Source organism: Cornus florida, unplaced genomic scaffold (assembly GCF_030987335.1).
Source record: "Cornus florida cultivar Cherokee Brave unplaced genomic scaffold, ASM3098733v1 CherokeeBrave_3.0.0_Hap2_Chr11, whole genome shotgun sequence".
Lineage (NCBI taxonomy): Eukaryota > Viridiplantae > Streptophyta > Magnoliopsida > Cornales > Cornaceae > Cornus > Cornus florida.
In genome coordinates this window covers 107,931,293-108,070,780 of record NW_026775581.1, presented here as the reverse complement: position 1 = coordinate 108,070,780, position 139,488 = coordinate 107,931,293, and the positions used below count along the sequence as shown (strand labels likewise).

Sequence of the window (139,488 nt, the reverse complement as noted above, 5' to 3'; positions counted from 1 at the left end):
TATATGTCTGAGTAATTCATTTATAATTTCTATACTAATGTCATATAAGTTGGGAAATGAGGCTAGTCAAATATCAAAAAGAGTATATTATAAGCTCAACCATTTGCATCCCTAGTTTTAGTTACAAGTAAAAAAATAAAAAATAAAAGGTAAAGGAGAAAGTTAGAAGGGTGTGCTATGCGGATCGTACAAAACATTCCGTGTGGGATTGTCTAAGAAACATGCCACACAAAAACAGACACCGACAAGTCAAACTGTAACACCCCCACATTTCCCACGCATAAGTTGATCAGGCTTATACACGAAAAACGAGGGATATCAAAAACAATTGGCAATATACAAGCATGGAATACAAAATGATGGAAATAAAAGAATTTAGACAGGAAAGAAACATTAAATAATACAACATCCATCCATCCTTTATTTAATACAGTACTTCGTTACAACTTGGAAATCCTACGTCAGGGATCCCTAAATATAACCCTGAGAGTTCAACGTCAAAAGTAAATGAAAACTGAAACTGAAATACTACATAAAACTTCTACCCTGCACTGGATTGTAGGAGTAGATGAGTTCGGATGATGGTCCCACACTGCTAACCTCAGCCTTGAAACGGATACTGACCGTATCCTGAAATAATAACAATGGTGGGTCAACCCCACGAGCAAGTCCTCTCTACTATGACCCAAATCAGAGAATCAAATAAATTAATCATTATGAATCGGATGAGTACTATATCTGTATACATCCTATGGGAACTATCCAATGTATAACATGACCTCAACCAGAATAGACGGTGATCACTTAGACTCACACTAGGTGGTCAAGTGTCGCCTTTCCCTACCCGGGAAATCAGCTATTATACATGGTGCACGGTACTGACAACACAGACTATAACGAACTACACAGTGATAACACCTCGCAAAGTACTGATGAATATACTGAGCATATCAATTAGGCAACACATGCCAACAATATTAATAAATATACCGAGTATGTCAATTTAGGTAACACATGCCAATAATATTAATAAATATACCGAGAATGTCAATTTAGGCAACACATGCCAATAATATTAAACCACATACCCCGACAGCCACACATCTGTCTATCGCAACGAATGCATAAGGTATAAATGAGTCTAAACTTATTAGCCAGCTCATATGGTTCTATATGGCAACACATCCATATAATATAAATGCGACATAATTAAACAGTCCATTTATTTCCTGAAATGCACACAGCATAATAATCATGGTTTATATATTAATTAACAGTATAAACATCCTATAAGATATCATGGATAATTTATCTGACTAAAACCATGGCCTTATTTAATTTAACAGTAATGTTTGATACCATTAAATACGATAATAACACTATTTATATTTAACAATGTCGTTAAATAAATCACATTAGTATCCGTACTGCGAACGAGCCAATAAATGCTTAGAAAAGATTAATCGGCCATAAGAATAAGTAACGGGTGTTAAAATAATAATTTCGTGGCCCGTTAAACCCGTAATTACCAACACAGTACCTAAAAATCCAAGTTTAAGGTTCTGGAATTTACAAAACAGGTCCTAGGGGTATTCTGGTAATTTCCAGTAGCTGTAGGGACCCCACACGCGCCCTCACGCGCCTCCCAGAGCCTCCCCACGCGCAGCCCAACCTTCCCCACTCTCCCACGCGCCTCCACGCGCGTCTGGCATCAGCCACGCGCTCCCACGCGCGTCTGGAGAGTCCCACGCGCTGCCACGCGCTGCCACGCGCGCACTAGGGGTGCCTTGCTGACGCGGCGTGTGCTGGTTGGTCGGTTGCATCAGATTTCCTACGTGCGCGCCACACCGGATCAATCCATCTACATCTCCTCCATCCAACGTCCACGGATCCGGGTGTACCGCGGTATCATGGACCGCGATGCACCGGATCAATCAGACTCCACTAATGGCCAGGATGCGCGCGTACACCCTCCTATGGTGCGCCGCGTCGCACCGGATCACTCCGGTCGTCTCCCCCACTGCCGGCGACCGGAAAACTCGCCGGAAGGTCGCCGGAAATTGCAGAAAATGCCCGGAAAAATCTAGAAAATTCTAGAAAAATCCCTAAAGTCTTATTTAATTATTTTTAGCCATTATAAATTTCATAGGACATTAAATAAATATATACCATCCTATATAATTAAAATTCCATTAATTGAATAAAATAAAATTAATAATTTATTAACCTCTAAACCTTGGCTCTATGCATAAAACTAAACTAAACAATTAATTTATTAATTCAAAGGGGAAAAGTAGATAATAACTTGCCTTTTTGGATTTACAAATAAATCCGCCGGTCTGCGCGTAGTCGGGTAAAATTGCCTACACCGGTCCAAGCTTCTTTCTCTTTCTCTTTTCCTTTCACTCTTATAAAATAGCTCTCAAGAATTTATACTTTGCTTCTAACTCCCTTTATTTTCTTCTAAGGCAAGCTAGTTAATTTATATACAAAATATATAATATAAATATTACAAATATCTTATTTTTTTCATCAACTAACCATCCTCCCAACCATATGGCTTCAATTCCAACCATAACCATTGATGCAATCCTATCCTAATCTCTAATTTCATCATGACTTTGGTTTAATACTATTATTATTATTATAACTATTATTATTATTATTACTAATATTATTATTAATAAACTTTTATTATTATTATTATTATATTTTTATTATTATTATTATTAAACTAATATAATTATTATTATTGTTATTACAAAATAATATATTATATCATCATAATACTTTATAACACAAATATAATACTCTAATTAACTAATATTGCTTAATTAAACATAATCAACAAATAAAAGTAATTAAAATAATACATGCACAATTAAATGAATAAATTTACTATTTTAACATACACAATTAATTTACATGCACAATTAAATGAATTTAATAAAATAATGTAGTATGCACAAATAAATAAAATTAATTAACCTAACACAAAATTAATTTAAATACATTCTTTAAAATTACGGGGTATTACATTCTCCCCCCCTAATAAAGGAATTTCGTCCCCGAAATTCACTACATACCTGTCTTAAAAAAGTTCTGGATACTTGGCACGGATAATATCTTCCCGTTCCCAAGTAGACTCTGTAGCACTATGATGACTCCACTGTACACGTACTAATGGAATAGTCTTCGTGCGCAGTATCTGATTCCTACGATCGAGAATACAGTAAGGTTGTTCCAAATAGGTTGCATCGGGTTGCAACTCAATCTCACCCACATCAATGTGTTGGTATCGATCTTCATCCCGTAGAAATTTTCGCAGCATAGATACATGAAAAACATTATGTACCCTATGAAGATTATCTGGTAGAGCCAGACGATAAGCTACTGGCCCAATCCGATCTGTAATCATAAAAGGACCCACAAAACGAGGCGATAACTTACCCTTTGACCCAAACCGCATTACTCCCTTCATGGGAGAAACCTTAAGCAAAACCTGATCACCAACCTTAAACTCCAAAGCACGAGTTCGACGGTCAGCATAACTTTTCTGTCTGCTTTGAGCTGTACGCATCCGATCCCTAATGATAGCGATCTTTTCTGACGTGTCCTTAATAAATTCAGGACCCAGAAAGCTGTTCTCACCAACTCCAAGCCAACAGACAGGAGACCTACACGGTCTGCCGTACAAAGCCTCAAATGGTGCCATACCAATAGTTTTCTGATAACTATTGTTATAAGCAAACTCTGAAAGCGGCAAATATTCCTCCCAATTGCCCTTAAAATCAAGAACACATGCCCGCAACATGTCTTCTAAAATCTGATTAACTCGCTCAGTCTGTCCATCTGTTTGAGGATGATAAGCAGTGCTAAGATATAGTTCTGTACCCAAAGCCTGCTGAAAGCTCCTCCAAAATCCTGATACAAACTTCGGATCTCTATCTGATACGATGGACAATGGTACACCATGAAGTTTCACCATTTCTGCAATATACAGCTTAGCATACTGTTCTGACGTAAAGTTTGACCGAACAGGCAGAAAGTGAGCGGACTTGGTCAATCTATCAACAATGACCCAAATAGAGTTGTGATTATGCTGTGAAGTAGGTAATCCCTCTATAAAGTCCATGGAAATACTCTCCCATTTCCACTCTGGTATGGGAAGTGGCTGTAACGATCCTGGCGGTCTCTGATGATCAATCTTAATCATCTGACAGGTGCTACATTTAGAGACAAAGATAGCTATATCTCTTTTCATGCCGGCCCACCAAAACTGGCGTTTCATGTCCTGATACATCTTGTCTCCCCCTGGATGTACAGAGAACTGAGAAGTGTGTGTCTCTCTCATCACAACATTTCTCAAATTATCAGCTGAAGGCACAATTAAACGTCCCTTGTACCTCAATCCTCCATCAGTCCCTATAGAATAAAAAGGAACATCTCCGGAGGCTAACTCCGAAACCCGATCAATACACTGTTGATCTGAGAGTTGCGCTTGAATGACCTGATGAATGATAGAAGGAGTTACTACCACACATGCCATAAAAGCGTCTGCTAACTCATCAACAGTCTTCAAAGCATCCCACTCTGTTGTAAACAAAGCTGAAAGGCTGACATAGGGTCGGCGGCTGAGTGCGTCTGCTACAACATTCGCTTTCCCTGGATGATACTGAATAGAGAAGTGATAATCTTTCACGAATTCCAACCATCTGCGCTGTCTCATATTCAGTTCCCTCTGTGTGAACAAATACTGTAGACTCTTATGATCGCTAAACAATCGAAAAGTCTCCCCCAAAAGATAATGTCTCCAAATACGCAAGGCAAAAACCACTGCGGCGAGCTCTAGATCGTGAGTCGGGTAATTAAGCTCATGAGGCTTAAGCTTCCTAGACCCATAAGAAACTGGTCGCTCTTCTTGCATCAACACACAACCCAAACCCTTCAGAGAAGCGTCGGTAAATACTAAATACTCGATTCCACTCTGAGGTGTGGCTAAGACAGGTGCAGAAGTTAACTTACTCTTCAATTCAGCAAAAGCAGTCTGACAAGAATCATCCCATACAAATGGTACATTCTTCTTAGTCAAATGAGTAAGTGGACCCGCAATTTTGGAAAATCCCTGGATGAACCGGCGATAATACCCTGCCAATCCCAGAAAACTGCGGATCTCTGTCGGTGAGGTAGGCTGTCCCCACTCCATAACGGCCGCAACCTTGGCTGGATCTACTGCTAACCCTTCTTCTGACACTACATGACCCAGAAATTTGACCTCTTTCTGCCAAAATTCACACTTCTCAAACTTCGCAAACAACTGATGTTCTCGAAGTGTCTGCAATACTGTGCGTAAATGTCTGGCATGGTCCTTCTCCGACTTAGAGTAAACCAGAATATCATCAATGAAAACAATGACAAACTGATCTAAGTATTCTCTGAATACTCTATTCATCAAGTCCATAAAGACAGCTGGAGCGTTCGTCAAACCGAAAGGCATAACACGAAACTCATAAGATCCGTACCTCGTGAGAAATGCTGTCTTTGGAACATCTTGTTCTCTGACTCGTAGCTGATGATAACCAGACCTCAAATCGATCTTTGAGAAGTAAGTAGCTCCCTTCAACTGATCAAACAGGTCATCAATTCTGGGCAACGGGTACTTGTTGCGAATAGTGACCTTGTTCAGTTCTCTGTAATCAATACAAAGACGAAGAGATCCATCCTTCTTCTTTACAAACAGTACTGGTGCTCCCCATGGTGAATACTTCTGCGAATAAATCCCTGGCTGAGCAACTGTTGAATTTGATCTTTCAACTCTCGCATCTCCACTGGTGCCATTCGGTACGGCGCCTTAGCAATAGGCGTAGTGCCTGGAGCTAAATCAATAACGAAATCTATCTCTCGACTCGGTGGCAAGCCTGGAATTTCCTGGAATACATCCTGGAATTCCTGTACTACCGGGATGCTGTCAAGAGATACCGCAGTCGCTTCCTGTGAGTCCTCCTCAAGAACGAATAAATAAGTGCTAGGCCCTCTATCAGGTTGTGGTACAACAAGAAGATACATCTCCTGTCCTGGTATGGAAAATACAATAGACTTTTCGTAACAGTTAACCTGAGCATGGTACTGAGATAACCAGTCCATCCCAAGTATAACATCATACGAATGCATATCTAACACTAACAAATTTGCAAGAAATCGAAGCCGGCCCATATCTATAAGGATATCACCGCTATACTCTCGTAAAATTGCGCCAACTCCCAATGGTGTATAAATATTAAGAGGTTGGTCACATAACTGAGTCGTCATACCAGATAAGATAACAAAAGATCTAGACACAAAAGAATGTGATGCACCAGTGTCGAACAGTATACGAGCAGTTCTACCATGTATAGAAAACATACCCTCAATAACCTGAGGAGCCTGCGCATTATGTGGCATGAAGTTATAAACTCTGCCATGATGCAACTGTTGTGGAGGTTGTCCCGGAGGAAATGGTGGTGCTGGAAGTGCCGGAAAATTCTGAACTTGCCCACGTGGCATCGGTGGGGCCGGTAGAGGTAACGGCTGATTAGGTCTCGGCTGCCCATACTGTCCCTGCTTAGCTTTGGGACACATCTTGGCCGGATGCCCAATCTCTCTACAGTGATAACAACGTCCCGTAAAAGGACCTGCCTGCCTTCTCTGTTGATTTCCCGACCACTGTTCCTGTCCGGTCTGAGGTATCCCACCTTGTCTACCCTGATTAGGGACTCCATCCCTCTGCACATCTAGGTTTCCTTTGTTTTTCTTCCAAGGTTGATGTCCTTGAAATCTGCCCCGATCATTGGACTTGGCACCACTGCTGCTTCCTTTCTCCCCTGTCTGGTAGTCTCGGTTAGTCCGCTTATCTCCCTTGGACTTCCGGTAATCACTCCTCATCTGGCAGTGCTGTAAGGCGGCATTAACCACCTGGATATAAGTAGTATATGCAGGACTACCTATGATCACCACTTTAATCGGCCATATCAACCCCTTCACAAAGCGGTCTCGCTTCTTTTCTTCCGTATTGACCTCCTCTGGTGCGAATAATGACAAATTAATGAACTTCTGTTCATACTCAGCCACAGTCATATCTTCCTGTTGCAGATCCAGAAATTCAGTCTTCATCGCTGATCTTACTGACATAGGAAAATACTTGTCGTTAAAGCGAGTCTGAAATTCAGCATACGTCAATCTGGTCCTCTCATCGACAGTAGTAATAGACTCCCACCACTGCAATGCATTGCCTATCAGCATAAACGTAGCCAGCATCTGTTTCTGCACTTCGGTATAGATTACCATCCGAAGATGACGCTCGCTCTCCTGTTTCCACTGATATGCTAACAGGATGTAACACCCCCACATTTTCCACGCATAAGTTGATCAGGCTTATACACGAAAAACGAGGGATATCAAAAACAATTGGCAATATACAAGCATGGAATACAAAATGATGGAATTAAAAGAATTTAGACAGGAAAGAAACATTAAATCATACAACATCCATCCATCCTTTATTTAATGCAGTACTTTATTACAACTTGGAAATCCTACGTCAGGGATCCCTAAATATAACCCTGAGAGTTCAACGTCAAAAGTAAATAAAAACTGAAACTGAAGTATTACATAAAACTTCTACCCTGCACTGGATCGTAAGAGTAGATGAGTTCGGATGATGGTCCCACACTGCTAACCTCAGCCTTGAAACGGATACTGACCGTATCCTGAAATAACAACAATGGTGGGTCAACCCCACGAGCAAGTCCTCTCTACTATGACCCAAATCAGAGAATCAAATAAATTAATCATTATGAATCGGTTGAGTACTATATCTGTATACATCCTACGGGAACTATCCGATGTATAACATGACCTCAACCAGAATAGACGGTGATCACTTAAACTCACACTAGGTGGTCAAGTGTCGCCTTTCCCTACCCGGGAAATCAGCTATTATACATGGTGTACGGTACTGACAACACAGACTATAACGAACTACACAGTGATAACACCTCGCAAAGTACTGATGAATATACTGAGCATATAAATTAGGCAACACATGCCAACAATATTAATAAATGTACCGAGAATGTCAATTTAGGCAACACATGCCAATAATATTAATAAATATACCGAGTATGTCAATTAGGCAACACATGCCAATAATATTAAACCACATACCCCGACAGCCACACATCTGTCTATCGCAACGAATGCATAAGGTATAAATGAGTCTAAACTTATTAGCCAGCTCATATGGTTCTATATGGCAACACATTCATATAATATAAATGCGACATAATTAAACAGTCCATTTATTTCCTGAAATGCACACAGCATAATAATCATGGTTTATATATCAATTAACAGTATAAACATCCTATAAGATATCATGGATAATTTATCTGACTAAAACCATGGCCTTATTTAATTTAACAGTAATGTTTGATACCATTAAATACGATAATAACACTATTTATATTTAACAATGTCGTTAAATAAATCACATTAGTACCCGTACTGCGAACGAGCCAATAAATGCTTAGAAAAGATTAATCGGCCATAAGAATAAGTAACGGGTGTTAAAATAATAATTTCGTGGCCCGTTAAACCCGTAATTACCAACACAGTACCTAAAAATCCAAGTTTAAGGTTCTGGAATTTACAAAACAGGCCCTAGGGGTATTCTGGTAATTTCCAGCAGCTGTAGGGACCCCACACGCGCCCTCACGCGCCTCCCAGAGCCTCCCCACGCGCAGCCAAGCTTTCCCCACTCTCCCACGCGCCTCTACGCGCGTCTGGCATCAGCCACGCGCCCGCACGCGCTCCCACGCGCGTCTGGAGAGTCCCACGCGCGCGCACGCGCTGCCACGCGCGCACTAAGAGTGCCTTGCTGACGCGGCGTCCTCCGGTTGGTTGGCTGCATCAGCTTTCCTGCATGCGCGCCACACCGGATCAATCCACCTGCATCTCTTCCATCCAACGTTCCCTGATCCGGGTGTACCGCGGTATCATGGACCGCGATGCACCGGATCAATCAGACTCCATTAATGGCCAGGATGCGCGCGTACACCCTCCTATGGTGCGCCGCGTTGCACCGGATCACTCCGGTCGTCTCCCCCACTGCCGGCGACCGGAAAACTCGCCGGAAGGTCGCCGGAAATTGCAGAAAATGCCCGGAAAAATCTAGAAAATTCTAGAAAAAATCCCTAAAGTCTTATTTAATTATTTTTAGCCATTATAAATTTCATAGGACATTAAATAAATATATAACATCCTATATAATTAAAATTTCATTAATTGAATAAAATAAAATTAATAATTTATTAACCTCTAAACCTTGGCTCTATGCATAAAACTAAGCTAAACAATTAATTTATTAATTCAAAGGGGAAAAGTAGATAATAACTTGCCTTTTTGGATTTAAAATAAATCCGCCGGTCTGCGCGTAGTCGGGTAAAATTGCCTACACCGGTCCAAGCTTCTTTCTCTTTCTCTTTTCCTTTCACTCTTATAAAATAACTCTCTAGAATTTATACTTTGCTTCTAACTCCCTTTATTTTCTTCTAAGGCAAGCTAGTTAATTTATATACAAAATATATAATATAAATATTACAAATATCTTATTTTTTTCATCAACTAACCATCCTCCCAACCATAAGGCTTCAATTCCACCCATAAACATTGATGCAATCCTATCCTAATCTCAAATTTCATCATGACATTGGTTTAATACTATTATTATTATCATTATAACTATTATTATTATTATTACTAATATTATTATTAATAAACTTTTATTATTATTATTATTATTATATTATTATTATTATTATTAAACTAATATAATTATTATTATTGTTATTACAAAATAATATATTATATCATCATAATACTTTATAACACAAATATAATATTCTAATTAACTAATATTGCTTAATTAAACATAATCAACAAATAAAATTAATTATAATAATACATGCACAATTAAATGAATAAATTTACTATTTTAACATACACAATTAATTTACATGCACCATTAAATGAACTTAATATAACAATGAAGCATGCACAATAATAGGTACAGGAATCCACACATAATTGAATTTAAATACACTAAACTCTTTAATTAATTACGGGGTATTACATTCTCCCCCCCTAATAACGGAATTTCGTCCCCGAAATTCACTACATACCTGTCTTAAAAAGTTCTGGATACTTGGCACGGATAATATCTTCCCGTTCCCAAGTAGACTCTGTAGCACTATGATGACTCCACTGTACACGTACTAATGGAATAGTCTTCGTGCGCAGTATCTGATTCCTACGATCGAGAATACAGTAAGGTTGTTCCAAATAGGTTGCATCGGGTTGCAATTCAATCTCACCCACATCAATGTGTTGGTATCGATCTTCATCCCGTAGAAATTTTCGCAGCATAGATACATGAAAAACATTATGTACCCTATGAAGATTATCTGGTAGAGCCAGACGATAAGCTACTGCCCCAATCCGATCTGTAATCATAAAAGGACCCACAAAACGAGGCGATAACTTACCCTTTGACCCAAACCGCATTACCCCCTTCATGGGAGAAACCTTAAGCAAAACCTGATCACCAACCTTAAACTCCAAAGCACGAGTTCGACGGTCAGCATAACTTTTCTGTCTGCTTTGAGCTGTACGCATCCGATCCCTAATGATAGCGATCTTTTCTGATGTGTCCTTAATAAATTCAGGACCCAAAAAGCTGTTCTCACCAACTCCAAGCCAACAGACAGGAGACCTACACGGTCTACCGTACAAAGCCTCAAATGGTGCCATACCAATAGTTTTCTGATAACTATTGTTATAAGCAAACTCTGAAAGCGGCAAATATTCCTCCCAATTGCCCTTAAAATCAAGAACACATGCCCGCAACATGTCTTCTAAAATCTGATTAACTCGCTCAGTCTGTCCATCTGTTTGAGGATGATAAGCAGTGCTAAGATATAGTTCTGTACCCAAAGCCTGCTGAAAGCTCCTCCAAAATCCTGATACAAACTTCGGATCTCTATCTGATACGATGGACAATGGTACACCATGAAGTTTCACCATTTCTGCAATATACAGCTTAGCATACTGTTCTGACGTAAAGTTTGACCGAACAGGCAGAAAGTGAGCGGACTTGGTCAACCTATCAACAATGACCCAAATAGAGTTGTGATTATGCTGTGAAGTAGGTAATCCCTCTATAAAGTCCATGGAAATACTTTCCCATTTCCACTCTGGTATGGGAAGTGGCTGTAACGATCCTGGCGGTCTCTGATGATCAATCTTAATCATCTGACAGGTGCTACATTTAGAGACAAAGATAGCTATATCTCTTTTCATGCCGGCCCACCAACACTGGCGTTTCATGTCCTGGTACATCTTGTCTCCCCCTGGATGTACAGAGAACTGAGAAGTGTGTGTCTCTCTCATCACAACATTTCTCAAATTATCAGCTGAAGGCACAATTAAACGTCCCTTGTACCTCAATCCTCCATCAGTCCCTATAGAATAAAAAGGAACATCTCCGGAGGCTAACTCCGAAACCAAATCAATACACTGTTGATCTGAGAGTTGCGCTTGAATGACCTGATGAATGATAGAAGGAGTTACTACCACACATGCCATAAAAGCGTCTGCTAACTCATCAACCGTCTTCAAAGCATCCCACTCTGTTGCAAACAAAGCTGAAAGGCTGACATAGGGTCGGCGACTGAGTGCGTCTGCTACAACATTCGCCTTCCCTGGATGATACTGAATAGAGAAATGATAGTCTTTCACGAACTCCAACCATCTGCGCTGTCTCATATTCAGTTCCCTCTGTGTGAACAAATACTGTAGACTCTTATGATCGCTAAACAATCGAAAAGTCTCCCCCAAAAGATAATGTCTCCAAATACGCAAGGCAAAAACCACTGCGGCGAGCTCTAGATCGTGAGTCGGGTAATTAAGCTCATGAGGCTTAAGCTTCCTAGACCCATAAGAAACTGGTCGCTCTTCTTGCATCAACACACAACCCAAACCCTTCAGAGAAGCGTCGGTAAATACTAAATACTCGATTCCACTCTGAGGTGTGGCTAAGACAGGTGCAGAAGTTAACTTACTCTTCAATTCAGCAAAAGCAGTCTGACAAGAATCATCCCATACAAATGGTACATTCTTCTTAGTCAGATGAGTAAGTGGACCCGCAATTTTGGAAAATCCCTGGATGAACCGGCGATAATACCCCGTCAATCCCAGAAAACTGCGAATCTCTGTCGGTGAGGTAGGCTGTCCCCACTCCATAACGGCCGCAACCTTGGCTGGATCTACTGCTAACCCTTCTTCTGACACTACATGACCTAGAAATTTGACCTCTTTCTGCCAAAATTCACACTTCTCAAACTTCGCAAACAACTGATGTTCTCGAAGTGTCTGCAATACTGTGCGTAAATGTCTGGCATGATCCTTCTCCGACTTAGAGTAAACCAGAATATCATCAATGAAAACAATGACAAACTGATCTAAGTATTCTCTGAATACTCTATTCATCAAGTCCATAAAGACAGCTGGAGCGTTCGTTAAACCGAAAGGCATAACACGAAACTCATAAGATCCGTACCTCGTGAGAAATGCTGTCTTTGGAACATCTTGTTCTCTGACTCGTAGCTGATGATAACCAGACCTCAAATCGATCTTTGAGAAGTAAGTAGCTCCCTTCAACTGATCAAACAGGTCATCAATTCTGGGCAACGGGTACTTGTTGCGAACAGTGACCTTGTTCAGTTCTCTGTAATCAATACAAAGACGAAGAGATCCATCCTTCTTCTTGACAAACAGTACTGGTGCTCCCCATGGTGAAGTACTCCTGCGAATAAATCCCTGGCTGAGCAACTGTTGAATTTGATCTTTCAACTCTCGCATCTCCACTGGTGCCATTCTGTACGGCGCCTTAGCAATAGGCGTAGTGCCTGGAGCTAAATCAATAACGAAGTCTATCTCTCGACTCGGTGGCAAGCCTGGAATTTCCTGGAATACATCCTGGAATTCCTGTACTACCGGGATGCTGTCAAGAGATACCGCAGTCGCTTCCTGTGAGTCCTCCTCAAGAACGAATAAATAAGTGCTAGGCCCTCTATCAGGTTGTGGTACAACAAGAAGATACATCTCCTGTCCTGGTATGGAAAATACAATAGACTTTTCGTAACAGTTAACCTGAGCATGGTACTGAGATAACCAGTCCATCCCAAGTATAACATCATACGAATGCATATCTAAGACTAACAAATTTGCAAGAAATCGAAGCCGGCCCATATCTATAAGGATATCACCGCTATACTCTCGTAACATTGCGCCAACTCCCAATGGTGTATAAATATTAAGAGGTTGGTCACATAACTGAGTCGTCATACCAGAAAAGATAACAAAAGATCTAGACACAAAAGAATGTGATGCACCAGTGTCAAACAGTATACGAGCAGTTCTACCATGTATAGAAAACATACCCTCAATAGCCTGAGGAGCCTGCGCATTATGTGGCATGAAGTTATAAACTCTGCCATGATGCAATTGCTGTGGAGGTTGTCCCGGAGGAAATGGTGGTGCTGGAAGTGCCGGAAAATTCTGAACTTGCCCACGTGGCATCGGTGGGGCCGGTAGAGGTAACGGCTGATTAGGTCTCGGCTGCCCATACTGTCCCTGTTTAGCTTTGGGACACATCTTGGCCGGATGCCCAATCTCTCTACAGTGATAACAACGTCCCGTAAAAGGACCTGCCTGCCTCCTCTGTTGACTTCCCGACCACTGTTCCTGTCCGGTCTGAGGTATCCCACCTTGTCTACCCTGATTAGGGACTCCATCCCTCTGCACATCTGGGTTTCCTTTGTTTTTCTTCCAAGGTTGATGTCCTTGAAATCTGCCCCGATCATTGGACCTGGTACCACTGCTGCTTCCTTTCTCCACTGTCTGGTAGTCTCGGTTAGTCCGCTTATCTCCCTTGGACTTCCGGTAATCACTCCTCATCTGGCAGTGCTGTAAGGCGGCATTAACCACCTGGATATAAGTAGTATATGCCGGACTACCTAAGATCACCACTTTAATCGGCCATATTAACCCCTTCACAAAGCGGTCTCTCTTCTTTTCTTCCGTATTGACCTCCTCTGGTGCAAATAATGACAAATTTATGAACTTCTGTTCATACTCAGCCACAGTCATATCTTCCTGCTGCAGATCCAGAAATTCAGTCTTCATCGCTGATCTTACTGACATAGGAAAATACTTGTCGTCAAAGCGAGTCTGAAATTCAGCATACGTCAATCTGGTCCTCTCATCGACAGTAGTAATAGACTCCCACCACTGCAATGCATTGCCTATCAGCATAAACGTAGCCAGCATCTGTTTCTGCACTTCGGTACAGATTACCATCCGAAGATGACGCTCGCTCTCCTGTTTCCACTGATATGCTAACAAGACATCTGTGGACCCCGCAAATGTCGGTGGATTTCCCCGGATGAACGAGTGACGAACTTTGTCCCATGACATTGGCTGTGCCACTGGTTCAGGAACAGGTACTATCGGAGGAGGTTGCTGGTTTCGTAGAGCAGATGCTACTCCTGCTGCCACCGCTCGTGCAATGATATCAGCAACTTGAGGAGAAAATTCCTGATTCTCATTTTGAGTTGGGGAGATACTGCGATGACGGTTCGCATTCCTTGTCCCACGCCGAGACATCCTTCTTTTAAATTCAGAAAAATCTAACGTCAGTACATTATCATAGACCGACTAAAAGAATACAAAGAACCCTAATACTTAGGCTCTAATTATCAGAATACACAACGCGGAAGTATAGTAATCACAGATCCCTAAGACACTCGAACCTGGAATGCTCTGATACCAACTGTAACACCCCCACATTTTCCACGCATAAGTTGATCAGGCTTATACACGAAAAACGAGGGATATCAAAAACAATTGGCAATATACAAGCATGGAATACAAAATGATGGAATTAAAAGAATTTAGACAGGAAAGAAACATTAAATCATACAACATCCATCCATCCTTTATTTAATGCAGTACTTTATTACAACTTGGAAATCCTACGTCAGGGATCCCTAAATATAACCCTGAGAGTTCAACGTCAAAAGTAAATAAAAACTGAAACTGAAGTATTACATAAAACTTCTACCCTGCACTGGATCGTAAGAGTAGATGAGTTCGGATGATGGTCCCACACTGCTAACCTCAGCCTTGAAACGGATACTGACCGTATCCTGAAATAACAACAATGGTGGGTCAACCCCACGAGCAAGTCCTCTCTACTATGACCCAAATCAGAGAATCAAATAAATTAATCATTATGAATCGGTTGAGTACTATATCTGTATACATCCTACGGGAACTATCCGATGTATAACATGACCTCAACCAGAATAGACGGTGATCACTTAAACTCACACTAGGTGGTCAAGTGTCGCCTTTCCCTACCCGGGAAATCAGCTATTATACATGGTGTACGGTACTGACAACACAGACTATAACGAACTACACAGTGATAACACCTCGCAAAGTACTGATGAATATACTGAGCATATAAATTAGGCAACACATGCCAACAATATTAATAAATGTACCGAGAATGTCAATTTAGGCAACACATGCCAATAATATTAATAAATATACCGAGTATGTCAATTAGGCAACACATGCCAATAATATTAAACCACATACCCCGACAGCCACACATCTGTCTATCGCAACGAATGCATAAGGTATAAATGAGTCTAAACTTATTAGCCAGCTCATATGGTTCTATATGGCAACACATTCATATAATATAAATGCGACATAATTAAACAGTCCATTTATTTCCTGAAATGCACACAGCATAATAATCATGGTTTATATATCAATTAACAGTATAAACATCCTATAAGATATCATGGATAATTTATCTGACTAAAACCATGGCCTTATTTAATTTAACAGTAATGTTTGATACCATTAAATACGATAATAACACTATTTATATTTAACAATGTCGTTAAATAAATCACATTAGTACCCGTACTGCGAACGAGCCAATAAATGCTTAGAAAAGATTAATCGGCCATAAGAATAAGTAACGGGTGTTAAAATAATAATTTCGTGGCCCGTTAAACCCGTAATTACCAACACAGTACCTAAAAATCCAAGTTTAAGGTTCTGGAATTTACAAAACAGGCCCTAGGGGTATTCTGGTAATTTCCAGCAGCTGTAGGGACCCCACACGCGCCCTCACGCGCCTCCCAGAGCCTCCCCACGCGCAGCCAAGCTTTCCCCACTCTCCCACGCGCCTCTACGCGCGTCTGGCATCAGCCACGCGCCCGCACGCGCTCCCACGCGCGTCTGGAGAGTCCCACGCGCGCGCACGCGCTGCCACGCGCGCACTAAGAGTGCCTTGCTGACGCGGCGTCCTCCGGTTGGTTGGCTGCATCAGCTTTCCTGCATGCGCGCCACACCGGATCAATCCACCTGCATCTCTTCCATCCAACGTTCCCTGATCCGGGTGTACCGCGGTATCATGGACCGCGATGCACCGGATCAATCAGACTCCATTAATGGCCAGGATGCGCGCGTACACCCTCCTATGGTGCGCCGCGTTGCACCGGATCACTCCGGTCGTCTCCCCCACTGCCGGCGACCGGAAAACTCGCCGGAAGGTCGCCGGAAATTGCAGAAAATGCCCGGAAAAATCTAGAAAATTCTAGAAAAAAATCCCTAAAGTCTTATTTAATTATTTTTAGCCATTATAAATTTCATAGGACATTAAATAAATATATAACATCCTATATAATTAAAATTTCATTAATTGAATAAAATAAAATTAATAATTTATTAACCTCTAAACCTTGGCTCTATGCATAAAACTAAGCTAAACAATTAATTTATTAATTCAAAGGGGAAAAGTAGATAATAACTTGCCTTTTTGGATTTAAAATAAATCCGCCGGTCTGCGCGTAGTCGGGTAAAATTGCCTACACCGGTCCAAGCTTCTTTCTCTTTCTCTTTTCCTTTCACTCTTATAAAATAACTCTCTAGAATTTATACTTTGCTTCTAACTCCCTTTATTTTCTTCTAAGGCAAGCTAGTTAATTTATATACAAAATATATAATATAAATATTACAAATATCTTATTTTTTTCATCAACTAACCATCCTCCCAACCATAAGGCTTCAATTCCACCCATAAACATTGATGCAATCCTATCCTAATCTCAAATTTCATCATGACATTGGTTTAATACTATTATTATTATCATTATAACTATTATTATTATTATTACTAATATTATTATTAATAAACTTTTATTATTATTATTATTATTATATTATTATTATTATTATTAAACTAATATAATTATTATTATTGTTATTACAAAATAATATATTATATCATCATAATACTTTATAACACAAATATAATATTCTAATTAACTAATATTGCTTAATTAAACATAATCAACAAATAAAATTAATTATAATAATACATGCACAATTAAATGAATAAATTTACTATTTTAACATACACAATTAATTTACATGCACCATTAAATGAACTTAATATAACAATGAAGCATGCACAATAATAGGTACAGGAATCCACACATAATTGAATTTAAATACACTAAACTCTTTAATTAATTACGGGGTATTACACAGGACATCTGTGGACCCTGCAAATGTTGGTGGATTTCCCCGGATGAACGAGTGACGAACTTTGTCCCATGACATTAGCTGTGCCACTGGTTCAGGAACAGGTACTATCGGAGGAGGTTGCTGGTTTCGTAGAGCAGATGCTACTCCTGCTGCCACCGCTCGTGCAATGATATCAGCAACTTGAGGAGAAAATTCCTGATTCTCATTTTGAGTTGGGGAAATACTGCGATGACGGTTCGCATTCCTTGTCCCACGCCGAGACATCCTTCTTTTAAATTCAGAAAAATCTAACGTCAGTACATTATAATGGACCGACTAAAAGAATACAAAGAACCCTAATATTTAGGCTCTAATTATCATAATACACAACGCGGAAGTATAGTAATCACAGATCCCTAAGACACTCGAACCTGGAATGCTCTGATACCAACTGTAACACCCCCACATTTCCCACGCATAAGTTGATCAGGCTTATACACGAAAAACGAGGGATATCAAAAACAATTGGCAATATACAAGCATGGAATACAAAATGATGAAAATAAAAGAATTTAGACAGGAAAGAAACATTAAATAATACAACATCCATCCATCCTTTATTTAATACAGTACTTCGTTACAACTTGGAAATCCTACGTCAGGGATCCCTAAATATAACCCTGAGAGTTCAACGTCAAAAGTAAATGAAAACTGAAACTGAAATACTACATAAAACTTCTACCCTGCACTGGATTGTAGGAGTAGATGAGTTCGGATGATGGTCCCACACTGCTAACCTCAGCCTTGAAACGGATACTGACCGTATCCTGAAATAACAACAATGGTGGGTCAACCCCACGAGCAAGTCCTCTCTACTATGACCCAAATCAGAGAATCAAATAAATTAATCATTATGAATCGGATGAGTACTATATCTGTATACATCCTATGGGAACTATCCAATGTATAACATGACCTCAACCAGAATAGACGGTGATCACTTAGACTCACACTAGGTGGTCAAGTGTCGCCTTTCCCTACCCGGGAAATCAGCTATTATACATGGTGCACGGTACTGACAACACAGACTATAACGAACTACACAGTGATAACACCTCGCAAAGTACTGATGAATATACTGAGCATATCAATTAGGCAACACATGCCAACAATATTAATAAATATACCAAGTATGTCAATTTAGGCAACACATGCCAATAATATTAATAAATATACCGAGAATGTCAATTTAGGCAACACATGCCAATAATATTAAACCACATACCCCGACAGCCACACATCTGTCTATCGCAACGAATGCATAAGGTATAAATGAGTCTAAACTTATTAGCCAGCTCATATGGTTCTATATGGCAACACATCCATATAATATAAATGCGACATAATTAAACAGTCCATTTATTTCCTGAAATGCACACAGCATAATAATCATGGTTTATATATTAATTAACAGTATAAACATCCTATAAGATATCATGGATAATTTATCTGACTAAAACCATGGCCTTATTTAATTTAACAGTAATGTTTGATACCATTAAATACGATAATAACACTATTTATATTTAACAATGTCGTTAAATAAATCACATTAGTATCCGTACTGCGAACGAGCCAATAAATGCTTAGAAAAGATTAATCGGCCATAAGAATAAGTAACGGGTGTTAAAATAATAATTTCGTGGCCCGTTAAACCCGTAATTACCAACACAATACCTAAAAATCCAAGTTTAAGGTTCTGGAATTTACAAAACAGGTCCTAGGGGTATTCTGGTAATTTCCAGTAGCTGTAGGGACCCCACACGCGCCCTCACGCGCCTCCCAGAGCCTCCCCACGCGCAGCCCAACCTTCCCCACTCTCCCACGCGCCTCCACGCGCGTCTGGCATCAGCCACGCGCTCCCACGCGCGTCTGGAGAGTCCCACGCGCTGCCACGCGCTGCCACGCGCGCACTAGGGGTGCCTTGCTGACGCGGCGTGTGCTGGTTGGTCGGTTGCATCAGATTTCCTACGTGCGCGCCACACCGGATCAATCCATCTACATCTCCTCCATCCAACGTCCACGGATCCGGGTGTACCGCGGTATCATGGACCGCGATGCACCGGATCAATCAGACTCCACTAATGGCCAGGATGCGCGCGTACACCCTCCTATGGTGCGCCGCGTCGCACCGGATCACTCCGGTCGTCTCCCCCACTGCCGGCGACCGGAAAACTCGCCGGAAGGTCGCCGGAAATTGCAGAAAATGCCCGGAAAAATCTAGAAAATTCTAGAAAAATCCCTAAAGTCTTATTTAATTATTTTTAGCCATTATAAATTTCATAGGACATTAAATAAATATATACCATCCTATATAATTAAAATTCCATTAATTGAATAAAATAAAATTAATAATTTATTAACCTCTAAACCTTGGCTCTATGCATAAAACTAAACTAAACAATTAATTTATTAATTCAAAGGGGAAAAGTAGATAATAACTTGCCTTTTTGGATTTACAAATAAATCCGCCGGTCTGCGCGTAGTCGGGTAAAATTGCCTACACCGGTCCAAGCTTCTTTCTCTTTCTCTTTTCCTTTCACTCTTATAAAATAGCTCTCAAGAATTTATACTTTGCTTCTAACTCCCTTTATTTTCTTCTAAGGCAAGCTAGTTAATTTATATACAAAATATATAATATAAATATTACAAATATCTTATTTTTTTCATCAACTAACCATCCTCCCAACCATATGGCTTCAATTCCAACCATAACCATTGATGCAATCCTATCATAATCTCTAATTTCATCATGACTTTGGTTTAATACTATTATTATTATTATAACTATTATTATTATTATTACTAATATTATTATTAATAAACTTTTATTATTATTATTATTATATTTTTATTATTATTATTATTAAACTAATATAATTATTATTATTGTTATTACAAAATAATATATTATATCATCATAATACTTTATAACACAAATATAATACTCTAATTAACTAATATTGCTTAATTAAACATAATCAACAAATAAAAGTAATTAAAATAATACATGCACAATTAAATGAATAAATTTACTATTTTAACATACACAATTAATTTACATGCACAATTAAATGAATTTAATAAAATAATGTAGTATGCACAAATAAATAAAATTAATTAACCTAACACAAAATTAATTTAAATACATTCTTTAAAATTACGGGGTATTACACAAACTCTAAAAAAGTAGGACATAGACACAATGTGAACATAATGAATATAAATATTAATTTATATATCTATGTAAGACATTTATAATTTGTATACCAAAGTTAATTAAGTTAGAAAATGAAGCTAATCCAAAATAAAAAAGAGTAAATTATATTTTATTTGACCTTGTTCATTACATACGGTAACACGTGTTTGAGTGTCAATTCCATGTTAATAATGTTGTTTTCAAAATTATCATGTAAATGATTTTAAATAAGATAGAAAGTGTATGATGTGATATTTATAAGGAAAAAAATAAAATTGTATGATGTGTTGGTTGAGTTTTTAGTAATAAAAAATATTATTGTAAAATTGTGACATAATTATAAAAGTGACGGGCACATGTTCAAAAGTACTTTTGAAGTGTCGGTGTACGTTTAACACGGATACAACACATTTGTAAAAATATTTATACTTCTTAAAACGTAAATTATAAAAATTCAAGCCGGTAGATATTAAAATAAAAAATAAAATGGTAGTTCAATGTATACTTTTATACTTCATAAATAAGGCCAGATACAGAAAAGGACAATGACAAATCTACCTTCCTCATAATTATTTTACTAGTAGTCTAGTACCAACTAGAAAGAGAGAATGAAACAGAGTTCGGCTCACTTGTATACTTTATCGAGAGAGAGAGAGATACTTGTTTCCGGAACATAAATTTATCAGAAAAAATCACCAATATTATACGTTACCCATTTTTTTGTTTTTTCTATTATATACCTATAAAATATTAAGATTACTCCACTAAAATTAAAAATAAAATTCACTATTGACCCTACCTTGTAATCAATAACTACGTTGAACATCTCACTTCTCTCTGCGATAATTTGAATTTTTTTATTTTGTTGTTAAAGATCCTCTCCCTCTAAAAACATAATTTTCTAATCCGCCCCTACTTCAAATGACATTTTTTTCTTGTTCATGTAAAGGAAAGAATTAGCAATTAATTTTGAATGCACTTTTTCTTTTCTTTTTTTAAAATATTGCCCCTATCAAATTTGAACAAAATCATAACATTTGGGTAATGTCATATGTAATTAGTTAATTATTAATGCTACTCTTTTTTCTTCACATATATATTTTTTCACTTGGAAAAATGCATTCAATTAGAGCTGGAAGCCTGGAAGGGAAATTCTCATCCAAATATACATTACGTGAGACAATAAAATACGTTATTATAATTTTGTTACATAGAAAACATATCCTAGTTCAAACTATAAAAGATGGAATACATGCTATTTTGTCTCAAAAAAAGAAAAAAGAAAAAAAATGTATATGCAATGAAAATTTCTTCACTTGGCATAATGAATATAAATATACATTATTATAGGCACCAAAAAAAAAAAAAAAAAGGAAACATCTCATCGAATGTGCAAAAAACTCTAGTGTTAAAAAATCCCCTTAAATTTTTCAAATTGAACAAATAAAGACGTTTTCTCATTTTGAAGACTAAAACCTAAAATGCCCTTAAAAATAAAAAGACACATATATGCACAAATTTTATTAAGGATTTTTTTGGAGTTTTTATAAATTAAAAAGGACAAGGCTTGTTTATTCACAGTAGGTCTTGTCTATTCACCTGTAGGTCCTTTCTATTCCTTCAAAATTAGAAAAGTGATAAATAAGAAAACAAGAGAGGGTGACCGAATTTATTCCAAAAAAATGTTATTGTCCTTATTTACCACTTTCCCGATTTATTATTATAGACTATTTGTAAATTTGTGATTGGACCACATTATTAGTGAGTAAGAATGACCAACTTATCGGTGAGCAACTCTTGTCTAATTAAAAAAATGTCAAATTTGACAACAGGGTACAATTTGTTAAAAAAAATTAAATTATAGGGATATGCACACGCTGAGAGTATAGAAAAATGTTAATTTGTTAATTTAATTTATTTGTCATTAATAGGTGTATTTTGGATAATTCAATTTAAAATTTATTCCATTCTAAATTTTAAATTGGTGTATATATGGAAAATGATTTTTGCATTGAATAGTTGTAATGAATTGCTCGACTTACTATTTTAATTGGTCAATTATACAACAAATAAAAAAGCGGTGTGACCATTACTACTATTATTATATTATATTCCTACATATTTCATATTTATAACTAAACAATAGAACGATAATAACCATTTCATTTCTATTCTCATCATATTCACCCTTGCATTTCATTTCATTCTAGATAATGTGACCAATTTTGCAAACTGAACATATTACTATGTATTATATGAATATATATATATATATACACACACACATACACACACATAGTGGGACTGTGTGAGGAGATATATTATAAAATAGATTTGAATGGGGTGTATATATAGTATGGGAATGTTTTAATGCGATATATATACTTTTTTTTTTTTTATTTTTAAAACCAACAAAGCAACCGATATACACACACACTGACACACATATATGAGTAATCTTATTACCGCCAAAAGTTTGACTCAAAAGAAAAGATGACGACTTTCTATTTTCAATAGATAGACGTAATTAGTATGAAGCTCTTTATTTCTTATAAACTCTTCTGCTTTAAACTTATATATATATATATATATATATGTATATATATGATAATGGTCTATTGCTCATTCCTGAGCAAAAAAAATTATTTTATTTCTATACCTACCATACATAGTGACCGTGACCGTTGGATGTAAAAAAATGTTAAAAAAAAAAAGAAAAAAAAAAAGAAGTTTTGTTTAACAATTACTTGTTTCATGTTTTTGTTTTGACCCGAACATAATTAAAAGACGCATTGCATACTCCTCAAGTGTAGGTGCAGGTGGCAATTTATTTGCAAACCCAAGTGAAGCAAAAAAAATTAGAGTGGGCATATTAAGTGGTGTCTTCATAGTTCCATACAAAATAATAATATGCAACCTCTACTGGAGGGAGGTAAGAACTCCACATTTCTACCAAAAGAATATATCAAGATCAATCCTTCTGGATCAAAACAAGCTATTCGACCCAATTCTGCAGGTGTTATCGAAGATTTATTACAATCTAAAAATCACAATTTTTATCAGTACCAAAAATAAATAAATAAAAATAAAGCTATAGGTATTTCCAACAACACAAAAACTGTAATCACCTTTGTGAACACATACTAGGTAGTCAGAACATCATCTGATCCTTGAATGCCTCATGGACATTGCATAACTAGAACAAATTTATATAAACCCCTTCATGCAAAAGTAACCAGCAAATTCTGAACTCCAAGCCCAAACCTCAGTGCAAAATTGCAAAACCAATTGTTCACAGAACCAATATTTCCCATTCAATTATGACATATAGCAGACAAATGAATAAAAGTAGGAGTTTGTCAAGAATGGCCAAATCTGTGGTGACAGAAGCTCTTGATCTACCTTTGTGCCAAACAAGGCCAGTCCAAGAACCCTAGAAAATTTAAATCTGATCTCCCAAACTGTCTGATCCTCTTCTTTTTCCACTTTCATTTTAAGATATCTACTCACCTGGGTCCTCCTGTTATGGATGAGAAGTAGAAGGTCCTTCTCCATTAATAGCCCCTCCATCGGCAGTTGCATCTCCACAATCCACGTCCATCCACGCTGCTTCATCCACAGGCCAATCATCCATTGGGTCCATTTCTTCATTCACTGTGCCATCAGTATGACCCAACTTGAAGTTCCGCAACTGCATATTATACTGAACAAATGTCAGATCAGTCAATCGTTCTTGCTCGATACGATTCCTTCCTTTTGTGAGCAGCTTCTCGGCCAATGTCCTCTTGAGCCCATACTTTGAAGCACCATCGCACGTCTGGCTTTGAACTCGAATGGCCAGTCTCTGCAGTTCAGGACATTCTCCTCCATAGTAGGACCACCAAACAGCTGCAGCCAAATTTTATAGGATACAAAATTAAAGTCTTAATTTCGAAATGATCAAAATAGATAAAGACGTAAACAATCAAGAGGACACAACAGATCTCTGTAACCTGGAGGAACATTCAATCGTTGGTCAATGGCACTTCCCTCGCCAAAGGCACCCTTAGCCTTTCGATACTCATCAATTTGTAGCAAAACCAGATCCTGAACATGTTTGTCTTCCACCATATGGAAAATGGAGCATGATAGGCCACTGAAAACCTCAGTATCAAAGAAGAAATCACTTGAATAAGTAAGAACTGGGTTCAAATAGTAACCAGCACAATGAAGAGGACTGTGGAGATGCTGGTTCCAAATCTCATCAATTACTTCCCAGAACGGCATGTACTTTGCTTCCTTCTTTCTAAATTCCTCTTTAATTGTTTCCTTAACCTGATCCATCGTTTCATATATTAAACAAAGTTTCGGCTCATCATCCCCATTGATTAATTCCAAAGCACGCACCAGTGGGATAGTTGCCTTCAAAACCATAGTGGCTCCAGACCAGAAAGAGCTGCTCTCCACTAAATTAGCTACTCTTTTCCCTTCCATGCTAGAAGCCCAGATTGAGGTATTCCACTCAGAAGAAACAAACATTTTCTTTAGGTTCGCCTTTTCTGACACGATATTCTCTAGAGTCAAGAAGGGCATCGCTGACTTAATGTTGGAGGGCTTAATTAGGTCACAGCCATCGGTGTGATATCTTAGAAGCTCTAAAACTGCCGCATGACCATAAATGAATTTTGTAATGATTTTGGCCTTCTCCAATACCCCTTTAATGACATCTATAGCTCCAATTTTCTCTAGCATCAGTGCTATGCAATGAGATGCACTGACTGTCCAGAAGACTGTCCTGTGTTTTTCCATAAAAACCTTGCCTGCAGCCTCCATCCAGGCTGATGCAGAATATGTAACTATTTGTACCACATTCTCAACCCCAGCCTCCCCAATAACTTCATCAAGAAACAACTGGAAGGCATCAACATTTCCCACATAGGATGAGATATCAAATGAACGAAGATAAATAGGTCCTTGTGGGCAATCAACTAGAACATTGATCAGATCTTGACCATTCCCATCGATCCATCCGTCCAGTATAACGCTGCACCCAGTGCTTTTCCATGAATCTCTGATCTCCTTCACATACTGCTGCATCTCTTTTAGTTCTTCCTGAAGGATCCACCCTTTCAACCCCTGACAAGTGGGGATCTTAAATCCAGCTTCACCACAAGCTAGAGTGGCGTTAATCATTTTCTGGAAGCTAAGAGATTTCGCAACACGAAAATCAATGCCAGATTCACAGAAGAATCTACCAATGCATTTTTGAGCTTCTCTTGACAACGGACTTTCTATTGCATTGGTGGCTGCTAGGGAACCTATTCTTCCCTCAGAAAAAGAAACAGATGCCCTCTCACTATTTTTTGATGTAGAGTTCTCCTTATCCCGCTTTTTGCTCCCACATCCAACTGTTTGAGTGGCTTCCAATGTATTACCATCACCATTCGAGTAAGGAGACCAATTCCTCTTCCAAGGAAGATTTGGGTGGTGGAGCTCCCCGACTTCCTTGCTCAAGTTTCCTTGTTTCGATTCAAGTAGCTTGTTTCTCATTAGTTCCTTCACGTCTGCAGGAACTTCCATACAAGGAGATACATCTCCCCTTATGCCTCCTAAATGGTAACGAAGGCGGCTGAAGCCACTACTTATAACTTTACCACAATAATTGCATTTAACTCTTCCCTTTTGCCCATCAAGAGCCAAACCGTGATCATGTACATCAATGGAGACTTCATTCGCAGCCATTTTTATTAAACGGATCCGGAAGCCCTAAAGAGGTGGTAATCAATCCTAAGGTAGAGAAGGTATTGCAAAACTGACTAATCACCTTCTTTTTCCTTTTGTTTTTACCTCTTCTTTCTTCCCCAAGGGTTATTGCTCCTCACCAAGTAATATTATAACCAACTCCTGTACTTTTATACTGATCTAAACTAATTTTAGTGATGTGAATGAACAATTGAACTAGCCAAAAATCATGAAAAGCCAACGTATGAGTAAAGCATTTCCACTAAGTTAGGACTGCAGACAGCTGAGAGCTCTAGAATTTGGTCCTGAAAAATCAAATAATTTACAACGTAAAAAACACAGGTTTAGACAGAGTAGTTCAACCAAGTCCACCGAGTTCAACCATTGACATCATAAATAATTTAGATATGAATACCGTATGGAAGAAAAAAGGCGCAATAAGTAATGTATTTCAAAATTAAAAAATCACAATAAAGAAAACAGAGGCAATATAGAAAATCTACAATATGACAACTGTGATCTTAATGAAAAAAAATGCAATGCACCAACAATGATAAATGCATTTTCCTATACATACTAACATAATAAATCTTTCGAAACTAATATTTCAAGATGCAGAATTATAATCAATGGCATGGGTTGCAATCACATGCACTTTTTTTTTTCCCTAGTTGATCACATGCACTTCAATACTACTGTTTCAAAATGTCTTCAACAAATTAAAGAGCATTGATAAATTAATCCAAAATCCTACACAAGGAACTCAAAGAAAAAAATACCGTGTGTGCAATTCATAACTAGTTCATCAGAAAGAAAGCAAAATAAGAAGTGCACAACAACAACAAAGCCTTGTCCCAACTACTTGGGGCCGTCAACCACATTTTATCATATCCTTCATTACTCACTCTACCCACGTAAATTTTGGAATTCCCCTTCGCCTAACATTACCCTCAATGTGGACCATGTCACTCTTCCTAACAGGCGCAGTTAAAGGTCTTCTGTGCACATATCCAAACAATGTTAACCAATTTTCTCTCATTTCGTCTCCAACTGGTGCTACTTCAATGAAGCAAACAGAGATAAACAAAAACTTTTTACAATAGTAAGAAAGACTAGAATTACTCCAACAGATTTGTTACAACAGAGGGAGAGATAGTGGTGTTCCCTTATACGATATAACTACTAATGACTCCTGATTTCTCCTAGAATGCCTTTCAGAATCCCCACACAGCAAAACTTAGTAGTTTCAAACCTTATTTAATAACTTTTACTCAAACAAGGAAAAATCTTGACTTCATTACACAACAAGACACTTTCCAAGGCACCATTCTTTATTTGCATCATTCAACCATCTGACCAATGTGTTCACTCTAAGGTCTTAAGCACATGTCCAAAATAAGACGAGGACAGTTACAAAATACACACAAATGGATGACATGAGAGCGTACTGGAGACTTGGAAGAACACCCAATTGTACTCCAAGACAAATTTAGAACAGACTGAAATTTATACTAAAATAAAATAAAAAATATCCTTAATGGGATCAAATTCCAGATAATTGCTATCACAAAAAAATATCAGATTTTCTTTCGTTGAAGAAAAATCTAGAAGAATGCATAATGAAACCAAAGGAGACCAAAACAGTAAGGCATGTAACCAAGATTAATTGTCTAGTTTCAAATAGCCTCCTAGACCTTTTTTTTCCCCTTTCCTGATAAATCCACGCCCTCCTTAATTACTTTTCTGATTAGGTATCCCTTGTTTTATATCAGTTTTTAACGAACTGAAATTGAGTAAACAGAAAAGAGGATGATCATCACCTAAGGTGTATATAGGCTGTGACAAGGCATATATTCTCTACTTGTAACATCCACAAAACTCTAAAATTAACAGACAAAACTCTGGTTCAGATCAGATGAGATGTCTCAACTCATACATGATGACAAGCAAGTGAACAAGAAAAAGGTAAGTTGTACTTTATACAAAGTTTGGGACCTTTCATTGATTTGAATTTGAATTTTATATTCCTATAGGTTAGTTTACTTCAGAATCTGTTAGACATGGATTAGAGTAGTGCTTAATGGACTATATAATAGGTCAATGTATGTAACTGAATCTATATATGAGGCTTTTAGCAGGTGCAGAATAATCTTACTAGTAAAAGTTCAAAAAATTTCTCCCTTTATCTGTCACTTACAACCACCACCCCAAACCCATAACAAATAAAATTTAAAATAATAATAATGATATGAAGTTAATGCTCAGAGTTTACTGTTACAGTGCTGGAACAATTCAGGAATGACCCTAATATGCACTTATTTACATTCCATTTATCTGACCAGCCCACATCAACCCTTACCTTTCTTCCTAACTTTCTCGCCTTTAGTTTAACACATAAATTATAAAATTAGTTGGTATATACAATTTTCAGTGAAACCAAATTGCTGAAATTCTTACAGTTATCACTTGTAGACCAAACCAATTACATCCCTTTTATCAACAGCTCCTACAATCTATCTTCCCCCTATTGTTTAAGTCGTAAACCTAAAGCATTACAGAACATTAGCCCACCATAAACTAAACCATATAAGGTATTCTCCAAGTTTTCAAAAGTTATCGCGCATCAATCCAACAGTAAACTCTTTTCATTATTTATCATCTTCCACTTACTTACTTTTACAACATTTGTACTGCTCAAAGAACCAAACGTCACCCTAAACCAGTGCTTTTCCCAACCCAACGAAATATTTGAGTACCTACAAAAGGTATTTTACTCTTTCTTCTTAAGGAGTTGTCCTCCATTTTCTTGCATTATGACAAATTTTACTCACAAGCTTAACGGCACCAAAGCTTCCAGCTAAGATGAAATGATGAAGCACAATGTCTCTACCACCTTACAAATTGAAAACAACGCCTATGTTTCAGTAGTGACTTAACCAAAAAGGTCAGGATGCCGGAATTTTTGCAAGATCTAATCAAAATGTATATTTTGACCAGCGGCCATGCATAAATGATATCCTTTTTCATCTTAAAAAACCAAAAGGTTATTTCAGTCATTATTTAAATGATTTTCATTCGAGAAATCACACAGGTTTCTGGATACAGTGATGGGATTGGGCATACTAATTACATGGGACAACCAAGTGTCCATCTAGGGGCCTTTACTTTGAAATTACTGCTTGCAATATGGTGATGGGATTCGAACTCACTATATTGAGTTTCTAACAACAGGATGTACATGTTATTTTTATTATATAGAGATCTTAAACAAGATGGGCTCCTTCCGATTCACAATCACTGATTGTTCTAGCAGGTAATGAATTTTGAAGCACATGATTTTCAATATTGATGAGATTCTAACATGGTTATGGATTTGAAACATATGGTTCTAGATATTGATGAACAAATAAGTTATTCAACCATCTATTACATGCAATCTTCATAATGCTCAAGAAAGGTCAAATGTTTCAAATCATTTGCAAGGTTTCAATCAATCATTATCTCATTAACAAACTACAACTTTGCTTCAAGATGAGGTATCCATACACACAGAAGGGGAAAAAAGGAAAACAAAACAAAAAAAAGAAAAAAAAAAAGAAGTAAAAACAGTTCCAATGTTTCTAAATAAAGCTTTTACACATAAATATACACACTAAGGAACTTAACACGCAGGTGATGCAAATAGTTTCTCCCATACCATTTAATTAAAATAAGATTTTTTGATGCTCACAGTAAAGAAACTGCTCTTAAATAGTATAAAACAAGCACACATAAAACAAAACCAAAACCAAAAGCTAAATATTTTCTTTCTATTGTGGAGGATGTGTGGGCATAACACCACATGACAAAGCCTTTGTCAGTAAGTATTTCACAGCCAAACTTACTGCACGAGATTTTCTGCACACATCATAGAGTCATCATCCATGCATTGAACTTTCTCACATTGAACCTTCCATTATAGCTTCGTCATGACATTTAATAACATAAATTCCCTCAGTAAGATTACAGAAGCCCAAATACTACGTAATCATTGATACATTATCTACTTTATGAATGTTGAAAATCCAAAGGCCTGTGATTCTATCAAGATCATTATTTCAACTGAAAATTGACGACACAGAATACATTTAAGAATGCTAATTTGGAAAAGAATCAACGACTTGACCAAAAGACATTAAGGATTTCTCATGGAATAAATAGGTTCTAATCAGAACAGAGTTAATCAAGTTTTATACTCTTCTTTGTTTTCTTAATCACTAATTTAGAATTAAACATGAGAAACTAAGAGACTGTTACATTGTCAAGGAGAGTAAAATTAAAGCCATGTGAGGCAATTCGTTTCCCTCTAAGGAAAGCATGCATTGAAGATTTCCCTGAAAGAGCAGTCATTTAAAAATGGAAACAATCTTTTTTTTTTTTTGATAAGTAAAAATGGAAACAATCTTAGTTTTTTTTTTTTTCTTCTAAATAATGGTATGGCCTTTGTGACGCCTGAAAGAACTACAAAGTCAGACACATAGATATGGGTAAAAGTTTTGAAATTATTTATTTATTGGTAGTTTTTTTTTTTACTGCAATACCAGAAGAGCTGAAAAAAAAAAGAAAAAAAAAAGGGAGATTCTAAAGAACAGAAAGATAAGGCAGATAAATTTCAGAGGCCATAGCAACTTGACAGAGATTTCCTTTCTAAGATCACAATCAGAGCGTGCACACACACACACACACACATATATACTGTAACCATTCAAATAGATTCACGAGATCAACCAATAATGATAAACATTTTAATAGTTGAACTAAATTGGAATTGGAGACAAGAAAAAAATAAAGATTAAAAGGAAGACGGAGGCTTTACCTTGTCAGACTGTGGGTAAGGTAATAACTAACCAAGCAGTAGAATAGAAGCAAAGAAGAAGAGGGGGCCTGTCTCAGCACTGTTAATTTAGGTTGCCATATGTTTTTATATCATCAGCTATGACAGAAATAAAATTGCACCCGACTCATTGGATAGAGACGACGTTTGCTATTATCATGACAAATATGATACCCATTCTTTATTCTCTGTGTGTGCACACGTGTCAGAGTCAGCCTGTGGGAAAAAGAACTAGTACTGGTAGTGGTAAGAAGTGATAGAGTATTAATGTTCTAGTTGGTTAGATTCCTCCCTTTTTTAGAGCTCCGACACGTGCTGGACATATGATGTCTTAGATGCCTATTCCCACATCAACCCGCAGCCCGACCAAAAACTCACGCTTCTGTAAACACATGACTTTCCTACTGTTTCCCCACATAGGGGCATAAATATTGCACCAATTGACATCACTCAATTAATCTATCCCTTCCCACTTGCAGGAGAGAAAGAAAAGAGATGGAGTGACAGAATTGTCCCTCACATGATGATGGAATGATGATTGATGATGACGACTATGACAGTGCTGAGGTCTCCTCAGTCCTACGTACAGAGAGTGTACCGAAAAAAGAAAATTAAAAAAGAAAACTAAAAGAGAGAGAGAGAGAGAGAGAAGGATTGATAGGTCATTGAATACAAGGGTACAGCCAATATTGAGGACACATCCAGGTTAGGCCAGTCTGAGGTCAAGTGAAGAAGGAAAAAGAAATACTAATAGCGGCTTTGAAAAGTCCATAGTAAATTCCCTTTGCCAAATGCCTTTAACGTCAATTAATTTTTGTTAGTTTCCAAGTACACAAATTTTACCAAAGCATTAATGCAACCAACGGCCACATTTATAAATGCTGAATCCTCCCAAATTTTTCTCCAATTAATTTATGTTTCTTGGTTTGGAAAAATAAAAGAGAAGGAAACTTTTCCATTCAAACATCCAATTTTGCCACCAATCATTTCTATAATTCTAGTAGCTGACTAGTCTAAAACAACGAATACTTAAAGCCATGACAACCCATAATTTGCTTGTTCCACTGCACTCTGAGAGGGGTGGAATTGAAAAAGAGTAATGCTACTGAAGTACCATTTTCAGTAGGTAAATTTCTCCTTAAGTTGCTTACCTTTCAAATAGGCTTCTTAGCTTTTAAAAAGTAAATAAATCAAATGGCCTCAACTTTTACTTTCTAATAAACTGGACTCTTTGGGAAGCAATGTATAGGATTGTAAGTTTCTCCTTTAAAGGAAGGAATTGAAATAGAAAACACAAAGGAAAATGATAATTTAGTTCCTAAGGTTCATAAATGTTGTTAAAGGGAATAATTTTTCTAGTGTTAATATTCTACAAAACCCAAAAACTCTTCCTGAGCTAGGCAGGTGACATGCCTTGACATACGTAATGCCAAGAATGAGAACAAATAAGAGGCAAGTTAAATTCATGCCAAGAGAAAGTGGGACCTTAAGTAGTCATGTTTTGGTATAATTTGCGTCTTCATTTTATGTTTCCATAGGTTAATTTACTTCTTGGTAAATTTAAAGTTTGTTAAACATAGGCTTAAGTGGTAATTCATGGGCTTTATAATGAGTCAGTTTGTGCTACTGGGTCAATAAATGTAGCTTTTAGTAGGTCTATAATAATCCTGATAGTCAAAGTTGTTTCAACTTTTCCCTTCATCAAATAAGTATTCCTAGGAACACAAACCTACAAAAAACCCCAAGTCAATCTTTACTTTATTAAGGTTTTGCAAAAGGTCTAGAAATGGCGATCCATAAAGGTCATTATTTAAAAAAATAAAAATCAATGACACGTTCAAATCAAGAATGCTAATCATAAGACATTCACGATTTCTCATGAAGCAAATAGATTCCAGTGAGACCAGACCATTCGGTGAATCAGGTTTTCTAATTTTTTCCCCTTCTTAAATGGGCTTTAGGTTAAGAATTCGAAACAAAGGAGATTAGGTGGACGATCATTAAGGAGAGTAGCACAAAAGAGGTTATTGTGTTCTCAAGGCAGCATAGATGGAAGAGTACCCCGGAGATAGGTCAGTTAAAATTGAAGTTTGGTCTAAAATAGCAGTTTTGACATTCTGACGCCTGAAAGAACTACAACAGATAGAATAGGGTAAAAGCATCTAAGACTATTTATTTACTTATATATTTTACTTCTATTCAGAATTTGTAATGCAATACCCAAAGCAAAAACAAAACCAGAAAACACAAAAACAAAAGGAAAAGGGAAAAAAAAGAAAAAAGAAAAAAAAGGAGGGTTCTAAAAACAGAACAAGATAACTAATAAGACAGATCACTTGCAGTATACAAATACATAGCCATTCAAATAGGTTCAGGAAATCAAACACAAATACAAAGGAAAAGAAAGAGGCTTTACCTCAGATAGTGGCGGTGAGGTATAACAAAGCAGGCAAGCTTGTTTCACTAGTGAATGGTGATTTGCACCTTAAGAACACCACCTACAACAAAAACAATAGACGGAAAACAAAGAATTAGAACAGAAGCAAAGAGGAAGAGGAGATTTGTCTGAGGACTGTGGACTAGGGTTGCAAATTGTATTTTGTAGATTTATATTGATATCATCGGTTACAATGGAAGTAGAATCGCACTCATGTGATTTGGATAGAGATGTCATAATTATGTAATGACAAATATGGTGCCGTTTCTCTCTCTCTCTGCGTAAGTCTGTGGGCCAACAAACTAGTAGTAATGGTGGTGGTAAGAAGCGAAAGATAAGTAACACCCATTTGCTTAAAATCCGTGGTGGTAAGAGGAAATAAAGAGGTAACGCCAATTAGGTAAAACTCCTCCTTCCTCCGGAGCTCTGACGTGTGCTAAACAGATGTCTCATATGTCCATTGCTACCTAAATCCCACCCTAAACAGACACACATGGTTCCTCGAAGCTGTGGCTTTTCTATCATCGGTTACAATGGAAGTAAAACCGCACTCGTGATTTGGATCGAGTTGTCATAATTATGTAATGACAAATGTGGTGCCGTCTCTCTCTCTCTCTCAGAGTCAAGTCTGTGGGGTCAAAAAAAAAGTAGTGGTGGTGGTAAGAAGCGATAGAGAGGTAATGCCCATTTGCTTAAAATCCTTCCACCTCCAGAGGTCTGACGTGTGCTAAACAGATGATGTCTCAGATGTTCATTGCCACCTCAATCCCACCCCCAAACAAACACACATGGTTTCTTAAAGATGTGGCTTTTCTAGTGTTCCCATCTGGGTAGTGTCCGCATCTTCTAATCAGGCTGTCCCATGTCAGGGCATAAGGATTGCCCCTTTGATGTCTCTTGATTCATCCCCTCCCTTACCACATCCAAGAGAGGGAGGAGAGGAGATTGAATGACAGAATTGCCCCTCACACAATGAAGAATTATGACTGATGATGACAATGACAACAATTTACACGTGATCTAGACTCCTGACTGCAAAGCAAGTGGACAAGAAAACCAAAAAAAAAAAAAAAAAGAGAGAGAAAAAGAAGGGAAAAAAAGAAAGAAAAAGAAAAAATGGATAGGTCATTATTCACAAAGTAACAACCAAGTGTGAGGGCAACTCAGCAATGTCATGCCAGGTTGAGATGGGAGCCAAAAAGGTTTAAGAAAATAAAAAAAGAAAAAAAAACACTAGCAGTTTCGGAAAGGCTGCCAGTAATACTTTGAGCTGAGTGCCCTTAACATTAACCAAATCAGTAACTTTGAATCCTTGACAACTCCATTAGCGTTACCGAAGTGTTTCTACATCCAATTACGACATTTATAATTGATGAATCCTATCAAAATCTATCCAACCATTTTGCTTTCTTGTTTGGAAAAAGAGAAGAGAGCAAAGATCTCATTCTATTTATTGAAATATCAAATTTTATCCCCAATTCAGGTAATTTTTGTTTTCCATTTTTAAATTCCAGTGGTTGACTTGTCTGAGCAACAAAAAATCAAAACCTTTGCAACCATAATTCACATATTTCACTGTGTTCTAGCAAGAAGGATGGAATTGAAATAGAGTAAGCTAGTGTTTCTCCTGAAGTTATATCCTTAATAGGTCACTTGCAACTGAAGTTGGTTACCTTTCAAAGGCCGCCTTAACTTTTAATGGATAAATCATATAGCCTCCTAAATGACTTCTAATTAAGTAGCCATTTTGGAAAGCTATATAAAGGCTTGCAAGTTTCTCCTTTTAAGGAATTAACACATTTAGGTTGTGAGAAGCATACGTGCTCTATTGGTAATATTCCACAAAACTTTAAATCAAGAGACGGAATTGTAATTGTTTAGTCAGGTAAAATGCCTCACGCTACCTGATTCAGAGCATGTGAACAAGAAAAAGGGCAAGTTAAATTTCATACCAAGTGCAATTGGGATCTTATGAACTCATGTCATGGTATAATTTGAGATATCATTATGTTTCTACAGGTCAGTTTACTTTTTGGTAATTTAAATGTGTTTGGGCTTATTGGTGGTCAACTTATATTATTGAGTCTACATATGTGCCTTTTTACAGGTCTAGAATAGTATTTCATACGAAGTTAATGTCGGAGCTAACTCTTCTACAGTGCATGAACCTTGAACAAACCTAATTTTCCATATTAATGGCCGTTAATATTATTCAGTGGTGTGGAAGTAACTTAATTGGCCATTTGCTTGTTCACTTTTCAAATTACCTCAACTTTATTTTGATAAATTAAATAGCCACCTTAATTATTTTCTAAGTAGCCTTTTTGGACAGTTACAGAAAGGATGATAAGTTTCTCTTTTTGAGGAAGCAATGGAAATATTGGAAATAAATAAAGGGATAGTTTAGCTCCTAAGGTGCATTTAGGTTGTGAGAAGGCATATATTCTCTAATGGTAGCATTCCAAAAACCCTAAATCAAGAAAACCCTTCTGTTCTAGTCAAGTGAAATGCCTTAAACAAGTTGATGCCGAGCATCATATGAAATACGTTAGACATGGACTGTAGTCGCAATTCATTGGCTGTAGAAGGGATCAATTTATGTTGTTGGTGTCTATTAAGGCTTTAGTAGGTCTAGAATGGTCTTGTTAGTCAAAGTTTGAACAAATTTTCCATCATCAAAGGCTTAAATCCTTATAACCCTTAACAGAGAGAGAGAGAGAGAGAGAGAGGACCAAAGTAATGCTCAAAACTAAGTACCTATAAAGCACGAACATGTATGGACAAAATTGAAACGACATGATAACCCATAAGCCAATAAGAAAAAATTCTTAATATACTAGATAAGATATGGCAACGACACAAAAAATATATTTACATGTATATTTTGTATGTATATACATATGTATAAAAATCAAATATCCCTTTACAGATCTAAAATTATAATAGTTTGTCATGTTATATCCATATATTATAAATAACGTTATGACTGTCTAACTTACAATATTAAATAAGGGCATGGAAAAAATAAAAGTGATGCTGCATGGACATGGACTTTGAAAATAATAAGACATGATATGTTCTCATTATATTTGTGATGACCTGTGGGCGGGTACGAGACACTGACAGGTTACCACATTGGCAAGCTACGGGTGCATAATCCCACATCGCCTGGAAAAGGGAAAGGTGAAGTGCTTATATGTAGGTGTGTCGTCTCCAATTGGTATGAAGCCTTTTGGAGTAAAGCCCAAGAGCAAAACAGTGCGGGCTCAGGCCCAAAGCGGACAATATCATACCATGTGGTGGAGTGGGTTGTTACAAATGGTATCAGAGCCTGACCCAACCAGATGTGTGCCGACGGGGACGTCGGACCTCCAAGGGGGGTGGATTGTGATGACCCTGTGAGCGGGTGTGCCGTGAGCGGGTATGAGACACTGACAGGCTACCACATTGATGAGCTACGGGTGCACAATCCCACATCGCCTGGGAAAGGGAAAGGTTAAGTGCTTATATGTAGGTGTGTCATTTCAATTGGTATGAGGCCTTTTGGGGTAAAGCCCAAGAGCAAAACCGTGCGGGCTCAGGCCCAAAGCGGACAATATCATATCATGTGGTGGAGTGGGTCGTTACAATATCTCTCAATTCTTCTTACCCGAGAAAGACAAAGTATTTGAAACACTTACCATACTTTTATTTTACTATACCAGAAATGTGGTATTATAATGTTTCGATGTGTCAGGAAGTGTTGTCAAGTATTTGAAAAGTACCAGATACAAGTTTGAAATTACTAAAAAAAAATCAAATTATAGATTCGTTAAGAAGTTAATGACACCTACCAACGATTATTCGAGGAGCATCGGGCCTATTGGAATCTAATACAAATACGATAAAGATACCACTCCCTTAGAAAATTATTTGTGTTTCATAGGAGCTCATTATTTAGAAAGCTGGAACAACTATCTCACAACTCTGATCCACCCAACCCTCATCAAGCCTAACCTTTTTCAGCACTTTTTTATTTTACTATAGTTTAACACCCACACTTTCTAATTAGTTGGGATGCAGAATTTTAAGCAAAACCAATTTTTGAAATGATAGAAAGCTATCACTTGTAAACCAAGCCAATTCCTAAACTTACATCTACAACCCTACAATATTTTTTCCATTGTTTTTAAATCATAGATCTTAAACCACTAGAAACTTTAGCCTATACGACAAAACTAAATAGCACATAGTGTTATACTAAGTTTTCGAGAGCGATAATTGCAGTAAGCATAATGTTTCCATTATCCATTATCTTCCAATCCACTTATTTTTACTAGGTTTTTCCTACTCTGAACCAAAAAGTAACCCCTAAACTGAATACTTTCTTTGTCCCAAAATATATCCTTCGAAAGATTAATGATTTACTTGTTCATCATGAAGAGACAACAAGTGGCTTCACATCCCTAATTCATAGGATTTTCATTAAAGTAATAAAATGAGTTTTCAAATACAGTTATGCGATCTAGCATGCTCTTTACTTGGGACATACAAGTTTCCGACTATGTAGGGGCCTTTATTTGGAGAATATTTTTTCCCATACAGTAAATGAGATTGGAACTCCAACAGCTAACCAACAATAGAGTGAGCAAAGTAGGTAATAGTTCTATTTTTGAATCAAAGGGTTATAGATATTTATGAAATTTGTTCCCACAGGCCAGAGGTTCGAATCATATGTCACCAGATGCTAGATATTAGTGAATAACACATGGATTCAACCATCTGTTGCAAACTTGCACGTAATCTTCATAGTGCTCGAAATAGATTAAAAAAAAGTTCAAGTAATTTTACTTCCAAAGTTTTAATCAATCATGATCTTAGTTGAGTAGACTCTACAATTTTGCTTCAAGATGTGGTCTCCACGATGATTAGGAAATTCCCATTCGAATTCCAATATTTCCAAAGAAGATTAGATATGATTAGGCTAAGATTGCTCCTTGATTCTCACTGTGAAAAATTGCTCTTAATTTGGATGAGACAATTGCCCAAAATAGACAAAGAAAAAGAAAAGCATGTCCTTCCAAGTTTGAAGGATGGGTAGGTAGAATTCAAATATTAAAGTTACATCCTCTCTAACAACTTAAGCTTTTAGAGTAAATGGTGGTTAACATGGTATGTTCAAAGTACCATCATCATAGTAATTATAATTAAGACGTGTTTGACAAAAAGAATGCCACACGTGAGGGAAACGTGTTAGAGGATTTAAAAGTTAAAGTCACACCCTCTCTAAAAACTTAAACTTAGAATAGATGGTGATTAATAGGTATAACATTGTGCGAAAAAACATCTGTCAGGAAGTGTTTCACAGCCCAACTTCTAAAAATTAAGTTCACATATTAAAGTTCCATGCGTTGAACTTCCTGACATTAAACCTTCCATATCATTGCTTTGCCTTGACATAAATCCACATAATTTTCCATTGTAAGAGCAGCAATTTTCTATACCCAGTAAAAGATTTGTCTATGGTTTACTTCATACCAAGTTTAAATCCAAAGGCCTAGAAATGGGAATCTATCAAAATCATTATTTTAAAAAAATATTGACAACGTATGACCTAATTAAGACTATCAAGGACTTAATAAAAAGGCATATAGGTTTTCTCATGAAGCAAACAGGTTCTAATTATACCAAATCATTTTTCTCGGTTGAGTATGATACATTGATAATACTATAGCATGGGGTGAAACATTATCATCATCCTTTCCTTGATCCCAATCAAATGGGGTGTTTCTCCTTCAATTCTTTCATGTACTAAGTTTCGCATTTTCTAATATCCTTTTTTCAAAGATATATTCTTGTTACTTCATCTCATAATAGTTTTTTGTATTCATTGACACTCACCTATTATTTCAACAAGGATTTTTTTTTTAATTTATATATATATATATATATATATATATATATATATATATATAATAAATAAAACAATTAAAGGTACATCTACTGGTCTACGTTATATATGTCCATACTACCTTTCTTTATCTTATTATATCACTAATAGGTGCCACCTCCAACTTCCTCTAATTTATCCGTATGTCCATTCTTGTTTCATTGATATCAACCTAGTGAGTGGCCTCTAGAATAACATGAAACTCATGTGAGGTATGTTATTACCATCTAGAGGAAGCATTCAAGGTAGATTTCCACCTAAAGAGCGGTCATTTAAAGCACTTCCGTACTTCAGGCCCATGCCATTGTAATGAAAAAACGGTTTAATCACTGGAGCTGTCAAAAAAAATTTGTTAATAGAAAAACATGTTAGTTATTTGTTGATATGTTATAAAAAGTACTTTTCACAATTAAACTACTTTTAATTTATTTGGTAAATATTGTTTAAAACACCTCTATTAGTAATTTTACAATAATGTATTATAATGGAATGTTATTATATATGAAAATAGTAGGACCTTATAAAAAAGGATAAAATTGTTTTCATGAAAAATAAAATAAAATAAAATTGTCTCACGAAAAAGAGCTGCGTACAATAAAACAACTCTACCCAGAATTCATTTTTAAAAGATAGAAATTTTAAAATAAAATTGTCTGACGAAAAAGAGCTGCCTACAATTGTTTTTAAAAGCATTTCTTAAGCGGTTCAACAGCAATCCCAATCTCGCAGTTAAAATAATGGTGTTCTTACCAGAAAGAACTGCAAAAATCCAACACAGATAAGTGGGTAAAAGCATTTAAAGTGATTGATTGATTGATTGATTGATTGATCAATGATAGTGCTTTTATATAATTTTTGTAATGCAACTCGCAGCGCCACTTTTTTTTTTATCTTTATTGAGAGAGAGAGAGTATAAAAAGAGAACGTGAAAAGACTAGTTATTTTCAGAGGGTACGTCAACATGAGTGAGAAAATACCATTCTGGGATCACATTCACAATACAGAGGGAAAAAAATTGAAAGTAATAATAATAAAAATAATACAATACAGGGAAAAAAAGAAAAAAAGAAAAGAAAAGAAAAAGACAGAGGCTTTACCTTGTGAGACAGTGGGAGTAGGTAATGAAGGGCTCCTTAAGAATATCCATCACAAAAACAGAGGATGAATAGCAGAGCAGTACTGATAAACTAACATCACGATTTCAACTGCAATTATAAACGCCCGAGTGTATTTCTTCCTTTCCTTTCTTTTTTTTCTTTCCTTTTCTTTTCCATGTTCGATGAGGCTGACCGCTTTGACATCACTCCTTCCTCCTTCGCTCCAGTGATCACCACATCCCATAGAGAAACAGGTAATAAATGACATAATTGCCCCTAGCTCAACGATCTGTTGACGATGCAGAGACTCCTCTCCTCTCCTGTGTCCTAGCCCTCTTGACTGCAATGAAAGAGAGAGAGAATGACATACTTTGGACAGAAGGATCGATGGGAAGGGAAACCTGATCAATGCTCCAGTCACCCACAAGGCCCTATTTATCTTTGGTCATTTGATATTTCAGAGTATGTTGGAAATGTTGATGCCTTCCAGTTGTTTCTTGATGAAGTTATTGGGGGAGGTTGGGGTTGAGAATGTGGTACAAATCATTGCATATTCTGTATTAGCCTGAATGGAGGCCACAGGTAAGCAATTCACGGAAAAGTACAGGACAGTCTTTTGGAGAGTGAGTGCAGTGCCATCTCATTGCAATTGCATAGCACTGGTGTTAGAGAAAATTGGAGCTCTGGATCTTATTAAAGGGGTTATTGGAGAAGGCCAAAATCATTACAAATTTCATTCCCTTAGAGAATTATTTGTGCTTCGTAGGAGCTCACTATTTACAAAGCTGGAGCAACTATCACACAACTCTATTCCAGCCATCCCTCATCAAGCATAACCTTTTCCCCCACTTTTTTTACTTTAGTTTAACAACCAAACTCTATAATTAGTAGGGATGAAGAATCTTCAGAAAAACCAATTTTTTGAATTGATAGAAAACAATCAATTGTATGCCAAGCCAATTCCTAAGCTACCATCTACACCTCCAACAATATTTCCACCACTTTATTAAATCATAAATCTCAAAGAACTAGAGAAACTTTAGCCCATACCACAGCACTAAATAGCACATAGTGTTATACTAAGTTTTTAAGAGCAATCTTCCATGACAGCTGCAGTAGGCATAATATTTTCTTTATCCATTATCTTCCACTCCACTTATCTTTTCAAGGTTTTCCCTGCTCTTAACCAAAACAGTGACCCCTAAACCGAATAGTTTCTTTGACCCAAAATATATATCGTGACAAGATCAATGATTTACTAGTTCATCTTGAAGAGACAACAAGCGGCTTCACATTTCTAATTCATAAGATTTTCATTCGAGTAATTAAATGGGTTTTCAAATACTGTTATGCAATTCAGCATGCTCTTTACTTTGGGACAAACAAGTTTCTAAGTATCTAGGGTCCTTAATTTGGAGAATATTTTTTCCGAAACAGTGAATGGGATTGGGACTCCAATAGCTAACCAACAATGGGATGTGCATGGTAGGTAATAGTTCTTTTTTGAAGCATAGGGTTATAGTTATTAATGAAATTTGTTCCCATAGGCTAGAGGTTCAAATCATATATCACCAGATGAAAGTTATTAGTGACATAACAAATGTATTCTACAATCTGTTTCACGTGATCTTCATAGTGCTCGAAATAGATTAAAAAGTTTAAATAATTTGACTTGCAATGTTTCAATCAATCATGATCTCAGTTGAGTAGACTCTACAACTTTGCTTCAAGATGTGGTCTCCTCGATGAGTAGGAAATTCCCATTCAAATTCCAGTGTTTCCAAAGAAGATCAGGTATGATTAGGCTAAGATTGCTCCTTGATTCTCACTATGAAAAATTGCACTTAATTAGCATGAAATGATTGCACAAAATAGACAAAGAAAAAGAAAAGCATCTCCTTCCAAGTTTGAAGGGTGGGTGGGTATTGTTAAAGAATTTAAATATTTAAATTACACCTTCTCTAACAGCTTAAGCTTTTGGAGTAAATGGTGGTTAACATAGTATCAGATCATGCTAAGTCTTGAGTTCAAAGTATTGGCACCCTAGTAATTAAATTAAACACGTCTTGAACCAAAAGAATGCCACACATGAGGGAAATATGTTAGAGGATTTAAATATAAAAGTTACACCCTCTCTAACAACTTAATCTTTTAGAGTAGATGGTGATTAATAGGTATAACATTGTGCGAAAAAAAAACATCTGTCAGTAAGTGTTTCACAGCCCAACTTCTACATTTAAGTTCACATATTAAAGTTCGATAGGCTGAACTTTCTCACATTAAACCATCCACATCATTGCTTTGCCTTGACATAAATCCGCATTATTTCATACTAAGATTAGAAATTTTCTAAAATTGGTAAATGATTCAAACATGGTTTACTTCGTACCAAATTAAATGCAAAGGCCTAGAAATGGGAATCTTTTTTTTTTTTCTTTTCATAATTCTAGAAATGGGAATCTATCGAAATCATTATTTAATATATATATATATATATATTGACAATGTATGACCCAATTAAGACTATCAATGACTTAATCAAAAGGCATACAGGTTTTATCGTGAAGCAAACAGGTTCTAATTACACAGAACCATTTTTCTAGGTCGGGTCTTATGATATTATAGCATGGGGTGAAACATTACTTCATCCTTTCCTTGCCTTGGTTCCAATCAAATGGGGTGTTTCTCCTCCAGTTCTTTCACATACCGAGTTATGCATTTCTTATATCCATTTTCTTATTAGATATTTTCTCGCTACTTCATCTATTACTAGTTTTGCTACCTCATTGACACTCACCTATTGTTTCGACAAGGTTTTTCTTTTAAAATAAAAATAAATGTCTATACCACTTGAGCTTCTTTATCTTATTATATCACTAAAAGGTGCCACTCTAACTTCCTCTCCTCTTATAGTTTAGTCTAATTTATTCATATGTTCATTCTTGTTTGTTTCAGTGTTATGAACCTAATGGAATGTCAGCAGTGTTATTATAGCAAATTTGATCAGAGTAATCAGTATGTATACCAGTACTTACAGATATTTAAAATTCATGGGGATGAAGATAAGTTGTTGTGGCAACCAAGATCTTTTTCTTTCAAGGCAGCTTGAGAGGCTTCCACAAGAGGTTTTCTGGTATGGTTTAGGGTGGAATGGAGGTAGACCAAGGTGGTCCATTCAAACAGTTCTGGTCTGAAACAATGCTGTTATAACCAGTCACTATTTACAGAAAAGAGGCACCTCATTACCATCCATCTGTTTTATATGCTTCAATAATGAGGAGAGCATTGATCACTTATTTTGTAGTTGTGAGTTTGCAAGGCAAGTATGGACTGGCCATCAGAGATTTGCCATTGGAATATGCAGGAACCTGATACAATTCTGGGGCTGGCGCAGCAATTTGTTCACAAATTTTCCTCCAAGAGCAGTAGGAATAAAATGCCCAGAATGATATTCTCTGCTGCTTCGTACTTCCTATGGACTGAGAGGAATGAGAGGTTACATAAATCTCAGCATAGAGATCCTAGGGAACTAGTTAAACGTATCATTTGGGAAGTTTCAGATGTCTTGGGGGTATGCCTCCAAGACATGATCTCCTAGTTTTTTTATTTATTTCAAGGACCTAAAAAAAAAAAAAAAAAATCTAATAGATTGTTACCGCCATCTCGAGGAAGCATTCATGTAAGAATTCCACCTAAAGAGCTGTAATTTAAAGCACTTTATTGAGCCAGTGCTGTTGTAATGAAAAAGGTGTTTTTATCACTGAAGCTGTCACAAAATTGTTGTTATTAGAAAAATCTATTGCTTATTTGTTAATCCATTATATAAAAAACTTTTCACAATTAAAGTATGTTTTAATTTATGTGGTAAATATTGTTTAAAACAACAATTTAATTACTAATTTTACAATAATGTCTTATAATGGAGTGTTATTATCTTTGTAACAAATGATAACTTTGTTTTTATAAAAAATAAAAATGAATAAAATTGTCTGACAAAAAACAGCTACCTTCAAAATATAGAAACTTTAGCTTTATTCAAAATCTCTAACATAAAAAATAAAAATAAAAGTAAAAAATATAAATATATATATATATATAGATATAAAAATAAATAAATAAACATTTCTAAATGGTTCAACAGCACCCGGTTAAAATAATGGTGTTCTTGCCAGAAAGAACTGCAAAAATCCAACACAGATAAGTGGTAAAAGCATTTAAAGTTATTTATTTATTGATTGATAATGCTTTTATATAACACCCAGCGCCACTTTTTTTCTTTACTGAGAGAGAGAGGTATGTCAACATGAAAGAGAAAATACCATTTTGCGATCACGTTCACAATAGAGAGATTAATATATATATATATAATAAAAATAAAATAAAATAAATAAAAATTGAAAGTAATAATATTAATACATTAGTGGAAAAAATAATATTAATAAATAAATAAATAAAAGCTTTACCTTGTGAGATGGTGGGAGTTGGTAATGAAGGGCTCCTTGTTAAGAACATCCATCCTGTCAAAAATAATAATAATAATAAAATAAAATAAATTTAATAACATACAGTACATCACAAAAAAACATAGGATGAATAGCAGAGCAGTACTGATAAACTACCATACACGTGCGAGTGAATTTCCCTTCCTTTCCGTGTCGAATCACTATACTTCTATTCTTCCTCCTCCGTTCCATCAGCGGTCACCGGATCCAATAGAGAAACCGATGGAAAAATGATAGATGGAAATAACATAAGCGATCTCTTTTCTCGGGTCTGGGTCGAAAGAGTGAGAGAGAGCATCTGTTTCTTTTTCAGAGGAAAGAATAGGTTCCCTAGCAGCCACCAATGTAATAGAAAAGTCTGTTGTCACGGGAAGCTCAAAAATGCATTGGTAGATTCTTCTATGAATCTGGCATTGATTTTAGTGTTGCAAAATCTCTTAGCTTCCAGAAAATGATTAACGCCCCACCCACTTGTGGTGAAGCTGGATTTAAGATCCCCATTTGTCAGGGGTTGAAAGAGAGGATTCTCCCTGAATCCTCTCTGAAGAAGTAAAAGAGATACAACAGTATGAGAAAGAGATCAGAGATTCATGAAAAAACACTGGATGCAGCGTTATACTGGACGGATGGATCAATGGGAAGGGTCGAGACCTGATCAATGTTGTAGTGGATTGATTGACCACACGGACCTATTTATCTTCGCTCATTTGATATTTCAGCCTATATTGGAATTGTTGATGAGGCCCTTATCTTGGATGAAGTTCATAGGGGAGGTTAGGGTTCTGGATGTGGTACAAAACGGATCACATATCCTGCATCTGTCTGGATGGATGGAGGTTGCAGGTAAGGTATTTATGGACACACGAAATTCTTTTGGTCAGTGAGTGCAGTGATTTCATTGCATTGCACTAATGTTACAGAAAATTGAAGCTATAGATGTTATTAAAGGGGTATTGGAGAAGGCCAAAATCATTACAAAATCATCTCTTTACGGTCATGCGGCAGTTTGAAGCTTCTGCGATGCCATTAGCTGGGACCTAATAAATCCCTCCAATATTAGGTCACCATTGCCGATGCCCTTCTTCTCTTCTTCTTCTTCACTCTAGAGACGATGGTTTCAGAGAAGACGAAACTAGAGAAACAGAAACTGTTTGTTTAGGTGAGCGATGCTCTTCTTCTGACGTATACATCTACTTGAGTTGTTGCGTTTTGAACTGTGGTGGGTTGTCGCATGGTGGGGTAGGTTTTGGACCAGGGCTTACAAATCAACATGTTGTTTCATAAAGGGCTTGGCCCGTAGGTTTTGGACCAGGGCTTACAAATCAATATGTTGTTTCATAAAGGGCTTGGCCCGTAGGTTTTGGACCAGGGCTTACAAATCAACAAGTTGTTTCATAAAGGGCCAATCTAAAATTTGGTTTTTTTTTTTTTTTTTCCACCGGTTATACTGTGCTTGGCTGACGAACATAACTTCGTGTAGATTATTGTATTGTTTGTGAATAGAGGAGGTTTCATGAACATAAGTCCGTAGGGTCGTGAACACGTTCATACGCATAAATTTATATAAATTCATGAACATTATGCTCATAAACAAGGCAAAAAAACTTGAACACGAACTCGAATACAATAACTAAGCTCACAAATGATAGCCGAGCTCAAACAGGCTCAAGTCCAACACGTCTCATCTCGGTTCATTTGCCTTCCTAATTTGGATTATTCGTAAAGGAGAATGAAAAATGAAAAATAAAAAATAAAAATATGAAAGGGGGAGAAGGTTGTGTTATGTAGACTGTACAAAGCATTTTTAGTGGGATTATCTCAGAAGCATGTTAATATCAAAGACAATAAAGCACGTCAAACTCTAAAAAGGTGGCTAATATACACTTAAATATAAATATTCATTTTTATATATTTTGAAGAACATATTTATAATTTATATACTAAAATTACATAAGTTAGATAATGAAGCCAATCAAATATCAAAACGAGTATATTATATTATATATGATATGGTTCATTGCATACGATGACGTATTTTGAGTGTCAAATTTTTCAATATTATAATGTAAATAGATTTTTGTATGACGAATAATGTATGATGTGTTGATTGAGTATCCAAATGTGTCAACCAAATTCCTAAGATGCGTTGTTCAAGTCTTTATTCAAAATGTGTCGGTTAGATGTCAATAATAATAAAATTAATTTAAAATTGTGGATACGGCCGTATCTAAGAGTGTCGAATACAATAACTTTGTAAAAGCGTATGATAATGGATTCAAATTAACTGATGGTGTTTAAAAAAATTTAAAAAGGTAGCTCAATGTACGGGTTGCATACCATTATTACCATGAAATTTGATTTATGAAATTTTATTATACAGAAGGACATTTTATTTTTCGTTTCAATTCTTTCTTAAATACATTTTTTGTTTTTCTAACTTACAAAATCCCAAATGGGCATTATACAATGGCCTGATTGATAGCGTTCAAGTGTTCAACTCTTAAGACACGGACGTAGAAAAGTATGTGAGAGATGGTGGCTTTTAACAAAAGATGTTGGGTGGGGGGGGCAACGGTGAAAAAAATTTCAAGACAAATTTTACATTTTATAGTTATATAATTTAAAAAAAAAAAAAAAATTTATTAGGTATATAAACAAAAAGGAAAAAAAAAAAATCATGGCCTATATTAGGTCCATGCGTGGTGTATTCGAATTCCCCACCCTAATTCATCATAATAAAAATAAAAAATGGACAAATTAATGTTATATGTAAACGCATTAATTAATACTAGAAATAGTTAGCCTGTAGATAGTGTTTCGTCAACGTATTAATTAATTATTAATGATGCCAGTAAAGTTAGCGAGTAGACAACGATTACGTTAATATCGCTAATAAGATTGTGGAAAGATGTTTGACTGACCGTTGGCTATTGGAGTTTGCAACACTCATTAATTGCATCATTTTGTCTTAAAAAATCAATATAGTTTGAACATAATTGGTTCGAAGTTCAAAAAAACTAATACTCCAATATTTTAAAAGTAATGCTCTTAAGAAAACTTGTTCATTATGAATTTTTCATTGTAATTTGTAAATATCTATAATGTAGCTAGAGTCGTATAAATAGGTGAGGAGTCATTCGTATACAAACAAGCTTGTGAGAGAGCCTTGTACACTTGAGTAATAACAGAATTATTATTCACCTGAGTGTACAAACAGAGTGAAGGGTTTCCTTGAGTAAAAATATAAAATCACAACGAAACCATTTTTTATTATTACCTATCCGTGCAAATTAATGTCATCTATAACGGTTACCAAGTGTGAACGCATTAATTAATTACTCCGCACTTTAATAATTGACAAATTAATGTCATTCGTCAACACATTAATGAATTATTAATGTTAATCTTAATACTAGTAATGTTTAGTCAACACAATAATTAATTACTTCATCTATCCCCAAAAGAATGTCCTTTTTGGGAAGTAAAAATTTTTAAGGGGACATGTTGACCATGTATTGTCACTTGCCCTTTTAAGTTTTTAATATAATTTTAAACTTACATATATGGAAAGATGTAAAATATATTGTTTGAAAAAGGAAAATAGACAATTATTTTGGGACAACCCAAAAAGGAAAAATGGACATTCTTTTTGGGACAGAATGATTATTAATAGTGTTAGCGATTGTTCCGTGTTCGAATTCCCCAACCTAATTCGTTCGACTGAAAATAAAAAATACAATGAAATAATCTTTTATTATTATTTAAACCTTCTAATAAATGGGCAAATTAATGTCATCCCTATATACATTTAAAAAAAATATATATACAGACCCTCTAATAAATGGACAAATTAATGTTATCCGTAAACGTATTAATTAATACTAATAATAGTTAGCCTATAAATAGTGTTTCATCAACGTATTAATTAATTATTAATCATGCCAGTAATAGTTAGTAAGGCTGATCACAAATCGGATCAGTTCGGTTTGGGGGTAAAGTTCTCAATTCGGTTCTTACGGATTGGTGAAATTTGAAATCGAACCGATCTGTGGGGACCTTTAATTTGAACCAAATCGAACAATGAAATAACGGATTGGATCGGTTCGGTTTCCACGGGCTTTTCAAATATCCCAATATGATTACATTTTATGACTCATTAAAATCACAAATTAGTAATTAAAAACATGTAACTAACTTTTTAACATATATCACCACAAACTTAAATTACCTAATAACAAAATAGAGTTTTTTTTTTTTTTTTGCTGGCACCGGAACTCACCTAGGCAGGGCCCCTTCGGGACCCCCCCCAGGCTACAAACCAAGGATGCTGTCGACGGCCTCACACCTCAGCAACAATTTTAGTCGAGAATTATAATGGTGATGGACGGGTTCGAACCTGGGACATGAGCGTTCCCAAGTCGTTAACTTACCAACTCGGTCAAGCCCCCGGGGGCAACAAAATAGAGTTGTAAATCATCCAAAAGTGAAAAATCTTAAATAATGAATAAAAAATATATAAATACAGTAAGTATATTGTATATATATAGTTATATATATAATATATTAATATAAAATTACGGTAACGGGTCGGATCAGTTCGGTTAACGGATCGAATCGGTTTTTCCATGGCCCAATTCGTTAAATGAACCACGAATAGCGGATTGCTATTTTTTTAAATCATCACCGAATCATGAGATTTGAAAACCGAACCGAACCACACGGATCGGATTGGTTCAGACCGGATTGACAGATTATTTGTTCACCCCTAATCGTTAGCGAGTAGACAACATTTTCATTAATATGGCTAATAAGATTGTTGGAAGATGTTTGACTGAACGTTGGCTATTGCAATTTGTAACACTCATGAATTGCATCATTTTGTCTTAAAAATTCAATATAGTTTGAACATAATTGGTTCCAAATTCAAAAAAACTAATACTCCAATATTTTAAAAGTGATGCTCTCAAGAAAATTTGTTCATCATGAAAATTTCATTTTAACTAATAAATTATTATTATATTAAAATAAAGTTAATTAATTTGATCTCTTATAATTGCAAAAGGTTACACCACACAGGAAACAAGCGAGTGCTGAGGCATGGCATGAGAATATTGCAGTTCTATGATCTAGTCTTTTGAAGCTGTGTAGAGAGTCATGAAGTATTGTAGATAGTGTTGGAATGTTCTAAAATATTAGAAAGATACTAGAGAAATATAATTTTGTAATTTGTAAATATCTATAATGTAGCTAAAGGTGTATAGTGATGAGTCATTCGTAAACAAACAAGGTTGTGAGAGAACTTTATACACTTGAGTAATAATAGAATCATTATTCACTTAAGTGTGCAAATCGAGTGCAGGGCTTCCTCAAGTAAAAAAAAAAAAATCACAATGAAAACATTTTTTTATTATTACCTATCCATGCAAATTAATGTCATCTGCGGTTAACAAGTGTGAACGCATTAATTAATTACTTCGCACTTTAATAAATTGACAAATTAATGTCCTCGATCAACACATTAATAAAGGAGTAAGTGCAAAAAACACCCCCGTATTTTCAAAAATGTGCAAATAACACCTCCGTTGTTCAAAAGTCACCCCTATAGTTTCAAAATAGTGCAAATAAGGGCTTTTTGTCAGAGGGGTAAGTAAAAATACGAAAATACCCCCCAATAGTCTTTATTCAATAATAAGAAAAAAAAATTTAAAGTTAAAATTACCTAAATAGACATTAACCTAAACTACGTCATTTTGGGTGATGTGGGTAGTGAAATCTTATTTCTCTCGGCTTTAATTTTTTTTTTTTGATGAATTTCTCTCTCTTCTCTTAACTCGCCGGTGTTCATAGTGAAGGAGGGTTTTCATTCAAGCCGCATTTATCCCTCGACTTCGCCGTTCTCCTTATCGTTCTCCTTGCCATTGACCGCCGTATCATCAATCTTAGATCAGACCGTTTGTAAGCATTCTTACCAATTATCTATGAAAGCCCTAATAACCAATCTCTCCTCACACCACCTCCTGCTACGCTGCACTCTTACCACCGAAGCCGTCTAGATTGCAGAATCGGCTAATCAAGTGAAATGGGGCTACAAGGAACCAGAAATCGATCACCCCTCTGGGTCAGTGGTTGCCTAATATCGCCGTCGACACTTGCATCATCCTCGCTGGACTTGTCTGCAACGGAGCCTCTGTTAGGAACGGGACGTCCTTGGGAGCGATCTCAACAAGATTTTATTCGGTTTCTCAATTTTTTGTTATTCACGCCGTCCAGATGAGGTGTGTTATTCACGCTGTTTGGTTTGCTCAATTTTTTGCTCGAACGAAGTTTTAATGGCAAACGAGTTGGACTCAGCCAAGTTGGGGTTCGGGTTAGTCTGTAACTGATGTTTAATGGTGGAGGTGGTTGTGGGACGGCATTGCAATGGTGAGTAGTGGCGACCTCTTCTCAGTCCCGCACCCTCACCGGACCATCTCGCGCCTACGCCAGCGACTTGTTCTTCATAGAGAGAGAAAATATAATGGAAAGGAGTTGAGAGAGGGAGCTGATCCTGTGATAACTCGAAATTTTTTAGGATTTTAAGTTATTTTATGATTTTTAGTGATCTTATTTTAAATTGGAGATGCATGATTAAGCTATTTTATTTATTTTTGTAGCAATTGAAATTGTATTGTTTTTCTTGATCTGATAGATTTTGCAGCAAAATGGAGCAGGTGGACGAAAATTGTGGGAAGAGTAATGTGTTTGGTTTAGTTTGATTATATATAAATATATATATTTTGAGTGATGTGTCATTTAATGATGGAGTGATGGGTGACAGAAGCAAAAGAAAAAAAAAAGAAAAAGAAAAAACGTAGGCTGGTCGGCAGTAGGTGGAAAATGAGAAAGAAAAAGTTGACATGGTTGTGGGTCCCATTGAAAATTATTTAATGAGTTTTTAGTTTGTTCCATATTATATTATATATATATATATATATATATATATATATATATTTTGTTGAAGTATAAAGGTGGCAGCAAAGCAATCGTAATGAGAAAGGAAATTGTAATTATTTTGGGTGGGACCCACTAGTGGAAATTTTAAGTCAAGTTCATGGAACTTGGTCTGGTTGATTCACGAGGGCTTGGTCTTGGTATGATGGAGTGTAAATGAGAAGAAAATAAAAAAAGGAGCAGGTTGGTAAATGATGAGAAAAGATAAGGAAGAGTAGGTGGTGGGGTCCATTTGTAATGAGTATATTGATATTTGTTATTTTGATTGTGTGGTGAGCAAGTTGTTGTACGAAAGTTGGTGCATTCTCCTATATATGTATCTGTTTTGTGACTTGGGAAAGCAGAAAGAAAAATTAGAAAGTGAGCCAAGGGAAAAACAGAGAGGGCCGAGAGTTGCAGAGGGAGGCCGGAAACTTGGTGGCTTGATGATTCAGTACAGGAATTCTTTTTCAGTGTAGGGTTCTCTATACCTTGAATGGCATGGGATGGTTTTAATTAAATGTTTTATGAAATGTTTTGATTAAATGCATATTTATTTTGTCTATATATTCATATGATTATGTATATTTTGTGAAGTTATTTTATTAAACCTCCATGAGATTTTTGTTATGGTTTTTTCTACTTGGACTTTTGTCTCACCACCCTCCAGTTTCAGGTACCGAAGATGAACGGGGATGGCTAGAAACGGGCTTAGGATGAAGAGCCGGCGTGGAGGATTTATTTTATTATTTGGAGAATTTTTTTGAATTTTTGAGGAATCTGATTTTTGTATAAACAGAGGGCATTTTTTTTATGATCCTGGGTGTATTTCGATATATTTGGATTTGTATAAATTGAGGATTTTATCAGAAAATTTGGGTCGTGACAGATCCAGTGCGAATGCAAGAAAAGCAAAAAAAAGTGAGCAGCCAATAGACCGTTGACACGTATGCGAGTGTGCTAGCAGTCCCTCATTCTCGTCTCAGATTTCTCTCGTCCCAAACATCATTTAACATATATCACTAAAAAATTAAACTCATTTAATTCTTAAAATGAAGTAATAAATTAATAATATATATAAGGAATTAATATATAAATAGAGATAGAATCTTTAGAGAAAGAGAGAGAGAGAATAAATAAAGAATAAAAATAAGAAAGAAAATTTATATTATATTGAGAGAAAAAATAAATAAAGAATGCAAATATGAAAAGAAAAGCATTACAGAGAAAGAAAAATAAAATAAAATACATAAATATGAGTATTATATATAGAAATGAGGGATATAATATAAATATGAGATAAATAATATAAATATGAATATAATGAGTATTATATATATATAATAGGTGTATTATATATAGATTATTTATAGAAAGAAAATTAATTAATACAAATAAGAAGAAAAAAAAACGTAGAGAAAATATATATATATATATATATATATATATATATATATATATATATGAGTATTCTATATAGAAATGAGGGATATAATATAGATAGGAAAGAAATAATATAAATATGAAGAGTATTATATATATATATAATACTCATTTATATATATATTATATCCCTCATTTCTATATAGAATACTCATATATATATATATATATATATAATATGTGTATTATATATAGATTATTTATAGAAAGAAAATGAATTAATACAAAAAAAAAAACAAAACATAGAGAAAGAATATATATATATATATATATATATATATATATATATAAATATGAGTATTATATATAGAAGTGAGGGATATAATATAAATAGGGAGAGAAATATGAATATAATGAGTAATATATATACAAAATAACAAAATTTAAAAATTATTTTCATGTTTTCAATAAACCCCCTTATATTTTTAAAAGTGTGCAAAAAAACCCCTGTATGTTCAAAGGGGTATTTTGGGTAGTGCAAAAGGGTAGTTTTGAAATTAAAAGCGAATTATTGGTCACATGCACGACGCATGCCAATTTTCTTGGTCAAAAGCCCTTATTTGCACTATTTTGAAACTACAAGGGTGTTATTTGCACATTTTTAAAAATACAGGGTGTTTTTTGCACTTAACCCTTAAATTATTAATGTTACTCATAATACTAGTAATGTTTAGTCAACACAATAATTAATTACTCCATCTGTCCAAAAAGAATGTCATTTTTTGGAGATTATAAACTTTTAAGGGAACATGTGTGCCATGTATTTTTACTTGCTCTTTTAAGTTTTGAATATTCAAGTTTGAAATTTTAAACTCTAAGAACATATATGGAAAGATTAAAATATATTGTTTGAAAAAGGAAAGTGGACAATCATTTTTGGACAACCCAAAAAGAAAAAATGGACATTCTATTTGGGACAAAATTAGTATTAATAGTGTTAGCGATTTTTTGGAAAATACAATTTATAAATTATTTGAAGTTAAAAATAAAAAAATAAAAAAAAACCTAATACTCCAATATTTATCACTTATTCATTGTTTAATCTAAAGCATGTAATTTTAAGAAATAGTGCTTTAAAGAAAACTTATTAACCGTGAAATGAAATTTATTACTTATTAGTAAAACTGCACGTGCGTTGCACGTGAATAAAATTTAATTTAAAATTAATATTCAACAAAGCAATTAAAAAATCATTTTCTCAAATAGTAATTAAATTTGATTTTTAAATATAACCGCACTTATATTTTAATTAAGATAAACGGATTACAAGATTAAATAATGATAACAATTTGCAAAATCTTTAAAATAATAAATCAAAAATCATTTTATAAAACATAATTAGTAAATTTCTAAAATGATCAATGAACATAAAATTGACATAAGTAAAAGTGATGATAACAATAATTTTTAATTGAACTTTTCAATAGAAATTCAATTATTGATAAGTGTATTTTCAAACTCCTAAAATAATATCAAAATCAAGAATATTTTTTTATTACAATTTACTAATATTTTTGTAGTAACAAATGATATTCAACAAATCAATGAAATAATTATTTCCTCAAATATGTTACGTGATGTGTCAATAATAATAAAAATTATTTTAAAATTGTGGACACGGTCATATCTAAAAATGTAGAATACAATAACTTTGTAAAAGCTTATGATAATGGATTCAAATTTCAAACTGATGGAGTTTAAAAAAATAAAAAGGTAGCTCATGCCTCAATGTACAGATTGGATACCATTATTACCATGAAATTTGATTTGTGAAACTTTATTATACAGAATGACATTTTATTATTTGTTTCAATTCTTTCTTGGATACATTTTTTGTCTTTCCAACTTTCAAAATCCCAAATGGGCATTTTATAATGGCCTAATTGATAGAGCGTTCAAGTGTTCAACTCTTAAGACACAAACCTAACAAAGTATGTGAGAGATAGCAAATTTTAGCAAAAGATGTTGGGGGCAATAGTGAAAAAAAATTCAAGACAAATTTTACATTTTATAGTTATATAATTCAAAAAAATAAAATTATTAGGTACATAAACAAAAAGGAAAAAAATTCATGAGCCTATGTTAGGTCCATGCGTGGCGTGTTCGAATTCCCCACCCTAATTCGTCAGAATAAAAATAAAAAATCACAAAAAAATAATCTTTTATTATTATTCAGACCCTCTAATAAATGGGCAAATCAATGTCAGTCTAAATAATGGACAAATTAATGTTATCCATAAACGCTTTTTTGATTATTATACAGACCTCTAATAAATGGACAAATTAATGTCATCCGTAAATGCATTAATTAATACTAGTACTCCCTCTGTCCTAAAAACAATGTTCTTATTGGGGAGTAAAATTTTTTAAGGAGATATGTGGATCATGTAATGTCCCCTAGAAAGTTACTACTAACTTGCTCTTTTAATAAGTTATGAATATTCAAGTTTTAAATTTTAAACTTTAAAGAAATATATGGAAAGATGAAAAATATATTGTTTGAAAAATGAAAGTGGACAATTATTTTGGGACAACCCAAAAAGAAAAAATAGACATTCTTTTTGGGACAGAGGGAATAATAGTTAGCGGGTAAATAGTGTTTTGTTATTAATTAATTATTAATGATACTAGTAATATACTAGTAATAGTTAGCAAGTAGATAACATTTTTGTTAATATGACCAATAAGATTGTGGTAAGATGTTTCACTGATCGTCGACAATTGTAATTTGCAATACTCATTAATTGGATCCCTTTGTCTTAAAAATTCAATATAGTTTGAACATAATTCGTTGGATGTTCAAAAAAACTAATACTCTAATATTTAAAAAGTAATACTCTCAAGAAAACTTGTTCATCATGAAATTTTCATTTTAACTAATGAATTATTATATTAAAATAAAGTTAATTAATTTTATCTCTTGTAATTGCAGAAGGTTACACCACACAGGTAACACGCAAGTGCTGAGGCATAGCATGAGAATAGTGCAGTTCTAGGATCTAATTCTAAAATCTTTTGAAGTTGTGTAGAGAATCATAAAATACTGAGTGTTGAAATGTTCTAAAATATTAGAAAGATTCTAGTGAAGTATAATTTTGTAAATTTGTAAATATCTATAATGTAGCTAGATGCCTAAAAATGGGTGAGGAGTCATTAGTAAACGCACAAGCTTGTGAGAGAAACTTATACACTTGAGTAATAATAGAATTACTATTCACCTGAGTGTGCAAAACGAGTGCAGGGCTTCGAGTAAAAATAAAAAATCGCAATGAAACTATTTTTTATTATTACCTATCTGTGCAAATTAATGTTATCGTAACAATTACTAGTAATACTAGTTAGCAAGTGTGAACGCATTAATTAATTACTTCACACTTTAATAATTTGACAAATTAATGTCATCCGTCAATGCATTAATGAAATATTAATGTTACTCGTAACACTACTAATGTTTAGTCAACGCACTAATTAATTATTAATGGTGCTGACATTTTTTTTTTATAGAGAATACAATTTATACATCGTAAATAAATAAATAAATAAATTAGTACTCCAATATTTATCACTTATTCATTGTTTAATCTAAAGCATGCAGTTTTACGAAATAGTGCTTCCAAGAAAACTTATTGTGAAATAAAATTTATTACTTATTGGTAAAACTGCACGTGTGTTGCATGTGAATAAAGATTAATTTAAATTTAATATTCAACAAAGTAATTAAAAAATTATTTTCTCAAATAGTAATTAAATTTGATTTTTTAAAATAATTACACTTATATATTAATTAAGATAAACGGATTACAAAATTAAATAACGATAACAATTTACAAAATCTTTAAAATAATAAATCAAAAATCATTCTACAGAACATAATAAGCTAAATTATAAAATGATCAATGAACAGAAAATTGACACAAGTAAAAGTGATAATAATGATAATTTTTAAATTAAAAAAATTCACTTTTTGATAGATGTATTTTCAAACTCCTAAAACAATATCAAAATTAAGAATATTTTTTTATTACAATTTACTAATATTTTTGTAGTAACAAATAATATTCAACAAATCAATAAAATAATTATTTCCTCAAATAGTAACCAAAATTTATTTCGTAAAATATATAAGCCACAACGATATATATATTAATTAACATAAACAAATTACAAGAGTAAATATTAATAGCAATTTACAAAATTCTTACAATAATAAAAAAAAATATATATTCTATAAAACATAATAAGCAAAACTCTAAAATGATTAATGAACATAAAATTGACACAAGGTAAGCCCAACCCCATCATTGAGACACGGGCCCCATCATTGAGACACAGGAATGGTGCTCTGGTTGACACCCAGAGGGCCAGAGCATAGTTGGTCTGTACTGAGGAAGAAGGCGACGAGGATGAAAGGAGGAGGAAGGTCCCACTCCATCACTCGAATTGCAGCTGCCGAGGGTTTCCAGCTCACCGTCGTTAGCTTCCCTTCGTGGTGTCCAGAATGGTTTTCCCTCCATATCAAAATCAATCCTTCTGGATCAAAACAAGCTATTCGACACAATTCTGCAGGAGTAATTCAAGATTTGTTACCATCTAAAAATAACAATTCTATCAGTACCCAAAAAAGAAATAGAATAAAGCTACAGATATTTCCAACCAAACAAAAACTGTGATTACCTTTGTGAATTTAAGACAATAAATGGGTGGTCAGAACATCATCTGAACCTTGAATGCCTCTCTATCATGAACATTTCTTCACAAGAAGAAATTTATATAAACCTCCTCATGCAAAAGTACTTTTTCTTAATTCTTAAAACACAAATAAACGAACAAGTCTGCAAGCTCCGTTACAAATGGTCGCATTATTTTAGAAACACAAACGCTAAACAAATGAGTACCACCTTATGAAATACTAGTTTCAAGTCTTCATTCCATCTGATGCCATCCTCTCCTTTTTTTCCACTTTGTTTGAATGAAATGATGCCCCAGCTCAACTCGAGACCAAGATTCCTCACAACTCGCACCAATAGCGGCACTGAGCGGCAGGAGATTGATTGAAAAGGCCGCCCCTCCCCCCTAGCCGCCTACCTACTCCTGCTCGTAGCTCGATTGGAGGTCAAGATTCTGGTCTGGCAGAAAAACAGAGCAAAATAGCAACATGGTGTTGCTGAGCGCAAACACTGTCACATCACTGAAATAGGCTTGTCACCCATTTTCTGTCTTATCAATGAAGACCAGCCAACTCATTGGGATGACTAAAAAAGCATTAAACAAGACACCTACTCACTTGGCGGCTCCTGTCCTGAATGAGAAGTAGAAGGCCCTTCTCCATTAATAGCCCCTCCACTGGTGGTTGTATCTCCACAGTACACGTCCATCCATGTTCCTTCATCACTCTGGGACACAATCCAATCATCCATAGGGTCAATTTCTTCAATCACAATGCCATCATTAAGACCCAACTTGAAGTTCCGCAACTGCATATTATAATGAACAAATGTACGATCAGTCAATCGTTCTTGATCAATACGATTCCTTCCTTTTGTGAGGAGCTTCTCAGCCAAAGTCCTCTTTAGCCCATATTTTGAAGTACCATCACATGTCTGGCTTAGAACTCGAATGGCCAATCTCTGCAGCTCAGGACATTCTCCTCCATAGTTGGACCACCAAACAGCTGCAGCCAAATTTTAGAGGACGCAAAATCAAAATCTTAATTTAGAGATGAATCAAAATAGATAAAGATGCAAACAATCCAGAGGACACAATAGATATTCTGTAACCTGGAGGAACATTCAATCGCTGATCAATGGCACTTCCTGGACCAAAGGCACCCTTAGCCATTCGATACTCATCAATTTGTAGCGAAATCAAATCTTGGACATGTTTATCTTCCACCATACAGACAATGGAGCACAAAAGGCCACTGGAAACCTCATTATCAATGAAGAAATCACTTGAATATATATAAACTGGGTTCAAATAGTAACCAGCACAATGAAGAGGACTGTGGAGATGCTGGTTCCAAATCTCATCAATAATTTCCCAAAACGGCATGTACTTCACTTCCTTCTTTCTAAATCCCTCTTTAATTGTTTCCTTAGCTTGATCCATTGTTTCATATATATAACATAGTTTTGGCTTATCATTTTCATTGATTAATTCCAAAACACGCACCAGTGGGATAGTTGCCTTCAAAACCATAGTGGCTCCAGACCAGAAAGAGCTGCCCGCCACTAAATTAGCTACTCTTTCCCCCTCCATGCTAGAAGCGCAGATTGAGCTATTCCACTTGGAAGAAACAAACATTTTTTTTAGGTTCGCCTTCTGAGACATAATATTCTCTAAAGTCAAGAAGGGCATCGCTGACCTAATCTTGGAAGGCTTAATTAGGACACAGCCATTAGTATGATGTCTTAGAAGCTTTAAAATTGCTGCATGACTGTAAATGAATTTTGTAATGATTTTGGCATTATCCAATACCCCTTCAATAATATCCATAGCTCCAATTTTCTCTAACATCAGTGCTATGCAATGAGATGCACTGACTGTCCAAAAGACTGTCCAGTGTTTTTCCATAAATAACTTACCTGCAGCCTCCATCCAGGCTAATGCAGAATATGTAACAATTTCTACCACATTCTCAGCCCCAATCTCCCCAATAACTTCATCAAGAAACAACTGGAAGGCATCAACATTTCCAACATAGTCTGAAACATCAAATGACCGCAGATAAATAGGTCCTTGTGGGCAATCCACCAGAACATTGATCAGGATTCAACCCTTCCCGTCGATCCATCCGTCCAGTATTATACTACACCCCGTGTTTGTCCATGACTCTCTGATCTCTGTCACATAGTGTTGCATTTCTTTTACTTCTTCCTGAAGGATCCAACCTTTTAATCCCTGACAAGTGGGGATCTTACATCCAGCTTTACCACAAGCCAGGGTGGTGTTAATCATTTTCTGGAAGCTAAGAGATTTCACCACACTAAAACCAATGCCAGATTCATAAAAGAATCTGCCAATGCATTTTTGAGCTTCACGCGACAATGAACTTTCTATTCCATCGGTGGCTGCTAGGGAACCTGTTTGTCCCTCAGAAAAAAGAAGTAGGTGCCATATCACTGTTTTTTGATGTAGAGTTCACCTTAGCACGTTTCTTGCACCCAAATACAGCTGTTTGAGTGGTTTCCAATTTATTGCCATCACCATTCGAGTGAGGAGAGCAATTCCTCTTCCAAGGAAGATTTGGGAAACACAGCTCCCCAACTTCCTTGCTCAAATTTCCTTGTTTTGTTTCAAGTATCCTGTTTCTCATTAGTTCCATCACATCTGTATGAACTTCCATACAAGGAGATACATCTCCCTTTACGCGTCCTAAATGGTAACGAAGGCGGGTGAAGCCACTCATAACTTTACCACAATAATTGCACTTAACTCTCCCCCTTTGCCCATCAAGAGCCATACCGTGGTCATGAACATCAATGGAGACTTGATTCGCAGCCATTTTTATTATAGACGGATCCGGAAACCCTAAATAGGTGGTAATCAGTCCTAAGGTAGAGAATTGCAAAACTGACCAATCACATTCTTTTTCCTTTTGCTTTTACCTTTCTTTCTTCCACGAGGGTTATTGCTCCTCACAAAGTAAGGACTGCAAAAGTTGTGTGCTCTAGAATTTGGTCCTGAAAAATCAAAAGCTAAAACTGAGAAATAAGTTTCACCATGCTAATAGAACCAGAATGTTTACAACAACATAAAAAACACAGGTTCACACAGAGTAGTTCAACCATAGTCCACCGAGTTCAACCACTGACACAATACATACTTTACATATGGAAGAAATTAGGCACTATAAGTAATGTATTTCAAAAATAAGATAAAAAACCATATCTAGTTTTGAATGCATAGCACCTACAATGATCAATGCATTTCCTGTACATACTAACATAATAAATCTTTCTAAACTCTCCTGTTTCAAGATGCAGAATTATAATCAATGGCATGGGTTGCAATCACATGCACTTCAGATCTACTGTTTTTTAAAAAAATCAACAAATTAAAGAGCTTTGATAAATTAATCCACAATCCTACAGAATTTTCAGCGAAACCAATTTTCTGAAATTATTACAGTCCATCACTTGTAAACCAAACCCATTCCATCCCTTTTATCAACAACTCCTCCAATCTGTCTTCCCCTGTTTTTAAAGTCATAAACCTACACCATCACAAAACATTAGCCCACCATAAAACTAAACCATAGAAGGTATTCTCCAAGTTTTCTAAAGCTATCGTGAATCACTACAACAGTAAGTTCATCTTTTCATTATTTATCATCTTCCAACCACTGATTTTCCCTACATTTGAACTGCTGAAAGAGCCAAATGTTATCCTAAACCAGAGCTTTTTCTAACACAAAGAAATATGTGAGTACTGACAAAATGTCCTCCATTTTCTCGCAAATTTTACTAAGAAGCTTAAAGGAACCCAATCTTCCAGCTAAGATGAAATGATGAAGCGCGATGTCTATACCACCTTTACAAATTAAAAACAATGCCTATGTTTCAGAAGTGACTTAACCAAAAAGTTCAGGATGCCGGAATTTTTGCAAGATCTAAACAAAATGTATTTTTTGACCACCTTCCATGCATAAATGGTATATCCTTTTTCATCTTAGAAAACCAAAAGGTTATTTCACAGTCATTATTTAAAGGATTTGCATTCGAGTAATCACACAAGTCCCTGGATACAGTGATGGGATTGGGCATACTTATTACAAGGGACAACCAAGTGTCCACCTAGGGCCTTTACTTTGAAATTACTGTTTCCAATATGGTAATGGGAATGGGATTCATTATATTGAGTTTCTACCAACAATAGGATGCGCATGTTATTTTGATTATATAGAGATTTTCTAAAGGATGGTCTACTTCCTATTCACAACCACTGAGATAGTTCTTGCAGGTAATGAATTTTGAAGCACAGTGTTTTCAATATCAATGAGATTCTACATTTCTACTCGTAGGTTATGGATTTGAAACATAAGGTTCTAATATTAATGAACAGATAAATTATTTAACCATCTCTTACACATAATCTTCATTATGCTCGAGAAACGTCAAATGCTTCAAATAATTTGACATGCAAGGTTTCAATCAATCATTATTTCATGAACAAACTACAACTTCGCTTCAAGATGTGGTATCCATACACAGGAGAAAAAAAAGAAGCTCAAGTTCCAATGTTCCCATAGAAGCTTACACATGATTACACACTCTTAAGGAACATAAAATTCAGGTGATGCAAATCATTTTTCCCATATCATTGAATTAAAATAACATTTCTTGATGCTCACAATAAAGAAACTGTTCTTAAATAGTATAAAACAAACAGACATCAAACCAAACCAAAACCAAAAGCTAAATGTTTTCTTTCGACTGTGAAGGATGGGTGGGCGTAACACCGCATGACAAAGCCATTGTCAGTAAGTATTTCACAGCCAACTTACTGCTCGAGATTTTCTGCACATGTAGTGACATCAGCCATGCATTGAGCTTTCTCTCATTGAACCTTCCATTGTAGCTTCCTCACGACATTGAATCACATAAATTCCCACGGTAAGATTACAAAAGCCCAAATACTAGGTAATAATTGATCCATTGTTTACTTTATGAAGGTTGAAAATCCAGGGGCCTGTAATTCTATCAAGATCATTATTTCATATAAAAAATTGACATGGAGTTATCATGGAACAAATAGGTTCTAATCAGATCAGAGTGAATCAGGTTTTCTACTCTTTTTTGTTCTTTTTTTTGCATTAACTTTCTTTATCACTAATTTAGAATTAAGCAAGAGAAACTAAGAGACTGTTCAATTTTCAAGGAGAGTAAAATTAAAGTTTTCCCTTTAAAAGCAACATGCATTGAAGATTTCCCCAAAAGAGCAGTCATTTAAAAATGAAAACAATATTAGTTGTTTATTTTTCCTTCTAAATAATGGTGTGGCCTTCGTGACGCCAGAAAGAACTACAAAAGTCAGACACATAGATGTGAGTAAAACTTTTGAAATTATCTTTTTATTGGTAGATTATTTATTTATTTATTTATATTACTGGAATACTCAGAAGAGCTGGGGAAAAAAAAGAAGGAGATTTTAAAGAACAGAAGAGCAAGCAGATAAATTTCAGAGGCCATAGCAACTTGACAGAAATTTCCTTTCTGAGATCACACACACAGAGATAAATAGAGTTGCCATTCAAACAGATTCAAGAGATCAAACAATAATGAGAAAAATTTTAATTATGAAAATAAATTGGAAATGGAGAAACGAAAAACATAAAGATAAAAGGAAGACAGAGGCTATACCTTGTCAGACGATGGGCTAAGGTAACACCTAACCAAGCAGTAGAAAAGAAGCAAAGAAGAAGAGGGGGCTTGTCTCAACACTGTTGATTTAGGTTGCCATATGTATTTATATCATCAGCTATGACAGTAATAAAATTGCACTTAATTAATTGGATGGAGACAACATTTGATATTTTGATGACAAAAATGATGCCCACTCTTTACTCTGTGTGTGCGCGTGTCAGAGCCAGCTTGTGGGAAAAAGTACTAGTACTGCTAGTGGTGGTGGCAATAGAGAAATAATGTTCGAGTTGGTTAGATTCCTCCCTTTTTTAGAGCTCCGACACGTGCTGGACAGATGACGTCTCAGATGCCTACTGCCACCCCAACCCCCACCCCGACCACAAACACACGCTTCCGTAAACACGACATAAATATTGCCCCAATTGACATCACTCAACTAATCTTTCCCTCCCCACACGCAGGAGAGAGAGAAAAGAGACGGAGTGACAGAATTGTCCCCTCATATGACAATGGATTGATGATTGATGATAATGACTATGACGATGCTGAGTTCTCCTCACTCCTATATACAGAGAAAGTTTACAGAAGAAGGAAAAAGAAAAGAAATAAAAAAGACAGAGAGAGAGACAGAAGGATTGATGGGGAATTGAATACCAGGGTACAGCCAACTGTGAGGACACATCCAGGTCAGGCCAGTCTGAGGTCAAGTGAAGAAGGAAAAAGAAATACTAATAGCAGATTTGGAGAGTTCATAGTAAATGCTTTTTCCCGAATGCCTTTAACGTTACTGAATTTTTGTTAGTTTACAACTTCACAAATTTTACCAAAGCATTAATTCAACCAACGGCCACATTTATAATTGCTGAATCCTCCCAAACTTTTCTCCAGTTAATTTATGTTTCTTGGTTTGGAAAAATAAAAGAGAAGGAAGAGGTCATACTTTTCCATCCAAACATCCAATTTTGCCACCAATCAGGCAATATTGTTTATCTTTTCTAAATTATTTAATTATGGTAGTTGACTAGTCTAAAACAACAAATACTTAAAGCCATGACAACCCATAATTTGCTTGTTCCACTGTATTATGAGAGGGATGGAATTCAAAACGAGTAATGTTACTGAAGTAGAATTCTCAGTAGGTAACTTTCTCCTTAAGTTGCTTACCTTTCAAATAGGCTCCATAGCTTTTAAAAAAAATAATAAAAAATAAAAAAATAAATCAAATGGCAGGTGAGATGCCTTGACCTACCTAATGCCAAGAATGAGAACAAGAAAAAGGCAAGTTAAATTCATGCCAAGAGCAATTGGGACCTTAAGTAATCATGTATTGGTATAACTTGAGTCTTCATTTTATGTTTCCATAGATTAATTTACTTCTTGGTAATTTTTAAGTTTGTTAAACATAGGCTTAAGTGGTGGTCATGGGCCATATAGGTCTACAATAGTCCCGATAGTCAAAGTTGAAACAACTTTTGCCTTTATCAAATAGGTAATCCTATGAACTCGACTACAGAAAAACCCAAGTAAATCTTTACTTTATGACAGTAGAAATTTGCAAAAGGTCTATTTTACGACAAACAACCATGAACCAAGCAACAATCATGAAACACGATAAAAAACAAGAATCACACAAGACACAAAGATTTACGTGGTTTGGCTTAAAGCAAGCCTACGTCAATGGCGAAGATCTGGCGAAATAATTCACTAAGCGAAAACAGGAGATTACAAGTTTCAGCCCCCAGCATCTAGCGCTCTTTCTCACTCTCACAGTCAAGAAATGGCAATCTATAAAGCTCATTATTTTAAATAAAAAATAAATTATTTGCGCTCAAATAAAAAATGCTAATCATAAGACATTCACAATTTATCATGAAGCAAAAAGGTTCCAATGAGATCTGAGCACTCGGTGAATCAGGTTTTGAAAAAATTTCCCCCTTCTTAAATGGGGCTTTAGGATTAAGAATTCAAAACAAAGGAGATCAGGTGGAAGATTGTTAAGGAGAGTAGCACAAAAGTTATGGGAGAGAGGTTATTGCCTTCTCAAGGCAGCATCGATGAAATATGTACCCCTGGAGACTGGTCAGTTAAAATTGAAGTTTGGTCTAAAATAACAGCTTTGCCATTGTGATGCCTGAAAGAACTACAAAACTACAACAGATAGTACAGGGAAAAGGCATCTAAAGCAATTTATTTACTTATTCATTTTACTTCTATTCAGTATTTGTAAAACAAAAGAAGAAGAAAAGAAAAGAAAAGGAGGGTCTAAAACAGAACGAGATAACTCATAAGATGAATCACTTTCATAGGCAATAGCACATGACAGAAAATCCCGTTTGGGGATCGTATTTTCAGTATACAAATACATAACATAACCATTCAAATAGGTTCAGGAAATCAAACAGCAATGCGAAACAAATTAATAATCAGCTAAATCACAAAACAACGAAAGAAAAACACAGAGATTAAAAAGAAGACGGAGGCTTTACATCAGATAGTTGGGGTAAGAAAACCAAGCAAGGAAGCTTGTTTCATTAGTGAATGGTGATTTGCACCTTAAAAACACCAACAACAACAAAAACAATGGACGGAAAACAAAGCTTTAGAATAGAAGCAAAGAAGAAGAGGAGACTTGTATAAGGACTATGGACTCCGTTTGCCAGTTGTATTTTGTAATTTTGTATTTATATCATCAGTTACATTGGAAGTAAAACCGCACTCATGTGATTTGGATAGAGATGTCTATGGGCCAAATAACTAGTAGTGATGGCAGTTGTAAGAAGTGATAGAGAGGTAAGATCCGTTGTGGTAAGAGGTGATATAGAGGTAATGCCCGTTTGCTTAAACTCTTCCCTCCTCCAGAGCTCCAACGCGTGCTAAGCACTTGACTCTCTCTCTCTGAGTCAAGTCTATGGGCCAAATAACTAGTAGTGATGGCGGTGGTAAAAAGTGATAGAGAGGTAAAATCCGTTGTGGTAAGAGGTAATATAGAGGTAATGCCCGTTCGCTTAAACTCCTCCCTCCTCCAGAGCTCCAACGCGTGCTAAGCAGAAGATGCCTCATATGTCCATCGCCACCTAAATCCCACCCCAATCAGACACACATGGTTCCTTAAGGGTGTGGCTTTTCTATCGTCGGTTACAATGGAAGAAAAACCACACCCATGTGATTTGGATAGTGATGTCATAATTATGTAATGACAAATATGGTGCCGTTTCTTTCCTCTCTTTGTGTGTGGGTGTGCCAGGGTCAAGTCTGTGGGCCAAAAAACTAGTAATGGTGGTAGTGGTAAGAAGCGATAGAGAGGTAACGCCCATTTGCTTAAAATCCGTGGTGGGAACAGGCGATAGAGGTAAAACCCATTTGCTTAAACTCCTCCCTCCTCTAGAGCTTTGACGTGTGCTAAAAAGATGATGACTCAGATGTCCATTACCACCTAAATCCCACCCCAAACAGACACCACATGGTTCCTTAAGTTAAAGGTGTAGCTTTTCTAGTGTTCCCAACGAGGTAGTGTAACTAGTGTCCGCATCTTCCAATCAGTCTGTCCCATGTCAGGGCATTAGGATTGCCCCTTTGATGTCTCTTGATTCATCCCCCCCTTCCCACATCCAAGAGAGAGAGAGAAGAGATTGAATGACATAATTGATCCTCACACAATGAAGAATTGATGACTGATGATGACAACAACAACTAAAATGTAATCTGGACTCTGACAGCAAAGCAAGTGCAGCAAAAAATAAAAAATATATAAAATAAAAAATTGTACAGGTCATTGTTCACAACCTAGGTCGCCAGTAATACTTTGAGCTGAGTGCCCTTAGCATGAACTAATCAGTAACTAGGTATCCTTTACAACTTCATTAACGTTACCAAAGTGTTTCCACATCCAATGACCACATCTATAATTGGTGAATCCTTACCAACATATATCCAATCATTTCGCTGTCTTGTTTGAAAAAGAGAAGAGAGGAAAGATCTCATTCTTTCCATTGAAATATCAAATTTTATCCCCAATTCAGGTAATTTTTGTTTTTCATATTTAAATTCTAGTGGTTGATTAGTCTGAGCAACAAAAAATCAAAACCTTCGTAACGATAATTCACATGTTTCACTGTGTTCTAGCAAGAAGGATGGAAATGGAATAGAGTAACTAAGCTTTGCTCCTGAATTAATATCCTAAATAGGTCACTTGCACCTGAAGCTGGTTACCTTTCATATGGCCCCATTAACATTTAATTGATAAATCAAATAGTCTCCTTAATGATTTCTAATTAAGTAGTTGCACTTGAAGTTGGTTACCTTTCATATGGCCTCCTTACCTTTTAATTCATAAATCAAAAAAACCTCCTTAATGACTTCTAATTAAGTAGCCATTGGAAAGCTATATAAAGGCTTGCATGTTTCTCCATTTAAGGAATTAATTTAGCTCCTAAGGCACATTTAGGTTGTGATAATCGTACATGCTCTAGTGGTAAAATATCATAAATTTTTAAATCAAGGGACGGACTTGTTATTGTTCTAGTCAGGTAAGATTCCTCCACCTACCTCATTCAGGGCACGTGAACAAGAAAAAGGTGAGTTAAATTTCATACCAAGTGCAATTGGGATCTTATGAAATCATGTCATGGTTAAATTTCATACCAGGTGCAATTGGCCATTTGCACCTAAAGTTGTTCACTTTTCAAATTACTTCAACTTTATTTTGATAAATTAAATAGCAAACCTTAATTTATTTCCATGTAAGTAGGTTTTTTGACAGTTACATAAAGGATGAGACAAGTTTCTCTTTTTGAGGTAGAAATGGAAATAGAGGGGCATTTAGGTTGCGAGGAGGCATATATTCTCTAATGGTAGCATTCCACAAAACCCTAAATCAAGAAAACTGTTATGTTCGACCTAGTTGATGCCGAGCATCAGATGAATAAGAAAAGGGAAAGTTAAATTTCATGGCAAGAGCAATGAAGACTTTATGTTATTATGCCATTGTAAAATATGAGTTCAATTTGATGCTTCCATAGGTCAGTTTACCTCTTGGTAATTTTTTTTGATAAGTAATAATAAATTAAAAAAAGGTGTTCAATAGGGGAACGCGTCCCGTAGACATAAGAGAAACCAAGAACTAAGGCCCCAAAGAATCCAAAAAAGAAATTAAATCATCAGAAGAGGAACAAGAACTTCTGTTCACATAACTGAAGAGAGAACGAATAATAAAAAGTTTCAGTGTCGCTGTAGACGACTCCTTTCCTTCAAACATTCTACTATTTCTCTCCCCCCAAATGCACCACCAAATACAATGTGGTACAGATCTCCAATAGTCACGAACACTCCTACTCACACGACAACCTCTCCAAGCATGAATCAACTTCTTAGTAGAACGTGGCATTACCCAATACATGCCAAATAGCCCAAGAACAAGATTCCAGCAGTCGTGCGCTACAAAACAATGCATTAGGAGATGATCGACTGACTCCCCATCCTGCTTACATATGCAACACCAATAAACAAAATAATTTCCCCTTTTCCTCAAATTATCAATCGTCAGAATCTTACCCCAAACGGCGGTCCATACAAAAAAACCCACCCTAGTAGGAGCCGTAGAGCGCCATATAGTCTCTCCATGGAAAATCATAGGGTGCGAAATTAGACAAACATAAGAACAAAGACCTTACTTCAAAACGACCATGAAAAGAGGGAATCCAAATCAAGTTGTCATAACCCCTGCTAATTCCTTCCTGCCGAGACAATTGATCAAAGAAAATGCTCACATCTTCTAACTCCCAATCCTAAAAAGAACGCCGAAAAAGAACATTCCACGTAATTCCACTATTATCAAGTTGATAACAGTTAGCTACAATGGCATGTTTATCAACTGCAATACTATATAATCCGAGAAAAGTATGACATAAAGACTGATTCCCACACCAAAAATCTTCCCAAAAACGAACGCAATTACCATCACAAACTCTGAATCTAGCATGAGAATAAAAGGCATCCCATCCTTTCCGAATGGATTTCCAAGCCCCAACCCCTCCCGCAATAGAAACCGGACGTGTAGTCCATCCGCCAACATCATCCCCATACCTGCAGGAAACTAATCTGCGCCAAGGGTGGTGTCTTTCCTTCCCATATCTCCACAACCATTTGCCCAGAAGAGCTTGACTAAAAGGAATCAATCGTCTAATACCGAGACCCACCAGTTTTATAAGCTTGCAAACTTGCTCCCATCTAACAAGGTGATACTTGAACTCTTCTCCCCTTCCTCCCCAAAGGAAATTCCTTTGAATTTGTTCAATTCTATCAGCAACGGAGCATGGAATTTGAAACCTAGAAAGAAAATAAGTGGGAAGGCTTGATAAAGTGCTCTTGATAAAAGTAACTTTACCCCCCTTTGACAAATATTGCTTCTTCCAACCTGCCAAACTCTTTACATACCTATCAATCACAGAATCCCAACTCCCCACTAATCTTGAAGAAACCCCTAGGGGCAATCCCAAGTAAGGGATAGGAAAAGAACCCACCCTACACCCAAGAACTGCAGCTAAGGAAAAGATGTCCTAAACATTCCCGACCGGAACAAGCACACTCTTGGCCACGTTAACCTTTAGCCCGGAAACTGCCTGAAAGCAAGCCAGAATGCATCTCAAATATCTAAGTTGAGACACATCTGCATCACAGAAAACCAAAGTATCATCTGCAAATAATAGATGAGAAATCTCCACCTGATTTGCAATATCTCTTCCCACCCAAAATCCTTTGATGAGACCAAGATTCCCTGCCCGGCGCATAAGTCTGCTTAATCCCTCCATAACAATAAGAAAAAGAAAAGATGACAATGGATAACCTTGTCTTATACCCCGAGAGCATCCAAAAAACCGGCTGGACAACCATTCACAAGAACTGAGAACTTAACAGACGAAAGACATGTCTTAATCCATGTCCTCCATCTACTTCCAAACCCCATTCTTTGAAGCAAATAGAGAAGGAAATTCCAATTTACATGATCATAAGCTTTCTCAATATCAAGTTTACACAGAACTCCAAGAACACCATTACGCAACCTTGAATCCACACATTCACCGACGATAAGAACTGAATCAAGAATTTGCCTTCCTCCAACAAAGGCATTCTGAGAATCTGAAATAATCCCATCCATAACTTCTCGCATTTTTTGAGCAAGCACCTTAGCTATGAGTTTGTAAATACAACCCACTAAGCTAATAGGACGAAAATCCTTAATATCTGAAGAGTTTCCCTTCTTAGGGATGAGGGCAATAAATGATGTATTAAGCGATTTCTCAAATACACCTGTAGAATGAAACTCCTGAAAGGTACTCATCACTTCATTTCTCACAACCGCCCAACTTTCCAGTAAAAAACGCATAGTAAACCCGTCAAGCCCCGGGGCTTTATCCCCATTGCAACTGGATAAGGCCTTTAGAACTTCTTCTTCAGTAAAAGGAAGCTCTAGCCCATCTCTCTCCATCTCAGAAATAGCCTCAAAAGGAAGACCATCAAGCTTGGGTCGCCAACCTAAAGGTTCTGTATAAAGCTTCTGATAAAAAGAAACGATCCCGCTACGCACCTCTTCCTCCCTCCACAACTCCACGCCTTCTACCTAAATACGTCCTATGTGATTACTCCTTCTATGGGCATTAGCAAGTCTGTGGAAAAATTTTGTATTACGGTCTCCCTCTTTCAGCCAAAAAGCTCAGGATTTTTGTCGCCACGAAATCTCCTCCATACAAGCAATCTCAGCAAGAACTGTCTGACAGGAAGCTCTCCTAGTACAAAGAGACTCCACATTCCCACCCGCCTCTTCTAGTCGATCAATCTCAGAAAAATCAGCAAATACTCTGTTCTTTCTCCATTCAAGGTTCCCAAAAACATCCTTATTCCACTGCTAAAAAGCGAGTTTGAGAGCTCTTAATTTCTGTGTTAATCTGAAACTGGGCGCACCTGTAACGATCGCTCCCTCCCACCATGAACGAACTGTCCCTTGGAAGTCCTCCACTCTCAACCACATATTCTCAAAACGGAATGGGGTTTTCCAAGAACACAAACCCCCACAATCCAAAACTAAAGGAACATAATCGAAGGTAACCCTTTCTAATTCCGCCTGAACAACATCCGGGAATTTTTCTTCTCACTCCCCAGAGATCAAAAATCTATCCAATCTTGAGAGAGTAATTGGGTCTCTACCATTAGACCAAGTATAGGTTGCACCTTCCATTGGAAGATCAATGAGAAGGTGCTCATCAATGAAGTCAAAAAACTGATCCATGTCTATGGACCTTCTTCCCCCAATAGACCTCTCTGACGGGAACCTGACTGAATTGAAATCCCCACCCAAACACCAAGGTGATGAGCACAAAACTTGAACGTGGCTTAGTTCCTCCCATAAAATGGGTTTCTCAATATCAATGACCGATCCATAAACCAAGAAAAGACCCATCTAAAATTATCCTCTTCCATCTGAAACTCACAGGAAACAGAAAATCTCTCCTTCCACACATTCAGTTTGGACAACCACCTACTGTCCCACATAACTAAAATACCACCCGAAGAACCTATAGCATCAAAAGCCTCCCATTCCACAAACCTTCCTCCCCACAAACTTCTAACCCCCCCGTCAGTAATGGATGCCATCTTGGTTTCTTGCAAACAAACAACCTGACCCCATTTCCTTAAAGCTACCTTCACCACCCTCCTTCTATTCGGGTCATTGAGACCACGAACATTCCATGTAATGATTTGTAGCTTCATTAAAAACCAGTTGAGATTAATTCCCCTCCCCCCTTCTTCAAACTCCTGCTCCTAGTCCTACCCCTTTCCATCACCACGCCTTTCTTCTTATCGTAGTTGACGTCAGAGATGAGATTCTTAATCTCGTGAATCCCTTCCCAAGACGATATGGGCTTCGTGTTTATAACTTCATTAGTGACTGCTATCTCAGTTAGTCACAATTGCTTGAAGAAGAGATAAAGTTTGAGCGTTATTAGCTTCTGAAGATACTCCTAACAACTCACTAGTAGCTCCAATGTTATCAACCACCCAATCCCTCCCCAGATCAGTAACCTCATCATCAGGTCTCACCACTGCCAGGGGTTCTACCACTGATATGTTAGAATCATCCTTTAACCAAGGTTGAAGCTCATTAGAACAGACCTGTTGGGTAGACCTCAAATCATCAGCCAACTCCTCTTCAATTTTTCGCTAGACAATGGACTGTAAGCAATTCATTGGTTGTATAATGGATTAATTTATGTTATTGGCGTCTATTAAGGCTTTAGTAGGTCTAGAATGGTCTCATTAGTCAAAGTTTGAACAATTTTTCCATTATCAAAGGCTTAATCCTTGTGACCCTCAAGAGAGAGAGAGAGAGAGAAGACCAAAGTAATGTTCAAAGCTGAGTACCTATAAAGCACGAACATGGATGCACAAAATGGAAACGACATGATAACCTTAAGGCAATATGAACAAATTCTCAATATACAAGATATAAATATCCCTGCATAGATCTAAAATTATAATAGTTTGTCTTGTTATATACATATATTATAAATAACAATATGAATATCTAATTTATAATAGTAAATAGGGCATGAAAAAATAATAAGTTATGTTGCATGGACATGGACTTCGAAAAAAAATAAGACATGAACCATTCTCATTAAATCTCAATTCATTTTACCTGAGAAAGACAAAGTATTTGAAACCCTCATCATGCTTTTATGTTACTATATCAAAAATGTGGTATTTTATAGTTTCGATGTGTCAAGACGTGTCTTCAGGTATTTGAAAAGTACTAGATACGTGTTTGAAATTAGGGAAAAAAAATAATCAAATTATGGATACATTAAGATGTGAATGTCACCTACCAGTGAGTATTCGAGGAGTATCGGGCCTATTGGCATCTAATACAAATACGACACATATACCACTCCCTTAGATAATTATTCGTGCTTCATAGGAGCTCACTATTTACAAAGCTGGAACAACTACCTCACAACTCTATTCCACCCAACCCCGTCAAGCCTAAACTTTTTCCCCACTTTTTTTACTTTAGTTTAACACCCTAACTCTATAATTAGTTGGGATGCAGAATTTTCAGAAAATCAATTTTTTTTTGAAATGATAGCAAGCTTCATAGTGCTCGTGTGGATTCTAGATATTGGTGACATAACAAATGGATTCTACCATTTGTTTCCTGTGATCTTCATAGTGCTTCAAATAGATAAAAAAAGACTTGTAATATTTCAATCAATCATGATCTTTGCTTAAGACGTGGTCTCCTCGATGAGTAGGAAATTCACATACAAATTCCAATATTCCAAAGAAGATCAGGTATGATTAGGCTAAGATTGCTCCTTGTTTCTCACTACAAATAATTGCTTTTAATTAGCATGAGACGATTGCACAAAATATAGAATGAAAAAGAAAAGCATGGGGTGAAACATTCTCATCTTCCTTTCCTTGCATTGATTCCAATCAAATGGGGTGTTTCTCCTTCTATTCTTTCCTATACCAAGTTATGCATTTTCATATATCCATTTTTTAAAGATATTTCCTTGTTACTTCATCTCATATTAGTTTTGGTACCTCATTGACACTAACCTATTGTTTCAACAACTTTATATATGTGTGTGAGTGTATATATATATACATATATATACACATATATTGTATAGGTACATCTATTGGTTTACGTTTTATATGTTTATACCACCTAAGCTTTCTTTTTGTTATTATATCACTAGTAGGAGCCACTCCAACTTCATCTCCTCTTATAGTTACTCTAATTTATCCACATGTCCATTCTTGTTTCAGTGATATGAACCTAGAGAACCATTCATGGAAGATTTCCACCTAAAGAGCAATCATTTAAAGCACTTTTGTACTTCTTTTATTGCGCCAGTGCTGTTGTAATGAAAAAAGTTTTTATCACTAGAGCTGTCACAAAATAGTTTGTAATAAAAACATGTTAGCTGTCAATCATATAAGGTACTTTTCACAATTAAAGTACATTCTAATTTGTTTAATAAATATTGTTTAAAGCACTTTTATAACTAATTTTACAATAATGTCTTTTAATGGAGTGTTATTATATTTGATAATAATAGAACTTTATAAACAAAGGGATAAAATTGTTTTTATAAAAATAAAAAATGAATAAAATTGTCTGGCGAAACACAACTACCTACAATATAACAACTCTGAAGGCAGTTTTAAAAGATATAATAAATTTTAGCTTTATTCAAAATTTGTATCATGAATAAAAAATAAAAATAAAAGAAAGAAAAGTGCCTTTTTGTTTACCAAACAAATTTTAAAAGCAATTTTTTTTTTTTTTTTTTGAAAAAAAAAAAACTTTTCTAAGTGGGTTAAACAGCCATCCCAACCGCACCGTTAAAATAATGTTGTTCCTACCTGAAAGAAATGTAAAATTCCAACACAAAGGAAGTGGTTAAAAGCATTAAGTTATTGATTGATTGGTAATGCTTATATATAATTTTCGTAATGCAACCCTTTTTTTTTTTTTTTTATCTTTATTATTGCAAGACAGAGTATAAGATAAGGTGAAAAGAGTTGTAATTTTCAGAGGGCACATCAACATGAGAGAGTAAATACCATTCTGTACTACATTTACACAAAACAATACAGAGTAACAAAGTTTAAAATAATAATTTTCCAAAAAAAAAAAAGTTTAAAATAATAATAATAATAATACATTAGAGGGAAAAAGAAAAAACCTTGTGAGATTGTGGACGTGAGGTACTGATTCTATTGAAGGGCTTCCTTTAGAATATGAAAGTACATCAGCTGCTACGCAGTGATAATAGTAACTGGAACATAGACGACGACCATGTCCTGTCTCTTCTTCACCGGCGGCGGCGACGATTGGAGGTAACGAACTCATTTTCTCGAGAACTTCGACGGTTGCTGGGCAGTCAAAACACATGATCAGAGTCACAGTCACAGACAATTTCAACCGCGAACACACGCGCAATGATCTGTTGACGGTGCAGAGACTCCTCTCCTCTCCGTAGTCCTATTGACTGCAAATGATGAAAGAGAATTCTCTGTGCATCAGCCTGGATGGAGGCCGCAGGTAAGCTATTTATGGAAAAACACAGGACAGTCTTTTGAACAGTGAGTGCAGCGATTTCATTGCATTGCACCGATGTTAGAGAAAATTGGAGCTATGGATATTATTAAAGGGGTATCGGAGAATGCCAAAATCATTACAAAATCCTCCATTTACAGTCTCCGAAGTTTTGAAGCTACTAAGATACCATTGGTGACCTAATTAAGCCCCTCCAAGATTAGGTCACCATTACCAGTGACCTAATTAAGCTTTAGGTAACCATTACCAATGCCCTTCTTCACTCTACAGAATATTGTTTCAGAGAAAGCGAACCTAAAGAAAACGGGGCCTTTCTGATTTCTATCTGGACGCTGTTGGGCGTGGCTTCCTAGGCTCCCGAACGGATGGGGCGGGGGATCATACCCATACCCGGTGTACCCGGTTTAAAATTTCACCACAATTCTCATACCCGCCCATGCTCCCATAACCGATTAATTCACACTATAATTTTTTTTTAGCACATAATTTCTCTCATTCTCAAATTCTAAGGTTTAACACAAGAAGTTATAATTTTTCTTAAGTATGTTAAAAAAGTGTGTTTATCTATACTTAATTTAATTTAGTAATATATAAAAGTGTTTTAGTAAATGTACACCCTAAATCGGGCGGGGCGGGGTGAGTTTACCCTATCCCTGCCTCCGCCATGGTTTCAAAAACTATCCACATCTCCATCCCTATTTATATAAAAGGGTTCCCAAACCCACCCTATTTAGGGCAGGGCGGGTGGGGACCCGCCTGATTTAGAGATTTTGCCATCCCTAATCATGAAGTTCCTTCAAACACTACCCTACTCTCCTATGGGGGTAGCAGCCCGTGGGTGTAGTTTTGGTTAGGGTTGTAAATGAAATGCTCTGCTTTTTTAAAACATGATTCCGCTTCTGCTAATTTGTTATACAAATGAGTTGAGTGTAAGTTCAAATTAGCTTTTTTGCTTTGAATAGTACATGAGTCAGTCCGAATAATATTGAGTTCAACTTGTGAATATAAACTCGTGTAGGCTAAAATATACTACGTATTCATGAACATAAGCTGATAAACATGTTTATAAACTCAAACGTGTATAAAGTTCATGAACATGTTTTTGTTTATGAGTATAGACTCTATAAATATAGACTTATATAAATTTATTTATATTCGTAAATAAGTCAAATGATCTTGAACACAAGTTCAAATCGAGTCCGAATGATATTTGTTATTAAACAAGTTGAGCCCGACCTTAACTTTTTAAGCTCGTTGCGATTTCAAACTGAGCCCACAAACAAACAAATCGAGCCCGAATAAACTCAAGCTCGACTTAGCTCAATTCATTTGGAAATCTAGTTTAAGGTTAGAAGTAAATGGGAATGAAAAATAAAAAGGTATGAAGGGAAGAAAATAGTGTGTTATGGGGACTGTACAAAGCATTTCCTAGGGATTGTTTAAGGAGCATTCTAATATCAGTCGCAATATGACATGGTTAAGTTAGCATGTCAAAATCTAAAAAGGTAGCACACGAACACGGCATGGACAAGACTAATATAAATATAACTATAAATATTCATTTATATATTTGCGTAATGCATTTATAATTTCTATCCTAAAGTCATATAAGTTAGGAAATGAGGCTAATAAAATATCAAAAAGAGTATATATATATATATATATATATATATATATATATATATATATATATATTTTAAAGAAAGTGAGGTCGGGAACTTTGATTCCTAACGTTATTTACAAGGCTATTGATAGGAAAAAATAAACATAACCTATCTTGGCCTAACGATAGAGGCAACTAAGTGTTCACCAGCCGTCAAATCTCTTCTACTTTCGAAAGAAAATATTTCGTTATTAAGGATAACGGTTTCCATTGGATAAATTCCATAGGATAATCACAAATCTTATCCAGGATAAGATTTCCATAGGATAAGTTCCATGGGATAAGGATTATGATATTCCCTTATCAAGAATAAAGGAAGTGATGATAAATAGGAAGACGATTCGGGAATAAGGTATGACGAAAAAACTATTATTAAATCCCTGCCTTCTTTTTAGACTTCCGGTGACTAACTTGATCGTCGGAAAGCTCTTGACAGGCACCACACCGGTACCATCAAGGTTTATCAATCTTCTCATCTCTTCCTTGCAGAAAACGGTGTCATATCGGACCGCGTGGATTTCACCCTCAACAGTTGGCGCCGTCTGTGGGAAACTACGATTTCCTTATATATTGTTCAGTTGGGTATATGCGTTTGCGGTCCGGTATGGTTACAGAAGGAATACCGTTGCAGGGATCTGGTCAATGGGAAGAGTCAGGTGAGAACCTAGACGTCCCAAATGACTAGGAACGGCTTGCAGCGTTGGAACAACAGGTCCAAACTTTGAGTCAGGGTATGGACCTGTTGATCCAGCAAAATGCAGCGCTCCTACAACATCTTATTCCACCGGTTCAACAAAGCTTGCCACGACAAGATCTCTCAAATCCAAACGGAGGTAATGTGAATCTTGAAGAGCAGGATAATCATCCTCCCCAAAATGAGACCAAAGTGGAACAAAGCCAGGTCGGAAACCAACATAGAGAGGTGGTCCACCCATCTCTCCCACGGAGTTCCCGACCTCATGAAGACACCGCTTTCTATCTTAAGGAAAAGACAAAGAAAGTTACCTATTTCAACCTGCAGATCGAGGATCTCAAGGGGAAAAAAGAAGATGTAATGCAGGCTATGAAAGGGAAAGGTCTTGCCGCCATAGATGACCTGGTACAAAGGACCAACTTGTCGTTCAGCCCTATCGTTATGAAATGTCCACTGCTTAGCAAGTTCAGGATGCCCTCGTTCGAAAGCTTAAATGGGACCAAAGATCCCCTTGATCACCTAGAAACCTTTCAAGCTCTTATGCACTGTGATACCCCCGAATTTTCGAATGCGGGTTGGCCAGGCCCACGCCCGAATACCCGAGGATATCAAAACAAATTGATAATAAACGAACACAGAGTACAAAAGAATAAAGAAGAATAAATAAAATGCTGACAAGAAACTAAAATGATAATCTAATAATAAACCTTATAATATATTTCCATTAATTAATAAACTCTTCTGATACAATTGATCTTCCAAAATATAACTTGGGAATCCATACTGTGTGGACCCCTAGAAATCTAAACTAAACAAATGACAGTAATCTAAAACAGGAAACTGAATCATAAAGGAACTCCTATGTAGCATCAGAAGAATGAAGTAGACTGATCCCCGCTCAGCACGAACAACCTCTACTCGTGACGAACACCTGAAAAATAATTGTGGATCAGGCCCACAAACAAGTTCTACTCTACTACAGTCCAAGCAGAGATCCGATACACGTATACATCCTAGTCAATCCAACAGTAACTAGTAGTCCGTATATATATATATACATACACTAAAATAACCTCACTAGACTATAGGGTTGTCTCAACCTGAATAGTGGACAACATGCAAAACGCACATATAGTGGGCATAAGTACCTAGACCTACCAGGGTACACAACTACACTATATCTAGCTATACATCCCTGGCGATATACGCGCCCTAACCATTGATCCTGAGACTCAAGCTCATATCATAGCACCATACTTATTTATATAAAATCTAGTAACCATCCTATCCAGTATAAATTAATCCTCCATAAGTCATTCAACTTGTTCAGCTGACCTGACTTGAATATAAGTATGACTTAACGTTTTAGTTAATCCATTCCCACATATAATAAATTAATTCTCCATAAGTCATTCAACTTGTTCAGCTGACCTGACTTAAATATAAGTAGGACTTAACATTTTAGTTAATCCATTCCCTTATATAAAATAGGTAGGACTTAACTGATAAGTTAATCAATCCCTAGAATGCTACCGTCTCATACCGGTGCATTAAACCACATAATCCAACAATTGATATAACAATTAAGGAAATACATCAAACATTCCATAAATAACTATGATAAATATGATATCAAGTTATCACATAATAGGAATGACTTATTATTTCTTTAAACTTCCTATATCATAGGTCCTACACAAATTGAATCTTATACATGATGATATTTTATTATACCGTTAAATAAAAATTCTCTATATCCAATTCATCCTACACATTTAATCTCAATTGCTAAAATATTTTAAAAGATTAAATCCATTCGTTTGTTTAAAACATTCAAATAGCAAGCATCATTATGATTGAGTCTATTTAAATTTATTAAAACCCAAACCTAGTCCCTATTTAATGTTCAGGAATCCTAGGCATGTTTCTACGTTCCATCATTCCACATATATGAAAAATACATAATTTAAACATGTAAAAATTCACATAAGAAATCAAATCAAAATCATGCATTTTATCAATTCATAACACAAGAACAGATATGAACCAATTTCATAAAACCTATGTTCTAACCCAATTAAACATGCATAATTATTTAATTTTATGTGTTTAATAAATCCTGGAATTTCCTAAGCATGTACAGAAACACGAATCAAAGGGAAAGAGATAGAAGAAAAACTTGCCTTAAACTTTCGGATCGAAAGTTAAACTTCTTCTTCCTTGATCTTCTCTCTACAGGATTTTTCTCCTCATTCCTTCCTTTTCCTTCTTCCCTCTCTAACACTATCTCTCTAGTATATATCACGTGAATATTTCTGACCCCTTTTTACAACCTATAGCTATATATTTATAGGCTAAATAAAATAACCCTACCCCTTTTCCCAATCCAAGTCAACTAAAAAAAAAATGAAAATAAAAATATTAAAAAGGTAAGCAAAATATGTTACGTATATAATTTATGTATATGTTTATTAAATAAATAAATTATACACATTCCATTATTTATTAATGGATTATCCCATAATATTTAAGTTACCATAATATTATGAAGTAACTTAAAACATAACACGTATCAAATATATGTATATTTTTATTATTTAAATAAACATATACATCAGATTAAATATTACTACCCAAATTACCATAAAAGTAATTAATAAATTACTTTCTTTTATATATATATATATATATATATATATATATATATTAAAAAGGTAAGTAAAATATGTTACGTATATAATTTATGTATATGTTTATTAAATAAATAAATTATACACATTCCATTATTTATTAATGGATTATCCAATAATACTTAAGTTACCGTAATATTATGAAGTAACTTAAAACATAACACGTATCAAATCTATGTATATTTTTATTTTTTAAATATAAAACATATAAATATTACTACCCAAGTTACTATAGAAATAATTAATAAATTACTTTCCTTTTTATATATGTATATAATATATATATATACATTATCCATGGGTAATAATCCATACATATCCAACCTCCTATCCAAGTAGTCCATGGGACCCAATTGGTTGGCCCATTACTACTAACCATAACCATAAAAGAAAAATAAAATAAGATAATAAAAGAAAAGAAAACATTTAATTTACAATTAATCAAAACACCATTTAAGCACATAATCTAATTAAACAATTAACACATAAACAAATACAAATAATACATAGACACATAATCAAATAATCAAGTAATACCTAATTCAATTAAACACATAAGCAATTAGTCAAATAATTAATTAAATAATTAAAAAATACAATTAAAACAAATAAATAAATACCGAGACTATCCTTTTAAAATTAGGGGTATTACATTCTTCCCCCCTAATAAAAGGAATTCCGTCCTTGGAATTCGCCCTTACTTTCTTCCATTATGCTTGGAAACTGTGAGCGAAAAACATCCTCATATTCCCAAATAGACGCAACCTCACTATAAGGGCTCCACTTAACTCTAATATACCAAGTGGTATACAGAGTTCCTATATTTTAAGAAACACAATAATCATACAATGCGTAGATTGTATCAAATAACAACATAATCCTCATATGTCGACAAGGGAATGATCTACATACCTCCAAGTGCCATAGAATATACGCACAAACTCATATGCACCCAGCGCTAATAATTTGGTAACGCTAATTCAGAGGTGACTGCCTCAATTGCGAAACACAATCTTCTAAAAGTCAATGTAATAAGTAAAATTGACCTTTCTCCAAAAATCGCCTTTCTTCCTACATAGGAAACGGAACAAGCAAACTACTCCCTGATAGAAAAACTCTAGTATACGAGTTCAACTATTTACAACATCCTACTGTTGCCTCCCAATCGCGCGCAGTTCAATATAAAGGAAAGTATTTATTTCCGACATATTTTTAAATGAAGTCAAAGTTTGATTGTACAACCCTTACTTTCATTTCCAACCAACAAATGAGAGGTATGCATTGTGAAAGATACAAAACCTCTAAAGTTGTCACACTAACCTCCTTGTGCCAACAATATCACAGACAAAATTCCGACAAGTGAAGTAAACACTTCCAATAGTCCATGAAAATTTAGGATATACGCCTCAAACATATCCTTTATGGTCTAATTTAATCTCTCGATTAATTCATCCGTCTATATATATGAAGTAGAGCTGCTGCTCCAAAATCTTCATAAAGCTCCTTCGAAATAGCACTTTGCATCCACTAATATAGACATCCACATGTTATAACACCACTATCACTGAATTATATAACTACTATGAAGTTCTAAAATAAGCATCACTCAAATTTATGTCCTCAAGCGATCTTTCTCAATCCACTACTCGGATTCCATATGGAAAATTGAAATTCCAAATCAATATCGATCCTTCCCACCAACCATCACTCCTGTTTAGTTCAACTTCCATATTTGTTATAGGAAGTGGCTAAAGATTCCTATGATATCTAATGATCAACTTTCCACCTTTGTAGTAGATTTTACACTTAGGGCAATTATATACACGTCCCTATCCGTACCTGTTCACCAAAATTGACATTTGATGTCGTGATGTACTTTCTAACCATCTGGATGTACCAAAAAAAATTATAAATTTCCATCTCAGTCGCCCGACAGTCATATCACTATTTATAGAAACTACTAACTCCTCCTCCAGTACCTTAAACTCCATCTGAGTAAGGTAACACCTTCTCTAGGGTCAGCTCCGATATTCAAAATTGACCTCCTGAACTACCTTGGTAATAACAAGTGTTATTATTCACACTTTGCATCCATCTAAGCCGTCTCGTGATCCGTTATATTCATATAAACTGATATCTTACTAGCTTGATCAAAATAGATAAAATGAAACTGATTTAATTTTATCAATCAACCAATATCCCATCTAGAATTCTGACCCTTGCATCAAATCAGCAATCCCTCAACTAAATCCGTGAAAATGCTCTATCATTTCCACTGCAGTATAGAAAATAGCTACAAGAATCCAGTGATCTCTGATGGTCCATCTCTACTATTTAATAAATATTAGACTTAGAGAAAAAACACTATATTCCTCTTCCTGCCTGTCCTCCAAACATCTGCTTCATACTGTGAAGCATCATGTTTCTACTAGGGTGAATAAAGAACTAAGAGTTGTGAAACTTAATCCTTGCATCCTCCATCAAATTTGTCTACAGAAAGTACTGTTAGTCCGGTATCACCATCTTTCGTCTGTACCCATTGTTTAAATTGGAGCATTTTCAAAAGCGAATTCTGTAACTAAATCTATCCACCACTGATCCGTGATAAACTTGCCGATATTAAAAATCAATCGGTAATTCAATTTATCAATAGTTAACTATGACTTTAACTCAACAAAAGTCAACAAACTACGACCTTTCCATACATACCATGCACCTCATCTTTATATAAGTATTTGGTCTCACCATCTTGTCTTTGACACACCCTGCTTCTTTAAGACAAGTTAATGACAATCCGACTTCTTTATCTAACTTCAAAAGAATATGAAATCTTCCCATCCTCTACACAAGTCATCAATTTTCTTGCAACAGCTAATTGTTGCAAATTGTGACTAAAAAAATAATTCCATATTATTTATGGAAATGAAGAGACTTAATTTCCTCCTCCATGTGCAACACCGGTAAATTCCTCCCAATGACACACCCTCTTGAATAAATTTTTGATTAAGAATTTACTGATGAATATTTATTCAGTCTCCTATCTTGTAATACCACTAATTTTAAAAGGATAGTCTCGGTATTTATTTATTTGTTTTAATTATATTTTTAATTATTTAATTGATTATTTGACTAATTGTTTATGTGTTTAATTGAATTAGGTATTACTTGATTATTTGATTATGTGTCTATGCATTATTTGTATTTGTCTATGTGTTAATTGTTTAATTAGATTACGTACTTAAATGGTATTTTGATTAATTGTAAATTAAATGTTTTCGTTTCTTTTATTATTTTATTTTATTTTTCTTTTATGGTTATGGTTAGTGGTAATTGGCTAACCAATTGGGTCCCATGGACTACTTGGATAGGAGGTTGGATATGTATGGATTATTACCCGTGAATAGTTGTGTATGTATATATATAGATATATATTATATACATATATAAAAAGGAAAGTAATTTATTAATTACTTTTATGGTAACTTGGGTGGTAATATTTAATCTGATGTATATGTTTTATATTTAAATAATAAAAATATACATAGATTTGATACGTGTTATGTTTCAAGTTACTTTATAATATTATGGTAACTTAAGTATTATTGGATAATCTATTAATAAATAATGGAATGTTTATAATTTATTTATTTAATAAACATATACATAAATTATATACGTAACATATTTTACTTACCTTTTTAATATATATAAAAGAGAAAGTAATTTATTAATTACTTTTATGGTAACTTGGGTAGTAATATTTAATCTGATATATATGTTTTATATTTAAATAATAAAAATATACATAAATTTGATACGTGTTATATTTTAAGTTACTTTATAATATTATGGTAACTTAAGTATTATTGGATAATCCATTAATAAATAATGGGATGTGTATAATTTATTTATTTAATAAAGATATACGTAACATATTTTACTTACCTTTTTAATATTTTTTTTATTTATTTATTTTTTAAGTTGACTTAGGTTGGGAAAAGGGGTTAGGGTTATTTTATTTAGCCTATAAATATATAGCTACAGGTTGTAAAGGGGGGTTAGAAATATTCACGTGATATATTCTAGAGAGAGAGAGTTAGAGAAGGAAGGAAGGAATGAGGAGAAAAATTCTGTAGAGAGAAGATCAATGAAGAAGAAGTTTAACTTTCGATCTGAAAGTTTAAGGCAAGTTCTTCTTCTATCTCTTTCCCTTTGATTCGTGTTTCTATGCATGCCTAGGAAATTCCAGGATTTATTAAACACATAAAATTAAATAATTATGCATGTTTAATTGATTAGAACATAGGTTTTATGAAATTGGTTCATATTTGCTCTTGTGTTATGAATTGATAAAATGCATGATTTTGATTTGATTTCTTATGTGAATTTTTACATGTTTAAATTATGTATTTTTCATATCTGTGGAATGATGGAACGTAGAAACATGTCTAGGATTCCTGAACATTAAATAGGGACTAGGTTTGGGTTTTAATAAATTTAAATAGACTCAATCATAATGATGCTTGCTATTTGAATGTTTTAAACAAACGAATGGATTTAATCTTTTAAAATATTTTAACAATTGAGATTAATGTGTAGGATGAATTGGATATAGAGAATCCTTATTTAACGGTATAATAAAATATTATCATGTATAAGATTCAGTTTGTGTAGGACATATGATATAGGAAGTTTAAAGAAATAATAAGTCATTTCTATTATGTGATAACTTGATATCATATTTATCATAGTTATTTATGAAATGTTTGATGTATTTCCTTAATTGTTACATCAATTGTTGGATTGTGTGATTTAATGCACCGGTATGGGACGGTGGCATTCTAGGGATGGATTAACTTATCAGTTAAGTTCTACCTATTTTATATAAGGGAATGGATTAACTAAAATGTTAAGTCCTACTTATATTTAAGTTAGGTCAGCTGAACAAGTTGAATGACTTATGGAGGATTAATTTATTATATAAGGGAATGGATTAACTAAAATGTTAAGTCCTACTTATATTCAAGTCAGGTCAGCTGAACAAGTTGAATGACTTATGGAGGATTAATTTATACTGAATAGGATAGTTACTAGATTATATATATATAAGTATGGTGCCATGATATGAGCTTGAGTCTCAGGATCAATGGTTAGGGCGCGTATATCGCTAGGGATGTGTAGCTAGATATAGTGTAGTTGTGTACCCTGGTAGGTCTAGGTACTCATGCTCACTATATGTGCGTTTTGCATGTTGCCTACTATTCAGGTTGAGACAACCCTATAGTCTTGTGAGGTTCCTTTAGTGTGTGTGTATATATATACGGACTACTAGTTACTGTTGGATTGACTAGGATGTATACGTGTATCGGATCTCTGCTTGGACTGTAGTAGAGTAGAACTTGTTTGTGGGCCTGACCCACCATTATTTTTCAGGTGTTCGTCACGAGTAGATGTTATTCGTGCTGAGCGGGGATCAGTCTACTTCATTCTTCCGATGCTACATAGGAGTTCCTTTATGATTCAGTTTCCTGTTTTAGATTACTGTCATTTGTTTAGTTAGAATTTTCTAGGAGTCCACACAGTATGGATTCCCGAGTTGTATTTTGGAGGATCAGTTGTATCAGAAGAGTTTATTAATTAATGAAAATATATTATGAGGTTTATTATTAGATTATCATTTTAGTTTCTTGTCAGCATTTTATTTATTCTTCTTTATTCTTTTTGTACTCTGTGTTCATTTATTATCAATTTGTTTTGATATCCTCGGGTATTCGGCGTGAGCCTTGCCAACCCGCATTCGGAAATTCGGGGGCATCACATATCCTCACTCGGTGTCATTCCAATAAGTACTTAATTCAGTACTAAATCCTCCTTCTGACTTGGTAACAACTTCTGAAATTTTCAAGAAAATGTTCAGCAAATCCAGCATCTCTGATATATCATCATGGCGTTTTAGTGATCTTTATTTACTACTACCTCACGCATACCGAAACATTAACAATCACCAATATCATGGCGTTGTAATATGATACGAATCCATACCTAACGTAAAGTATATCAAATTAATCGTTCTAGATTGTTTGACTCGTAGTGATGGTTTAATTATCCCATCCCAAAACACACCATAATGACACATGTCGAGGTCCAATAGATTGGTTAGATTTATGTGTATCTACCAAATCCTATGACCGTATGCTCACAAATTTAGCGTAAATAGCGCTATGACTCCATGTTATTAAAATAATAATTGGTTGATCACACACTTATGTCCCTAACTAAACCACATACCAAATCCCGAGTAATTAACAAAAAAAATAAAAATAAAACACGTATGATAAACACAATAGAACAAAATATACTCCTACTTAGGACATCGTTCTTTCTAGAAAAGAAAGTCTCCTTTGAAATCAACCTTACTAGATTGTTTCAAAATTTCCTTTTATAGTTTCGTAAATAATCATTCAACCTCGAAACATATCCTTTAAAACATCGCTTAAAAGCACAAATGTTTTCCTAAGCAAATACCAAAGGCTTAACCCTCATCTTCCTTATATGCGGAATGTAAACTGTCTTACTTGACTTTATAAATCGAATTAGAACGTCACAACATAATACCAATGCCTTTTTGTATGTGATTTAAAAATTATGTATTTCGTTCTGATAAGAACACATCCGATCCCCAAACTCCTGAACAATACTTCTTATATACCTCTTTTAGAGATGATAAGAAAGATTTAATTATTTGTAGATTGATCAACCCCAATTCTACTAATAACATTCGCTATACTACTAGTAATTCAGATCACCTCGTGCAATCATCCCTCTTCAAGATTTAGTACCCTCTCTATTGGATACACATAAATCTCCTCCATTAGGATCCTCTTCGGCTCCTACTCCATGCTTGTCTCCTTTTTGAGATCAACTGAAGTCGTGTTGGTCCCGATATGGGGTGACCTATCACGTACACCTAAATCCTTCCTTGGCTTATATTTTTAAAGTAACGCCAAACGAACCTAAACCGTCAATCCTTAACTCTGCCTTCTGGCAACGAAATTGATAACATACTCCTCTACTCCTTTGGGTCTTTATTGCTTTCGCCTTGAACCCATCCTTTTTCTAGTGCCAACCATTCTATGACTACAGAATATAATTGACATCAGCTCCTCCTAACAAACCGTAAATAAAGTACAACGAATCCTAATATGGGCTCTAAGTTTTAAGAGACGCAACGCGGAAGTCATATAATGAAAGACACTCCTAAGGACACTTGAACCTGGAGTGCCCTGATACCAACTGTGATACCCCCGAATTTCCGAATGCGGGTTGGCCAGGCCCACGCCCGAATACCCGAGGATATCAAAACAAATTGATAATAAACGAACACAGAGTACAAAAGAATAAAGAAGAATAAATAAAATGCCGACAAGAAACTAAAATGATAATCTAATAATAAACCTTATAATATATTTCCATTAATTAATAAACTCTTCTGATACAACTGATCTTCCAAAATACAACTCGGGAATCCATACTGTGTGGACCCCTAGAATCCAAACTAAACAAATGACAGTAATCTAAAACAGGAAACTGAATCATAAAAGAACTCCTATGTAGCATCGGAAGAATGAAGTAGACTGATCCCCGCTCAGCACGAACAACCTCTACTCGTGACGAACACCTAAAAATAGTGGTGGGTCGGGCCCACAAATAAGTTCTACTCTACTACAGTCCAAGCAGAGATCCGATACACGTATACATCCTAGTCAATCCAACAATAACTAGTAGTCCGTATATATATATATACACACACTAAAAGAACCTCACTAGACTATAGGATTATCTCAACCTGAATAGTAGGCAACATGCAAAACGCACATATAGTGGGCATGAGTACCTAGACCTACCAGGGTACACAACTACACTATATCTAGCTATACATCCCTAGTGATATACGCGACCTAACCATTGATCCTGAGACTCAAGCTCATATCATAGCACCATACTTATATATATAAAATCTAGTAACCATCCTATCCAGTATAAATTAATCCTCCACAAGTCATTCAACTTGTTCAGCTGACCTGACTTGAATATAAGTATAACTTAACGTTTTAGTTAATCCATTCCCATATATAATAAATTAATCCTCCATAAGTCATTCAACTTGTTCAGCTGACCTGACTTAAATATAAGTAGGACTTAACATTTTAGTTAATCCATTCCCTTATATAAAATAAGTAGGACTTAACTGATAAGTTAATCCATCCCTAGAATGCCATCGTCTCATAGCGGTGCATTAAACCACACAATCCAACAATTGATATAACAATTAAGGAAATACATCAAACATTCCATAAATAACTATGATAAATATGATATCAAGTTATCACATAATAGGAATGACTTATTATTTCTTTAAACTTCCTATATCATATGTCCTACACAAACTGAATCTTATACATGATGATATTTTATTATACCGTTAAATAAGGATTCTCTATATCCAATTCATCCTACACATTTAATCTCAATTGTTAAAATATTTTAAAAGATTAAATCCATTCGTTTGTTTAAAACATTCAAATAGCAAGCATCATTATGATTGAGTCTATTTAAATTTATTAAAACCCAAACCTAGTCCCTATTTAATGTTCAGGAATCCTAGGCATGTTTCTACGTTCCATCATTCCACATATATGAAATATACATAATTTAAACATGTAAAAATTCACATAAGAAATCAAATCAAAATCATGCATTTTATCAATTCATAACACAAGAACAGATATGAACCAATTTCATAAAACCTATGTTCTAACCCAATTAAACATGCATAATTATTTAATTTTATGTGTTTAATAAATCCTGGAATTTCCTAAGCATGTACAGAAACACGAATCAAAGGGAAAGAGATAAAAGAAAAACTTGCCTTAAACTTTCGGATCGAAAGTTAAACTTCTTCTTCCTTGATCTTCTCTCTACAGGATTTTTCTCCTCATTTCTTCCTTTTCCTCCTTCCCTCTCTAACACTATCTCTCTAGTATATATCACGTGAATATTTCTGACCCCCTTTTATAACCTATAGCTATATATTTATAGGCTAAATAAAATAACCCTACCCCTTTTCCCAATCCAAGTCAACTAAAAAAAAAATGAAAATAAAAATATTAAAAAGGTAAGCAAAATATGTTACGTATATAATTTATGTATATGTTTATTAAATAAATAAATTATACACATTCCATTATTTATTAATGGATTATCCAATAATATTTAAGTTACCATAATATTATGAAGTAACTTAAAACATAACACATATCAAATATATGTATATTTTTATTATTTAAATAAACATATACATTAGATTAAATATTACTACCCAAATTACCATAAAAGTAATTTCCAATAATACTTAAGTTACCATAATATTATAAAGTAACTTAAAACATAACACGTATCAAATCTATGTATATTTTTATTTTTTAAATATAAAACATATAAATATTACTACCCAAGTTACTATAGAAATAATTAATGAATTACTTTCCTTTTTATATATGTATAAAATATATATATATACATTATCCATGGGTAATAATCCATACATATCCAACCTCCTATCCAAGTAGTCCATGGGACCCAATTGGTTGGCCCATTACTACTAACCATAACCATAAAAGAAAAGAAAACATTTAATTTACAATTAATCAAAACACCATTTAAGCACATAATCTAATTAAACAATTAACACATAGACAAATACAAATAATACATAGACACATAATCAAATAATCAAGTAATACCTAATTCAATTAAACACATAAGCAATTAGTCAAATAATTAATTAAATAATTAAAAAATATAATTAAAACAAATAAATAAATACCGAGACTATCATTTTAAAATTAGGGGTATTACATGCACTTACACGCCGTGCCAGATGAAATCATGTACCAAACTTTTCCCACTACACTTAAGGGATCAGCAAGTGTTTGGTTCAACAAGCTGAAGCCAGGAACCATCAACACCTTCAAAGAACTGAGTAAGCAGTTTGTGAGCCACTTCATTGTAGGTCAGAGGCATAGGAGGCCGGCTACCTAGCTGTTTACCGTGGAGCAACAAAAGGAAGAGTCGATCCTATAATACATCACCTGATTCAACGCAGAGATGTTGTAGGTAGAAGAGGTGGACGACAAGGTAGCTTTGACTGTTTTCATATGAGGACTCCAAACCTCTAGATTCTTGTTCTCCTTATCAAAAGAGCCTCCCACCAGTATGGTAGAGATGTTAATTAGAGCGTAAAAACACATAAACGCTGAAGACACCATGAGTGCATGGAAGGAAGAAGAGGACAAAAAGAGGCTAGCCCCTCTCGCCAGGGATGAAAAATGATACCAAATACAAGAGATAGTTCTTCAACCAGAGCGATTACACATATCATGAGAAGGACTCAGATGAGTATACCGACTAAAAATTGTCTCACAACTAGAATTAGCCTTATCAAGTCATTCACAATAAAGACTGAGGACATCTCAGTTAATCATTTTAAATGGAGAGTAGCTCCCTCACGTGTTATCTTGTTTTCAATAAGTCTTGAGGCAATGATGGTCTTTAATGAAATTCCTTTTAGTTGCCTTAACTCTTGGTCAATTATCTTTATACATGCACTATCCCTATATTATAGGAAATAATAAATGAGTATCATGTATCATAAGGACCCGAGCTGAGTGAATCCCGTAATCCATATTCCCGTACTATAAGGAATAGTAAATGAGTGTCCTGTATTACAAAGACCCGTGCTGAGTGAATCCCGTAATCCATATCCCCGTACTATAAGGGATAGTAAATAAGTGTCCTGCATTAGAAGGACCCAGGCTGAATGAATCCCGTAATCTAGATCCCCGTATTATAAGGGATAATAAATGAATATCCTGTATTATAAGGACCCGGGCTGAATGAATCCCGTAATCACTATCCCCTTACTATAAGGGATAATAAATAAAAATCCTTTACTAAAGGGACGAGCTGAGTAAAGCTCGTAAAATTTAATTCCCTTATCAAAGGAGTGACGGCCTGAGTAAAACTCGTACAATTTATTCCCTTACCAAGGGAAAATTACCTAAGGGTACCAAAAATAGTACTCAAGGGAAAAGTATCCAAGGGTACTAAAAATAGTACCCAAGGATACTAAAAAATAGTACTCAAAGGAAGATTACCCAAGGGTAAAAAAATAATAATAATAACAATAATAATAATAATTACTGTTCAATGAACAGTACTGGCGGGCACTGTTCCCGGGGGCCCAAAAAAAAAAAAAAACTTTACTGTTCAATGAACAATACCCGCGGGCCAGTGCCCAGGGCAAAAAAAAAAAAAAATGTTATTGTTCAATGAACAGTACCCGCGATGAACAATACCTGCGGGCACTGTTCCCTTATGAATAGTGCCGGGGGCAAAAAAATAAATAAATAAAATAATAATAATAATAATAATAATTTACATTCTCAAAACTAGACGAGCAAGCTTGGGAATAGGGGGCAACTGATAGGGAAAAATAAACCTAACATATTTTGACCTAACGATAGAGGCAACTAAATGTTGATCAGCCGCCAAATCTCTTCTACTTTTGAATGATAATATTTCGTTATCAAGGATAACGGTTTCCATTGGATAAATTCCATAGGATAAGGATTATGATATTCCTTTATCAAGAATAAGGGAAGTGATGATAAATAGGAGACGACTCGGGAATAAGGTATGACGAAAAAACTATTATTAAATTCCTGCCTTCTTTTTAGACCTTTGGTGACTAACTTGATCGTCGGAGAGCTCTTGGTAGGCACTACACCGGTGCCGTCAAGGTTCATCGTTCTTCTCCTCTCTTCTTTGCAGAAAAATGGTGTCGTATTAAACCGCGTGAATTTCACCCTCAACAGCTATCATATAAAACAATTTTATATGAGATGAATAGTGTATGATGTGTTGGTTGACTATTCAGAATATGTTAATCAAAATTTTGAGATGCATCGATCAAGTGTCCATCCAAGACGATGTGTCATTTAAAATCCGAAACAATAAAAGTTGTTATTAAATTGTGGACACGATTATGATGTGTGAAACTCATATTCAAGGGTGTCCATGAAGTAAACAATGTACGCCCAAGACAGACACAACACCTTAGAAAATAAATTATTAAAATTCAAATAGTTGGAGATGAAAAAATAAAAAAGTAGCTCAATGTACTAGGCTGGCTTCCATTACTGTAGGAAATTTGATTTATGAAATTTTATTATATGGAAAGGCATTTTATTTTTCATTTTGATTCAGATAGAACATGTAGCTGCTTACTAACTGCTAGAGAGAGAGAGAGAGAGAGGAGAGAGAGAGAGAGAGAGAGAAAACTACTTCTCAGTTTTTAATTTTTATTTTTACAATATTGCCCAGGGAAAGATCGAACACTTGACTTCTTAATTGGTGGCTTTGGTAATCTCTTATCCTGCAAATAGTGAAAATAAACTCTTCCCCTTGTATTATAATATAAAAATATTCTTCAAATTTTAAACGAAATTTGTAAACTTAAGAGATGCATTCAATTGTAAAGGATGCATTCAATGAAGCCTGTTTGGTGTGAGTGAATGGAATCAAATGAAACTGGAATAGAATGTTTTTGTTTCCATTCTCTTGTTTGGCATATCACATTAAAAGTGGAATGACCATTCCAAGGAAATGCCCATTCATAGAAAAGGTGGAATGCTCATTCCATTTCTTGAGAAATGAAATGACAATTTCATTCCCACTAATAATAAAATAATATAAAATAAATCAAATACAAAAAATGCCCTTTGGCTTTGTTTTAAGCAAATCTACCACCAAGGTCTCTCCCTCTGCGGTACCAAAATTCCTTTTGAATTTGTTTCAGACAAATCTACCAACAAGGTTGCTCTCTCTCTCTCTCTACGATAAATAGAACTGCAACCTCACAAATTAATCCCTAACTATCCAGATCTCCCATCTCAATTGAGGTGCCAAGTTCACAATGTTACGCAACATGTATGTGCTTACAATTGATACTTCTCCTTTCTCTATTTCTAGAGTTCGTACATTGAAAAACATTTCTATATGTTTCTTAGAGCATCTTCTCTGCTCTTACCCTTTTCCTAATTGTCTGATAGGCAGACAAAGATACCGATGAGATCTATGCCCAAATGAGTCTTCAACCTGTAAATTATGTACGCTCAGTTACTTTAAATTAAATTCATTGACTTGGAAAAATTACTGATCGAAAAAGCCACAGGCATTTTTGATAGTAAACACTTTTTACTAAGTATGAATGCATATCGGCTTTTGGATCAGGTAAAAGATGTCTTCCCTATGCCGGATTTTGGACTAAAGCACAGTAAAAACCCAAGTGAATTCTTCTGCAAAAATGTAATTATTTTTTAGGGCTCTAATATGATGGGTTTACAATAAATAAAAGCAATTATTTTTGGGGTCCTGGGTTCACAACAAATTGTTAGCCTTTTATTAAATTTTTAATAGATTTTCTTGAATTCATCAAGATTTTAGTACATTTTTCTTACATTTTGTAAGGTAATTATAATTTTCATAGATTTTACAAAAATGCATTAGTTGGTATAAGCTAGTTATATTTTATTCTATTTTAAAATAATAAAATATGTCATTTCGCTAATATAATTGATATATTATAAGTAAGGGTATTATGGAGAAACTAATTTAAAAGTTATTCTATTTCAGCTTATTAATTAGTCTGAACAGGGGAATGGGAATGGTCATTCCACTACTGCATCATTCTCTGTTTGCAGCCAAACAGTGAAATAAAAATTATCTTCCATTCCTACTTGCATTCCATTATTGCCTCATTCCATTTCTGCATACCAAACATGCCATGAAAGCTTGAAGGATAACCCTCATCCAAATATAAATTAGGTGAGAAAGTAAAATAAATTGTTATAATTGTGTTACTTAGAAAACAAATCCTATTTCATATTATAAAGGATCGAATACATTTGATATTTCATCAATATATATATGTGTGTGCGCGCGCAATGAAAAAATATATATTATTATTATATTACATTATATAATTAAGGTAGTTCAGAACAGTACTACTTAAACTATGTATCGACTGAGCATACTACTTTTTTTTTTAGCACCAGGAACTCACCTAGGCAAGGCCCCTTCGGGACCCACCCTAGGCTACAAACCTGGGAGTACAGAGTCTCGCCCCAAGGATACACCGAGTAAGTCGGAGAAATTGGAAGGCTTGGTAGGAGTCGAACACTAGCCGATTGGATGCCAGTCCCGAGTCCCTACCATCACTGCCAAGCCCCCGGGGGCGAGCATACTCCCTTCTGTACCCAAATAGTTGGTGCACTGGACATATCTACACATATATATTAAATACACACACACACACACACACACACACATATATACACAAATAAAATAAAAAAGTGGGTGCATTATTGTCCTATCTATGCAGAGACATTGTCACATTAGGGAGTGATGGAGCATACTTTAGTGCTTAGTAGCAAAACCATTAATAGTAAACGACACCTACAAAACTCCAAGTCTCCAACCCCAGTCTATTTTATCACAACTAATTTCCTCTCTGGGTCCCTAGTGGAAGAAAGGAGCAAAGTGGAAACAAAGTGGTAAAAAAGTCTTCTCTGATCGATCGAACCAAGTTACAATCGATCACACTGTAATCGTTCCAACCCTGCCATCACCAAAATTCTTTTATGCACATGAACACCAGAAAAAGGGTAATATTACTTGAGGGGAACTTGAAATGACAAATTTGTCCTCCACCAATAATCCATAGCTTTATTACTTCCATACAAAATAATAAGGGTAAAGTGTAAAAGAACCCCTTGGCCATATAGCAGGAAACCCCCCTGATTTAATAATTTGGTATATAACCCCCCTTAACTAACCAATTTGTTGCAATCAACCTCGTCCAGTGATAAACCAATTGAATTTGACCGTGAAGAAGCACATGCCTGTCACATGACAACCCAAATTTTTTAAATGACCATACAACCCTTTATGAAGCTAAAAGACCACAATGCCCTTATCATCAACCACCTACAACTTTGGTGCCCGTGAAAGTTTCTGATTCTCTCTTTTTCTATATTATATCCATCATGAATACACACACATATATACACACACCCTCATTGTCAACCACCACCCCAATCGTCATCTTCAACCCAAATTACAAGGACGGTTAAACATGAACCCAAATGAATCTACTTCATGAACTTTAATTTATCCCAAAAATAATAATAATAATAATTAAAAAAAAAAAAAATCAGAAGTTGGGTCAATGCATCCTTGACTGAACAGCTTCCGATTTGAAGGAAATTCTTGAAGACAAATCAAATTTATAACCCTAAATTGAGAAATTTCCAAAAAAATTCACTCCTCCATGGACACATGAAAACATAAAACACTGTCAATTGTATAAAATATAAACAAAATTGAAAATTTCTAAATCATTGTGCCCTAGAATTCCTTGGCTGTTGGTGGAGATGGACGGCGGGCAAGAATCGGTCGGTCGTAGAGAGCTTGGCTGTTGGCTCAGCCGTGGAGAGCTTGGGGCGGTGAGCAGCGAGCTGTGATGGTGAACTCGCGGCGGCTAGCTTGGCTTTGATGGTGTCGGTTGTGATGGAGGCGGCGGTGAGCTCAAAACGGGGAGGGCGACGGATGAGGCGAAGCTCGACGGTGAGCTTGCGGCGATGTGCTCGGCCTGGAGACGGCTGGTTCAGGACGGCAGCAAATCAGCGACTAAAGAAGTCACGATTCCGGTGATGGGCTATTATAAAGAAGCTCGGCCGTGATTGGGTTTGATGGCAGTCAGCGGGACTGAACGGCTACGAGCTTGGCTTCGAATGGTGGCGGTCGGCGGTGGAGAGGACGGTGGAGTGAACTCACTACTCGTACATCGCCGGAACAGTCTCTAATTTTCGGCGTTGTGAAGCTGTGGTCTCCAGCGTTAATTCTCTCTCTCTCTCTCTATATATATATATATATGATATATTTATCTCTATATATAACCAAAGAAAGAGGAAAGCAAAATTAGGCCTGTTTGGCTACAAGTGTAGCACTTTCCTAGGGGGGTTAAAATTGTCTTTCACTATTTCCGTTATAACCAATTGGCCAGATATGTCACATCAGGGGATTAATTGCAAAAATTTAATAGTTCAAGGAGGCAAATTGTAGTTCAGAGGGATTAATTGCACATGGCCAATACTCCAGGGGGATTATTTGCACTTTACCCAAATAATAATAATAATAATAACTCAACATTTCTTCTGAGGAATTTATCAAGATCAATCCTTCTGGATCGAAACAAGCTATCCGACCCAATTCTGCAGCAGGTGTTACCGAATATTCGTATCAAAAATGTTATCACTACCGAAACAAAAAGTATGATCATCTTTGTCATTGAATGTAAAACAATGTGTGTGTGTAAACGAAGAACTGAGTGAGCTCATGAAAGATTAGTTTAAGTCCTTCCCTTTTCCACTTTCTTTTAAAAATATCTACTCACTTGGCTCCTCCTGTTTTATATGTAAAGTAGAAGGCCCTGCTACATTAATAGCCCCTCCACAGGTGGTGGTTGCATCTCCACCATCCACATCCACATCCATGCACGTTGATTCATCAACAATCCAATCATCCATTGGGTCAATTTCTTCAATCGCCATGCCGTCACTAAGACCCAACTTGAAGTTACGCAACTGCATATTATAATTAACAAATATCAGATCAGTCAATCGTTTTTGCTCGATACGATTCCTTCCATTTGTGAGCAGCTTCTCGGCTAATGTCCTCTTGAGCCCATATTTTAAAGCACCATCACATGTCTGGCCTTGCACTCGAATGGCCACTCTCTGCAGTTCACGACATTCTCCTCCATGGTAGGACCACCAATCAGCTGCAAACAAATTTTAGAGGATACAAAATCAGAGTCTTAATTTAGAGATGAATCAAACTAGATAAAGATGTAAACAATCAAGAGGACACAATAGATTTCTGCTACCTGGAGGAACATTCAATCGTTGATCAATGGCACATCCTTCACCAAAGGCACCCTTAGCCTTTCGATATTCATCAATTTGTAACATAACCAGATCCTGAACATGTTTATCTTCCACCATATGGACAATGGTGCACAATAGGCCACCGGAAACCTCAACATCAACGGAGAAATCACTTGAATAAGTAAGAACTGGGTTCAAATAGTAACCAGCAGAATGAAGAGGACTGTGGAGATGCTGGTTCCAAATCTCATCAATTACTTCCCAGAACGGCATGTACTTCTCTTCCTTGTTTCTAAATCCCTCTTTAATTGTTTCCTTAGCTTGATCCATTGTTTCATATATTAAACAAAGTTTTGGCTTGTCATCCTCATTTATTAATTCCAAAACACGCACCAGTGGGATAGTTGCCGTCAAAACCATTGTGGCTCCAGACCAGAAAGAGCTGCCTGCCACTAAATTAGCTACTCTTTTCCCCTCCATGCTAGAAGCCCAGATTGAGGTATTCCACTTAGAAGAGACAAACATTTTCTTTAGGTTCGTCTTCTCTACCACAATATTCTCTAGAGTCAAGAAGGGCATCGCTGACCTAATCTTGGAGGGCATAATTAGGTCACACCCATCAGTATGATATCTTAGAAGCTCTAAAACTGCGGCATGACTGTAGATGAACTTTGTAATTATTTTGGTGTCCTCCAATACCCCTTTAATAAGAGCCATGGCTCCAATATTATCTAACATCAGTGCTATACAATGAGATGCACTCACTGTCCAAAAGATTGTCCTTTGTTTCTCCATAAATTGCTTACCTGCGGCCTCCATCCAATCTGATGCAGAATATGAAACAATTTGTACCACATTCTCAACCCCAACCTCCCCAATAACTTCATCAAGAAACAACAGGAAGGCATCAACATTTCCAACATAGGCTGAAATATCAAATGACCTAAGATATATAGGGCCTTTTGGGCAATCCACTAGAACATTGATCAGGTTTCGACCCTGCCCATCGATCCATCCGTCCAATAGGACGCTGCATCCAGTGCTTTTCCAAGAATCTCTGATCTCCTTCACATACCGCTGCATGTCTATTACTTCCTCCTGAAGGATCCACCCTTTCAAACCCTGAGGAGTGGGGATCTTACATCCAGCTTTACCACAAGCTAGGGTGGCGTTAATCATTTTTTGGAAGCTAGGAGATTTCACCACATTAAAATCAATGCCAGATTCATAAAGGAATCTACCAATGCATTTTTGAGCTTCCCGTGACAATGGACTTTCAATTGCATTGGTGGCTGCTAGGGAACCTATATTTCCCTCAGAAAAAGAAACAGATGCCATCTCACTGCTTTTTGATGTAGAGTTCACCTTAGCCCGCTTTTTGCTCCCACACCTAGCTGTTTGAGTGGTTTCCAACATATTACCATCACCATTTGAGTGAGGAGACCAATTCCTCTTCCAAGGAAGATTTGGGTGGCGGAGCTCCCCAATTTCCTCGCTCAAGTTTCCTCGTTTCGATTCAAGTAGCTGGTTTCTCATTAGTTCCTTCACGTCTGCAGGAACCTCCATACAAGGAGATACATCTCCCTTTACGCCTCCTAAATGGTAACGAAGGCGTGAGAACCCACTACTCATAACTTTACCACAATAATTGCATTTAACTTTCCCCCTTTTCCGATCGACAACTATACCATGATCATGAACATCAATGGAGACTTGATTTGCAGCCATTTTTTATTAAACGGATCTTGAAACCCTAAATAAGTGCTAATCAGTCCTAAGGTACAGAATGTATTGCAAAACTGACCAATCAACCTTCTTTTTCCTTTTGCTTTTACTTTTTCGTTCTTCCACAAGGGTTATTGCTCCTCACCAAGTAATATTATAACAAACTCCAATACTTTTATACTGATCAAGATTGATAGTAGAGATGTGAATGAACACTCGAACTATCCGAGAATCATGAAAAGCTCACGTCTGAGTCGAGCATTTCCAACAAGGTAGGCCTGCAAAACAGCTTCGAGGTCTAGAATTTGGTCCTGAAAAATCAAATGCTACAACTGAGCAATAAGTTTCACCATGAAAAAGAATGTCAACAACATAAAAAACACAGGTTTATACAGAGCAGTTCAACCATAGTCCACCGAATTCAACCATTGACATCATAAATAATTTACATATAGACGAAAAAAGGCACTATAAGTAATGTATTCCAAAAATAAAAAATTACAATAAAGAGAACATAGGACGATATAGAAAATCGACAATATGACAACTGTGATCTTAATAAATAATAAAAAATGCATATCTAGTTTTGAATGCCTTGCATCTACAATGATTCCTTATACATACTAACATCATAAATCTTTCTAAACTCTCCTGTTTCAAGATGCAGAATTATAATCAATGGCACGAGTTACAATCACATGCACTTTGGAACTACTGCTTCAAAATGTTTTCAACAAGTTAAAGAGCTTTGATTAATTAATCCAAAATCCTACACTAGGAACTCAAAGTAAAACTACTGTGTGTGAAATTCATAACTAGTTCATCAGAAAGAAGGCAGAATAAGAAGAGGTCGACAACAATAACAACAGCAAACAAAGCCTTGTCCCAACTACTTGGGCCCAGCTATATGCCATTATGCACTATTTAAGGTCATAACTTCAATCAAACCACATTTTATCATTTTCTTTTTTTACTTACTCTACCCACGTTAATTTTGGCATTCCCCTTTGCCTAACATTACTCTCAACAAGGACAGTGTCACTCTTCCTAACTGGCACACTTAAAGGTCTTCTATGCACATATCCAATTTTCTCTCATTTTATCTCCACTTGGTGCTACTTCAATGAAGCAACAGAGATAAAAAAAAAAGTCTTTTTACAATCGTAAGAAAGATTAGAATTACTCTAATCACCATTGGAGCCTAGATTTCTAAAGAAAAATCTGGGAAAAGACTTAAGAGAAGTGAGTAATCTAAAAATATCTCAAGATTATATTGATTTAAGATTTGTTTCAACAGAGAGAGAGAAAGAGAGAGAGAGAGGTCCCCTTATATAATATAACTACTAATGTCTCCTGATTTCTCCTAGAATGCCTTTTAGAATCCGCACACAACATTAATAACATTTTACAATTTCCCTAAGCTAACACTTAGTAGTTCCAAACCTTAATTAGTACCTTTTATAGATATCTTAACCTCATTAAACTATAAGACAGTTTTCAAGGCACCATTCTTGATTTGCATCATTCAACATGACATGAGAGCATATTGGTGACTTGGAGAACACCTAATTGTACTCCAAGACAAACTCAGAACAGACTGAAATTTACATAAAAATAAAATAGAATAAATAAAATAAAAAGGATCTTTAATGGGACCAAATCCCAGATAATTGCTATCACCAGAAAATATCAGATTTTCTTTCTTGAAGAATAATCTAGAAGTATGCATTATGAAAGCAAAGGAGACAAAATGGTAAGGCATGTTACCAAGATTAATTGTCTAGTTTAATCCTGAAGTAACATCTTGTACTTAACTTTCAAATAGCCTCCAAAACTTTTTTTTTTTTTTCTTTTTTTAATAAATCAATTCCCACCTTGTTAATTTTCTGATTAGGTATCCCTTTTAAAAAGCTATATAAAGGATAAAAAGATTCTTTTTATGGAAGAAATCAAAATAGAGTAAAAAAAAAAAGAAGAGAATGATCAGCTCCTAAGGTCCATATAGGTTGTGACAAGGCATACATTCTCTAGTTGTAACATCCACAAAATCCTAAAATTAACAAACAAAACTCTTCTGGTTCACGTCAGATGATATGTCTCAACACATACATGACGCCAAGCAAGTGAACAAGAAAAGGGTAAGTTGAGACATTATAGTGGTGCTTAATGTCCCGTATAATAGGTCTTCATATGCAGCTTATAGCAGGTGCAGAATATCTCGTATAATAGGTCTTACTACTGAAAGTTCAAACAATTCCTCCCTTTATCTATCACATAAAACACCACCCCAAACCCATAACAAATAAAATTCTGTGAAACCAATTTTGTGAAATTCTAACAGTCCATAACTTGTAAACCAAACCAATTCCATCCCTTTTATCAAGAACGCCTACAATCTGTCTTCCCCCTGTTTTCTAGCCATAAACCTACAGCATTACATAACATTAGCCCACCATAAAACTAAACCATAGAAGGTATTCTCCAAGTTTTCTAAAGCTATCATGCATCACTACAACAGTAAGATCATTCTTTTCATTATTTATCTCTTCCACCCACTTATTTTTCCTACATTTGTACTGCTCAAAGAACCAAACGTTACCCTAAACCAGTGCTTTTTCTGACCCAAAGACATGTGAGTATCGACAAAGGTATCTTACGCTTTCTTCTTAAGGAGCTGTCCTCCATTTTCTTGCATTACTACAAATTTTACTAAGAAGCTTAAAGGCACCAAAGCTTCCAGTTAATAAGATGATATGATGAAGCATGACGTCTGTACCACCTTACAAATTGAAAACAATGCCTATGTTTCAAGAGTGATTTAACCAAAAAGGCCAGGATGCCGGAATTTTTGCAAGATCTAAACAAAATGTATATTTTGACAAGCTACCATGCATAAATGATATCCTTTTTCATCTTAAAAAACCAAAAGGTTATTTCAGTCATTGTTTAGAGGATTTGCATTTGAGTAATCACATAAGTTTCTGGATACAGTAATGGGATTGGGCATAAAAACATGGGACAACCAAGTGTCCACCTAGGGGGCCTTTACTTTGAAATTACTGTTTCCTATATGGTGATAGGGACACAGTATATTGAGTTTCTACCAACAATAGGAGGTGCATGTTATTTTGATTATATAGAGATTTTCAAAAGGATGGGTTCCTTCCTAGTCACAATCATGATTGTTCTTGCAGATAATGAATTTTGAAGCGCATGATTTTCAATATTGGTGAGATTCTACCCGTAAAAATTATGGATTTGAAACATATGGCTCTAGATATTAATGAACAAACAAAATTTATTCATCCATCTATTACATGTAATCTTCATAATGCTCGACAAAGGTCAAATGGTTCAAATAATTTGAATTGCAAGGTTTCAATCAATCTGATGCAGCAGCAGGTAGGGGCAATTCGAAATCAGAATTCAAGTAGAATCAGAAAGAGATTGAGAGAGAAAGGGAAGAAGAATAGAGGGAAGAGGAATCAGAAGAGAAGAATTCAGAGGGAGAAGAAATCATGATAATCTCAAAATTCAATATCAATAATAATCATCAAAAGCTGACTTTCACAATGTCTAAACCAACATATAAATAGGTATCGAAGAAAAACCCTAATCAACCTATTACCATAAATAAAACCCTAAATTGTTGAAATATTCCATAATAATAATAAATAAACAAAAATCCCTAATTTTATCTTTCTTTCCCACGTCTCCAATAGTAGGTGTGGGCCATGTGGTTTTCAACCTCTCGGGCCAGGCCCAGTTCTCCATCACAATCATTATCTCATGAACAAACTACAACTTTGCTTCAACATGTGGTATCCATACATGGGGGGAGAAGGAAGGAAGGTGGGACTTACACATGATTACACACTCTAAGGAACTTAACAAGCAGGTGATACAAATCTTTTATCCCATACCATTGAATTGAAATAAGATTTCTTGATGGTCACAATAAAGATACTGCTCTGAAATAGTACAAAACAAGCACACTTAAAACAAAACCAAAAATTAAATGTTTTCTTTCTACTATGGAGGAAGGGTGGGCATAACACCGTAAAGCCTTTGTCAGTATGTATTTCACAACCAAACTTACTGCTGGAGATTTTCTGCACACGTAACAGTGCCATCAGCCATGCCTTGAACATTCTAACATTGAACCTTCCATTATAGCTTCCTCATGACATTGAATCACATAAATTCCCACAGTAAGATTACAAAAGCTCAAATACTAAGTGATAATTGATTCATTGTTTACCTTATGATGGTTGAAAATCCAAAAGGCTGTGAATCTATCAAGATCATTATTTCATATAAAAAATTAATGACACATTATACATTTAAGAATGCTAATTTGGAAGAGAATCAATGACTTGACCAAAAGACATTATGGATTTCTCATGGAACAAATAGATTCTAATCAGATCAGAGTGAATCAGGTTTTCTACCCCTTTTTGTGTTTCTTTTTGTTTGCATTACCTTTCTTTATCACTGAATTAGAATATTAGAATTAAGCATGAGAAGCTAAGAGACTCTTAAATTGTCAAAGAGAGTAAAATTAAAGTAACGTGAGGCAGTTCGTTTACCTCTAAAGGCAGCATGCATTGAAGATTTCCCTAAAAGAGCAGTCATTTAAAAATGAAAACAATCTTAGTTTTTTTTCCCTAAATAATGGTATGGCTTTCATGACGCCTGAAAGAACTACAAAAGTCTGACACATAGATATGGGTAAAAGTTTTGAAATTATTTATTTATTGGTAGATTTTAGTTTATTATTATTATTTTTTTTTACTTCAATACTCAGAAGAGCTGGGAAAGGAAAAAAGGAACGAAGAAGAAAGATTGAGGGAAAAGAAAATGAGCTTTTTTAAGAATAAGAGATAAGGCAGATAAATTTCAGAGGCCATAGCAACTTGACAGGAATTTCCTTCCTGAGATCACAATCAGAGCGCACCCACATATACATATAGTGTAGCCATTCAAACAGATTCAAGAGATCAAATAATAATGAGAAACATTTTAATAATTAAACTACAATGGAAATGGAGAAAAGGAAAACATAAAGATAAAAAGGAAGACAGATGCTTTACCTTGTCAGACGGTGGGTAAGGCAACAACTAAAGAAGCAGTAGAATAGAAGCACAGAAGAATAAGGGGCTTGTGTCAGCACTGTTGATTTAGGTTGCTATATGTATTTATATCATCAGCTATGACAGAAAAAAAATTGCACCCAACTCATTGGATAGAGACGACTTTTGCTTTTATGATGACAAATGTGATGCCCAGTCTTTACTCTCTGCGTATGTGCACGTGTCAGAGTCAGCCTATGGGCAAAAGAACTAGTACTGGTACTGGCGGTGGTAATAAGCGATAGACAAATAATGTTCCAGTTGTTTAGATTCCTTCCTTTTTTAGAGCTCCGACATGTGCTGGACAGATGACGTCTCAGATGCCTATTGCCACCTCAACCCCCACCCCGACCAGAAACACAAGCTTCCATAAACACTTGACTTTCCTATTGTGACCACCTGAGCAGCGTCCTTACCATCCAATCAGGATACCCCATATCAGGGCATAAATATTGCCCCAGTTGACGTCACTCAACTAATCTCTCACGCCCCACCTGCAGGAGAGAGAGAAAAGAGATGGAGTAACAGAATTGTCCCTCACATGATCATGGATTGATGATTGATGATGATAAATACTACAATGCTGAGGTCTCCTCAGTCCTCTATACAGAGAAAGTGTACAGAAAAAAAGAAAAAAAAAAAAAGGAAAGAGAGAGAGAGAGGATAGATAGGTCATTGAATACAAGGGTACAGCCAACTGTGAGGACACATCCAGGTCAGGCCAGTCTGAGGTCAAGTGAAGAAGGAAAAAGAAATACTACAGCGGTTTTGGAAAGTTCATAGTAAATGCTTTTTGCCAAATGCCTTTAATGATAATTAATTTTTGCTAGTTTAGACGTTCACAAATATTTTACCAAGCATTAATGCAACCAACGGCCACATTTATAATTGCTGAATCCTCCAGAATTTTTCTCAATTAATTTATGTTTCTTGGTTTGAAAAATAAAAGAGAAGGAAGAGGTCATACTTTTCCATCCAAAGATCTAATTTTGCCACCAATCAGGCAACTTTGTTTCTCCTTTCTAAATTATTTAATTCTGGTAGTTGACTAGTCTAAAACAACAAATACTTAAAGCCATGACAACCCATAATTTGCTTGTTCCACTGTATTCTGAGAGGGATGGAATTGAAAAGGAGTAATGCTACTGAAGTAGTATTCTCAGTTGGTAATTTGCCAATTGCCACTTATGTTGCTTACCTTTCAAATAGGCTCCTTAGCTTCAAAAAAAATTAAATAAATAAATCAAATGGCCTCAATTTTTACTTTCTAATAAACTGGCCTCTTTGGGGGAAGTTTCTCCTTTTAAGGAAGGAATTGAAATAGAGAAAATAAAGAAAAAGGATATTTTAGCTCGAGGTGCATATTGGTTGTAAAAGGGCATGGGCATATTTTTTCTAGAGTTGATATTCTACAAAATCCAAAATTAAGAGGTAAAACTCTTCCTGATCTAGGAAGGTGAGATGCCTTGACCTACCTAATGCCAAGAACGAGAACAAGAAAAAGGCAAGTTAAATTCATTCCCATAGCAATTGGGACCTTAAGTAATTGTGTATTGGTATAATTTGAGTCGTCATTTTATGTTTCCATAGGTTAATTTACTTCTTGGTAACATTTAAGTTTGTTAAACATAGGCTTAAGTGGTGGTTCATGGACTGTATAATGAGTCAGTCTGTGCCATCGGGTCAATAAATGTAGCTTTTAGTAGGTCTACAATAGTCCTGATAGTCAAAGTTGAAACAACTTTTCTCTTCGTCAAATAGGTATTCCTAGGAACACGAACATACAAAAACACCCAAGTCAATCTTTACTTTATGAAGATAGAAATTTGCAAAAGGTCTAGAAAAAACTAATTATTTTAAATAAATAATCAATGACTTACGCTCAAATCAAGAATATTAATCATAAGGCATTCATGATTTCTCATGAAGCAAATAGGTTCCAATGAGATCAGAGCTTTTGGTGAATCAGGTATTCTATTTTTCTTTTCCCTCCTTAAATGGAGCTTTAGGATTAAGAATTCAAAACAAAGGAGATTAGGTGGATGATTGTCAAGGAGAGTAACACAAAAGTTATGTGAGAGAGGTTATTCCTTCTCAAGGCAGCATAGATGGATGATGTACCCCTGGAGACTGGTCAGTTAAAATTGAAGTTTGGTCTAAAATAACAGTTTTGCCATTCTGATGCCTGAAAGAACTACAAAACTAAAACAGATAGAACAAGGTTTTTGCATCTAAAACTATCTATATACTTACCTCTATTTAGTATTTGTAATCCAGTACCCAAAGCAAAAACAAAACAAAAAAACACAAAAACATAAGAAGGAAAAAAGAAAAGAAAAGAAAAGGAGAGTTTAGAAAACAGACTGAAAAAACTCATAACAACGGATCACTTTCAGAGGCAACAGCAACATGACAGAAAATCCCCTTTGGGGATCATACTTGCAGTATACAAATACATAACATAGCCATTCAAATAGGTTCAGGAAATCAAACAACAATGTGAAACAAATTAATAATCAACTAAATCACAAAAAAGAAAAAGAAAAACACAGAGCTGAAAAGGAAGTCGGAGGCTTTACCTTAAATAATTGGGGTAAGATAAGCAAGCTTGTTTCATTATTGAATGGTGATTTTCGCCTTAAGAACACCAACAACAACAAAAACAATGGACGGAAAACAAAGCATTAGAACAGAAGCAAAGAAGAATAGGAGACTTGTCTGAGGACTGTGGACTCGGGTTGCCACTTGTATTTTGTAGTTTTGTATTTATATCATCGGTTACAATGGAAATAAAACCGTACTCATGTGATTTGGAGAGAGATGCCCTAATTATGTAATGACAAATATGGTGCCGTTTCTTTCCTCTCTCTGTGTGTGCGTGCACACACGTGTGTGAGAGTCAAGTCTGTGGGCCCAAAAACTAGTAGTGGTGGTGGTTGTGGTAGTAAGAAGCGACAGAGAGGTAACGCTCATTTGCTTAGAATCTGTGGTGGTAAGAGGCAATAGAGAGGTAACACCCACTTGCTTAAACTCCTCCCTCCTCCAAAGCTCCGACGTGTGCTAAACAGATGTCTCAGACGTCCATTGCCACATAAATCACACCACAAAGAGACACACTTTGTTCCTTGAAGGTGTGGCTTTTCTAGTGTTCCCACCTGGGTAGTGTCCCCATCTTCCAATCAGGCTGTCCCATGTCAGGGCATAGGGATTGCAGTTTTGATGTCCCTTGATTCATCCCCATGCTAAGAGAGGAGATTGAATGACAGAATTGTCCCTCACAATGAACAATCGATGACTGATGATGACAAAGACAACAACTTACAAGTAATCTGGACTCCTGACTACAAAGCAAGTGCACACACACACACAAGAGCAAAAAAAAAAAAATGGATAGGTCATTGTTCACAAAGCCACAACCAAGTGTGAGGACAACTCAGCAATGTCATGTCAGGCTTAGATGGGAGCCAAAAAGGTTTAAAAAAAAAAAAAAAAAACTATAGCAGTTTTGGAAAGGTCTCCAGTAATACTTTGAGCTGAGTGCCCTTAACATTTAACTAATCAGTAACTTTGAATCCTTTACAACTTCATTAACGTTACCGAAGTGTTTCCACATCCAATGACGAAATCTATAATTGGTGAAACCTGCCAAAATCTATCCAACCATTTTGCTTTCTTGTTTGGAAAAAGAGAAGAGAAGAAATATCTCATTCGTTCAATGCAGGTAATTTTTGTGTTCCATATTTAAATTCTCGTGGTTGGCTAGTCTGAGCAACAAAATATCAAAACCTTCGCAACCATAATTCACATGTTTCATTGTGTTCTAGCAAGAAGGATGGAATTGAAATAGAGTAACTACGCTTTGCTCCTGAAGTAATATCCTCAATAGATCACTTGAACCTGAAGTTGGTTACCTTTCATATGGCCCCCTTAACTTTTAATTGATAAATCAAATAGCCTCCTTAATGACTTCTAATTAAATAGTTGCACCAGAAGTTGGTTACCTTTCATATGGCCTCCTTAACTTTTAATTAATAAATCAAAAAGCCTCCTTAATGACTTCAAGTATTTGAAAAGTACTAGATACACATTCAAAATTAGAAAAAATAAATAAACAAATCAAATTATGGATATGTTAAGTAGTATATGACACCTACCAATAAGTATTCGAGGATTATCGGGACCATCTAGCATCTAATACATATACAATACTATTATGACAAACGAAACGAACCCAAGTTGAATCACGACAGAAATTAAACACGCCACACAAAGAACACAAAGATTTATACGTGGTTCGGCAACAACCTACGTCCATGGTAGGGATCCGGCGAAAGTTTTCACTGTGTAAAATCGGAAATTACAAGTTTTCAGCCCCTCACTCTGATTCTGTACGAATATCAAAGTCTCTTGTCCACCACTCCAAACCCTAAGCGCCCTTATATATCGGGCCAAGAGACTAACTAATGTCCATGACCCTTGAAAAAAACGGGTCAAAAATTTTCCTCCAACAGGTCATCGCGTTATAAGCGAGTCGTAACGCGACCCGGCACCAAATTCGGGCCACAATATCACAAATACAGATACCATTCCCTTAGAGAATTACTCATGCTTCTTAGGAGCTCACTATTTACAAAGCTGAAACAACTATCTCACAACTCTATTCCACCCAACCCTCATCAAGCCTAACCCTTTTCCCCACACTTTTTTTTTTTTTTTGATAAGTAAAAATTTATTAAAAACGCTCAAAAGGGGAGCGAAGCCCGAATAAACAAAAGGGCCAAAGGGTGCCTTAGACCTTCAGAGAGGCCAAGAAAACAATAATTCCCTCCATAGATCTATAATCTCTCTCTGAAACCCAACAAAAAAGGAGTAGAAATAACAAAGAACTTAAGCATAAAAACAGGCTTCTTTTTTCCGTCAAAATATCTCCTATTTCTTTCAAGCCAAATACACCACCAGATACAAAGCGGCGTAGCCCTCCAAGCATCCTTAATGCCAGCCCCAACAGAGACGCCTCTCCAAGCCTCAATCAACCCTCTAGAGGAAAAAGGTATGGCCCAATGGACCCCAAATAATCGAAGCATCAAATCCCAACAATCTCTGGCCATGCTGCAATGTAAAAGGAGGTGATCAACTGACTCCTCATTACACAAACACATGTAACAATGATTGACCACCACTTGATTCCTCCTCCTCAGATTATCCTGGGTTAAAATCTTACCCAGGACAGCGGTCCAAGCAAAAAAAGCGACCTTATGGGGAGCCTTGGACCGCCAAATAGAGTTCCAAGGGAAGGGATCTCCATGACCAACCGAAAGACCTCTGAAAAAGGACCTAACCTCAAAACGGCCTTGCGAGTTAGGAATCCAGAATCACCAATCCGGCTCCCCAAAAGAAATCACCTGGCTATACAACAGCTCCAAAAAACAAGAAACATCCTCAATCTCCCAATCCTGAAAATGCCTCCTGAACTAAACATCCCAAGACAGTCTCCCGTTATCAAGATGATAACAGTCAACAACCATGGCCTGTCGGTGAAAAGCAATCCTATAGAGCCGTGGGAAAGCGAGAGCAAGAGGGAGTACCCCACACCAGAGATCCTTCCAAAAACTGATCCTCCTTCCATCTTTAATACGAAAACGAACATGCTTGCAAAAGTCATCCCAACCCCTCCAAATGAAATGCCAAACTCCCACCCCCCTTGGACCACGCATCGCCAGAGAGCACCACCCACCACGAATTTCCCCAAATTTGCTAGCAATAACTCTCCTCCATAAGCAATGCCTCTCGATCCCAAACCTCCAGAGCCATTTACCAAGGAGAGCCTTATTAAAAGGCAACAACCTCCATAACCCTAAGCCTCCAAACCGAATTAGGCGGCACACATGATACCACCGAACCAGGTCCCCCCCCCCCCCACCCATCAAAGAAAGTTGCACTGCAATCTTTCAATTCTCTCAGCCACTAAAGAAGGAATCTGAAACAAAGATATGAAGTATGTAGGAAGGCTAGAAAGGGTGCTCTTAATCAGGGTAACCCGACCTCCCTTAGACAGGTACTGCTTTTTCCAACCCGCCAACCTCTTCTCGAATCTGTCCACAACTGGATCCCAACTCCCCACACATCTCAAAGAAGCTCCCAAAGGCAATCCTAAATAAGAAATGGGAAAAGAGCCAGTGCAACATCCAAGGATCTGAGCAAACAACTCAATCTCCGGAACATCCCCAACAGGCACAAGAAGACTCTTGCCAACATTAACCTTAAGGCCAGAAACAACTTGAAACCAAATCAAAACGCATCTCAAATACCTCAACTGGGATGCATCCTCATCACAAAACACAATAGTGTCATCTGCAAACATCAAATGAGAAACCTCCAATTGACTAGCAACATCCCTACCCACCCGAAAACCTCTCAAAAAACCTAGCTCCACAACCCTCTTCAGCAATCTGCTAAGAGCCTCCATCACAAAAAGGAATAGGAAAGGGGAAAGCGGATCCCCTTGTCTCAAGCCTCTCGAGCTAGAGAAGAAACCCGTCGGCGCTCCATTCACAAGGACAGAGAAACGAGCGCTAAAGATACAAAAAAGAATCCATCTCCTCCACCTCCCACCAAAACCCATCCTCTCTAACAGGTAAAGAAGGAAACTCCAGCTCACATGATCGTATGCCTTTTCAATATCTAGCTTGCAAAGAACACCCGAAACACCGCTGCTCAAGCGGGAATCAACACATTCACAAGCAATAAGAACTGAATCCGAAAACTGCCGACCTCCCACAAATGCATTCTGAGAGTCAGTAATGACACCATCCATCACCTTCTTCAACCTAGAGGCCAAGACTTTCGCAATCAACTTGTAAAAACATCCCACCAAACTAATAGGGCGGAAGTCTCTAACATCCACTGCCTCTCCCTTCTTCGGAATAAGAGCAATAAAGTTGCATTCAAACTTTTTTCAAAAGAGCCCTGCACGTGGAAGGCATGAAAAGAGCCCATCACCTCCTCACGGACCACCTCCTAACACTCCAAAAGGAACCTCATAGTAAAACCATCAGGTCCAGGAGCTTTATCCCCATTACAGCTCTTCAGAGTAGAGAGAACTTCCTCTTCTGAAAAAGGCTCTTCCAAAACAAAGCACTCCTCTCCCGAAATGGAATCAAATTGAAGCCCATCAAGCAAAGGACGCCAATCGGCTGACTCAGTGAACAACTTCGAAAAGTACTCAGAAAAACTCTTACAAATCTCCTCCTCTTTACTAACCAACACCCCATCCACCCTTATCCTCCCAATGTGGTTGCCCCTTCTGTGAGCATTGGCAAGTCTATGAAAGAATTTAGTGTTATTGTCACCTTCCTTAAGCCACAAAGCTCTAGATTTCTGTCTCCATGAAATCTCCTCCATAACAACAATCTCAGCAAACTCTGCTTGACACTCCACCCTCCTAAGCTTCAAAGGACCCGTCAAAAGACCCTGACTCTCGATCTTATCAATGTCAGCAATCACAGAGAGAACCCGATTCTTTTTCCAGACCAATTTGCCAAAAACCTCTTTGTTCCAGACTTTGAGATCATTCTTCAAAAAACGCAACTTGCCTGCCAAAGAACGACTTGGAGTGCCAACCACTCCATACCCCGCCCACCAGGATCCGACTCACTCCAAAAAACCTTCAGCCCAGAGCCACAAATTCTCAAATCTAAATGGGGATCTTCTGATACGCAACCCGCCACAGTCCAACAACAACGGAACATGATCAGACAAAGGACGAGCCAAGGTGGTCTGAACTACATCAGAAAACTTCTCCTCCCAATCACTCGACACCAAGAATCTATCAAGACGAGAAAGAGTAGGAGGAGAACGTCCACTGGACCAAGTGAAAGGCCCACCCACCAAAGGCAAATCAAGTAAACAGCAAGCATCAATAAACTCTGAGAAAGCCATCATATCAGCTGTCCATCTGCCCCTTGTCGATCTCTCAAAAGGGAAACGTACAATATTGAAATCCCCCCCGATACACCAAGGCAGCGACCATCGCCTACAAATTTCTCCCAGCTCCTCCAAGAGCAAATGGCTATCACAATCTTCCATAGGCCCATAGACTCCAGAAAAAACCCAACGAAAGCCATCCTCCACCATGGATAGAACACAGGAAGCCGAGAAATGCCCAACCTGAGAGGCCAACAAAGAGATCCAACGGACATCCCACATGATCAGGATACCACCCGAAGAGACAATCGCATCCAAGGCACACCACTCCACGAATCTCCCACCCCACAAACTTCGAACAATCACATCCGCCATGGAAGCAATCTTGGTTTCTTGAAGACACACTAGATGACCACCTACTTTCCGAATCACCGATTTCACCACTTTCCTTCTAGCCGGGTCGTTGAGACCCCGGACATTCCATGAAAGAATTTGTAGCTTCACAGGGAAACAGTAGTGTTGACCGTCTCACCCCTCCTCTCACTGGCCCTCTCCCTAGCCCTCCTCCTCCTCCTCCTTTCATAAGTAACAAGAGTCGAGGGACTTGGAGTCCCTCTCTCCTCTCTCACCACTGGAACACTCCCCCTACAATCCATTCTATCAGCAAACTGAACATTAAGAACATCAAGGAATAGATTTGTCGCCTCCTCCATCCGACCCTCAAATGACACACCCAAAAGAGAACCTATCTCAACTCCATTTTCTTTCATCCAATCATTCTCCAAATCAGCCAACCCTACATCAAATCCCCTCCCTTCCGCAGAATTCCCTTCTGGTCTAACAACTGCCAAAGGTGTAAGCAAATCAAAATCAGACTCGCATCCGTTCCACAAAACCATGCCCGCATCCCCATGAACAGAGGAACACGACCCGTCCTCCCCATACTCAACAGATGACATGGATGGAGAGCAGCTAGAAAGTGGGGTTCCAAACACCTCATTAGCCAAACGATCTTTCTGGTCAGTGATAGAGCCCTTCAACACAAGATGAGCTCTCAACTCGTTCAAGAGCACAACAAAACCAAGTTTTTGAAATGATAGCAAGCCATCAATTATAAACCAAGCCAATTCCTAGAATTCCATTTACAACTCCTACAATATTTTTTCCACCATTTTTTAAATCATAAATCTCCAACCACTGGAAACTTTAGCCATACCACAAAACTCAATAACACGTAGTGTTATACTAAATTTTTAAGAGCAATCTTCCATGACAACTGCAGTAAGCATAATGTTTGCATTATCTATTGTCTTCCACTCCACTTATTTTTCCTAGGTTTTTCCTACTCTGAACCAAAACAGTGACCCCTAAACCAAATACTTTTTTTGACCCAAAATATATAGGGTGACAAGATCAATGATTTAATTGTTCATCATGAAGAGACAACGGGTGGCTTCACATCCCTAATTCATAGGATTTTCATTCAAGTAATAAAATGAGTTTTCAAATACAGTTATGCGATCCAGCATGCTCTTTATTTGGGACATACAAGTTTCCAACTATCTAGGGGCCTTTATTTGGAGAATATTTTTTCAATAAAATGAATGGGGTTGAAACTCCAACAGCTAACCAACAATAGGATGTGCATGGTAGGTAATAGTTCTATTTTGAAGCACGGGGTTATAGATATTTATGAAATTTGTTCCCGTTCAAATCATGTCACCAGATGCTAGATATTAGTGACATAACAAATGGATTCTACCATTTGTTTCATGTGATCTTCATAGTGCTAGGAATAGATTAAAAAAAATAAAAAATTATTTGACTTGCAATGTTTCAATCAATCATAATCTCTGTTGAGTAGACTCTAAAACTTTTACTTCAAGATGTGGTACCCATGACGAGTAGGAAGCTCCCATTAAAATTCCAATATTTCCAAAGAAGATCAGGTATGATTAGGCTAACATTGCTCCTTGATTCTCACTGTGAAGAATAGCTCTTAATTAGCATGAGATGATTGCACAAAATAGACAAAGAAAAAGAAAAGCATCTCCTTCCAAGTTTGAAGGATGGATAGGTATTGTTAGAGAATTTAAATATAAAGTTACACCATCTCTAACAGCTTAAACAGCTTAAGCTTTTAGAGTAAATGGTATTTAACATGGTATCAGAGTAGGCTAGGTCTTGAGTTCAAATACCGTCACCCTAGTAATTAAAATTAAAACACATGTTGGACCTAAAGAATGCCAGGAATGAGGGAAATGTGGTAGAGGATTTAAATAATAAATTTACACCCTCTCTAACAACTTAGGCTTTTAGAGTAGACGGTAATTAATAGGTATAACATTGTGCGAAAAAAAACAACTGTCAATAAGTGTTTCACAGCCCAACTTCTAAAAGTTAAGTTCACATATTAAAGTTCCATGCATTGAACTTTCTCACTTTAAACCATCCATATCCTAGCTTTGCCTTGAGATAAATCCACATTATTTTTCCAGTAAGATTAGAAATTTTCTATAACTGGTAAAAGATTCATCAATGGTTTACTTCATACCAAGTTTAAAATGCAAAGGCCTAGAAATGGGAATCCTTTCCTTGCCTTGATTCCAATCAAATGGGGTGTTCTTCCTTCAATCCTTTCATATACCAAGTTATGCATTTCTTAAATCCATTTTTTAAGGATACTTTCTTGTTACTTCATCTCATACTAGTTTTGGTACCTCATTGACACTCACCTATTGCTTCGACAGTTTTTTTTTTGTCCTACTGGTCCACCCTATATATGTCCATACCACCTGAGCTTCTAAATATTATTGTATCACCAGTAGGTGCCACTCCAACTTCCTCTCCTCCTATGGTTACTCTAATTTATCCACATGCTCATTCTTGTTTCAGTGATATGACCCAGTGGCCTCTGGAGTAACATGAAACTCGTGAGGAATGTTATTGCCATCTAGATGAAGCATTCATGTAAACTCGTGAGGAATGTTATTGCCATCTAGATGAAGCATTCATGTAAGATTTCCACCAAAATAGCGGTCATTTAAAGCACTTTTGTACTTCTTTACAGGGCGCATGCTGTTGTAATGAAAAAGGTGTTTTTATCACTACAGTTGTCACAAATTTGTTGTTAATAGAAAACATGTTAGCTGTTTGTTGATACATTATATAAAGTACTTTTCACAATTAAAGTATTTTTTAATTTGTTTGGTAAATATTGTTTAAAGGCACTTTTATTACTAATTTTACAATAATGCCTTTTAATGAAGTGCTATTGTATTTGATAATAGTAGGACTTCATAACAAGAAGGGGTAACATTATTTTTATAAAAATAAAAATAAATAAAACTGTCTAAGAAAAAATAGTTACTTACAATATAATAACACCTCTACCAAGAATGCTGTTTTAAAAGATAGAAATTTTAGCCTCATTCAAAATCTCTATCATAAAATTAAAATAAAAGTGTTTTTTGATTACCAAACAAATTTAAAATCGATTTTTTAAAATTAAAGGGTTTCTAAGTAGTTCAACAGCAATCCCAACCACACCCACAAAATAAGAAGAGTAGTGACACTCAGGCCCAAGAGTTGGGCTTGCATGACCAATCAAGAGCATTTGGTTAAGGAATTTTCTACAACTCTTGGGCATTAAAATTATTTTCCTTACAATATTGATGTTCTTCCAGAAGGAATTGCAAAAATCCAACACAGATAAGTGATTAAGAGCATTTAAAGTTATTGATTGATAATGATTTTATATAATTTTCGTAATGGAACACCCATCACCAATTTTTTTGATCTTTATTGAAAGAGAGAGAGAGGTCAACATGAGAGAGAGAATACCATTCTAGGATCACATTCACAATACAGAGATAACAAAATTTAAAATAGTAATAAATAATAATAAATAGAGGATAAAAAAAAAAAACAAAGGCAGAGCTTTTTTACCTTGTGAGATTGTGAGAGTCGGTAATGAAGGGCTGGTTAAGAATATGAATCACAAAAACAGAGGATGAATAGCAGAGCAGTACTGATAGATAATAATATATCATCATGGGTTATGATAAGATGGAAGCGCAGTAGTAGTAGTCGCTGGAACGTAGACGACGACCATGTCCTATATCTTCTTTAGCGGTGGTGGTAGTTGCGGTGATTAAGAAGCGATAAAGAGGTAAAGTACCCATTTTTCTACAGAGCTCCGACGCTTTTTGGACAGTCAAAACTCGTAATCAGAGTCACGGACCCAGTCAGAGACAATCTACCATACATCACGATTTCAACCGCGAACACACACGCGCGAGTTCCTTTCCTTTCTCTTTTCTTTCCTTTCCTTTCCTTTCCCTTCTCTTTTCCTAGGGTTGTTCGTCTTCGTAGTAATCAGGCAGACCGTTTTGACGCCACTCCACGGACGCATGCTCCAGTTTAGTAGCAAACGGTTGATGGGTGAATTTTTTGTCAGTTGTCTCAAAAAAAAAAAATTTGTCTTTTTCTTTTTCTTTAATTCTTTTTTTCGAGTACCTTTAATTTGTAATAATTATCCAACCAATTTTTTTTTTTTTTTATTAAAGGTGCATTTGTTTAGATGAAAATTAATATTAAAAAGTGAAAGTGAAATAAATGAAAGAAAAATAAATTTTGATAGTTAACATGAAAAAATTTCAAGAAAAATATGGGAAAGTCTCATCATGTAGTTTGGTTAGCATTATATATATATATATATATATATATATATATATACCTAATTTATTCATATTTTTATTTTTATATATGATAATAGGCTTTTTTTTTTTCTTTTTTTTTTTGGAAAATTACATATAAGTAAAGTTAAGAGCCTTAAATAACAAATCGATCAGGTTTTAAAGTTAATTTTCAATTTTGATTGGATTAAGCAAAATAATTACAAATACATCAATATTTGTTGCTCAGGTCCATAATATCCTCAAACTCTTATTTCAAAATACCAAAATATTCTCCTCAAAATTATATAATTTTAATATAATAAAATAGATAATTAAAAATTAGTTTGACTAACGAATAATAATTCTCTATCACTCATATTCATTGTCAATCAGCCACCAACATCTCGGACACTACCCACCTGGCAGGTTTTCAAGGTCCCCCCCACACATAAATATAAATATGTAATAATTTTTGTTCACAAGTTTTAGATCTATGACTCTGTAGGCTTTAGAAGTATGTTGTGGGTTATTGCATAGGGTTATCAATTTGACATTTCAAATTTTTGTGATTTTTTATAATTGATTGAAGAATGAAATAAATAACAACTAAAGACATCTAGAAAACAAAAAATAAAAGAGAGATGGATATTCCAATACTTCATATTATCCTACCAGGCAAAAAAAAAAAAAAACTTCATTACCCTACTGTCGAACAAAGATCCTTGATAAAACTCATTATAGTTTTTACAGCTTCTAATATATAAACAATAATAATAGTTTCATTTAGGTAACAATTGAAAATTCTCCTATACCACTGCCATAGCAAGCTGTTGGAGCTTTCTTTCTCAATTCTTACCTTTCATATCAAATGACATCAATCCCAAAAGGCAATCCAATGCCATGGACGAAGAGAAGACATGGAGAATTTTTATTTGCTAATTAACCTAATTTTTAATTATTTATTTTAATATTTGAAATTATATAATTTTAAAAAGGATAATTTTGCATTTTGTAATAAGAATGTGAGGACATTTTGAACTTTTAATAATTTTTGATGCATTTGAAATTATTTTATTTAATTCAATCAATATGAAAAATTAACTTTTAAAATTAATCAATTTGTTATTTAGATCTCTTAATTTTACTTATACATAGTTTTTCCTTTTTTTCTTTCATTAACAATTTAAGAGAGGAATTTTTTTAAAAAAGAAAAGCAAGACTTTCGCACGTGACTGATTTCTCCAAACTGTTCCCACAGTGTTTCGACTCTAAAAAAAAGATCATAAAGAGTTCTTTTCCGTTTCTTTATTTTAATTTTTTTTTCCCAATTCAGGCGATTTTTTATTTTTCTTTTCTCAAATCCTAATGTAAAGCCATAATTTACATGTCCACCCATGACAGCTAAACTCATCATCATCCGGATTCGGGGACCACAACGACAAGATATGGGGATGGTCTTACCTTTTTCCTTTCTCAGTCTTGAAACTGAGTTCCGTATTTTTCTACTTTTGCACAAATAACAACTGTGGAGGATAAATCCACATGAAATCTAAAACCAAATTTGGAACATCAGAAAATTAGAGCACGCTTGCTTGGTTCTCTTAAACAGAAACTGGACAGACCTTTTTCAGAAAAAGTGAGTCGTAGAAGGGAATTTTTTATTTTTTATTTTTAATTTTTTTTAAGTTTTTAAATTTTCAGTTATCTGAGAGCAACCTCAGCGCACATATTACTTCTCATCCCACACTTTACATAAAGTGTGTAGCCACATCATTAATTTTATATAAAGTGTATAGCCACGTCAGCATTTGATTGTATACTTATTTTGAAGGATCTAAATTCTTGTTGTGCACTCATTTCTTCATTGTATACTTTATTATATTATTATTTTTTAAATAATAAAATAATTTTTTTTTATTATTATTTTTTTTCTTAAAAGTTTTATTCTCAATAACTATAATACTAACAGCTATAATTGTTTGCTCCGATTTAGATACAAGATTTTAAATATATATATATATATAATAAAAAGTGCATTACATAGCTTCCTACAAATAAAATAAAACAATACAACTTAAAAAAAAAAAAAAAAAAACATTTATACTTCCACACATGAAAAAAAATATAGTAAACATTACAATTAATTGTCCCTTTTTGCATAACGCGGCATAATTTTATTTTGTTGATCCTCGATCCATGCTTTACCGCCGGTGTTGCAGCATCATTTGTATTTTTTTCCATCATTTGTCTTTCCCAAAGAACTTGCTCCTGCTAAGTCTCAATTATCTTCATTTATTTTTGCGCCTCAAGCTCCTTTAATTTCATTTCTTTTTGCAGCTTAAGCTCCAATCGCCGTGTCCGTTCTTGCTCCATGCCCAAATCAATTTTCGATTTCATTTTTAAAGTACGAGATTCGAGTGCTAAGTTGTCCATCAACTTATTTTGCTCGGCAAATCCTTGAAACAATGTAAGAAATAAGTCATTTTGTACCTTATCCTTACTTTTACGACCCTTATTGGCAGCTTTTCACCCAATAGGTCGTGAAGTGTCACGTGAACTTTCGTCAATGGCCGGTGAGTTGTCATCGCCAAGGTTTACCGAACCTGGTGTTGATACTACAGGAGTTGACTGAGTAGATGAATTAGTTGGGATTGAACCTGGTGTTGATGGAACTGTTTCGTAACAATCTCTAGGCTCATTCATATCAAGATCTATAGCTCTCTTGTTTGTGTTTGGTGTTTGTTGTTTCTTTATTGTATCGCAATTTTGGAACCATTTTGAAGATTTCCGAAGAAAATTCCAATAGTGCTCCAACTTAAATGGCTCCCCTTCTTCATCTTCATACAGTGCTTTTGTTGTCATGTGCTATAAAAATTAAACAAAAACTATATTTAGACAGATTGTCAATTAAAATAAATATTTATTTTTAAGGAAATTTAGACAGTAAGAATATTATTACAAAGTAACAAACTTATGACATCTTCAACGTCATATCCACTTCGACATTGGTTTTGGATCTGTTGGTGGTATCCACTAAATTTGCTGACTACTCGCCTAATTATTGAGAATCGATTCGACAAACTTGACTGTTGTTGGTTCTTCTCCATGTCGCCCATTTGGCGTTTGAAATCAGCATGGATACATCCCCAATATGTGCCACTTTGTTAATCTGCACCTGTTATTGGATCTTCACCAATATTAATCCACCCTTTGCATAACGCTTCATCTTTTTGGGTGGACCAATTTTTCCTATCTTTCCTTAAATTAGACTTGGATTGAGAAGGTTCAGGTTGAGATGTATATTGGGAAGGAGGTTGAGATTGGATAGGAGGTGGGTATTGGGAAGGAGGTGGGTATTGAAAATGAGATTGGTATTGGGAAGAAGGTAGGTATTGGGAATGAGATTGGTATAGAGAATGTGGTGGGTTTTGGAAATGAGAGAATGGAGATCGAGATAAGTTTTCGAATTGGTAAAATTCTGAAGAGTAAAAATCATAATTGAATTGTGGTTATACTTCAGAGTTTTACAATGGGAGTAATGGAGGTCGTTGATCCAAGGAGTGTTCAAGGAAAAAAATTTCGTCAAAAAAAATTGAAAGGAAGATCGAGAAAGAGAAGATAACTAACTGATGAATGATGAATAATTTTGATAGAAGTATAGTGGTATTTATAGAGAATATGTAATATTACAAATGGCTATATTTTATTTGTTTTTTCTCAACATCTATATTCTGTTTGTCTTTTTCCTAACGGTTATATTCGTAGCGGTTATATTATGTTTGTCATATTTTAACGGCAAATAGTACAAATTTTTTTTAAAAAAAATAATTAATTAAATTATTATGCAAATTAAATGACTCTTTTTATTTATTTAGGAAAAATAATTTTTTTTAGTTAATTAAAATATGACTATCTTTATATTAATTAATTAATCCAATACACATACAATAATTATTTTACACACCATCACACAATATCATTTTTTTATTTTATATCATTATTTAACTGCGTTGCCCTTTCTACTCACTGCCAGGCGCTACTCCATTCTTTACCTGTGAAGAGTGGAGTATGTAATATTAGATGGGCCCCACTAGTGTGTAATCCGTATAGGAAAGCCATTCATTCCACACAGGCTCACATATTGTACACTTTCTTTGTGCGCTGGGGTTGCCCCAAAAGCATAAATTTATCCTTTGAAAATTGAACCTGGCATATCCTTAATTTCGTAAATCCAACCATTCCGCTCAAAAAATGAAACGGACCAACTTTGGCACAAACATTTACTCAGCTAATTAGATTGATTTAAAGTAATGTTTGGAAGCGTTGAATTTACGTCTTAGAATTGGAGAAAATAATGTTTGAATTGAAATTCGAAAAAAAAAATAGTTTCCTGTGATTCTAATGTCATGGCATTGATTTGGTGCTACCAAACACAACATAAGAATTATGATATAATATATTTTTTTAAATAATAATAATAATAACAAGAGGAAATAATACAAAAAACCCCAAAGTACCAGGCTTCCGGTAGATTTTGGAGTGTCAAGTTTAGACTCTCTGAAAATAATAATAATAATAACAAGAGGAAATAATACAGAAAACCCCAAAATACCAGGCCTCCAGTGGATTTTGGAATGTCAAGTTTCGATTCTTTGCATCTACTAATCACTTCTAACACTTCTTGCCTTGTTTTTAAAAAAAAATTGTACAGCTAGAGATTCAGTCTGAAATTTATAAATTCTGACCAATTCTATTCGCACCAAATAAGAAAATGTCAAAAGAATGTGCAAATTAAAAGCCATAAATACAACAGATTCACCAAATAACTGTTTCTGTCAATAGGCACACTGTCACAATATACAAATCAAATAATTATCACTTCCATTTTACTAGCTAACACAGTAAACTAATTTACAAGTGTGCTGGGAAATCCTGGACTTCATGCTATCATGGAGATTTCTGAGCAGCACTAAATGAATCGGTATCAGCCTCCTCAGAAACTGATTCCTGCTTTGCTTCAAGTCGAGGCCTTTTCTCACTTGGTTGCTGCTCAGAATCACTATTTTCAGTCGCTTTATGCTTTGGCGGCAAAGGTGACGAGGAGTCAGTTTTTGACCCAGCTGCTTGGCAGGACGAGGCACCAGGCAACGGAGATAAAGGTTGCAGTTCAGAATTTGGTTGTGAGCTTTTCAGCCATGTTAGGTTGTGAGGGGATACCAAACCACTGCCAGCTTTCTGCTGTTCCTCCAATATCTTTTGCAAGTACTTCGCATGTTCCTCTATGCGTAATTGAAGTGTCCTTTGCACCTGACAACCGGGAACAAAAAGGAACTACTTGAGTCAATGGAGGAATAAGAACAAATAAAAATAAATGAGATGTAAGTTGAGGATGACGGAGATGGTTTTCATATTTTCTTTACTTCTTTTCAGTAGATCCAAGAATAAGTTCAGATCTAAAGAGAGTGAACAAAGAACAACAATGTACCTAGAGGGCAAAACAAATTGACTGCATGTTTAAGATATCAAGCTGTTAGGTAAAGAATGGGATTTAGGTATGTTTCAAATTTTAATGTTTCAATGATCAATTCTGTACCAAGAGAGGGGAGAAGGGAGTGGAGAGAATTAAAAGAAAACGTAAACACAACTTACTCATTACAAGACTAAATCAAAGTATGAATAAGAAAAAAGAAAAAAAAGGAGCCCCATGCTACTAGACAGCTTAATAGAAAGCTAGGTCAAATATTACCAGGCTAAATGGACAAAAAGAAGAAAAAAAATGTTACAAATTTTTGAGCCAGTCAATATTCAAAATGCCACCTACTAAAGCAGAAAATATACCTCAAGTTGTTCATGTAGCTGTTTCTGAACTTCAATTTGCATGCGTAGAGCCTCGCTAACTTGAATGTTCCTGTAACAAGAAAATGAACATCTTATATTTTGAGTGATTCAACAATGAAGGAAGGAAGATACAGGAAAACAAATGAAAAATGTATCTGACCCTTTCCTCCTTCCATCACTTCCATTACTTGAAGTAGCCTTTTTCTCCTCAGAACCAGAAGGGTGGTTGTCTGAGAAATGGAAAGAAAAGCACATGTAAAAGATTCAAGCCAGAATTTAACTGCCCTTTGTATTAAATCACACGCATTAACAGATCATTCTAAATAGACATGGAAAAATCACTAGTAATCTCAAAATGAACAGGAAAAGTAAAATAATAATAATAATAAAATCAACTTGACACTACAAAAAACTGTTGCAGGACTGAAGCCATTATGAGGCCATGATGCACTATTCTACTTGAAATTTTATGAGTAGGCCAATCGAAATTGCCCTAAGGTGCAAGCCCTAGTAAGCAACCTGCTTTCATTTGTATGTTTTCTTCCTGACAAGGAAACACACTTGAGGGAGAGAGGGAAAGAAGGGGAGGGGTGCCAGAGAGGAAGGGAACAGATCCCTAAAACACATCACTTCCCTAAAGAACAAAATTGGACAAAATGGCCACAACCAGTTTAGGATTCATTTTGGTCGGACTGTCATGGTCATGCACGATTCATGAGTGTCTGTTATGTGTGATTACACAATAATAAGTGCACCCAGTCTTTCTTTTCCTTATTGTGCCACTAGTTACGCTATTACAATATTGACCTCACTTAGACCTTCCATGCATTTGGAGGTAGAAGTTGCCCATGTAAAATAAGAAATTGAGGGATTTTTTATTTTTATTTTTTATTATTATTATTTTTATCAAATGCGAAATTGGGATCCTTTGACTTTGTCGACCAAACAAGGACAGAAGCAGCCCCTCCTAGATGTATTTTCCTCATTTGATATAGGTGGAATCCGGATAGAAGGGAGGACAACTAGTTGATCCAGAACCACATTAGAATTCCAGTGCAACTAGAGTACTATCCAAACATGGATTTTAAAAAAAATGGTGGTCTCCCATGGAGTTTGTTGACTTGCAGCAGCAGAGTTCAAGGAGAACATCTAGTGTGAACTTGAGTTAGAGGCAATTAGGGGATTCTTGGGATTACAGTCTGGTCACCTAGTTGTGAAACCTATCTCTAAGTAGATTGTTCCTAGACTAAGGGTCTTGTCGTTTTTCCCTTTCTAGGGGATTTCACGTAAAAATTGTGTCTTTGCTTTACTTCACTTTTATAGTTATACGTGTTTGAATAATTGGTACTGAGACATGGTCATGACTAATCAATTGGAAATTGGACTAGTATCAACTAAAATGTGAAAAGTTGGTTATTCTCAATTGAGCATCTATAAGAACTATTTAACTTCCCCTCTAGATCTAAATTGATTTGTTCATACTCTGACGTAGAGCCTAGGCTGTCGGTTAGTTCCCTCATTTGGTACTAGAGCATATCAATTGTAGATTTCTCATATATGAGTGAACAGACTAGAGAATGAGTATTAGAAATGAAAATAATGTGGGCAAATTAACAGTAGAGCCAACATCTCACATGCTAATGGGCATCATAAAAATTTGCTATATTTTGTGAAGTAGAGAACAAATACTAAGGTGAAGTTATATCCACAAATTAATGTGGTTAACACAGAACTGAGAGAAGAAGGAACAATATACAGTACAAAACGACTGTTATGCAAAGGGACACTGACTTGAGAGAATTTGGACATGTCTACTGAATACCAGGAGCAACAAGAGTGGGAAAGGAAGTTAAGGGTCAATAATGATGATTTAGAAACTGAAATAGATATTAAATCACACTTTATTGTAGTAGCATGGTTCCAGATATCGGACCAAACTTAATAGCTGAGAAGTAAAAAACTGACTAATGATTTCTCATTTTGTAGATCACAGATTATTATTGTGATGACCATGACCACAAATTCTTTTCAATATATTCCTTACCTTCTTTTCTCTCTGGTATATACTTGGCAAGTCGATATTTCTGCAAAATATAGACACATAACACATGAACCAGCACTTAAGATGAATGCTAACTAATTTCAATTTTAAAAATCAAGTCAGCAGGTAAATATTAAACATTACCTGTAAGTGGCTTTTTACATGATAGATGGTCAAACCTTCAATGTTCATAAGCTTCAATACACCCTTCGGGGTTGCCTCTGTATTTTGAAATAATATCAGGTAAGCCTCGTAAAATAGAATAATGCAATAATCTTTCAGATATTAACAACCAACTTGATCACCAACAAAAATTTGAGACAACGAAACTATCTTCCTCACTATCAGATAAAGAACTAAGCCCCATTTTGCCTTGCAAAATACAGAAACTAGGCACTTACTTTCAGCCCTGTCAAGCTTGTCGACAGCCTCTAGGAAACACTTGTGGAGCTCAGGTGTCCATCTCATTCTTGGCTTGTGCACAGTGTCAGGACCAGGAGAAGGTTGACTTGATTGAACATCAACAGGTGTAACAGGGTGATAATTCTGATTAGATGTCAAGTCTGAGGCTGCTTTAGATGAAGCTTGGCATGATTCATATATTTCCTGAGCAGAAAACAAAAGGTATTCAAGCAAGATTCAAGTATGAAGGCTTAAGGCAGCTACTCTGTGTAAGTAATTCTAAAGGTCAAATTTGGACTCAGATGGGACCAACTCAACAGGCCAGATATGGCGTACAGTGCATACGGGAAAAACATGTAAACTAACCCCTTTATCTCATCTTTCCCTCTTCACTAATTCAAAGGTAAACCAAACACAAAACATTGAACATCTAATTCATTCCATTCTTCATGACTACCATGAAAAAATCCAGAGGACAGCTAAAATAGAAATAATGGGTCTCTTTCTGGGTCATGGGATTATTAGTATGTCACTCTCATGCACTACAAGAGGGATTATTTTTGGAATAAAATTATAGTAACAAATAGAATGTTCCAAACTTTTACAAGTAATTCCTAATATCAATGCAATTAAATATCAGCCACAATGCACTTACATCGAGCCGGGGAATTTCTACATTGCCACCTATAGATATATTGAGATCATCAGACAAAAACTGAAACTCCAATTGCTCTGTAAGCATTAAACTGTCACTTGCACAATTCATACCACAACTACTACCATATGAAGCATCTCCAGGCAAATTAAGAAAGTGTTTCACAAAATCTGGTGAATGCTTCCCATCATATGAATCACTTGAATCCCCAGTAAACATCAATGCAGATTTTGTTGACTGAATAGCAGACCTGGGCTCATTGTATGCTGGAGGATGTGGAAGAAATGGCAGTTTTCCAAGCTGTCGATCAGTTTCAGAGCTTGATGAAGATGACAAGTATAAACTAGTACAGAACATAGAAGAACGGGAAAACATGTTTTTAGGATATTGAACATGAGATTCGTGAGACAAGCCTGGTCCAGATTTCAAAGAAATTTTCTGAGGTTGGACTGCAGACGCACGCATTAAATTGGGGGTCCCATGAGGATCTGTATGCATCTTAGGCAACATACATGAAGATGAACATTCACCAGCGGATAAACCTTGACCTTCTGATTCAACACTCCAGAAATTATGAATTGGGGATACGGAAGTACAGTGAGACTCTCTCACTCCTTTGGCAGACTCACTTTGTTTCATAGATACACTGCTGTGACAATTCATGGTCTTATACAACAGCACAATGTTTCATCCAACTTGTCAATTTGAGAGCTGCAATATGCCACGGTCCCACATTAGACTTCCATGGACAGGATCTTGAATATATAATGTTTTACAGGTGCATAAAAAAGTAACTACATTGCAACCACAATTTCAGTTTTAGCAAGGCTATATCCCCACCAGAAGGGTTTGAGACAGTCCTGTCAAGGTGTCACATTTTCAATTACTATAGATAATGCTTCAACATTTCCGCTTACAGATGCTCCAAAACTAAATATGTATTAAGATGACATTGGCCCATTTCAGTAACCAGAGACCCCTCAATCAGATATATATTACACCTCAAATTAATCAATGACCGTGGAGGCAAGTAGCTATACGCCCAAACTAATCCAACTTAAGGGGCCCAAGAGATATGCATCAAACTTGGCTCTGGATAAAACCTGTAAAAGCAACAGCAGCAACATAATTAGCAGTGCGGCATCTGGTAACACTTATAAAGAGGCTAGTCAGCAAATTTACATGATAACATACTGTTGACACTAGAAAAAGCCCCACTTAAATTGCACCAAGTGGCTTGAGCATCTGCCACCACATGGCAGCAAGACCATGACCACAGCAACGCTGGGTGGTGAATTCCACCTTCCCTCCATAAACAGGGAAACTCCAGCCCGGACTTGCACAGATGGATCAGTATCCCCCTTTTCATGCTCCCAAACACTGGATGCCAGCCTGGGTCAGAGGCAGGGCCTGCGGGACACAGAAAGTAGGGTCATTGCTTGTCAGAACACTCATGGGTGAGACTCAGGGAATTATGGAGTGTTTGGATTGGTGGTTAGATTTGGGGGCTTGTGGAGATGATCCCAGTCTGCAACATGAAACAAGGGAGGTTTGACGTCATTGTTATGACACTTGGCACAAGTTGGGCCTCTCACGAACCTAACGATGGATTTCCCATCACTTATTTGCCTAACCCAAGTAGCCCTGCAGGTTGGTTATTCCAGCTGCATTTCAATTGGAAGTCTGCCAGGCCACAACGGTCAGCCGAACTAATAAAAAACCTCATTAAAGCTGATATACTTGTTCCCATTTTTGGAATTACCAAAAAAGTAGAAATGATGATCCCACCAAACAAGAAACCAACAATGAATGATTTGTTTAATCATAAGGGGATCATTCCATCAATGTAATCTGCACGACCTCCTATCTAGGGGCTGACCCAGAATTACAAAATTTATAATGTACTAAAATACTCCCATATGAGAATCACTCTAAAAAAAATCTCGATATGTGTCAAGTAGACAGTTCAGTCAACAACAGAATAAGAGACTATCAACTAAGAGATAAGTGAATATTGAATAAGCATCTCTTCATTGAGATTGAGCACATAAATTTACAGAAGCTGATTGGCAAGCCTGCTGAGAATTTAAAACATATAAACAGCTGACTTCCAGTATGCATAAGAAAGCTTCATAAAACCGTGTGATAGAAAACCTACTGCAATGTTGCTACAAGTTGAGCTCAGACTCTTCCGCAAGAAGTGATAAAAGAATACAGTAAAACCCTCCATCTTAAGGGCTGATCTCCAGCCCAAATAGCTTAACACAGAGATCAGGTGATGAGGATTAAATCTCATCAGCAATCTAGCACTTAGCATTCAGATTAAAACATTTTCCATATTCTAGTTTTCTGAAAACACAAGGACACTTGCAGATCTTTTTGTTTTGAAACGCAGAGATATACGGCTAAACATTTTACTTATAGCACTAGAAATAACAGTTTGAATAGAAAACGTAGGAAAGCATGCATGATATATACTTACATTCACCAGAATACTAATCCAATATAGCACATCACGAATCAAACACATCCTATCAAGACATAATGATACGAAATCCCTTAGTCGAGGTAGAAGTCATTCCCCCAACTTAACCAGCGAGAGTTAAAGCCGGTCTATTTCCTGATTATCCAGCCTGCAAAGGTAAATGACTGCCAAGATGCCATATTGTTGCAACATTGTATAGGATCCTCTCCCATGTTTTCTGGATCATGCTATGTCATCAGCTCCACTCCCCAGTGGGCCAGACATGCGATTATTATAAGAATAGTATCAAACAAAAACTCACTCCGTGAATTTCCCATCATGTCTAATCCAATCAAACAATGCTGTGTGTCCCTTGGAAGTTTTTGTGTGTGTGATAATATGCAGTTCAAGGTTAAAGCCAAAAAGAACAGATCTTCCAGTATCACTTGAAATTTCCATTTTCCATGGTGTCTCATAACAAGAAGGAAACATGAAGCTTTATCGACTACCACAAATACCTGAGCTTGGCCGTGTAAACATGCTAGAAATATCAAAAAATCATTCTTTTTTATTTTATTATTTTCTTACCTTGGCAAGAAACACACACACACACACACTTGCCCCTATGGGGACTTGAACCCTTAACCTTCCACTCAAATAATCGTTTTAGGCTAACCAGTCATGCTATCTGTTCTATCTTGTACTACTCATCAACCAAAAGCACGATTCTCACATCAAATTTTACAGGTTTTTACCTAAAATAATATTTTTTCTAAAAATCACAAATATCTTGCAAATTATATACCAAAATGCCAAAAATAAAAATATTTAAATAAGAAGATTTAATACCATATACGTATATGTATGTATGTATCATGTTCCCAAACTCCAAATCACACAGTAGATACTAACATGGAATGTTTCTGCAGCTTCTTTTTCTCCAGCTAGTTTAGAAAGGTATGGTCAGTTGAGGCCTTAGTATTCCCAACACAGTACTCAGCAGGTTGATGGATCTCACAGAAGTCATTACTACAGTTTATTATTATTATTTTTAACCTATCGAAAAAAAAGAGTCATTACTGACGAAAATCTACAACTACAGCTTGTTGAAAATCTTAAAGCATTTAGTTTAACATAAAATAATAAATAAATAAATAAAAACCCTAGAATCTTTAGAAGAACAGAAACTAACAATTTCTATTTTAAGACTGTTTGGCGATATAGTGATAAAGAACTGTCCCAAAACTTTGATACCTTGTGAACCTATCAAAATTCAAATACTTAAAATTTCTTAATGAAACAAATTTCAGGGAAAAAAAGAAAAAGAAGAAGAAAATGAGAGAGGATTAATTAAACAACTAACATTCTTAAAATTTCCATATTTATCGAATGTGAGGATGCAGGGATGGCCATATTTCTGGGAGCAAATTCCGGGCGCGTCTTGTAGCTATGTCATAATAGATCCGAACACTTGCCCTAGATCGACTTACAGATCATAATTGCTCTAGTGAACAACTAAAGAAACTAGATAGAGTTGAGACCGATCATTCAGATAGATGGGGGTAAACTAATGAGCTCAGATATTAGTGAACTCAATCGAAGAGTTATCTATCGGAACAATACACTTACCACCTAAACAAGTCATGAAGGGTCTCTCCACATTTGATCAAGAACAGGAGTTTTCATTTTCCTTGTGATGGACCTGGAAGCTTTTTTATTATTATTAAATATATTATTAAAACTACTAAAACAGACCAACTACAGTACAGAAATGGAAGCTTTCTGTTGCTTCAGTGAACATGTACTTCCAATTACTAAGAATTTTTTTTTTTTTTTAAGTAAACACAAGCTAACAATTCATCATTTTCATTCCAAATTTGTTGTAAGAAAGCATAATCAAACATATAAGATTTCATTTGGACATAAACTGTTTACAAGTATGGTCAAATTCCTTTCTAATTCAGCCAAATCTCTTCCAAAATCAGCCAAATCTCTTCCAATATTAAAGCTAAATCTTGACTATTCCAGTGGTATGTCTTGTTCCTTTCGAAGTGGAGGTTGAGAGTTCAAATCCCAGTAGAGCAAAATGGGTGGACAAAAATATAATAAAAAAGATTAAAATAAGCTAAATCTTGAAAGCAAACAAGGGTATGTTCTACACTAATTTGCTCCTTAAAGCATGGTTTATCCCTTCCAATTGTAGATTTTGGAAACTGGAGAGCATAGAGATCAACAGACTTTATATTTGACACAATTTTCTCACAGTGAAGTTCTTTGTTAGCTCTCTAAAAGCGGTCTAGGATTAGAATAAAGTGGTATGGATTATAGTACTGGTAGAATATACATGGGCCTCCATTCACATGGGACAAAAAGAAAGACGAAGGTAAGAAGAAAACTAAAAGGAACAGAAAGATAAGAGGATCAAACCTAGCAATCTGAGAGCTCCAACTGCAGAGAAACTTGGATTTGATGAGAGTTGAGGAGGATGAGATATCCAACCATTGCTTTCGCTTTTCCCGTTTCTCTCCTTTGAATTTACGTAGAGAATTGTATTTCTGTGTACATTATATATATATAATGGATTTTAGAGTCTGGCCGTTGATGTTTGGCTGAAACTCAAGCTCTGCATCTGCAGTTCTGCACGCATTAATCAATAATATATTTATTTTATATTAATATATTTTTTACATCATTTTATATTACTGTAATATATTATGTGGGTTGAGATATCAATATATTACGAGGGCGAGTCTTGGCCATTGGTCCATTACTCCATTATATATTGAGCAAGGCAGTCGCCGCCATATCGATTGCCCTGATGAATTCCAACGGTGTAAATTGGTTAAATTGTCTAATTTATAGAGGTGTGTAGCAAACTATGATAATGAGGTTATGAGTTTAAAATTTAAAATAATCTAGTTTATTTTATTTGAATGTAAAATAATTTTTAATTTATTTTTTTGTGTAATTGTAGTGAAATATTTATGAAAAAATATATATTAAAAATAATTAATTTATTAATTTTTAACAAATTATTTTACATTTTCAAACTCTCTAAAGCTTTTATTAAGAAAAATAAAAATAAAATATATATTTTACTCAAATAAAATATGTTATGTCAAAACAATCAAACGGGGGACATAATGATGGAGTCCCGGTAGACCAAATTTGTCCTTTTTTTAATGTATCATATACATATATGGATTGTATTGAGTTCTTAACTTTGAACAAAATTAATTGAATTATATAGGCATAGATGCATAACATCCACATTACGATATTCTAGAGGGGATCCATGTTTTTTGTCATCCCAGACACCCCCAGCGTCATCGATTCATCTGTATATTTATAATATATATATATATATATAAAGAAAAAGACGTCAGAATAAGGACTAATAATTGAAGTGGGAAAAAAAATGTTAGTGCAAGTTGTGGGTCTCTATACCAATGATTTAGCGTACTTAATCAACTGCAAATTGGTAGGGACCTCCCCCGTTTTGGTTTGATTTTTTTTTTTGGTTTGTTGATAAGCGTAAACGACCTTTTCTTTTCAATCAAATTGTCTTGTCCTATTCTCCACAAAGATCCGTCTCTTGGCATGCAACTTGATGCATACTTGTACTTACCCTCATTTGTTTACCATTTTTACGTCATTCAGTATTTGAGTGTTTACTTTGACCATGAGAGAGAGGGCATGGAGATAAGGTATGACCCCATGAGTGGTGCGGTGAGATAATCAGGGGAGACATTAATTTGGAGGGTAATTTTGTCAGTTGAAATTATTTTATTACTTTTAGAGTTTAGGGTTTAAAAAACAAATAGTATTACTAGTAATTGCTTATTGCTCTAATTTACTCGTGTATTTAAAGAGTTTTTGACTATTTATTGTGATGGATAAATACATTTAAATGAATATAAACTCTTAGACTTAAGGGCAAAAGGTATGGCATCTATTGTTTTGATAGTTATATTTACAATTTTTGAGAGCCACGTCAGCCTATTTGCGACTCATTACAAATATAACCATTCTATTTAGTCGGTACGGTAATAAGAGATTTGGTCGTCTATACATGGGCATTTTGGAAGATAGAAAAAGAGTGAGAAAGAGAGAAAAAAAACAATAAAGTGGATTCACACTTTTAGTATTACTATTGGTATCAAACTAGCCATAGTTAACATGGCTGCACACATTTTTTGAGTGGGGCTTGCATTGTATGGATAGCTAAAAAGTCAGCCATGCATACCGGATGGCCTAACATCATTCAATACAACACTTAATTAAATATTTACTTACAATATGTTACAAGAGGGTCTTATTAGTTGTTCCATATCAGATCTAAAGAGCATAACTTCGATCATTCAATCCACTTGATGTGGGAACTCTCCTTTTTTGCAAGTAGGGGAAGGAACTTTGAAGCATCACCTACAATAATCAGGAAGAAAAGCCATTAATGACTTAATAAGAACTTTTTGCCCGGCTCTCGAAAGCATATTGTCAAAAAATTAATTGAGTATATATGAATCGATTTTTAGCACCGGGTATATCAAACCACCAAAGCATAAATTTTGAATTAATTCAAACTCGTGTGCTGGGGAAGAGATTGATTTTCCAGTATCATCCGCCAATTGATTCCTCACATATAATGCAATGGGTAGTTTTTTTTGTCTATATACATAAACAAACGTTCGCTCTCTAAACCACTTTTTTTTAAAAAAAAAATTGCGAGAAAGATGTAGCTAACAGAGGTCAGTGTCAATTCTCCAAAAAGTTTTGATGGGCTGGTTGGATTTGTCAGATGTTGGCAACTTTTATTACTTATTAACTTATTTTGTAGCCCAAATATCGCTCTCTAACCAAAGTTCAGCAACTTGTGACCCAAAATAGTTTTATTTGTTTATTTTTTATTTTGGCCTTTTGCAACTTAATTATGTTTGCAAAAAATAAATTGAATACGAAATACTAATGTTCAATAATAAATATATAAAATTTTATATTAAACCAAAGCCAGTTTAATATTATCGTGAAAACTATAATATGAGGTCTAAAAGTCTAAGACATAATATTAGAAATTCAATTTTTCTTACCATCAATTATTAAATAAATAAAAAACCTTGAGAATGGGTAGGGCCTAGGGGGGTTTTGTGGTGGAAGGTTACATATTATCGACAGGTTACACCGAAGAATGAGAATGCTGGTGGAAATAAAGAGTGGAAAGAGATATTTATAGCTAAAGTTACACGTGAACCCCGAACACCTAAAACAAATCTAATGAGATGGACAAGTGCAACGGGTGGTGTTTGTCTATTTATTTAAAAGTTCGGGTCATTCTGCCTACTTGAGTGGTAAATTCGGATGCATTTCAGATCGGACGTTTGGCGTAACACCGGATCAAGAATTAAGTCTGCCTCTGACACCAATTGTAACAGATGTCCATTTATTCAAAAGCTCAAACTGTTAAGTAGTGCTTCATACCCACCAATTTATACCCAATCACTTTTCCATCCGAATCCGATGTCAGACAAATAATCCTTGTTACACCAAGACACCCCTAGAGAATGACATGGGTCTCATTGGTCCCTCTCCACCTATCTCCTCGAATATATAAAAACTCGTTAATTAAAAGTGATGAATTGTAAGCTAAGTCACACAATTCTTCTCAAAAGGTGTCGCTCTTACGCTCCGAGCGCGCTTTCACTCTCACGCTCCGCGTACACTCTCGCTTAAATTCTAACTGTTTATGACGTAATTTTGTCACTCTCACGCTCCCGCGTTCTCGAATTCGATTTCTCTCTCGCTTTATATGACTTAGATCGTAAGTTAAAAAAAAGTAGGTGACGACTCTAATATGTATAGTGACTCGATTGATAATATATTAAGATCACTTGTGAGTCGCAACACTTTCATCTTGGCCTATTTAAACCACGACTGCAGATTATGATTGTAATTTTCCTATCATAATTGAATAAATTATACTCTTTTTTAGAAAAGGAAAAAAAAAAAAAAAAAATTATGGTTACTTACCTATGTTGCCTCAATGTTGTGAATGGTTCTCCCTTTTATGAGCTTTCATTAGTCATTTTAGAAGGCATCAATACCTTCTTGCAAGCCCACCCCTGTTTTAAAGTGGCTTTGACTCACCAAACCAGCCCATGTTCTCAACAAATGGGCTTTGTCTAGCTCAGTTTCTGATCCAGATGGAATGTAACGTCCATCCAAGCAATCTTGATTCTTATCCTTAGCTTCTTTTGTTTTTTCAGGATAAAATAAAAATAAACAAACAAGCGTGACAAAGACCAAAATCTTTTATAAATTTGAGTAGAATTTCAAGATATTATGGGCTCCTTTGGCAATCACAGTTGCTTTGTGTTTTTACTTTGACTCAAAGTAGAAGTAATGTTTTTACTTTTAGAATGTGTTGAATACTGTTTTGAAATTTGTTTGGTAACGTATATTTGTTGTAAGATTTTAGAAAGCAAAAATATAAAAATATATTTGGTAACGTCCATGCTTCAGAAGCAAAAACATGAAAACGTGTTTGGTTACGTTCATGTTTTGAAAGACAAAAATATGAAAACATGTTTGGTAACGTCCATGTTTCGGAAGCAAAAACATGAAAACATGTTTGGTAATGTCAGTATTGTGAAAATATTGGAAACAAACAATAAAAAACATAGTTGGTAATGTCAATATTGTGGAAAAAGAACTTTGGCAATGGCGGGTTGTATTCATGTATTTTATTATTTATAATTATTTATAATAATATTAAATTATAAAAATAATATGAAATATTTGTAACAATGTAATTCAACAACCAACAAAAATTGCAAAACAGAAGTGTGTATATTAGTATAAATCAAGATTTGGACAAGTGTGGTGTTGAAAACTTTTAAAGTGAGCCGAATACAAAAATTTAAAATAATTATTTACAAGTGCAATAATTATAAATAAAGTTGAAACACAAGAAAACTACAAGTCCATTTTGAGATATCGTTATATGACCACAACCGGTGAAGGAGGTTCTTAAATACAAGCAACCATCCGCTTCAAAAAAAAAAAAAAAAAAAGAAAAAGAAAAAAGAACTCAGAAAACATTTTCCAAGAAATATTGAAAGGAGTCCATGAAGAAAAATCCTGGAAATGTGTTCACTCTCATGGAATTTAACGTAAGTATTTTTTTTTTTTTCCTTCTTTAAACGTGAGTTTAACATGGTTAATAAGAAAGGAAAAAAAAAAAAAAAATGAGGGAAAAAAAATTATTAACGTAGAGAAATGATTTTTTTTTTTTTTTTCCTGTAAATCATCTCAGTTTTCTTGTAGTGGTAGGTCACAACACAACACTTCGATGTCTTCCTATGAACGAGAACAACAATTTTGAATTAGTAAGGCCAATGTTTAAGAACTAAGTTGGTTCCCAACAAGTGTAGCATGTATATACATCACAATACAAATGATTCGCTTCATCCTATAACATTGACATACAATAACAGTTTTTGCAGAATCTTAACTCCATCCAACCCACCATATTGTAAATCTAAAAATACAAGTTTCAAGTGTCATCTTAAGGCATGCATCAACAATGTTAACAAAAAAATGGGCATAAATCCTCCTTATAACAATCCCAGGGAAAACACATCATCTAATCACAGTAAAGTTATCATCAGTGTCCTGAAATAAAAGTTCCAAATTCCCTGTTGAACATTTACAAAATTTCTGGTCAACAACATTACACGTTCTAGAAACACAGTAGAGTTTGAGATCTCCTGTCAGACGTGTAGCCACCTCCTCAACCTCGGCTCTATCCTTCTGAATCCTTTCCATTCATCTCCACCAAATGTAACATCAAAAATGGTTGGCAGTTCTTGAGTGAATGATATTCCTCACCAAAATCACAAAAACATATACATGTTAGCCAAAGTAAATATAGTGAATTTCAAACTACTACATACTACTAGTAGCATAATAACTTATGAAGAATAACCCAAAAATAGAAAGAAAAAAAAAAAAAAATTTGTATGGTTGAGTAGTCAAATGGTGGGAATCCAAGTTCATGTTTCTTGGTAACATAAAATTATGTATCTTCATAGATCATAAAATTACTTTGGAATGTACTTGCATAGATCATAAACCCCTCTCTCTTACTATTTCTCTCTCTATCCCTCACACACAAACACACAAATACATACAGTTGACTTTCTTAGGCAAACTATGAAGGTTTTTTTTTTAAGAATAATGAGACTTCTAGAAGATGCTGATGCTAATACTTTGGTAGGTATGATGTAATTGTAGGATATAATAGACAAAGTTCAAAGTGCAAAGCATGTAGGCCTACAAATCTTGACATGAAAAATGATTGTGTTGTAAACGTTATCATTCAGCCAACTCAAAGTAAAGTTCAACCATCAACAACAATCAAAAATCTCAAACTTGTACCATTTAAAAAAAAAGTAATTTGGTAAAATTAGCGTACTTAATTTGAGAACCTGACTATCATTATATGCAAGCGGAAAATTACAAATATGGAAAAGAGAATAAAATAAAATCAAAATAAAGAGAATAAAATCAAATTAGAATAAAAATAAAATCCTTAAAAATTAGCCTATATTGAAGACCCAATAAATCTGCCATAATCATTGAGTCAACTTATAGATAAGATTTCCAACACTCCCCTTCTGTAATACCCTTAATTTTAAAAGGATAGTCTCGGTATTTATTTATTTGTTTTAATTGTATTTTTAATTATTTAATTAATTATTTGACTAATTGCTTATGTGTTTAATTGAATTTATGATTATGTGTCTATGTATTATTTGTATTTGTCTATGTGTTAATTGTTTAATTAGATTATGTGCTTAAATGGTATTTTGATTAATTGTAAATTAAATGTTTTCTTTTATTTTATTATTTTATTTTATTTTTCTTTTATGCTTATGATTAGTAGTAATAGGCCAACCAATTGGGTCCCATGGACTACTTGGATAGGAGGTTGGATGTGTATGGATTATTACCCATGGATAGTTATGTATGTATGTATATAGATATATATTATATACATATATAAAAAGGAAAATAATTTATTAATTACTTTTATGGTAACTTGGGTAGCAATATTTAATCTGATGTATATGTTTTATATTTAAATAATAAAAATATACATAGATTTGATACGTGTTATGTTTTAAGTTACTTTATAATATTATGATAACTTAGGTATTATTGGATAATCCATTAATAAATAATGGAATGTTTATAATTTATTTATTTAATAAACATATACATAAATTATATTCGTAACATATTTTACTTACCTTTTTAATATATATAAAAGGGAAAATAATTTATTAATTACTTTTATGATAACTTGGATAGTAATATTTAATCTGATGTATATGTTTTATATTTAAATAATAAAAATATACATAGATTTGATACGTGTTATGTTTTAAGTTACTTTATAATATTATGGTAACTTAAGTATTATTGGATAATTCATTAATAAATAATGAGATGTGTATAATTTATTTATTTAATAAAGATATACATAAATTATATACGTAACATATTTTACTTACCCTTTAATATTTTAATACTTACTTTTTTTAAGTTGACTTGGATTGGGAAAGGGGTTAGGGTTATTTTATTTAGCCTATTAATATATAACTAAAAGTTGTAAAAGGGGGCTAGAAATATTCACGTGATATATTCTAGAGAGAGAGAGAGTTAGAGAGGGAAGGAGGAAAAAAACCCTGTAGAGAGAAGATCAAGAAAGAAGAAGTTTAACTTTCAATCCGAAAGTTTAAGGCAAGTACTTCTTCTATCTCTTTCCCTTTGATTCGTGTTTCTGTACATGCCTAGGAAATTCCAGAATTTATTAAACACATAAAATTAAATAATTATGCATGTTTAATTGGGTTAGAACATAGGTTTTTTGAAACTGGTTCATATCTATTCTTGTCTTATGAATTGATAAAATGCATGATTTTGATTTGATTTCTTATGTGAATTTTTATATGTTTAAATTATGTATTTTTCATATCTGTGGAATGATGGAACGTAGAAACATGCCTAAGATTCCTGAACATTAAATAG

At 35.5% G+C, this 139,488-nt stretch overlaps 4 protein-coding genes across 19 annotated transcripts; all 4 read right to left on the bottom strand.

Annotated features, from left to right (window-relative positions):
• Positions 1 to 23,812: 23,812 nt before the first annotated feature.
• On the bottom strand, positions 23,813 to 46,689 carry LOC132284582 (uncharacterized). Of its 7 annotated transcripts, none has more exons than XM_059786695.1 (7): positions 45,631 to 46,689; positions 45,486 to 45,539; positions 44,058 to 44,501; positions 41,023 to 41,362; positions 33,976 to 34,057; positions 24,958 to 26,991; positions 23,813 to 24,853 (listed from the first exon to the last, which is right to left on the bottom strand). In XM_059786695.1, exons 6-7 carry the CDS (start codon positions 26,684 to 26,686, stop codon positions 24,489 to 24,491), a joined length of 2,094 nt encoding a protein of 697 aa, XP_059642678.1. In that variant the 5' UTR covers positions 26,687 to 26,991; positions 33,976 to 34,057; positions 41,023 to 41,362; positions 44,058 to 44,501; positions 45,486 to 45,539; positions 45,631 to 46,689; the 3' UTR covers positions 23,813 to 24,488. The 7 variants fall into 7 exon arrangements, with proteins under 7 accessions (XP_059642678.1, XP_059642676.1, XP_059642677.1 ...); XM_059786693.1 differs by having other exon boundaries at positions 45,642 to 46,689; XM_059786694.1 differs by having other exon boundaries at positions 45,647 to 46,689.
• An 11,367-nt stretch (positions 46,690 to 58,056) lies between these two features.
• LOC132285239 (uncharacterized) lies at positions 58,057 to 76,727 on the bottom strand. 2 transcript variants are annotated; one of them, XM_059787410.1, is made up of 4 exons: positions 76,051 to 76,727; positions 59,714 to 61,633; positions 58,611 to 59,607; positions 58,057 to 58,496 (listed from the first exon to the last, which is right to left on the bottom strand). In XM_059787410.1, the coding sequence occupies exons 2-3, from the start codon at positions 60,531 to 60,533 to the stop codon at positions 59,213 to 59,215; spliced, it is 1,215 nt and encodes a 404-aa protein (XP_059643393.1). In that variant the 5' UTR covers positions 60,534 to 61,633; positions 76,051 to 76,727; the 3' UTR covers positions 58,057 to 58,496; positions 58,611 to 59,212. The 2 variants fall into 2 exon arrangements, with proteins under 2 accessions (XP_059643393.1, XP_059643392.1); XM_059787409.1 differs by having other exon boundaries at positions 59,714 to 61,618.
• A 20,120-nt stretch (positions 76,728 to 96,847) lies between these two features.
• On the bottom strand, positions 96,848 to 117,690 carry LOC132282321 (uncharacterized). 3 transcript variants are annotated; one of them, XM_059783953.1, is made up of 4 exons: positions 117,269 to 117,690; positions 105,359 to 105,891; positions 98,540 to 100,576; positions 96,848 to 98,434 (listed from the first exon to the last, which is right to left on the bottom strand). In XM_059783953.1, the coding sequence occupies exons 3-4, from the start codon at positions 100,266 to 100,268 to the stop codon at positions 98,040 to 98,042; spliced, it is 2,124 nt and encodes a 707-aa protein (XP_059639936.1). In that variant the 5' UTR covers positions 100,269 to 100,576; positions 105,359 to 105,891; positions 117,269 to 117,690; the 3' UTR covers positions 96,848 to 98,039. The 3 variants fall into 3 exon arrangements, with proteins under 3 accessions (XP_059639936.1, XP_059639935.1, XP_059639934.1); XM_059783952.1 differs by lacking the exon at positions 105,359 to 105,891 and having other exon boundaries at positions 98,540 to 100,591; XM_059783951.1 differs by lacking the exon at positions 105,359 to 105,891.
• Positions 117,691 to 122,724: 5,034 nt separating this feature from the next.
• On the bottom strand, positions 122,725 to 132,050 carry LOC132282331 (myb family transcription factor PHL6). 7 transcript variants are annotated; one of them, XM_059783972.1, is made up of 10 exons: positions 131,827 to 132,050; positions 128,118 to 128,345; positions 127,937 to 128,038; positions 126,936 to 127,646; positions 126,280 to 126,484; positions 126,023 to 126,099; positions 125,882 to 125,921; positions 123,998 to 124,067; positions 123,838 to 123,907; positions 122,725 to 123,306 (listed from the first exon to the last, which is right to left on the bottom strand). In XM_059783972.1, exons 4-10 carry the CDS (start codon positions 127,596 to 127,598, stop codon positions 122,947 to 122,949), a joined length of 1,485 nt encoding a protein of 494 aa, XP_059639955.1. In that variant the 5' UTR covers positions 127,599 to 127,646; positions 127,937 to 128,038; positions 128,118 to 128,345; positions 131,827 to 132,050; the 3' UTR covers positions 122,725 to 122,946. The 7 variants fall into 7 exon arrangements, with proteins under 7 accessions (XP_059639955.1, XP_059639954.1, XP_059639951.1 ...); XM_059783971.1 differs by having other exon boundaries at positions 128,130 to 128,345; XM_059783968.1 differs by having other exon boundaries at positions 126,936 to 128,038; positions 128,130 to 128,345.
• Positions 132,051 to 139,488: the final 7,438 nt, after the last annotated feature.

Coding starts and splice junctions, on each gene's coding strand:
- LOC132284582 (XM_059786695.1), bottom strand. CDS start 26,686: ATGGCTGCGAATGAAGTCTCCATTGATGTACATGATCACGGTTTGGCT. Junction 24,854..24,957: donor ACGATTGAATGTTCCTCCAG/GTTACAGAGATC, acceptor ATTTGGCTGCAG/CTGTTTGGTGGTCCTACTAT.
- LOC132285239 (XM_059787410.1), bottom strand. CDS start 60,533: ATGGAGGCTGCAGGTAAGTTATTTATGGAAAAACACTGGACAGTCTTT. Junction 59,608..59,713: donor GCGATTGAATGTTCCTCCAG/GTTACAGAATAT, acceptor ATTTGGCTGCAG/CTGTTTGGTGGTCCAACTAT.
- LOC132282321 (XM_059783953.1), bottom strand. CDS start 100,268: ATGGCTGCAAATCAAGTCTCCATTGATGTTCATGATCATGGTATAGTT. Junction 98,435..98,539: donor ACGATTGAATGTTCCTCCAG/GTAGCAGAAATC, acceptor ATTTGTTTGCAG/CTGATTGGTGGTCCTACCAT.
- LOC132282331 (XM_059783972.1), bottom strand. CDS start 127,598: ATGAATTGTCACAGCAGTGTATCTATGAAACAAAGTGAGTCTGCCAAA. Junction 124,068..125,881: donor TATACCAGAGAGAAAAGAAG/GTAAGGAATATA, acceptor TCCATTTCTCAG/ACAACCACCCTTCTGGTTCT. Junction 123,908..123,997: donor AGTGATGGAAGGAGGAAAGG/GTCAGATACATT, acceptor TTCTTGTTACAG/GAACATTCAAGTTAGCGAGG.